Source organism: Nesoenas mayeri (genome assembly GCF_963082525.1).
Source record: "Nesoenas mayeri genome assembly, chromosome: 17".
Classification (NCBI taxonomy): Eukaryota; Metazoa; Chordata; class Aves; order Columbiformes; family Columbidae; genus Nesoenas; species Nesoenas mayeri.
In genome coordinates this window covers 13,996,030-14,132,951 of record NC_137565.1, presented here as the reverse complement: position 1 = coordinate 14,132,951, position 136,922 = coordinate 13,996,030, and the positions used below count along the sequence as shown (strand labels likewise).

At 56.5% G+C, this 136,922-nt stretch overlaps 7 protein-coding genes and 1 pseudogene across 13 annotated transcripts in view; 3 read left to right on the top strand and 5 right to left on the bottom strand.

The window, feature by feature from the left end:
- Positions 1 to 9,533: 9,533 nt before the first annotated feature.
- On the top strand, positions 9,534 to 44,814 carry AIFM3 (AIF family member 3; the record flags this gene model as incomplete). 2 transcript variants are annotated; one of them, XM_080355562.1, is made up of 20 exons in its annotated part: positions 9,534 to 9,564; positions 16,389 to 16,602; positions 21,452 to 21,561; positions 23,638 to 23,747; positions 25,102 to 25,146; positions 25,723 to 25,819; positions 27,892 to 28,004; positions 30,486 to 30,572; positions 31,127 to 31,218; positions 32,872 to 33,002; positions 34,078 to 34,193; positions 34,534 to 34,605; positions 34,912 to 34,975; positions 35,694 to 35,770; positions 36,510 to 36,627; positions 37,600 to 37,698; positions 38,077 to 38,152; positions 43,094 to 43,198; positions 44,238 to 44,258; positions 44,775 to 44,814. In XM_080355562.1, the coding sequence occupies 20 exons, from the start codon at positions 9,534 to 9,536 to the stop codon at positions 44,812 to 44,814; spliced, it is 1,818 nt and encodes a 605-aa protein (XP_080211688.1). The 2 variants fall into 2 exon arrangements, with proteins under 2 accessions (XP_080211688.1, XP_080211689.1); XM_080355563.1 differs by lacking the exon at positions 44,238 to 44,258.
- Positions 44,815 to 46,933: 2,119 nt separating this feature from the next.
- Positions 46,934 to 48,479, top strand: LOC308046913 (transmembrane protein 17B-like; the record flags this gene model as incomplete). Its single annotated transcript, XM_080355013.1, has 4 exons — positions 46,934 to 47,051; positions 47,278 to 47,381; positions 47,710 to 47,823; positions 48,210 to 48,479. 4 exons carry the CDS (start codon positions 46,934 to 46,936, stop codon positions 48,477 to 48,479), a joined length of 606 nt encoding a protein of 201 aa, XP_080211139.1.
- A 590-nt stretch (positions 48,480 to 49,069) lies between these two features.
- On the bottom strand, positions 49,070 to 57,192 carry P2RX6 (purinergic receptor P2X 6; the record flags this gene model as incomplete). The annotated part of the gene is made up of 12 exons (XM_080355012.1): positions 49,070 to 49,155; positions 49,620 to 49,697; positions 50,389 to 50,454; positions 51,461 to 51,554; positions 52,016 to 52,125; positions 52,324 to 52,465; positions 53,170 to 53,250; positions 53,530 to 53,623; positions 54,304 to 54,379; positions 56,560 to 56,631; positions 56,809 to 56,950; positions 57,056 to 57,192. The coding sequence occupies 12 exons, from the start codon at positions 57,190 to 57,192 to the stop codon at positions 49,117 to 49,119; spliced, it is 1,131 nt and encodes a 376-aa protein (XP_080211138.1). The 3' UTR covers positions 49,070 to 49,116.
- Positions 57,193 to 57,415: 223 nt separating this feature from the next.
- LOC308046911 lies at positions 57,416 to 68,722 on the top strand (annotated as a pseudogene). The gene is made up of 9 exons: positions 57,416 to 57,610; positions 58,261 to 58,490; positions 59,021 to 59,052; positions 60,048 to 60,187; positions 61,295 to 61,322; positions 61,481 to 61,590; positions 62,619 to 62,710; positions 62,864 to 62,963; positions 68,654 to 68,722. The product of its transcript is annotated as an uncharacterized misc_RNA (transcript).
- A 5,381-nt stretch (positions 68,723 to 74,103) lies between these two features.
- SLC7A4 (solute carrier family 7 member 4) lies at positions 74,104 to 77,404 on the bottom strand (the record flags this gene model as incomplete). The annotated part of the gene is made up of 4 exons (XM_080355345.1): positions 74,104 to 74,297; positions 74,763 to 74,871; positions 75,637 to 76,313; positions 76,423 to 77,404. The coding sequence occupies 4 exons, from the start codon at positions 77,402 to 77,404 to the stop codon at positions 74,104 to 74,106; spliced, it is 1,962 nt and encodes a 653-aa protein (XP_080211471.1).
- A 4,845-nt stretch (positions 77,405 to 82,249) lies between these two features.
- DGCR6L (DiGeorge syndrome critical region gene 6 like) lies at positions 82,250 to 91,409 on the bottom strand. 4 transcript variants are annotated; one of them, XR_013922975.1, is made up of 7 exons: positions 91,249 to 91,409; positions 91,013 to 91,173; positions 90,324 to 90,424; positions 85,416 to 85,556; positions 85,090 to 85,328; positions 83,769 to 83,848; positions 82,968 to 83,100 (listed from the first exon to the last, which is right to left on the bottom strand). XR_013922975.1 is itself a non-coding variant. In XM_080355323.1 (5 exons), the coding sequence occupies exons 1-5, from the start codon at positions 91,383 to 91,385 to the stop codon at positions 83,017 to 83,019; spliced, it is 624 nt and encodes a 207-aa protein (XP_080211449.1). In that variant the 5' UTR covers positions 91,386 to 91,409; the 3' UTR covers positions 82,250 to 83,016. The 4 variants fall into 4 exon arrangements, 2 of the variants coding, with proteins under 2 accessions (XP_080211449.1, XP_080211450.1); XR_013922974.1 differs by lacking the exon at positions 83,769 to 83,848 and having other exon boundaries at positions 82,963 to 83,100; XM_080355323.1 differs by lacking the exons at positions 83,769 to 83,848; positions 85,090 to 85,328 and having other exon boundaries at positions 82,250 to 83,100.
- A 12,209-nt stretch (positions 91,410 to 103,618) lies between these two features.
- On the bottom strand, positions 103,619 to 125,134 carry SCARF2 (scavenger receptor class F member 2; the record flags this gene model as incomplete). Its single annotated transcript, XM_080355067.1, is given in 12 exon segments — positions 103,619 to 104,823; positions 105,207 to 105,359; positions 110,626 to 110,747; positions 112,525 to 112,642; positions 112,721 to 112,824; positions 115,188 to 115,316; positions 115,698 to 115,916; positions 116,032 to 116,551; positions 116,862 to 116,963; positions 118,731 to 118,789; positions 124,774 to 125,002; positions 125,005 to 125,134. Coding segments are annotated over 12 exon segments (3,090 nt in total).
- A 3,257-nt stretch (positions 125,135 to 128,391) lies between these two features.
- PRODH (proline dehydrogenase 1) overlaps positions 128,392 to 136,922 on the bottom strand; it is a gene marked incomplete at its 5' end in the record, with an annotated part of 13,373 nt that continues 4,842 nt past the window's right edge. The window contains 12 exons of one of the 2 annotated variants that reach the window (XM_080355161.1): positions 128,392 to 128,612; positions 132,040 to 132,128; positions 132,508 to 132,606; positions 132,700 to 132,875; positions 133,510 to 133,656; positions 133,764 to 133,856; positions 134,133 to 134,214; positions 134,446 to 134,525; positions 134,684 to 134,800; positions 135,122 to 135,186; positions 135,311 to 135,460; positions 135,786 to 135,820. In XM_080355161.1, coding sequence (XP_080211287.1) covers positions 128,560 to 128,612; positions 132,040 to 132,128; positions 132,508 to 132,606; positions 132,700 to 132,875; positions 133,510 to 133,656; positions 133,764 to 133,856; positions 134,133 to 134,214; positions 134,446 to 134,525; positions 134,684 to 134,800; positions 135,122 to 135,186; positions 135,311 to 135,460; positions 135,786 to 135,820 — 1,186 coding nt within the window. In that variant the 3' untranslated portion in view covers positions 128,392 to 128,559. Of the gene's footprint in view, positions 128,613 to 129,814; positions 130,973 to 132,039; positions 132,129 to 132,507; positions 132,607 to 132,699; positions 132,876 to 133,509; positions 133,657 to 133,763; positions 133,857 to 134,132; positions 134,215 to 134,445; positions 134,526 to 134,683; positions 134,801 to 135,121; positions 135,187 to 135,310; positions 135,461 to 135,785; positions 135,821 to 136,922 lie in introns of those variants that run through there. The other variant, XM_080355162.1, reaches the window with a different exon arrangement.

Sequence of the window (136,922 nt, the reverse complement as noted above, 5' to 3'; positions counted from 1 at the left end):
CGTGGTGTAGTGGGTGGAGGATGGAACCCCATGTGGGCAGAGAGGGAGGCTACGGGCAGCTCGGGAGTCAGCAGGACTTTGTGCCAGCAGCTGCCTTGATTTTTGGTGGAGTCGCTCTCTGCAGGGCAGTGAAGGCAGCAGGAAGGTGTTTGTGGGCTGCGTGACACTGTAGTTGCAGCTGTGGTCAGACAACAACCAGAGCCCAAGTGCCACCTCCCCACTGCCCGCTCTGCGCCGTGGGGAGCACGGTCTGTGCACCGCGGGTCTGTGCCAGCTCCCGCCCTGCCAGGCTGTGCCGGGACAGACTGGGACTGCTGCAAACTGGTGGCCCGTGGAGACTGGCTGCATTTGGGGAGGGAAGGAGGTCAGCAGCAGGAGGGTGCTGTTGGCCCTCTGGGCTGAAACCTGTCCCTGGCAGGGCTGGAGAGGCATGGCAGGGGTGCTGGGGGTCATGGCAGGGGTGCTGGGGGCTAGGAGGGTAGTAGGGCAGAGGCAGGAGTGCTGGGACTCTTGGGATGCACCTTGTGTATTTTTATCAATGGTCTCTGCCCACGAGGCAGCAGATGCTGCTGAAACACGTTGAGGAGGCAGAGGTGAAAAGCATTGCCAGTGGCTGGACCTGCACCACTGAGCAGAGATGGAAGAGAAGTTGGGCATGAAGCTGTTCACAGGGAGACCAGGAGTGAAACAGGAGCTGACCTTCATGTGATGACAAAGGACAGGTTGGATTTACTCGTCAGGGACAGGGGGACGTAGAGTCACCACTCTTAAATCTTTCTAACATTCCTGTGCCAGACATGGAAGGACCTGGTGGAGGGTGGTGACCCACCTCATAGTTCCAGCAAACGCAGTGGGAGTGGAACTACAGCAAATCCCCAGAAAAGTAAGAGAAATGAGAAGCCCTTGTCTTAGGAGGACACCAGCAGTGTGAGTCTGGTGTGTGGGGGCTGGTGGTGTGGTGACAGGCATGTGGTGGGTCAGGGTGGGCAAGTACCTGGTTGGGGTGGAGCCACACAGGGTGATGTGTGGTGCAATGGTGGGGCTGGGACACAGCGTCCACTGCTGGCTGCCATCGCGTGGGGTGAGGAGGTGGCTGGGGAACAGGGGCTCTGGGTCACAGTGACATTCAGGACTCAGTGGGGAGCGGAGGTGCCTTGAGCCCAAGGACCAGAGCCCAGGCTGCTCTGCAGGACACGCTGCGCCTTATGGGGTGTGCTGGAGAGGCTGTGGTAGGGTCTGTGCTTCGCTTCGTTTGTAGGGTGTGTCTGAAATGGGTCTGTTGCTGGGACTGCTCCACGGTTCCTGCTGGGCCTTGTGATGAAGATAATATTTTCCATGTACAGAGAATTGGCAAGGAGGCAGCTCTGTGGTAGATAGGGTATGGTTTGAGTTCAAGGGTTGTTTTTTTCCACAGCAGGGACCAGAGTCAGAGCCAGCTTTTCCCTGCAACTGTGGCAAGTACCTCCAGCCGCCCCCTCCTCTTGTGCCCCTGCTTGGGGGCGCAGCTGCGGAGCCACATCTGGCTGGCTAGAAAAGACACCTGTTCCTGTGTGCTCTGCAGAGCAGGTGAGGCTGTTTGCAGACAAGCCTTCCAGGAGATGCGGAGCTGTCGTGTGTCCTCTGTTCCCTGGTGTGCCCAGCCCATGGTGTTGCCTGCTGGTGGGTGAGGGACTGAGGAGCACAAGGCAGCGTGTGTCCAAGCTGATAGGTAGGAAAGTTTTGCTTGTTTTGAAGATTGACTTTGACCACAGTGAAGGGTTCAGATAGAAAACCAGCCACGTAACACAACCAGCCAGAATCTATCCCCTGAGCAGTAAGTATGGTAGAAAAAAAGCCATTATTGGTAGAGATCAGGGTCCTTCCTAAAATTCCAGGTGTCTGTTTGGATGCTGTCCCTGGGTACAGGTGCCTCCACAGACTTTCTTCTTCTGGCCATAGGACCTTCTTTCAGATCTAGGTGCTTTGTGGCAACTAGTAAGATCTAAGTACGCAGGGCATAAGCTTGTTGGTGAGAGACATTTTAAATATCCTTATACTAAACAGGAAAGAAGTGACTCTGGCATGATCTGATATGGACTCTTCAGAGACATCCAGGGATGTCCCGAGAGTGCTGAGTTCTTGAAATGGTGATGATATTGCTGTGAGTCCAAAAGTTATCTGCAGTAACTGATAATGCTTCTGAAGGACAAAGTTCTTGAGGCAGAAATGGGCTTATGTTTGCAGACAACAGAACTGAGATACAATAAAGAGAAAAATTTATTGTATGCAGGGGCAGTTAAAAACCAGCAGCTCCTGTTGAGCATGGAACTGCAGGACATGGCCTTAGAAGACCTATGATACAAATGACTGAAAACTAGAAAAACAAAGCTGCCACAGGGAAGAGAGGCGGAGGGAGGGAGGGCACAGCTGGACTCCTGGTTCTGCAGCAGCAGGGGATCCCTGGCCAGAAATGGCCCCCAGGAGCCTTGGCAAGGGGCCATGCTCAGTGCTGCAGAGGAAGGTGAAAAACCCCCGGGGACCAGTGCCAGTCTGCCCAGGGGAAAAAGATTCCTTCCTGACCCCAGAACTGGTGATCGACTGTTCCTGAGCATGTGAGCAAGACCTGCTGCCTGCCCCCTGGGGCTACCATGGCTCCAGTGCACACCAGCAGTGCCCCCCCTTCCCCTCCTCCACTGAAGGCACCTCAGGGGCTCATGGCAAAACACTCCAGAGCGTTGGGCCTGGGAGAAAATATGTCATTCCCAGGAAACCTTTAGGTGCTGCAAAGTGTTGAGAGAGTGAACATCTTTGAACATCTCTACTTCCCATTTCTAATGGGTGCTGCATCCTGCAGTGGAAAAGGTGTGGATGGGGAGCTCTGGAGTGGTTTCCAACAGCCAAGAGTGGATTTTCTTGTTCCTTGTAGACCAGTGAGTCTCAACCTTTTCCACTGCTACTCATCTGAAAAGGCTTTTTACCCTTGAGGACCTCCAGGTGTTAGTAGGCCTTCTCAAGTCATGAATGGCATTGGGTCCATTTTCTAAAGCTTAAAGCAGGATTAAGGTTAGGTCCAGGCTTGTATCTCACCCTGCTCAGAACTGGAATTGGATCAGATGACACTAGAGACCTCTTCTAGGCTACATTATTCCATAATAGGGCAACAAAGATGCTGAAGGGAGTGGAGCACCTCCCTTATGAAGAAAGGCTGAGGGAGCTGGGTCTCTTTAGTTTGGAGGAGACTGAGGGGTGACCTTATTAATGTTTATAAGTATATAAAGGATGAGTGCCACGAGGATGGAGCCAGGCTCTTCTCGGTGGCAAACAATGATAGGACAAGGGGTAATGGGATCAAGCTGGAACACAAGAGGTTCCACTTAAATTTGAGAAGAAACTTCTTCTCAGTGAGGGCGCCAGAGCCTGGAACAGGCTGCCCAGGGAGGTTGTGGAGTCTCCTTCTGTGCAGACATTCCAACCCGCCTGGACATGTTCCTGTGTGACCTCACCTGGGTGTTCCTGCTCCAGCAGGGGAATTGGACTGGATGAGCTTTTGAGGTCCCTTCCAATCCCAAACATACTGTGATACTGTGATCCTGTGGCTACACAACAGCTCTTCAGTGCAGTGCTCCCAGAAGGGGGATTCAGCCTGTGATGCCTGTTAACAGTTGCAGGATCTCCTGCCACAGGCACATGAGGCTGCCAGTTGGTTTCCCAACCTCTCCCAATAGCCTTGGTGCCCTTGGGGCGAATGCTGGACATGCAGCATCCACTACAAGGAGGAGACCTTTCAATGGCAGAGGAGTGACATGGAGCCGACAGGGCAGAAACTGCAGAGATCCTGATGGGAAATGAAGACCAGCATGGTAATGACCACAACTGCATTGGGGCTACCATGTTGCCCTCCCTGGACTAAAAGTTGCTGAGTGGTGACACGTCTCTTTGGTAGGTCCTTTATCCCACTCTTGGGAAACAGGTATCTTGGGCACCCATGCTATCTGCCTTCTCTATTGTGGTTTTCTTCAGTGTTCCAAATGGAGAAGTTCTTCCTCCACCTTGGGAAAGATCTCTTCTTCATCCTGAAGGAATGGCTTCCTAGGAGGTATCTCCTGCTGATCTCTGCTCTGAGATCCTGGTGTGTGTCCTAGAAGAGATCTTCCTCATCCTCACTCACGTAGGCATGGCTTTCCGTGAGCATGCAGCCCTTTTTCTTCAGACTGGTGCTATCAATGAAGAGACAGAAGTAATCTCCTTGGGAACAGAGCAGGTTCCAGATGTCCCATTTGGTCACTTTGAATTCCAGTGGCTTCTCAGAAACCTTTTCAAAGATCCTCCAGGTGCTCTCTCAGGTTTCCTCCAGAGCCTCCTGCAGAGCACCACAAAGAGAGTTCAGCTGTGGTGGAGATCTGTGTGGAGAGGACAAGCCTGCTGGTCCCTGCCAACATGCAGGACCTGCAGCCTGGTTTGCTGGACCCATGGCAGAGATCATGCAGGGATTTCCAGCTGTGGGGGGGAGCCCCCTGCCTGACGAACCTGTCTCCAGTGGAAATCAAGAGAGGATGAAGACTGGCTGAGCTCATGATGCTGAACTGCCGGGGAGACTGGAGGTTGGTTGCTGGTGGTGGCAGGATGCTCCCATTGTTGTCTGGTTACCTTGGACTGATGGTCGTATTCTTGAGCCCTTACACCTTGGGAAACTGAACTGTGTCCCCAGACAGCCCCAGGGCTGACTTGAGTCTGGCCCAAGAGGACGACAGGGCAGTGGAGGAGGTGCAGCTGTGGGAGGACCAGGGCCATGTCCCTGCAAAGCCTTGAGGATCTGGGATTGTAAAACCCAGAGATTGAGACATTTCTTGTTCTGGTAGCTACAATCAGGATCCTCAGGAGTTGGCAGCTGCTCCAGCATCTTTGGCCCCTCCGTCCAAAGGCCCTGTGGGCCTATGGTCCAGCCCCCACGTAGGCTCCCTTTTCTGGGAGCAAGCAGTGGGTCAGCACCACAGCCCCTGCCTTCTCTGGCCTGATACCCACCAGCTCCTGGTGAGAGAAGATCACTTCTACTTGCTGACGCTGGGAACCTCCACATCACTGAGGAGATGGGAGAAGATGTGGGGAGAGGAGGCGAGATGTGGAGCAGGGCTTGAGAGGAAGCGTTCAGTGGGGTGGGAAGGGGACAGAGCTGCCCTGGGAGTCTGTCTGGGGGACATCAATAGGCCAGGGGTGGGGACTTGTTCTGGGCAAGTGGGAAGGGGATGAAAAGCAGCCCTCTCTCCTCACTTCTCCCTGTGGTGGCACTTGGCCAGGTCAGCAGGCGGGGGGCAACTTGGATCAGGATGATGTCTGTAAAAAGGTGAGGGCAGAGCCAGAAGCTCAGCGAGGGCGTCTGGAGGAGCCAGGGGAGACCACAGGGGCAGCTGGTGTCCATGTGCACCAGGACCTCCTTCCACAGCAGGTGAATCATGGCTGAGGGGACTCTGTGAACAGTGTCATGAATTGTCTGTGCACAGTGCTCCACATGGACATGTCTCCAGCTGCCATCCCCATCTGGAGCTAGCTTGGACTGCAAACTGGTGTGTCTGAGAGATGCCTGTGTCACTGGGCATGGCTCAGTGTTCAGACATGCCAGATTTCTAGGCAGGCAATACAGAATTATTCACAGCAGCAAAACAGTTGCTGAATGTGAAATGTTGCAGCTGGATATGATGGACCTTGGTGGGCAGGTGATAAAATGGCACTGTTTCAATAAACACAAAATAATGGTTGGGGGGAGATACTAACTATACCTGCAACATAATATATACTTATATACTTACCACATTGCCACTTGGAAAGTATTTTGAAGTCACAGCAGAACATTCACTTAACCTGGGAGCCTGGGGCTCAGCAGTGAGAGGGAAATACAGTGCTAATAATAGCTCCATCATACTGCGCCACGTCTCAGAAACGGTGCAAGCTCTGGATCCTGATCTGTGCATGGGTTGCCTGAACTCAGCAGGAGACATGGGCTGAAATGTCACCGTGTGCCTGCCTTGTTCTTGCCTGCTCATGGCATGGGCACCGGTGGGCACTGTCAGAGACATAGACATCTGGGCCGAGCTGCATGATCCTTCTTCTGGTTTTAGATCCCTTGCCTGCAGTGAAATCGTGATGTTGCAATATTGCAGTTTTGCAGCTGTGCAGTGGAAGTTCTGGGGGTTATTTTCTACACTGGATTATTTTCTACATTTCTTTTGCTGGATTATTTTTCCCTGTTTCCTCTGAGTGGGAGCAGGGTGGTTTCTCTGGGGTGTGCTCCTGGGCAGCGCTCTCTTTGGGTGGTGCTGGAGTCCTCTTTTGCAGACAATCTGTTGCAGGGCTGATTCCCCATTCACACTGGCGTTCTTAGAGATGGGGTAGTATGTTCCTTAGCGCCACGACAGTCGCCTCATATTTTGACAGTGCACTCCCTGTTGCTGTCTTTGAGCAGATGCTGAAGGTGTTCCTGTGCAGTTGTGGAGCACAGAGTGGTGTTTTGTTCAGGGAACTGATTATGAACTGGTTTACTGAGAGATGGATGTCAGCTGCCTGACCTCATATAGGTCAGTGCATTACACCTCAACAGCCAGCAAGGTTTTATGGATAATCCTGGGTTCAGTTACACTGTTTTGTACATGAGCTTATTTCACTTTCCTATCAGAGGGGAGATTTTGGCCATGACTCCTGCAGGATCCAGCTCCAGATCAGTACCTCTGGATGCAGCTGGCAGTGCCCTTTGTGTCTCATGAGCTGGTCTGGCAGGGCGTGCTGGTGCCTTTCTGTAACAGCTGGGTCTCAGGTGACTTTTTGAAACATCTCTATGGGCTTGCTGGGAATGAGGCTGTGGGCAGCCAGATGCTTTCTCCTCCTGTAGTGTCTGCTGAAATTGTACCAAGAACCATTTTGCTTCTACCTGGTTAACTCCAGGAATGCAGGAAGGACACCCAGAAATGTGCACTGTCCTCTGCTCCGACCCGCACAGCCTGGAGATTTTAGGTGGCTTGGTCAGCCTGCGCACAGCCTGTGCCTCCCAAAGGCCCAAGGGGACATCAGTGGGGAAATTAGAAGCAGGCCTGAGGGGATGGCTTCCAATTGCCATCATTAAGGTCCAAACAAAGCAAAGGCATCTCAAGACAAATGGTTGATACTCAGGGACAGGAGCTCTGACAACCCCCCAAACTCCCTCGTAAAACCAGACAGACCAGCTAGAAACCAGTCCTTTGGACTGTGCGTCAGCATCTTTGGGGGCTTGGAGAAGATGGAGGTGTCCTCTGGTGAGGCACATTTGGGAGCCACCCTTCTGCCATCCACCCACCACCCGCTGGCTGGGGGTCCCGCTGTGCTCCCCCAGGGGTGCAGCACCCCAAGGCCTCACTGCCTGCGTGTAGCGCAGCCCCTGCCGGCACCGCGGCCGCTTTCTGCTGCAGGAAACCCACCACAGCAAATGGCTGCTCCGGGTTAGCAGGGGTTTGGTTTGCTCGTGAGTGGGCTGTGACGGTGGGTGGTGGCGGACCTCCGACAGGCTGGTTGCCTTCCGGAAGAAAGCCCAGCCTCTGTGTAGGTGACAGTATCTTTGTTTCAGCTTTCTCTTTGCTCTCCTTTGCGTGGCTCACGTTGTCTCATTGGCATGTTCTGCTCACCACAGCATCTCATTTTGGTATGAACCCACTTATGTGCAGTTTTATTTCCCTTCTGGTCTGATGCTGAGGATGTCCTGGATGTTCCTCCCAGCTCAACCTCCATCACCTGCTCCTCTTCATCACTCACCTCTTGCCTCCTTTTGCGTGGTATTTTATTGTATATTTTACACTAAATTATTGTCCTGTATCACTGATATATTGATGTCTTGAGACTGTTTCTTTGATACAGAGTCTTTTCCCTTTCTTCCTGCCAGTTTTGGCGAAGGGCCACACAGCAGTTACTGCATGTGACTTATCTGCTGCGTGTTTCCCCAGTGCTCCCAAATCTTCCTCCATGTTTGTGCACCATCTTGCATAGCTTTTGTTTTGCATTTGCTCTTGCATAAATATTGGCTTGCTGGTTTCTTTGAATGCTCTTGTGAGAGAGCTCTTTGCTCTTCCTGCTCCATTTGAGGTTCCCCTTTGCAAATGAGCTCGTTCCGCAGCTCCACACTCTTTGCAGTCTGCAGGCAAGCTTGTGTAATTTTTGTCCTGTTAATAGTCTGTCCCACATGGGTACCCCTCAGTAGCCGTTATCGAATGGCACGTGTTCACTTTGCAGTGGTCTCTTGTTCCTCTATAGTCTGGCTTACTCATTCAACCTGCTCCAGGCTCTGAAGGTGCTCCTGCAACGCGCCTGGGACTTGGCGGAGGTCACTCACGCACAGCACAGTGGGAGCTGGAAGGTGTGCGGGAAGGAGTGTGTGTGTTTTGGAGGGATATCGCTGAAAACAGAGGGATATGTCCAGATATTATGAGTTGGTGTTTAAGGCGAGAAATTGCAGCGCTTGGCGTCTGTTTCCTGGCACTTCTGTATTTTCTTTTCATTGGAAAGATCTCGAGGCACTTTCTAAGCTGCACAAAGCCTGCTTTGCCTGTGTTAAAATATCCTTTGGAAACACTTTTAACTTCCTACCCACATCGGGAGGTTTTGTGAAAAATAAATGTCAAACCCATGGTAAAGCTATTCAAGTAGAGGTACAAATGGGTAAAATTAATTAGATGTTCTATTTATTGCCAGTTGTGTTGTATTAATCTTTCTTGTTTTCAGTCAAGGCATATAAGCAAAAAGATTTATCTTAATTCTTAGTCTGTACCAAATCTGAGAGCACTATCAGTCAAGGCTAATGAGATAAACACAACTTGAAGTGGACTATTTACCAGGCCCATTTATATGTGAAAAATGTTGTCTTAATAGTATAAAAAAAAAATAGAGGGGAGTTGGTGCAAAATGGCCTGATATTGAAAACTCGGCCTCAAGTAAATAATTGTTCCAAAGTGAATGGGGTTTCTGCAGGAATGAGCGTTACTGGGAAGGGGAACCTTGCAGGACCAGCAATAAAGTAGATTTATTTTTTCCATCACCAAATAATAAAAGCAAAATAACCTGACTGAAATGTATTTATGGTAAAATAACTGTATTTGGGCTATGACCTATGTGCTTAGAGATTTAATTACCAAACGTAGGTCTTGGAAAGTTATTGAAGTCTGAACATAAATTATACAAGGGCTTTTGTAATTTTAAACTTTGAAAGGATGATTGAATTTATAAACTTCATAACTGAATTTACTGTCAACTCCCAGGCCGGTGGCCCCAGCGCCACATTTTCCCCGTGTCACTCAGGTCGCTGGGGGCGTGTGTGTCTCGGTGTGACTTGTCCCCGTGCTCCGTGCACCCCCGTGCTCTGTGCCGTGCGCGCTGTCCGTGCGGGCGGCAGCGCTCCTCGCCTTCCCCTCCCCGCCGGCACCTCTTCTCACCGAGCTTTTCTACCCAACGCAGGTTGTGGACGACGCCTGGAGCCCGGGACGGTGGAGCAGGCGGTTGGTCGGTGGGGATGTGCCCATGCCCTCGCTGATCCGCCCGCCGCCATGGGAGGATGCTTCTCAAAGCCCAAACCAGGTGACCGCCCTCCAGCTCCGCGCCCTGTCACAGTGTCCCTGGGGGGAGAAGTAGGTCAGCAGTGGCCGGGGGAATGTTAATTCTCGGCTCCCGCAGGGAGGATTACCGGCTCATTAATCCCCTCGAATTCCTGGGCACTCTGTCTCCCAGGCAGGGGGCCGTGCGGGGGCTGTGGCGGTGCAGGGACCGGGGCTGAGCTCAGCCCACACCCCGCAATCCCAGCCCAGTACCTCCCGTACCCCCCGCAGTGCCTGGGCAGAGCTGCCCCTGCAGCCCCAGCTGGTTCGTGTGGCTCCAGCTCTCTCCTTGCTGCCACCGCTTTGCCACTCACTGACCAGACCTTGTGTTGTCATTGCTGGAAGGGAATGATCAGGGAAGGAGCAAGACCACCTACCACTCGATTTCTCGGTGCTTTCTGAGTCCCACCACCCAGGGCAGGTCCTGGGACCGCTCTGCTTTCTAGATTTTCTTGATGAAGCTTGTCCGTGTGTGCTGCCTCCAGTGGGGAAAGCAGCTGTAGGCACCTGGACAAGTAGGATACTCCCCTTGCTCTGCACGCTCCTGCTGTACCTGGGCCGAATGGGCTCCCCACTCTTGGTGGTTCGGCGGAGGTGGCGTACAGAGGAGCGGAAGGTGCTGCGGTGCAGCCCGTGGCGGGAAACTGGCAGGTGAGGGGGAGGTCTGGTGTGGAAGTGTCAATGTTAAGCCTTGTCCTGAGCCCCTGCCAGCAACATCATGAGCAGGCACTGCATGGTCACCCGGGCTCATCACACTTGGCAGCACCCGCGTCACCGCAGCGCGGGTCCCCGAGGAGCAATGCTGGTGCGGGGGGGCTGGGGCAGCCGGTGTGTTCAAAGCTGCCGCCAAGGAGACCTCCCGTCCTGCAACTTGTTTTGGCCACCTAAGAGGGAGCTGAAGGATGACCCTGTCCTTGTCACCTGCTCCTGCCCAAGGCCAAGGGGAATCAGATAGTTGCACTGATCCCTCAGATCAGTCGGCATCAACACGTAGCCTTTGTGGGTGGAAAAATATCTTTTGGCGACCTTCTATTGGCAGTGTATCTCCATTGCCTCCGGCACTGAGGATTTCAGCTTGAAGGACTTGAACAGAGGGGCAATACAAGTTGCTTGTGACCCACTGAGTATCCACTGAGTGAGGTCCTCTGCCTTTGCTTTGCAAGGCACAAGGAGAAAATAAAGGTGGTTTTTCTGCCCTTGACCTGTACTGTGATTATTTTACAGATCATTGCAGTGCCAAGGTAACATGGCATTGGACACTGCAAACTGTAAGTTTTCTTTAATGGAAACCCACACTGTTTGTATCCTTCCTTGAAATGTTTAAGGGGTGTAAATGCATCCAGGAATAAATGCCTTTGTTGACTAAACCTGTAACAAACTATGCTGGCAGTTCCACTTTATTTTATACCATCAGCAAAATTGTGTTTAATCTTGGACCGGTGCAGGACAAAAAGTGCTCTGCAGGCATATTTCCTGAGCTGCAGATTTTCATGTAGAACTGTATTTGCATAGCAGGGCCAAATGACTGAAAATGCTGTCTGTGATGTAATGGTCTCTGCAGCTCTGGTTTTGATTAGCAGTCTTCAAAGGCTTTTGACAAGCCCCTGGTTCTTCATCTCAGTGGTTACAAAACCTGCAAAAGCAGTGAGGTAAACAAATGCATTTGCAGCTCCCGGTTGTTCTGGCAAAGAGATTTCACAGCCTTTTTCTGTGGTTTTGTCATTCCCGTTTCTTGCAGGAACTGTGCACCCTCAGAGCTAAGTGCTGGACTTTCTTATTTCTAAAAATATATGTATCCTGTGTAAAAATGAGGAGGAAATCATGCAGGGACAGAACAGAGCTATTTTCTCAATCAGTGCTGTTTTGACATGAAGGGAATATTTCAGATGAAGCCTGAAGTCCACAGAATTTATTCAGACATTTTTGAAAGATGTGTGCAAGGTTCTTATCTGCTCCAGGTTCTTATATCCAAGCGGGAACCTCGGTCCCCCTGAGCACCCTCAGGGTTTCTCAAGATAACCTTGACATTGCACACAAGTTGCTGTTTGCCAGGAAGACCTTTAGATGAGCAGGTCACCAGTACAAGCGCTTTGGGCAGTGGAGTCCTGCAACAGCAAAGAACTATGCAGGCTGTACTGGAGGCCAGCCCTGATGTCTGGCTGCTGCTGCAGTGCCCGACCCCATCCTGCTTTTTAAGAGTTTAATTAAGAGCTTATGTTCAAGCAGCAATGTAATCTTCCATTATCTCTAGTGCTGCAGTCCCGTGATGCCGGATCCTCTTCTGAAGGCCCAGTTCTCAGTCTCTGCATATTATTTTTCTCCGGGTGCGTGGTGCATACATGATGAGCTGCCAGCTGGCAGCTTGTGTGGGATCCCAGCACCCGCTCTGGGAGAGGCAGCCAGGTCAGGATGACGAGTAACGGGAACCATCGTGAGCCAGCGACTGCTCCGTGTGAGCTGCAGCAGCACCATCTCTGCACCAGGCGTGTGAGAGCGGCTTGTAAAACCTATAAAGTTGTGGTTATTTTTCTTTGCACGCTCTGCTTTGCTCAGTGCTTGATGGTGGGGCAGGGCAGCAATGCCGGCACAGCACAGCGTGTCTGTGGGCCAGCTTTGCCCTTGCACAGAGGATGCGCTTAGCTCTGCGCAGGGAACATGTCCCCATTGCAGCGGTGCTGCACACTGCTGGAGGAGGTGCCGTGGGCTGTGTGTCCTGAGCTCGGCTCTGAGCGTGCTCCCAGGCTTGGCTGGCAGGTCCTACCTCCTAGTTTTTGGGAGCGTGGCATTTGCTGAACAGGCCATCTGGAGAGGGATGTTTGACATGATGGTTTTGTCGTTAGCTCTGTCATTTTTAATGGAAATGGTATGGAGTCCCTTTGAGACCACCTGAAGTAGTTGTTGAGGTTTGCAGTTAAGAGGTGAGCCCTGGGGATGAGCGCAGCTGGCAGAGCCAAGTGAGACCCCAGACGTGTCCCACGGTGATGGATTTACTCTATGCTGGCTGCTGGAAAATAAACCCTGCTGGGGTAAACTGGGCTTTCTGGCTGTGCCCACTGTACCCTGTGGGTCCCTCTACCATCACCACCCTCGATGTTTTTCTGGTTGCCAGGGCTCTTGGAGCTGTCAGCACCATACAGCCAGTGCAAAGCCATTTCCTGCCCTCAGTGCTCATTTACTGTGCCTGCGGCCCCCGAGCAGCAAACCCTGAGGCATCACAGGCTTTTGTGGCTGGGGAAGGCGGACGCACAGCTCTCCGCCCCACCAGCCTGGCTCCACCGTCCCCTTTGGCCAGGCATCTTCATCTTACCCAGAACCCCCAGATTCAAGACAAGTCTTGGCTCATGACAGTTCTCTCTTCACCTGCGCTGCCATTTTAACTTAGTGTTTTCCTTGTTTCTACCATTTTAAGTAGGATACTTTAAATGGCCTGATACTCTTAGTTTAAATTTACTCATGCTGCAAAGCTAATCCTGTGGTAAAGAAGTCTTGGGTCATTTAGTTGCCCTAATCTTTTAAAATAATGGCCGTGGCCCTGCACTGCAGCCCAGCCACCCTGTGCCTGCCAACATTTCCAGCCTCATGTCTCAGGTACCTGCCTAAAAGCAGTCAGAGGCTTTGACTTGTCCCATGAGGATGTGAACAGAGAAGGAATAAATTTATGGGAGATATAATGGTGGGGGTATTAATGACTGACTGTCAGGTGTTAATGACATAAAGGAAAGCACAAGAGCATCATGTCCACAGTGGGAAAAATAACACTAAAAACATGACAGATGGGGCTGGGGCACAGTTCCTGGGCATGTGCACAGCGCTCCCAGCTGTGCAAAATATATGGTCTTGACAAGAGTCCATATCTTAAGCAATTATATGATTTTTGGAGAGCTGACTAAGGATTTTTGAATACTAAGAGCTGGCAGTGCTGAGGTGTATGTGGATGTGCGGCATTAGGCCCTCCTAATGCTCAAACTGTTTCATCTACTTTTTGTATGTTCTTATAAGCCCTGGCCTGCTACCATTGTCCTTCATATATATATATGTCTGTGTGTGCATATATAGATAAAAAATACACATATAAGTACATGAACACACAAAACACATATATACACATATATATATATGTACACAAGTGATGTTGATGGCACAGAGCAAGCAAGCATATCTATATATCTATACCTCTGCCTCTATCTGTATATCTAGATGCATATGGTTGCTGCTGTTGCCACCTGCCATGGCAGTCCTGCTGTGTGACAGTGGTGGCCTTGGCTGGTCCCTGAGGAGTTGGCCACCGCACAGGTTTGTAGGTGTGTGCCTCAGACTTTCCAGACAGTTTGCTTTAAGGTCGGGAACCTCTTCTAGCAGTTGTAGAAAAGCACTGCCAAAGGAATGGAGCGCTCTGGACCCAGCCACGCTGTGCCAATCGCATTTCAGAATTAAACATGGGTTTGTAAAGATTTCATTTAAATGTCATCTTCCCTGGTGGAAATTGAAGCAGTTTGCTGGGTCAGCTCAGGTGCTGCTGAGCCCGGATTCCTGGAGGGATCATCCCTCAGGAATGCAGGTCTCCAGCCAGAGGGACACCCCACGGGGCTGGGGGAACGAGGACAAGAACAAGGAGGAGAAGGGGGATAAAGGGTCAGGGAGAGGTGAGTGAGAGTTACCCCCCATGGAGGAAAGTGGTGAAGTGTGTACTCTGAAATAGGAGGGAGAGAGACTTTAAACATCTTTTTCCTTGGATCATTTTTCCAGCAGTGTTGGTGAGTGCTGAGCAGGGACAGCTGGGAATGCTGTCACGTGCTGGTTACAGAGACCTGCTGCTTTTTACATCTGTTTTTCTAGCTGAGAAAGAAGTTAAGAGCACAGAGTTAAACCTTCATCTTCATGCACACAGGTTCATAGGCCCGTGGGTCAGTGGGCACTCTGGGTGCTCACCTCACACAAATGAAGTTTGTCAGCTTTGGGTGTTGGGCTGAGGGAGAGATGGGGGTTGTTCCCCACAGGGTGAGTTCACCGACATGAAGTGATCCTCCTGTTTCTTTGACTGATCGCATTTTCCAGGAACTGGCATAAATGGATGTCCATTGTATTTCCTAACTCTGTCCTGGAAAATCCATGTCTGCTTTCCAAACGCCATAGGAGAGCAGTGCTTACGGAAAGCGGGCTCTTTGCTGGGTGCCTGCAGGGAGCAGAGCTGCTTCTGGCAGCTGCAATAATGCGACAGAAGTCGACATTTTCTGTTGGTTCAGTGCAGATAGGCAGAAAATGGCTTTACTGGATCTGTCTGCCAGAGCCCTGGTGAATCCTGCCCCTGGCGACTTCGAGGGTTTGGCACTTTGGTGAGAGCTGCCCCATCCCCTGCCCTGCTGAGCTGGCAAAGAGCAGAAACTCATACAGCTCTTGACACAGCGCCTGCCTCCGGTGCCTGGACGGCCATGGCCACTTGCTTTTCTCCCTTCCTGAATGAACAACCTTCTCCCCAACCTTTTCTCCCATCCCCCTCTCAATAGACTTGCAATAAATGGTGTGGAGCAACAAATGAAGCTGGGAAGACTTGTTGCCCTTTTTTTTGCTCCAAGGCTTGTGTTGCTCTTCTGGGGCACGTTGCTTCCCTCTCTTTGCCTTTCCTTAACCTGTTTCATGTGTGAGCTTTACTTTTTATCTGCTGCACAGCTTTTCCTGTGCATGACACTTATAAGATGGGGAAAGTTCTGCAATCCCCCATTTGCTTGGGACGCCTCTTCAGTCTCTGGCACTCTGGCTCGCTGTAGAGCTCCTCTGGGCCTTATAAATATTAATGGCTTTAGCTTTTTGAAGTCCCTAGGATCTAAAGTGATGTTTTTCACTTTATGGTACAAGATCTCATCACCAGCTTCCCCTGGTGCCCCGCCTGGGGATGGGGCGGGGGTGGGCGGCGAGGCTGGGGGAGCGCTGCCCTTTGCGGGGCTCAGATGGATTTCTGCATTCCCCGGGGGGTGAGGAGAGTCCCCCCGAGCCCCTGTCCCTGCCTGCGGAGGGGAGGGCCAGCAGCACATCCCGCAGGGGAGCAGGGGGGCCGCAGGGGCAGCTCCGCAGTTGTGCTGTGCTCCATCACTGCCCTGTGCCAGCATCCAGGGTGGGGACAAGGGGACCCACAACTCTGGTGTCCCCTGTTGTGGTCGGGGGTGATGTGCTGCACTGGCACAAGCAGCTCCAACGTGTCCTGGTCCTCTGGTCCCCAGGCTGGGGATGCTTCTATTCTCAAACCTGTTCAATGGCATAAACCTAAGCAAAATGGACAATCCTTGCTTTCCTCACTTAATGCTGAAGATTCACTGTATGCTGAAAACCTCGTGCGGAAATGATTTTGGATGTTTCTAGTTCCTTGTTAATTGGGCTCCCTCTGACAAAGCAGCTTTATACACCATGCAGTGCTGCCTTTCTCTTTCAGTTAATGTTACCTACAAACAATTGAAGGGTTTTTTTGAAGCCTGTTTGAGCCCTTGAGGCCTTGGCTTGCTTCATGTTTAGCTGCCTGAAGTTGTTTTCCACTAAACAGGACAGGAACTGTGACTGAGGGGTTGTTTTGCACTGATGACTAATGCCTGCTTGCAAGAATATGTACTTTATGCATGGAGAAAGAACAGTGGAATAATGGGCTCAGGTAATCAAGCCAAGTTTTATATTAAATATTTTATCCTGCCAAGCAAGGCAACCAAAAATGTTTGTTCTGATGTCTGTCAGCCCCTTTTGAAGTCCAGGGAAAGAAGGCAAGGCAGAATGACAGCAGAACCTCCAGCTTAATTTTAATGAAAATTTCCTTTGTTCCTGCAGTTGAAGTGAAAATCGAAGTTGTGATACCTGAGAAGGAGAGAAGCAAGGAGGAGATGTCACCCAATGGGAAAGCCAGCCCCCTGATCTACAAAGTCAACGGGACTGCCCGGCATTATCACCTTGAGGAGCATCCCATTGCCAGCAATCCCTACCACAACCCAAAGGATGTGGTGGAAGCATCCGTGTGCCATGTGAAGGACCTGGAGAATGGACAGTAAGTGCCTAAAGGTTTTGCAGATAAAACTTGAGAGACCTTATAACCCAAACCAAACCCTCTATCTTGTTCTTTAGTGGTTCTGGAGATGATAATTTAACTTAGTAAATTATTTCTTCTCTTCTTAAACAATGACATCATGTACAAGTGACAACTGTTTTTTACCAGAAGGTCTGCTGTTCCCTGCACAGTCCATCCTAGGACTTGTCTTAGAAAGATGTGTTGTTTCGTAGCAGAATTTCTCAACAGGCTCTGCTCGGCTTGCATTAGAAAACCCTGACAAATTTTTATAAATGTATAGTCTTAGCAGTTTCACAAAGCAGCACGAGTAGTGCACAGGTGGAGCCGACGGGGTAGACCGTGTGCTCCATCACTTCTGCAGTGCCTTGCTCTTCTAGCCAAGCCCTTTCTTCTCTTTCAATTTGCTGTTTCACCAGTGATGCAATTTTCCAAATTTTTTGCTAATGGCAACACTCTTCAGCTGTGTACAGTTTCACTGTCCTGATTTTAAGAGTTTTCTGAAGTCTCAGGAGTGCCTGTCCTGCTCACAGTGGTTTACAGACTGGTGTTTCTTTTCTGCAGCATGTTCCATTAGTCTGATGGCCAACATGTCAGCAGGCTCTGTCCTTGTGTGAAAGAAAACATAGTTCAGAATAGCTCTTATTCCAGTGAAGGAGTGATGTCAGGTGTGTGGGACACAGCAGGAGTCTGGCAACTATTTGTTTTAAATTGAGCTATTGTTTGTGATAATGTTCTAGAGGAATCTGTGCTAAACGTAAGGGGCTTCACAGGCTATAAATTCTTCTCATTAGTTAAGTTCATCCAGGAACTTTTTCATTGTGATGGGAATTTACATATTAGACCATTCTACAAAGGGATGCACAGGTCTCTGTTGGATTAAATCTTTTTGTGATGAGGTGTGCAGCTGCAGGCTCTGCTGCAGCTCAAAGAAGTGCTGGAGGGCCATCAGGACCTGGAGGCGAATGGCCATATCCCATGAGAGGTGGGGGTGAGGAGTCGATAGAGATGCCCTGGACCAGACGGCAGGCACAGAGGGTGCAGGGCTGGCTGTGTCCAGGGGCTGAGGGGACACCCCTGCCCCTGCGCAGGTGAGGACAACAGCCAGGCTGGGGCATGGGAGACCTGGGGCAGAGTGCAGGAGGGCACTGGGATTGCCTTGAAGCTGTAGCAAAGCAAGAAGGGGAGACTATCCCAGGAAATACCGGTTGCACAGGGAGGGTCCTGTTCCAGTGTCAAGACGTAGCCTGATGGCTGAACACCAAGTGTTCATGGAGACAGCTTCTGCTAACTTAATGTCTAGGGCATTACTAAAGGAGTGTGCTCAGCTTTGGTGCCCCAGTGCAAGAAGGAAGTTAGAAAATTAGGGCTTTGATAGATACATGGACTGGAAAGCATGCAGTGTGGAAGATGAAAAGATGTGAAGAGCTCTGCCGGTCACAGGAGCTGGCTGCAGTCTGTGGGAACATACCTGGCTGCAGGCAGCTCCTCAGCTAAACCTGGCCTAGAAACTGGCATCAGTCTGGAAGCTGGGATCACACTTCAACTGTGTGTGCATGAAGCTACTGAAACACGCTACCAGGCATGTCAGTGGACACGCATTCACTGGTCTTTTTCTAGCAAACTGAGTCTAGCTCAAAAAAGAAGTGCTGCGAGAAGGTTCTGCAGCTCACGTAAGCAACAGATCAGACCAGAGGAGCCGCATCCCGCTCTGATATCTGGAGGGATTTTCTGGGACACTGGGCAGGGTGTACACGGGCACAGACTTAGTGCAGGGCACTGGCATGGGGGTTCGGGCACCTCTCAGTTGTGTTAGTGGAGTCTGGGCATGGGGGTTCGGGCACCTCTCAGTTGTGTTAGTGGAGTCTGGGCATGGGGGTTCGGGCACCTCTCAGTTGTGTTAGTGGAGTCTGCAAGCACAAGGTACTCCTTCTGCTCACCCTTTCTGGCACCAAGATGGTCTGAGCAGAACCAGTAAAAGATACTGGAGGATAAACTCCTAGCAGGTTAACTGGGAGGGGTCAATGAGCTGCAGACGGAAAACAGCCCCCCAATGCTCCCTCAGCTCCTGAGCAAAGGTCCTTTGCAGGCCAGACCTGAGTTTTAACTGGTGCTTCTCAAGTTGGGGGTGGAGTGGGGCAACAGGACAAATTCCCAACTGAGCAAATAGGTCAGCTGGGAACAGTTCAGCCTGAATCACCCTCTTGCTTGCTCTGGAGTGAATATGGGATTGGCCGCCTTGGAGGTGGCTGTGTGCTACCTTGAAGACACCAGGTCTTGTTTTTGACTCTATCAGATCACACCGTTCCTTGGGTAAGTTGTAAACTCTTTCACTTATCTTATCTTATCTTCCTGTAGAGTTATGGTTGTCATTTAACAAATGGCAGGTTTTATCTGGAGTCCTGCACAGCTGCGGAATGCAGCAAGACTTGTACTGCTCCGTCCCCCTTGTGCTGACAAAGGACCTGCAAGTGCCCAGTGTCCTACATAGGGAGGAAACAGCTGCATCGCTGGGGAGCGGAGCTGCCAATCTAATGGTACAAAATGATTCCCAGGGCAGGTGTGATGAGCTATGCTCCTGGTTTTGCCCAAGGTAGCAAGGAAATAGAGCATTTGCTGTTACTCTGTTTGGACAGTTGATGCAGGTGGAGCAGGCTCCTGCATGGAGACTTGTCCAAGGTGAACCTGAAGGTGTTACAGGTGTGCTGGTGGACTGAACCCTGGTCTCATCACCATGACTGTGATGCAGAGAATTGGGCAAGTGTCTCTGTAGCCTGGGTGCAAGTGACAGGATAGAGTTGAGAAGTTACCCAAAGAGGAATGAACATGCAGAATGTCTCCCATTTGCCTGAGACCTATCATGGATGCAGCACATTGGTGGATCACACATGGCCAGTAGCTTTCCTGAGCACATGGGGTTTGCTCTATGCACACCAGTGCTGTATAAAGTACACCAAATACAACCTGAATGTGCCAGACTTGCTGTAGAGATGGTCCACTTAGTACAATGGGAACAATCAGGATTTCTAGATAAACATCAAGTTTCTGGCTGCAAGAGAGCCCATGTCCAGGGAACAGCAGCTCTGTGCTAGCTCTGCACTCAGCTCCCTGCAAAATTAGGGTTTGCTTCTGGGCTCTACTTTCCTCCATGGTTACCTGGAGGGCTCTGCTGTAGGGAGGCAGCTGCTGATAATTGCATTGGGAAGAGGTTCAGTGCCTCACACAGGGCCATGGATTGCACAGGGTGCGTCAAGGCTGTGGTTGGAAAGGGAACACCTGAGCAGTGAGAAAAGGAGGCGAGGACAGGACATGTTAGTATTAAAGGTCTGTTGGAGACATAGTGAGAAACCAGAGGGTAAATGTCTGCTCAGTGCGGGGCAATGTCAGTCTTAAGCAATGATGCTTGGGCAGCCTGTGCTGCCCTTGTAGCTGGAAAGCTGCAGACATCCCCTTGGCAAAGATCTGAGCAGGTGGAGGAGTTGGGTCTCGGTGCTGGAGAGGACTCTGCAGAGAGGAGCAATGGGTGGCCTCCTGGAAATGATGAATGGTTGAAAGACTCATATTTCAAAGTCAGTATAACTGCCCAGTGTAATGCAACTGCCTATATGCTGCCTGGCTCTGTATATGGTCTGCAGGGCTTGGAAACTTTCAAATAAGAGCACATGTTGCAGCTGCATTGCAAAACCGGTGCGCGGGCAGCCTGCAGCAAGCAGAGCAATGGGCACCTCCTGGGCGCTGCTGGGCACCGGGGGATGCTGTGGCTGCTGCAAATCAGCTCTGGATCAAACCAAAGGAGCTATAAAGGATTTTCTAAAATGCCTCTATCCAGCACTAATGGCATCATTAATCACTCATTCAGCAGATGGAGATGCTCCAGACCTCTGCAGGTGGGGAGGAGTGACCCAGGGAGCCTGAAAACTGCAAAGCTTTGTGTATAAAGGACTCCCACTGTGCTAATCATGCTTTTGTCCAGGATGCCGCCCAAGCAACTGTGGTGTTTCAAAGAGCACCCAAATCTCTCTGGAGAAGCGGCTTGAGGGCTGGGTTTGGTCCTGTGCTAACAGGGGGCTGTGTGCCAGCAGCGCTGGGGAGGCAAAGTCCCTCTGTGATGCAGAGCTGGGGCCAGTGGCCCAGAGCAGACAGGCAGGTCACTGTGTGAGCTTTACTCTGCAAAAATAGCTGAGGGTAACAACAAGGAGATTACGTGTAGGTGTATCCTGTCGTGGCGGTTTTATCAGGAAAAGGTGACCCACATACCTGACCCTGGGATGTGTCCAGGACCAGAGCACAACCCCTGAGGTTCAGGGAGACAGACCCCAAGGCCAGACAGACCCCAAAGGATCCGAATCGCCTCTCCTGATTTTCAAGTCTCAGAAATGTTGTGTTTGAGTGAATGAACACAAGCCTGGCAGGGACCTGCTGAACCACTGGGGCCAGGAGGGGAGGTGATGTCACAGTAAAAGCAGTTTGGTTTCTTGCTCCCATACTTCTGAAAAGCTTTATTCTGACCCCCTGGACTTGAGTGGAGACCACCAGGAACTTTCCAGGCAGCTGGGGAGGTGCTTTGGGCCACCTCTTGGAATAGTGATGGATGAAGAAGCTGCTGCTCAATGGCCCAGCTTGGATGTGTCCCAGGCTGGAAGCAGCAGAGCCACCTCCAAAACTGGCTCAGTGACAGAAGTGACCTACTCTAAGTCACCTGGAGCCAGTGGTGAGCAAGCTGGAGGTGGGGTGAGGCTGGTGGGACCAGGGCTAGGGTGCAGGGTGAGGAGGTGGCATCCTCTGCCAGCCAGACGCTCTGCCATGCGCTTTCTGTGCTGCTCCTCCCCAGGATGCGGGAAGTGGACCTGGGCTGCGGGAAGGCTCTGCTGATCAAGGAGGGTGGCGAGTTCCACGCCGTGGGACATAAGTGCCCCCACTATGGGGCCCCACTGGTCAAAGGTCAGTCTGCATCATATCCTAGGAGGTGAGCCAAGGGAATCATAGTGTTGGCAAAAGAGGTCAGTGGTCATCCAGCTTGGATGTCATCTCAGCATCTTCTCACCAAGGGAGGCATGAGCAGAAAGCTGGGGTTGCACAAAACTTCTGGGAGCACTTTGCTGCAGGTCTGGTTTGCTGATGACCCCCGCTTAGCACTGCTGGTCACAGGGATGGGGCTTCTTTGCATGACTTTGAAGAACACAACAGCACAGGCACCATTACATTTGGCTTTGCTGGAGCTGAAGATCTCTTGGATGGTATGAAACAGCTGCAGCACTGCCCCACACAAAGCCCGATTGTATGAGGCTTCTGATATAGTTCTATTTATCACCTCCTAGGCACTGAAGAGTTAAAAAAAAAGTCTTAAAGAGAAAAAAAAAATCACCTTTTGATTTTCCAGGCTACTCAGCCTTAAAAAAAACCCACAAAACCACAGCTCCCTGTAAATCAAATTTTGTTTGTGGGAGAAGGGGAAGCTCTTTGAGCTGATGGGATCCTTTCAGTAGCAAAAAGAAATGTTGCTGGTGTTATTGAATGACATGGGATGAGGTACAGTGGTTTCCCATCTTGTCATTTAAAAATACGCATCCTGTCCTTTTCTCAGCATGGGCTTCAGGCAGGTCCCTAGCCAGGGCCTGAGTGACGGCAGCAGGCAGTGCCGGCCCAGGTGCACGCTGGAGAGATGCGTCACCCGGACTGGGGCAGGGGCAGCTTGCCGGAGGTGGGATCCCGGGGAAGACATCAGAGCATCCTGAGGAGAGCCCTCAGGGCAGCGCTGGGCGGCCACAGCAGCCGGGGAGCCGCAGGGCCAGGAGCCGCAGGGCCGGGAGCTGCAGGGCCGGGATCCGCAGGGCCGGGAGCCGCAGGGCTGGGAGCCGCAGGGCCGGGAGCCACAGCAGCCGGGGAGCCGCAGGGCCAGGAGCCGCAGCCACGGTCTCGGCCCCTCGCCTGGGGCCTGTGTCTCGCTGGGCAGCGCAAAGAGCCCCACGCTGCTCTGGTGTCCAGTGGAGGTGAGAGCCCACCTGCCTCGCAGAGACCTGCGGGTGCATCCCGGAGCCTGGCTGCTTGCGCAGGGATCTCCTTGGGGAATACAGGCTTTGCTACACAAGTGCAGGGGCTGCCTCTGTGTCCCCACAGGTGGTGGGTGATGAGACGTGACACGGCTGTGCCCTGGCAATCAAAGGTGCAAGCTCAGGACCGGTTTGGTGTGGCCAAATTGTAGCCGTTTGCCCTGCTCCAGCATTGTGAGCCAGCTCTTTGGAGCAGGGAAAGACAAAGTTCAAGGCAGCAGCCTCTGAGCAAGCGCTTGCGAGGAGTCTGCTCGTGGCTTTGGGCATGCCTCGTGCTTTCCTCGTGGTATGCAGACTCCTTGCTGTGTCAGGATCTGTTCTGAACATACTTGTTCCAAGTAAGTGGTGCTCTGTTTGAGGTGCTGCCTGCTCCAGGTGCTACCAAGGCTTGAGGAGGTGATTCCTGGAGACTGCAGCCCCAGGCCCTGCTGCAGTGAGGTTAGTCCAGAGCCAGCAGCTTTGGACCTGCGCTCACAGGCGCTGGAAGGGACCGTCAGTGTGGGTGTTTTAGATGGCATCCCTCATACTGGATCCTGGTTGGTAACTGTGTTCACCCTCTGTCCCAGATGGCTGGACCAGTCCCACATGCTGATGACCATCCAGGTCCACAACATGTGCTGTAGGTCCTGTAGGAGAGGTGACACCTCTGGGTAAAGAAGGAGTACCACAGGGGGGTGCTTGCAGAGTCTGGACTTGGAAGCTGCTCTATGTGGAATAGCACAGCTCCTGCCTCTGTAGGAGACCCTGGGCAGCAACCTTGATCTCCAGGAGGTCAGCCTCACTCAGCAGTGGTGTCCACAATGTGGATCAGCGAAGGGATCCACCACCACTGGGACAGCAGGAGGGAGGCCTGGCCTCTGCCACCCCTGCCCTGGCCAGGTCACGGCAGCTCGATCTCCACGGGCAGCGGGCGGGGGGGAGGCAGCTGCAGGGCAGCACCAACTCTGCTCTGCCATGTTCTGTGCAGGGGTTTTGTCCAAAGGAAGGGTCCGCTGTCCCTGGCATGGAGCTTGCTTCAACATCAGCACAGGCGACATAGAGGACTTTCCTGGCTTGGACAGCTTACCCAGGTTCCAGGTGAGACCTTCGTTCTTGCAGCAGCTGGGGAAATCACAGAATCACAGAATGGTTTGGATTGGAAGCGACCTTTTAATATCACTTACTCCAACCCTGCTGCTGGACTGGGGCATCTTTTACCAGATCGTGTTGCTCAAAGCCCCATCCAACCTGAACTTGAGCCCTTTCAGGGATGGGGCATCCACAGCTGCTCTGGGCAGCCTGTGCCAGTGTCTCAGCATCCTCATTGTAAAAAATTTCTTCCTTATGTCCAATCTAAATCTACCCTCTTTAGGTTGAAAACCATTGTTCCATGTCCTGTTGCTACAGACTCTGCTCAAAAGTCTGTCCCCATCTTTCATTATCAGTCCCCTTTTAAGCACTGAAAGCCCACACTAAGGTCCCCGGAGCTTCTGTTCTCCAGCTGAACAGCCCAGCTCTCTCAGCCTGTCCCCAGCAGAGCTGTTCCAGCCTCGGGTCATTCCTGTGGCTCCTCTGGCCCCTCTCCAGCAGGTCCATGTGTGTCCTGTGCTGAGGACCCAGAGCTGGACCAGCACTGCGGGGGGTTTCACCAGAGCAGGGCAGAGGGGCAGGATCCCCCCAAACCTGCTGCCTGTGGGGCTGGGGATGCAGCCCAAGATAAAATTTGCCTTCTGGGCTGCAAGTGCACGTTGCCAGCTCATATCCAATCTTTCATCGTCCCAGAACCCCAAGTCCTTCTCCACGGGGCTGCTCTCCATCCCTTCATCCCCAGCCTGCGTTGATCCTGGAGGTTGCCCTGACCCAGGTGCAGGACCTTGCACTTGGCCTTGTTGAACTTCAGGAGGTTCACATGGGCCTGTCCTGGTCCCTCTAGGGGGACCCCAAGCATGTCAACCACAGCATTCAGCTTGGTGTCATCCACAAAATGGCTGTTTGCAGGGGGATAAACATGCTCTTTGAAGGCGTGGAGCAAACAATTTCCATGCACATACTGGGTGGTCTGTGGAGAGCAGCGCCTCAGCCAGCTCTCCTTCCTCCCTGCAGCTCTCATTGCATCCACTCATGGGCATCAGACACCTCCTGGTCCCCTGGGGCGGAGGTGCACAGTCTGGGAGGTCTCTTGAGCAGGAATGGGGTGGAACTGAGAAACCAGCCGTAAGCCTGAGGTGGAAATCAGGTTTTACACTGACCACCAGTGTGTAGCTGATACGAGGCAGGAAACATCTCACAGTCTTGAGCTGGCATGAGACCTGCCATGGCCTGAGACGCTCTTGCAGGAGACCTGGTGAGATTGCTGCCCTGTTCGCTGGTTGTTGCACAGAGGCAGTAATCACTCTGTTCATGCTGGAGATGCTCACTGTCCTGCAAACCACTGCTGTTCTGTCACCCTCAGGTGAAGATCGAGAAGGAGAAGGTGTACATCCGAGCAAGCAAGCAGGTGAGGAGCCACTGACATCCCAAAATCAAGACCTATGCTTTTGCTTTTTGCTCTGTGGGCATGGGATGGGGGGAATGCTTTTCCTTGGGCTCCCTGGCTGAAGCAGTACCTGAACATGAGGGTACATGAGCATCCAACATGGGTAAAACATGGGTCCACCTGTGTCGGTACTGTCTCAAGCACAGCCTGAAGTTGTACAGAGGCACGAGTGGAGCAGGGCAGAGGTGCAGTGTCCCCTCCCTCGTCCTGCCTGTGCTCCCCCAGCCTCCTGCAGCTGCCGGACACCTCAGCTGGGGTGTCTGTGGATTCAGGAGGTCTTACCAAGTGTTTGTCTGAACTTGTCCTGTTTCCTTAAGCAACTTTTAATTTAATTTGCCCATGGAAACAGGCCTCTTCCACCAGCCTTTTGGCCTTGTCTGCTGGGTCTGAATGTGGCATGGTGAGGACAGAGGTCATCTGTGCTCCGTCTTGAGCCCAGACATCAGCTCTGTTTGGAAAGGAACCTACGCCTGCCTGGCTACCCAGGTTAAAGCTGAGAAAAGATAATGACTTTTCTTCTTGTCATTGGTGGCATAGGCTCTTCAGATACAGAGGAGGACAAAGATGATGGCAAAGTGCATCTCCTTGAGTAACTATAACCTGAGCAGTACCAACGTGCTGATCATCGGTGCAGGTATCGGGTGGCACGTGCGAGGACGGCCATGTGTGTCCTCTCCCGGGTGGGTGTGCAGAGAGCAGGGTGTCTGTGTACCATGCATCTTCTGGCACCCCTCCTGTGTCCAGAGGTTCTTCATGGTCCTTTTTGTTCTACATACTAATGGTCCAAAGGTGCTCTGTGCTTCTGGTCTGTAGAGCTTTGCTGTTCCCTGTCACAGTCCTCTGCAGTGGGTGCCCTGTACCCTCTTTCCTCTGCATCCTCCCTAGATACATCAGTAGTCCCTGATTTCCACAACCAATATGTGTAAAGTCCTCTCAGATGTTCCCATTATGTGGATACACCTTTTCCTCTTGGACCCTGCACATCTCTGTCTCGTCCCGTTGCAGCTGCCTGCAGCTGCAAAGCTCTCACCTCAAAGTGCTTCTCTTAAGATAGCTTCTTCCATCTTCTCAGAAAATATCAGATCCCCGCATGGAATAGCAAAACTGCCACGCTAGCTTTCCTTATCTCTTGTCCCAGCTCCCGTTGTACAATGCAATTTTTGTAGAAAGCCTCATGGAGTGGATCCCACCTTCTGAGTTTGCCTGTTTCTGTGATGGGTTGGATGCTGCCCTGGGCCATGTTGTGGAGAAACAGATGGTGGTAGGAGGACACCAGCTGCCTGGTGTTGGAGCTGGGGCTAGGAGGGAACAGGGGTTGTTCTCACTTGTTCACAGCTCCCAGGTCAACAGCAATCTCCTGCTCCTGCCATCTGAGTTGCAGCTCACAGTCTGCGCAGAGGGGAAAACCAGCCTGGCCGGCTTTTCCCTCATTGCTGGGCCACATTTTTCCCTTGCCTGTGTCTCTGCTGTTGTCTGAAAGCTGGGCTGTGACGCTGCTGCTCCGCAAGGTCCGCTGGGCTGTCCTGGGGCACAGCAGGGCTGGACAGCCATCAAAATCCTCAGCAAGGTCACTCAACAGGCAATGTTAGACATTGCTGAAGGAACTTCCTCAGGCTTGAACAGCTGAATTTAGAGGTCTATTGAAGACCAAGATCTGTTCTGGTGGATGGGAAAGGAGATTTCAAAGCTGGAGTTGTAAGGAAGCAGTGTTGGGAAGAGACCACTCATCCAGGCCTGCATTGAGGACTGAGATCCAGCCATGCCCAGCAGAGCTGAGGGCAAGAGACCACGGCCTCTTGCTCACGTGAGGGTCACCCTGGCATGAGTGCAGCATCAGTCCTGGCTCAGTGTACTCCAGGCAGCATGCACAGGGTGGCCACCCACCTGTCCCTTTGTCCACTGTCCTTTGCCTCCATCAACAGGAGCCTTTTGTGGATGGACCAAACCATGATTCTGTCCTGGTCAATCGTCTTTCATTGATATTACAGAAACCATGGTACTTACAATGCTCATTGGATGAGGCTTCATTGGTTGAGAAGAGACTCAGGACTTACTTGAACTCCCAAGTATCACCAGTTTGGCCAGGGAAGAAGGAGCGTGCCCATCAGGCTACCTGGCTGCAGGGGAACAGCACACCCCAAGGCAGCTTTTTGTTTGATTTAGTCTTTTTTCTATGTTTAAAAACAAATAAATAAAAAAACTCAAAGAAATTGCATGCAACGTCCTCTACAGTGGAGCATGAAACCGTTACTTCAGCCATGAAGAGGGGAGGGCTCCATGTCCTCCGTGTTCAGCTGTAAATTCCCCAGGAGCTGAGTGTGCGGAGGAGAAGCTGCAAGACCCTTCCCCGACCAGGGCAGTGTAGGGTCTGAGCAGCCGCCTGCTCCCCAGGCTTGTGAGAGGAGTGCGGGTGCTGACAGCGCTCCTCACATGTGCTCTTGGTGCGTGTGTGCGAGTGTAGGGACAGGCAAGTCCCCCAGAGGACTGTCATGCTCCGGACAGAGGGTCCTTCCCCCTGCCCGCTGCATCCACCTCAACCGGCTGCCCGTGCAGGTGGCAGCTGCTGTTGGACTTGGGAAGGGCTGTGAAATAAGGCTAGTGGAGATGGTGCTTCTGGAGTCAGCCCTGGGGGGGCTCAGGGGCAAAGGGTTCGAACCTGCAAATGCTCCATACACGTGGCTGCCCCCCATTTTCCTTCTCCCTTAGGGGCTGCTGGACTGGTCTGTGCAGAGACCTTGCGCCAGGAGGGCTTCTCGGACAGGATTGTGATGTGCACAATGGACAGACACTTACCCTATGACAGACCAAAGCTCAGTAAGGTTTGTATCACCTCGGGTATGTCATGTTCCTCCCCAGTTTTAAAATTTGCCCTAAGACCCTTCTCCACCATTATTTGTTGCAGCAGCGTGTTTCTTCTTCCTTATTCTCCTGTCTCTCTTTTCCCTTGAATTTTCTTTTCTCTTGGTGACTGAAAGATGAAACACAAAAGTTGTATGAACTCTGAACTAAGAATACTCCAGCACAGAAACAAAGACGTTCTTCATAGGTCTAGCAGTAGCTGTCTCGGCCAGCTTATGCCTGGGTGGATCTTCTTATTACGTTTCTGGACCAAAATCTTTAGGGCAATGAAATGGGTCATGTGAAAAAATTGTGTTGTCTACCAGTTTTTTTATTAGTGCATTGTTCTTACCGTGCCGTAATTATTATGATTATCAGTCACCATCACAACCTGATAACTTGATCACAGTGCAAAGGTCACTTTTTCTGGCACACATCCCAGTTTGCATTCCAGTTTGTAGACACAGGATGATCTTCTAACCCAATTTTTTATTACTGATACTTGGGCCTTACTTGCTATCAGACAGCAACTCAGGTTGGACAGCAGCCTTTGGTCTTGAGGTTTAGAGATAACATAAGAACAGGCAGTATATATATTCCCCTATATGTATTCCCACCCATGCTTATCTGTGGGATCTGGTACTCTGTAATGACAGCATTTAACTCCACTTCCAGATCCAAGGCAAACTGATTTTCAAAAGCAGGCAAATATGCATGTGGCTTTTGAGAGCATTCAAGCCATTTCTGTGCTTGGACAAGACCTGTTTGGTTGAGGAGTGTCTGGCTGAAACCTGCATCCAAGAGCCACAGAGGTTGTGCTGGGGAGCCTGGAGAAGCTCCCAGTCCCAGCCAGGCAGCTCTCAGAAACTCTTATCCCCACCATGTGAGTCTTAAACTTCCTTTTTCACTTCCCATTAAATAGCAAGAACTTCTCACACAGCAGAGATGTTATGCTTGGTTTGGTAAAGTCTTCACTGAACACCTCTAGCTGTAGGTGCTTTTGGAAGGTGCACAAAGCCCATGGAAGAGAAGGCAGAATATTCTGGACCAGACTAGGAAAAAAGGAGATTTTTTGTAATCCTACTGTGAGTGGGACTAACCCTGGAAAGTGTCATTAGAGGAGGAACACGTGGAGCTGTAAACAGCAGACTTCTTGCCTCCCAAACCTGCTGCATTGCCCTTCCTCTGCCTTGCTGAACACCCGTTATCAATCCATCCTGAGGTCCCAGTGGACTGTTCCTCTTTGTCCCCTTTGGACAATGACCTGCTCCCTGATGTGCTGCAATGTCCTTGTTATTGTCTCCGGAGCACTGAGCAGCAGCAAAACCCATGGTGGTTGTGCACAGCTCTGTGCTGCCCGCCCTGTGCACCAGTATGGGGGCACCGCTCCCGTGCCGTGGGGTCAGGTATTCCTCTATGTAAACGTTGGGTGTTTAAAGAATTTGCAGTAAAACCCGTATGACCCTGCACCTGCCTCAAGTCCTAAGATACGGGTCTCTTCTGAGTACAGGGTTATCTGAAGTCACAGTGAGGGAGTGTCCTGCAGGGCTCGTCCCAGCCCCTGACCAAGCCACCTCCAGGGAGAAGAGCCTTGCACATCCATCCCCGGGGACAGACGGTAAAGCCCATTGTTCCTGCATCCCCTGTCCCTCTTGGGTCACCTCAAACATTGTGCCTGTGTGGTGCAGGCAGACAATGCTGCTGCTCGGTGCTGTGTGATGTGTTGCAGGGCTTGACCATGGCGTGTGTGGCCATGCCTGTCCCCACGGTGCTGCGGGCAGGAGGGATGCGCTGGAGCACGAAGCAGCCTGCACATGGGTCACTTGGCTCGGCTTGTCCCCAGCCTATGTCTGGGCTTGTGGCCACAGAGTTAGAAGGACAGAGGAGCTCAGGCTCGAACATGAGCTCAACCCTGTGTGTAGGTCTCACCCGAGTGACCAAGGAAAGCTGAGAAGGACAAGAACCTGCACATGGCAGTTAAGACAAGCAGATATGTGCCACACACCCCTGCTTTGGCTTTCGAGGGAACTTGTATTAACTCAGGTCTTTTTGGAAGCGTTGCCCTTGCTGTGATAATCCTGATAGTTCTTACAGGTCTTTTTTCTTCCATTTCCCAAAGCAGTTGGTTGGTTTCCAAATAATGGGACTTTTCTTTTGCCTCTCTGAACTTGTGTGTTACGGGGAACTGCATTCAGAGCTGCTTTGCAGACACCCAGAAGCACTCACTGCAGTCCTGTCGATGCCACCACTGTGCTGAGCAGGCAGAGAGGGAACCAGAGCCCAGTCCAGCATCCTGTGACAACTTTTACTTGAATAGGCTTTGATTCCAGCCCCTATAGAGCAACTCAGCCCATGCCATAAGGACTGACTTCAGACAACTGCTGACTTTTGTTGGTAACAGGCATTTCTCCATTTGCCTGTTCAACACACAGCAGTTGACAGAAAAATGGCTTTTTTTACAGTCGATGGATTCCCACCCAGAGCAGATCGCGCTGCGCCCCAAGGAGTTCTTCCGCACGTATGACATCGAAATCCTGACCGAAATGCAGGTAAGCAGAGTCCTACGTGTACCTGCATGGTGTCTTCTGTGTGCTGGGACACCACGGCTGTGTTTAGGAAATGCGGCCGCTCTCTCTGTTCTCGGCTCGCTGGATGCTGTTGCAGCAATGCTGTGTCTTTCCCAGCTGCCCAGTTTTATGCCCCAGGGCACAGGTTGACTGTGGTTGCTCAAAACCACAATTAATGCGGTTTTCCTGTGGAGGGAAGGACACCCTGTGCAAACTCCATGGTAACCATAATTTCTTACCTGCCATTTGAAGCATCCTCATGTGGATCTGGGGTGACCAACTGGCCTCTGGTCAGGATAATCAGCCTGCGAGTGGCACAGACAATGATGGTTTCAGCATTTCTCCCCATTATTTTATTTATACTGGGAAATCTTTAAGGATTTGTGAAAAGTCAGCTGGGCATATTTAAGGTCTGGGTGGACTAAGCTGTGGACAGGACCTCAGGCAACTAAAATCTAACAGAAAAGTTGGCTGGGCTGGAGTCTTAGAGAACATCTGGGATTTCATCCCTTAACATTATTTAGGAATGATTTCAGGTTGCAGCTATGGATATCAAGAACAAGACAGCTGTGTTCAAGGATGGATTTAAGATGGAATACAACAAGCTGCTGATAGCAACTGGAAACACGTAAGCTATAAACAAACATTTTAAAGATCGGGAAAACTGTATTATCTGAGAATGTGAGGAGCTTGTGCCTGGGGATAAGGGGTCAAACACAGTGTTTGAATTCAAATACTGAATTTGTCTGCAAGAGAAGGAGCACCTATTGGCTATGTTAAAAAAACTGGTAGAAACCAGAGACTGGAAAAGGTGGAGGAATTTGCCAGCAGCCCCCTAAGGCTGTGCTGTTCCCTGGGGGAAGAGCAAGAAGTGTATAGGAGAGACTCATGAAATTCTCGCTGAGTTAATAATCTTAGAATATTAAAATTAATGCCTTCATAGAATATTAAAATTAATGCCTTGAACATATTTTCTATAACAAAAGCCTCCAAAATTGAATTATCCTGAAGTCTGGTTTTTTTGGAGGTCATTTTTGCCATGTTGCTCTTCTTGTCACCCCTCAATACTACTCAACCCTGTCCATCAGATAATTCATCCATCTGAATTTCTGTCTTCCATTTGTTGCCCACCTTTAAGATCTTTCTTGACAATGAAAGCTTGATGCTTCTCTGTTGCAGCTTCGAGTAGGTGTTGCTGTTGCCTCAGCCTGACAGACTCCTCTGTGGGACTTGCCCCGGGAGGAGGTTTTCCAGACTGACGCCTGCTCCAGCCGCAGGAAAGGCAGAGGCGAAGTGCTGGCCCTGCTCCGCACAGCTGCTGCTGGGCACAGGGCATCGCCTGGGACCGGCACTGTCCCCAGCGCCCTGGGAGTGGTGCCCTGGTTTGTTTTCAGTTGGTGCTTTAAGATGAAAATGAGGCATCCTGGCTCCCTGTCCTTGTGCTCCTAGTGCCAAGGGACAAAATAAAGTAGGAGAAACACAGCCTTTGCAAAATTTATTGTGTGGGAAGGGCACGCGGCGCAGGGGCTGCAGCCCCCTGCGCAGATAAAGCCACAGCTCCACCAAGCACCAGCGGCTGGTGCCAGGTGTGCAGCACCCCAGCCAAAATGCCGTCTGCACCAGCCAAGTAATTAGGTTCAAAAGAGGATTAAGCCTTTGGCAATAATTTCAAAATCCTTATGCACAAGCTCTGGGTGCACTGGGTAAATGTTTTTAAGGTACCTAAATTATTTAAGATCGTCTGTCCCATTTCCAGATGGGAGTCAGGCATGCAGGGGCCAGATATTTAAAAAGCATAGGCTCCAGTAAGTGCATGGGGAGGACAAGAATGAACTGCTACAGTGTCAGCAGCGCGCCCCAAGGAACGGACAGTGGAACCTGCATCTGCAGGGGCTTATGAAACTTTCAGTATCTGGCTCCACAGCATCTGCTGGAGGACAGAGTGAGTTTTCCATGTCCTATTAAGCTTCTGAAAGTTTTACCACATGCCAGCAGCTGAGCACAAGCTGCAAAGTAGAACCCACCCCAGGAGGGAGCTGGTTCCCGGCCAGCGATGGGGCCGGGGTGGGCGCAGAGCAGCCCCTGCTGTGCCAGTGATTGTGCTTGTGATCCAGATGTTGTCCGACAGCATTTTTTTCCCATGTTACATCTCCAGCCCAGAGAAAGATAAAAGAAAGAAAAGCTTAGATGCTGCCGGAGCCCGGAAAGGAAATCTGCAGTCCCAGTCACTGCCACGAAGTCAGGGAAAACACCTGTGTCACCCTCAGTGTGTGTTTTTCAGGCCCAAAGCTCTCAGCTGCAAAGGCAAGGAGGTGGAAAATGTTTTCAACATCCGGACGCCCGAAGATGCCAACCGTGTGGTGAAGCTGGCCACGAGCAAGAACGTGGTTGTTGTGGGAGCATCTTTCCTGGGTGAGCGCTTGCCCTGCGTTGTCCGGTCTCACCTGTCCCTGGCTTCCTGCAGATGGTCCCGGTCCCTTGCCCTGTTTGTTGCTGCCCAGTTATAGGTAACCCCCACTAAACTGGACCTCAGGCTGTCCAACCTCCAGCTGCAGGTGGGTGGTAAGGACATCTCCTTCCTGGAGAGAAGTATTTTGCTGCAGAGGCTGTGCTGTTCACATTGTGTGGACACAGGTGCTGCTGTCTCAGTCCAAAAAATATACGGCAAGTCCAGTACTGGTGCTTGTGTGGTTTCAAATATGGTGTGTCAGTGCAGGTTTGGCTTCAGTTGGGAGAGTTGTGTTGCTACGTGAAAACCTGTGTGTTTGTTTCTCTTTTCATCAGGGTGGTGAATTTTTCAAATACATTGGAAAAACCTTATAATTTCTTTGATAGTTCTTATTTTTGTTTAATGTGGTTATAACAAAATTATTGTGGGTCCTGCAAGCCTTCAGCATAAATGGTTATTAGTCAGGGAATTTATTATAAAGTGTTTGGCGTTTGTTTTTCATCCTGTTTTAAAGGTTCAGTCAATCCTATCTGCAGAAAAATGTAGATTGTGGTGCCAGTTGTAAACTGCAGGTCATCCAAAAGATCAGTTTCCAAAAAAAACCCCACACATAGAAAATGTCTTGGTGAAAGTTCCCATGAAATTGCCAGCATGAAAATTGTCCCATTCTTACTGGAGAGAAGAGCTAAAGTCACAGGGCTGTTTTCAGCCGGCAGCTCGTGCCTCTGCTGGGACAGTCCCAGCGAGGGAGGAAGTTCTGCCGTCTGAGGTCTGCGCCTCCAGGTGCTGCGGCTTCCCGGGGCACTTTGGGGCTTTGATACAGCCAGTTCAGCCCTTGGTCTTTGAAACCCCCTCTGTCTGAGAACCAACCACCATAAATCATAAATCCCAGGTGTGGTCCCTTGTGGTGGCCAGCCGTGGTGGCACCTCAGATCTCCCAGTGGAGTGGCTCCAAGCCCCCTAGCCCGGAGCGGATGAGGGGGCGCGGGCAGCGCTGGGGGGGTCCCACGGCTGCTTGAAGCTGCTCCTGCTCCCCAGGGATGGAGGTGGCCGCCTACCTCACGGAGAGGGCCCACTCGGTGTCTGTGGTGGAGCTGGAGGAAGTCCCCTTCAAGAAGTTCTTCGGGGAGAGGGTTGGCCGTGCTGTCATGAAGGTGACCTTGCTTTCCTGTCTGGGGAGTGGTGGTTTTGGTGGGAGAGTGGGTTCTGCTCATTTCCCTTATTTCATTTACTGTCATTTGTTGTTAATTGATAAATCTGTGGTGACAGCAGTCACTGGAATGAACAGACGGGCTGTGTCTTCCCTCTCATGGCCCATACACTGTAGAGCACTGTCTTCTGGGCATGTGTGGGGGATGGAGGTGGTGCCAACCCCCTTTGCCGGGTGTATTGGGGGGACCCCTGAGGGTGAGCAGGGCAGGGGCTCAGGGACAGCAGGAGGGAGGTGGTTTGGGGGTCCTGATGTCCCTGCTCTGTCCTGTGTCACCCCTCCAGATGTTTGAGAGCAACAGGGTGAAGTTCTACATGCAGACCGAGGTGTCAGAGCTGCGGGAGCAGGAGGGCAAGGTAGGGTGCGGGCAGGGGCCCCAGCAGCTCCCCAGGGCTGCCGTTTACTCCGCCTCTGGGGTTTTGCCCTCTACCCTTTCCTACCCCCTGAAATTCCTGTCCCTGGATTTAGCTCCCAGGAGCAAACACACTCCAGACACAGTGTGTGGGGCAGTTTCATTGCTCCCGCCCTCCTCCTGTTGCCATTATAGCGAATTATGGTCAACTCGCATGTCAAAAATAAACCGAGCTGCCAGCTTGGCTTGCTATTGCTGCAGGGTTTTGTGTCCCCAAAATAACTGCGGTGTCCCCCTGTGTGCCGTGCAGCTGAAGGAGGTTGTGCTGAAGAGCGGGAAGGTCCTGCGTGCCGACGTCTGCGTGGTCGGTGTGGGTAAGGGGCCGTCGCTGCGGTGGGGGTTTGCTTGGAGAGGTGAAGCTGGTGGGGACGCAGCAGCTCTAGAGCCTCCACCCCAAAATGCAACTGAAAATATATTTGGAAAATAGTAAAGGTTTTAGTAAATTGAAACCAATTTCATCCTCTGAAGTTGTTTTTTGTTAAAAGCCTCTCCAAACTGATTTATTTTTCCTCTGGCTTTTTTGTTCCTGTCCCTGCTGTAGAAGAGGCTATTTGTCTCCTTTACACTTTAGGAAGAAAAAACAAACACTTTCTCACACTGTAACTTTTCAAAAGTTGCGGACTACTCTGATTTGCAAAAGCTAGAGAGAAAAAAAAAGATCAAAAAGGAAAAAGAAGGCTGAAGGAAAAGTACACGCTGTAAGGGAGGCCGAGGAGCCCTGCCTTTGGAAGCCTGGGGACTCCCTTTTAAATATATTTCTTTCTAAATATCTGTAAAAGAGAAGTGGATTGAAAATTATCTTCAAGCGTTAGAAAAAGGAGATGGGCAGATTCCAGCAGTGCGCTGGTGGCTGGGACAGCGGGAGGGACCCAGGGGTGAGGAGGGCCAGGGGGTGGGAGGACGGGGGCTCCCAGAGCAGCCGCTGCCTTTGCTGTGGGGCAGCGGGTTGTCCTGGCTGTGGGGGGACCTGCTGGCCCCAGGGCTGTGGGGCCGCCCGGCTACTGTACCAGCAGCCCTTGCCTTCTCCCGCAGGCGCGGTCCCAGCGACGGGCTTTCTGAAGCAGAGCGGCATCAACATCGACTCCAAAGGTTTCATCGTGGTCAACAAGGTGAGCGTGGGACAGCCCCTGCCAGCGGGACAGCAGGACGAGCTGGGGCTGTTCCAGGGGCTCCTCCATGCCAAGTTTCCCCAGGGCTCCAAATTGCTGTGGCAGGGACGGTTCATCTGCCAGGATGCTGGGAGCCTCACGGTGGGGTGCCTGGGGGAGCCTGCAAGTGAGGGGTTTGCAAATCACAGCCCTGGGTGCTGGGGCTTGGGTCCGTCTCAGATCCATCCCGGAATGGTGGGGATATCTGGGGGAAGAGAAATGGAGAAAGATCCATCTTTTCAAGGATCACAAAGGATCTCATCCTTCCCTTCCACCACCAGTGACTCCAATGGGCGCAGTGCTGGTGCTGCTGGGTGGTGTGTGCCATGAACAAGGAGCATGTTGGGGGGCTGCCTCTGCTGTGGGGGCTCATTCCCACCTGCCCCTGCACTTATTGCTCATGTGTGCAATGAGCCAGGCTCTGTTTGTGAACACCAGCAGATGCTGACTTCTAAGGGGTCTCCAGCACACCGGTCTGTGTCTTGCTTTACTGGGTAACCGACTGGCAGAAGGATGCTCCAGGTCCCTGCCTGCATGATCCACTTTGAAAATGAAGAATGTTATATCCCACCTGCCTGGGGGTCCCACAGCCGAGCAGAGGTTGTCCCCATGCCCTAGGGACTGACAGCTCTCAGGCAGGTCCCTGTTTGCTGTAGGGTGCAAACCTACATGCACGTGCACTTCTGCTTCCCCCCTGCAGATGATGCAAACCAACATCCCTGGAGTCTTCGCAGCTGGTGATGCTGTCACGTTCCCACTGGCCTTGAGGAATAATAAGAAGGTGAATGTCCCTCACTGGCAGATGGCCCATATGCATGGTAGGTGCTTCACTTTGCAACAGCAAATTGCTTAATCCTTTTCCAGATTCCTGGGAAATTTCCATACCCTCTAGTGAGAGAATGAGACAACTGCCAGTAGGGAAACTGGGCAGTTGTACTAAACCTTTTGATGCACATGTATTTTACCCTGTCTGATATGCTTTCATTTGTCAGCATTCTCGATGTGCATTGCCTAACGATGCCTCATTACAAAACCAGATGCCCGGGGATGGGCTTTCCCAAACACCATGTGCTCCCAGGCACCTGCAGTCACTGCAGGAGCCTGATCATCCCCTTGCCCAGGGGCTCTGAGGAGCTCACATCCTGATATCAGCTCAGGCTCACATCCCCGCTGGGCTGCCCACGCTGCCGGGCTGGCCCAGGACTGTGCTGCAGGGCTGAGACCTTTGTCCCCTTCACACCAGCAAGCCTGGAAACCCTGGTGTGACAAGCTGCCCTGGAGCTTTTCGAGGCCACAACCCCATGGGGAGGTTGACCTCCAAGTAGGTGGGTGCCCTGGGTGGGAGATTCTAGACCCACACCTGTTCACTTTTGGACACAGCCTCTGGATTGTTCTGATCCAGCCATGCCCCCGTGGCCAGGACCATGCCCTAACAGTCTCCATGCCCTCAGGGATTTATCCATCCCTTCCCCATCTGAGGTGGCAGCTCATCAAGCTCTCAGCCCTGTCACCCCGCAGAAGCTGAGCTGAAACGTCGTCCTGCCAGCGGACGTGACGTGTCAGCGGGAGCTGCACTGCCGGGAGCAGCCCCAGCCCAGCCCTGGAGGACGTGATGTGCTGCCTCGGTGGTGCTTGTTGCAGTATGGGTCTTTGTCAGCCTATGCAGAAGGCCTTGGCTTCCCTGTACTTTGGGACTGGCGATGTCAATGCCATGCTGTGACCAGAGGGCAGAGCCCAACGCTTGCTCTGCGTGGAGCTTCCTCACTTAACCTGCCGCTTCTCTCTTCCAGGCCGTGTAGCCGCACTGAACATGCTTGCCCATGGTGTGGAGATCAGCACAGTCCCGTATCTGTGGACTGCTATGTTCGGGAAGAGCATCCGATACGCAGGTATGGGGCTCCCCACGGCTGCTGCACTTTGTGCTGGTGGAGGGGAAGCCACAGCCACCTCCCTTGCTGTGGACACTCCGCACCAGCCTCTGCCCCCGCCTGCTGCCCTGCCTGGCTCCTGAGGGGTCCGGTATCTCTTCCGAAACCCGTCTGCTCACGTCATGGGGTGCAGGGCCAGAGGGTCCAGTACAAACAGTCTCTCTGCACTTGCACCTCTCTGAAAGAAGGGGTGCTTCTCAGTACCCCATCTTCCAGTGCTGATCTCTCAGTGACTGCAGAATGCTCTTTGTGTAGTTCTGGACTGAAACGCTCTGTCTTAGGGGCTAGAGCTGGATCCAGAGAAATTATTGCTGAATCCACTTCTTCTCTACGTTCCAGGCCATGGGGAAGGGTTCGATGACGTTGTCATTCAGGGAGATTTAGATGAACTGAAGTTTGTGGCATTTTATACCAAGTAAGTGTTTTTCTTCTCCACATCCCTACATAGGCATTTGTCTAAGCATGTCCTTCTAGGCTGTAAAATATTTTTGCCAGAGCTTCTACCAGTTAGTTTTGTTCCTCTCTGGACACAAAGGCTGAAGGACATTAATGAAAGGCCCTAGAGAAAGAATGTGCTAAGCATAAAGTAAGTTAACCTGGTCTTTAGACCTAATGTCTCTGCCAGGTGTAAGCACTTTGTTCACAGAATATCTGAGAGTAGATAACGGCTTCTATCAGTTTGTTGCTGGCAATTCGTATCAAGGATTTCCTTCCCATCTTATCACTGTGTTAATGATCTGTGACCAGGGCTGGACTGGAAGCTCAAGCATCACAGTTTAACAAATTAAGCTCAAAAAACTCTGTTAGAAACTGTGAAGATTAGCAAGAGTTCAGGAGCCTTTGTTACACCCGTAGTGAAACCCAGCTCTCCCCAGGCTCGAGCCTGGCTGGGAACACTTTCCTGAGATGCACTGGCAGTCAGCATGTGTTGCCTTGGCTGTTCTTGAGCCCTGCTGGCTGTTTAGACTGGCAAGACTGCATCATTAATTTATCCCCCAAATATTTGCTGCTGTTTATTCTTTTGTTGCCTTTGTCCTATCCCAATCTGAACTCAATGGCCGTGGAGCCTCCCCATGCCTGGAGATGGAGGGGATTTCTTCAGGTGCTTTGCAGAGATCATGTCACTGTGGCTCTGTCCCCTGCCTGATGTCCCTCACCATCTCTGCTCCACCTCCACCTCCCCAGGGGTGGCCGCTTGCCCCCATCACTGCGGGTGGAGCCTGGCAGTTGGATGTGTCCATGGGGCTTGCAGGGGCATGGGGCTCACCTTGTCACCCCATGGCATGAGCCACCAGGTCCCCAGCATGCACCCTCCTTCTCCTGGTGCCTGTGGACCTCGGATGAAAACCTGCTGGACACGATGGGCTCCAGCACCCACCAGCACCCAGGGGCCTTTGGCAGGCACATGCCTCTGGGCTCTCTGGCTGGATTGCCTAAAAGGGCAGGTTTGTGCCAAGGCACCCCCTGCACTGGGGGACATTGCACAGCCACAGCCACGGGGCTGTCAGCCTCCACCCCCAACGTTTTGACATGCATTGAAATCACATAACTGCTAACACAGCATTTTAAAACAGAGTCTGCTCAGTGAGTGTAAGCTAGGGGAATGTTAAAACCCCTTTTTGGCAGTTTTGCTGCAGTGGTTTGCAGAGTTGGGTGTACTTTTGGTGCTGCATCCCCTATAGAGCCATTCCACAGCCATTGTGTTGTCCCGTCTCGGGTCCCCTGGCCTCACTGGCAGTCCCCCGCCTGCAGCAAATGCAGCTTTATGGGGTCAGGCATCCATGAGCTGCACTGCCACACACTTATTTACAGCATATAATCTTTGAAACCTCTATTCCTCCTTTCCATACCATAGCATTTAGCTTTTTATCCCAATCCTAATTAGAAAGGAAATGTCAGATTGCTTTAATTAAACATCTGTAGGGCCTCTTCAAAAGGAAAGCCCCGAGCAAGGTGCACAATCCCTGCTCGGTGCATCCGGTGCTCAGCGTGGGGCCGGCGGTGCCGGGGCAGAGCTGCGGCAGGCGGGAGCGCCGGGCTCGGTGGGGGACCCCGCTAAGCTCTGTGTTGTTCTGCCACCCAGGAGGAGCTCCTGGAGGTGGGTTTTGGGCACCAGGACAGCATCCTGCGCCGAGAGCTGGAGGTACTGGGGAGCGCTGGCTGGCGGGGAGCAGCCCCCGCTGCTTTGCTCGGCTCTAATCAAGTTCCCGTCTCTGTTTCTGTGAGAGGCCACCGGGAGTGTTTCTTCCTCCTTTTCTTGTTCGGTGATAGTTCTGATTGATGCTAATGCTTTCGGACTGAGGAAACTGTCCCAACTCAGCCATTCCTTCCTGCTTCCTTCTGCTGTGCCCACCCAAAAGTTTGGACTCTTCTCCTCCTGGCACGTGCTGTCTTGGTTGCTGCATGAATGGTGGTTCCTACTCCTGGAGCCTGTCCTTAGCACTGACTTTCACAATAAGGCTCTTTTTTTCCCCAGAATGTGAAGATTAAAGCTTTTCGCTTATCCCTATCCAGAGCTGTGTGAGCTGTGGAGGACTCAGCGTGAGGCTCTGTGCCAGGAGGTGTATGGGACAGTGACCTGCAGGTGTCCCCATGGGACACTGTGCTTGCTGAAGCACCTCAGCCGGAACAGACCAATGTCATCCCAACCCTTGCGGATCTTGGGATATCCAGGGAATTGCTGTGGTTGTCTTCTTCACGGTTCCCCACTTTTGTTGCATTGAACTCTGCGGAGGAAGGGAAGACCATGTAGACACAGAGCTTGTCCACAGTGCTCCGTCTTCCCTCAGCCTGTATGCCAAGGCTTCTGATTGCTTCAGATCCCATGTTTAGGAAGGGCACTCTTGTTGCCCCTAAAGACCTTTTGAAAAAGAAGGATCCCTCCTGGCTTCCTCATGTGTTAGAAAAAATGTTTAAAACCCACTGCTGATGGGGGATGCTCCAGCTCACCAGCACCCTGTGAGTGATTTCACACAAGGACCAGCTGCCCCGTGTCTTGCTGATGGAAATGTCTGGGCTGCATCTCCTTCCTGGCTGGTTATGTCAGGCGGTGGTTGGGCTTGAGGCTCAGTCAGTGGGTGTCTGATGGGATTACATATTCCTTTTATTTACTTTGCACACCTTGGTTATTTCTTCGCTTTGAATGGCACACATTCCCCTGGTTTTGATGGATAGGTCCCCAACTGCTTTGTGTTTCCCGGCTGGAAACTGACAGGAAACCAAACACACAGGAAACCACTGAAGCTTCAAGTCCGTGTGGTGTGAAGGTGTTGCAGAACCTCCCAGGAGTCCTGCAGCCTCAGTCCCCATTGTGCGCTGAGCACCAGAGGCATCAAGCAATGATGAAGCAGCCAAGGCCAAGGCCCCGTGTGATGTCAAGAACTGCCTGTAGGGTCTCCCCAGGCTGTGGTTCATAGTGGGATGGGGCAGTTTGCATTTCTGAACTTAGACCAACAGGAGAAGACAAAATCTGCACTGCAGTACCATCAGGTACTGCTGTAAGTGTCTTGGAAGAAGACTGTCTGTCTCCTGCGAAGAAAACTCTTCAGTCCCTACATATATCATTGGAGTTACATCCTGGGGAAGGCTGTCCTGGCCTGGGGAGGGTGCAGGTCCTCATTTACATCCAGCAGGACATCAGGCACCACAGCAGAGGCAGGCTCAGAAAGCAAAGAGCTCTTCCAAATCACAGCAGCAGCCTTTGAACGTGACAGCCCAGCAGGCAGCTCAGCTGGACACATGCACATGTTGTGATCTTCTCAGATCGTTAATTATCCATGCTGCCTGCCACAGATGCCTGTTTTCTGGTGTGAATTTATTCCTCATCGATGTCTGTCCACGACTCCTTTTTCTCACATTTTCTTCTGGATGGAAGACCTGCAGGCTATCAGAAGTGCCCTCTGTTGTAGGCACACATCTCTGCACTGAGCTGAGGAGGCTCAGGACGGGATTTGCAATGACATCCAAGTCCTGCTCTAGAGCTCCTCGCAGCCTTGTGGCTGCCCCTTCCTGCTGCCATTCCCGTGGAGCAGCAACCCATGCCGGAGCCTGGCCAGTGTCAGTCCATCTCTGGGTCTAGTTGGTGTGGACTAAGCTGAGGACAAGCTCCAGTGGTTCTGGAGAGGATTCTGGGCTCCTGGTCTGCTCTGCCCTCCTGTGCTCACCCACAGATGGGGAAGCCAGACTGCTGCTCTGTTTCTGTCTTGCTTTCCCTTATTAGCAGTGAGCTTATTTAGGAATCACAGCATTTTGTGGTAGGTAGTTTTCTGTGATGGAGCTACCCCATGGCTTTGTGGGGCAGCTGTGAGAGGTGATTTCAACTGCCATGGCTCTGTGAAGGTGGTTTCCTCCAAAACATCTCTTCTGCTCTCCTCCTCCTGGGAATCAGGCACATGTTTCCCCCCAGCTGCTCTTTGCTCTGTTTGTTACAGAGCTCTTTGGCTGCAGATTGAAGAGCAGATCTTAATTTGTTGGGTGCTTCCACTCTTCAGCTTACTCAACAATATCACCACTGTTTCATGTCTTACCCACACACCTTCTCTGATCTTTAACTTGTTTGTTTATTAAGTTATCTATTTATGAGTCATCTCCTGAATTCAGTCTTTGAAGATTTATGCTCAGGTTGACCTCTGCAAACCTCAAAGCAGAAAAGTCCTTCTTGTTTGCCTTCTGACCTTTAGCCAAAGTTCCTTCAGCATTTTTACATCTCTTCCCTTCAGCTTCATTTGTTTCCCATTCAGCCCCTGAGGCTGTGTGATGGCCAGCTGGACTGGGACACGCTGCTGGCAGGGGTTTAGACCCTCTGTTGGCCGCCCCAGCTGTCCCAGGGCTCTGGGAGGAACGTGCCTGTGGAGCAGCTCAGAGGTGGGCGCTCTGCCCACGGGGAGATGGGGATCGGGATGGGGATGTGGAGCAGCACAACCGTCCCACAGGGGAATCCTGACCACCCTCTTCTCCGCTTCCTCAGCACAGGGCAGCAGACCAGGGATCACCTGCCCGGATGGCAGCAACACTGGCATCCTTGCTGATGACTTGGGTTTTATTCACCATGAAACCCACCTTTGCTGGCATTTTCCAACAGGTGCCAGAGTGCCCAGAGCTGTCTGGATCTCCTGGGCTCTCTGATGATGCTCACCACAGCGCGGCCAGCCTGGAGCACCAGCGCTGAGCCCGAGCCTGCCCCTTGTCCCACACCACCAGCACAGTCCCCACAGTGCTCACACTGGGGATGGGTCCTGGCCCTGGAGCAGCAGGTGTTTCTCTTTGCTTCCTGCTTCTCTCCAGCATGTTGCTTTTTGGGTGATGGAGCCGTGGCCACCCGGGGCTGCCCTAACCGCTCTGTTCTGCCCGGCCCTAGGAGTGACGAGGTGGTGGCTGTGGCCAGCATGAACTACGACCCTATCGTGTCCAAGGTGGCTGAGGTCCTGGCTGCCGGCAGGACCATCCGAAAGCGCGATGTGGAGTAAGTAGATGCCCTGCAGGAGACAGCGATTCTGGGGCAGGGGCCAAGCACAGACACGGGGAGCAGAGCAGGGCTGAGAATCCCAAAGCCAGACCCCAATGGGCAGCTCCTTCCCGCTGCTCCCCACTCTGTACCTTTCTTGCATTTCTCACTCCATCTCCCCAAGCGCTGCCTCCCAGACACCTCCAGGTCTGACATCCCACACGCAGGGGGTTTGTCTTGAACACTAGGATGCAAATCCTTGCACAGAGTCAATGGCACAGTGGTGCTCACTGCCACCCTGCACTGGCACATCACCAAGGCAGCGCTGCCTGATGCTGGGGTGACCCTGGGCAGCAGTCAGCGAGGAGACCGCAGAGAGGGGACCGCAGAGAGGGACTGGCTGCACTGCCTGTGCACAAACCTCTGGAACAGCAAAACGCAGAGAGCTCTCAGTGCCAGGGCACTGGCCCTTGGTGTCTCAGCCTCTGGTTCGTTGGGGTGTAGCTCATAGGAAAAGTGCTTTTTTCTCCACCTGGGTTTTAAGAATTTGCACAGGAAAGAGCACACCCCTGCATGCAGAGAGTGGGTGCTGAATGTGTCCTGCTGAAAGACAAACACCAGGAGGTTGTAACAGATCAGAAGGAGCCTTTAGAGTGGGAATCAGAGCTGAGAGGGGAATGTGGGTCCCTGCCCCTGCAATGTTTCCGTGAGTCAAAAATATTTCTGTTTCACATCTGGGCTAAAAGCAGATGTTTTCAAGAGCTGGGGGAGAGGAGCACTGCCAGCCCCCGGGCTCCCCTGGGACAGGGAGCACACTGAAGGTCCATGTGGCCACCAGTGACTGGGGCTGGGCTGCACCCATCGCCTCCAGTGCATTGAGAAATGGTTGCTGGCCTCCCCGTTTGCAGCTGGGAGGGAGGTGGCATCTCATGGGCAGCCCAGCAGTGTGGGGAGCTGCTGGCCGCACAGCAGGGCTCGGCGAACCCAAAGGAAGCCAAGCCACCTAACCTCGAGTGTCTTTTCTCTCTCTGTCTCCTGCTGCTTTCACACCTTTTAGGCTGTTTGTCCGTCATGGCAAGTACGTTGGGTTTGTGGTTCCGGGTGTGCTGGGTATGAAGGGCTGGCGGGAGGGACAGCTGGACCCTTGCTGGGGCCATGTCCCCGATCCCTGCATGGGGACACTGGTCACACTGGTTTTGCAGCCCCCATGCCCCCGGGGTGATGACAGTGTGCTGGGGGGGGCTAGGGGTGGCAGAAGCTGTGTCCCCTGTGCAGGGTGCTGTGCACAGATCTGCCAGGAACAGAACAGGCAGCTGCCTTTCAGCTGGACCAGCTCAGCTCAGCCTGCCATTCGGTGCCTTTCCAAGAGTTTTCAGCTGAATGCCAGAGGGGCTCATCTTAAATTAGAAAAGTACTGATTGAACTCAGTTTTATATGAAATTGAGGCTCTGCATGTGATTTTTGTGGAGAGTTGCAGTGACAGGTGTGTGAGGACAGGCTGGCTGTGCCTCTGCGCCCAGGCACCCCACGCGGATTTGCTTGCGCTTGCTGGGAAACATCTCACAGCACTGCTGTTTTTTTCTCTTTTTGTCAGAACTGGAGATATGTCCTGGCTAACAGGGAAAGGCTCCTAACGCTGGCCACGTCTGCGCCCTCCTGATCCCGTGCTCCGTGGGGGGCGCGGATGGCAGCACCACAACACGCGGGGACACTGCAGCTGAGTCATTTCCCTCTGAGACTTGGATGAGCCCGACAGCTGTCACTGCAGACTTACCTGCTCAGCCATGGCTCCTTCGCCCCAGTTCCAGCTGGGCTGGGGCTCTGCGGCTGCAGTTCCCTGGGGACACCGGGAGAGCGGCCCCGGGGGAGCGGGGCACAGGAGCCGCAGGTGGTCTGTGGGGTCCCCAGGCGGCTCTGCCCAAGCACACCCCTCGCCCCCATGGACAGTGCGAGTGCCTTTCATCGCTCCCTGTGCTCTCAAGCACGTTGCCCCTTCCCAAATCCCCTTCACTCCCAGCTGAGCTCCAACCCACAACCCCCCAGAGCCCAACATCGCTCCTTGTCTGCATGGCTGCAGCGCTTGCCACGGCTCTCCCGTGCCCACCCACCCCAGGGAGCACCTGAGGGGGCCGAGGACCTGGGGTCACGCCAGGTGGTCTCTAGACAGCCTGTGTTTGTGTTTCACGTCCTCCCTTCTCCAGGCTGGCTGGCCTCCCAGCCCCCTGGCACAGGTGAGTCCCGGCACAAGCCGAGTGCTCTGGAGCTCCTCGGTCCCAGCACCCACAGCATCTCCGCATCCCGCAGCAGACAAGGGCTGCAGCGCTGCTCCCCGTCTCTCGGGGCTTGGTTTGGGCTTGGGCACTGGCAGCTCTCAACCGCCCCTCAGGGGTGGCCCTGCAGGGGTGCGACAGCCAGACGCAGGGCTCGGGAGCCGTCCCTCCGCCAGCTCTGTGACGTGTGCCGTCTGTCCTTACCGATTACCGCAGGATTAGCGCTGCTGCTGAGATGTCACTCAAGGAAAAGTAGCTGGAGGAGTATTTCTGGCTGTCTTCCAGCCTTCATCACTCATTCCTCCTGTCACCTAGTGACAAGCCTGCGTTTCTCATCTCAGCTTTCCATGTCGGTGCTCTGCTGTCATGTTTTCTGCCCCTTGCTGGAAGAAGAGCCTTATCCCCAGCTCCAGAGTGGCCCTGGCCAGCCCACAGCCCCATCTCCATCAGCTCAGCAGAACTGGGGTGAGAACCCCTTGGAGAGCCCCCACTACTCTGTCCTGAGCGAGGTTTTTTCCCCAGCAGTCACTGTTATACCCTGAGCCCAAAGCAAGAGGATTTATATTTTTCATTTGATTCACCCCATATGAATTAAACCAATACTATTCTTGGGATCTGGATCATCTCTGATTCCTTCCGAAGCGCTGGGTCACCTCTGCAGGTTGGCTGTGTGGTGGTGCAAGCACCTGTTTCGTAGAGGTTTCCCACCGGTGTCTAGCTCACCTGTATTTTTTTCCACATTTTCTGGTCTTTGCTAGGTAGAAACACCACCAGGCGTCTGTCTCATCCCAGGTGGGCTCTTCTGGTTGCACTGCAAGGCCTCTCCCAGGCAGCATGACCAGAGGGGACAATAGACAGTGACATGCATGCTCTGGTACACAGCCATGAACAGGGTCCCCTTTCTGAATCATTATGTGTCTGCTGGATCCACTAAGGGACATGAACTTGCAAGTCTCATTTTAGGTCCCAAAAGGCGTCTGGGGACGTCGAGCAGTGCAGAGACCCATGGGGGTGGCACGTTAGCAGGGAAGCTCACGGTGAGGGGTAAAATGCTCTGTGAGTCTGGAGGCTTTGGAGAAGCGTTTCTGGCGAAGAGCAGCCTCCCCCCCAGGCATCCTGGTCTGCCAGGGAGCTCTGAGCAACAATTATGTTCATAGGACACAGCTGGGAGAAGGCGCAGCAGAGCTGAGCGCTGCCCACACCTGGTGCTTGGGCTGGGGACACCAGCCCATCCCCGACATGGTGACAGAGGCAACTTGCTGCACCCCCCCAGCTTCCACAGAGAGGAGATGCTCCGTATCCTTGTGGGTCTCGTGTAGGGTTGGTGTCTCAGGGGAATTCCCTCTCCCACATCCGCCTCCTGGCTCAGCAGCCCCGTCCCCAGGGAGCCAATGGCCGCATGTCCTGCACATTAGCCCAGCCTGTCATCCCATTAACGACCTTCTGGCTAATCCCAGCTGAGCCGGGCGATCAGAGCTCGGCCATGGCTGCGCACACCCCTCTGCCCGCCAACCTCCGACGGGGCTTGGCGGCCTTCAGTGGCTCCCTCTTCATCAACAACAAGACCCGGGACAGCGGCGCTGCCCACACCTACCCCCCAGGTACGGGCAGTGCGGCCGGGGCCCTGGGGAGGGGGTTGCTGCTCGGCACAGCACCGATGCAACTGGGCACTTCTGAGGTGGGAACACCCAAAGGGTCCCTGCATCCACCCACCGAGGGGGGACAAAAGTAAGGGCATTAGCTGCAAACAGCAGAGCTGTGGCCCCAGGCATGGCAGGGCCATCGCTGTCACCTCTGCGTGAGGCCAGCCCTGCCTGCCCTGCGCAGCCCCCGCGGTGCTGGCCAGCCTGCCCCTCCAGATGATGCTCTATTTCAACGCCTGCTACTTCCCCGCGTGGTGCCTGGCCGAGGGGCTGATGCTGCAGCTGAAGGTACCGTCCTGTGGGGCACGTGGTGGGGGACCGGGCTCCTGCCCAGCATCCATGGGCATGCAGAGGCCACACAGAGCAAGCGAGGGGTAGCCTCTTCAAAATTAATGGGTCCACACACACCCAAGCAAAATGCCCCATCCCCTACAAGAGGGCTCATCTCCAGCTTCCAGAAATGGAAATTTTAAGAATAACTACTGAACTTTCCAAACAGAGCAGGTTAAACGAAGAGGGCAGAGCTGGGTAGGAGCTGGCAGAGTGTGGGGAGGAGGGCACAGGACATGGGGCACAGGGGACAGGGTGCTGGGACGAGGCTGTGCCCCTATCACAGTACCACCTGCTGCCTTGGCACTACCAGTTCCTGCTGGTCGCTGCCTTCCTCATCCTCTCACTGGCTGAAGGCTCCCGCCTCTACCTGGGCTACGTGGGGAACCTGCAGGAGAAGGTAAGCACCATCTCTCTGCCACAGCCTCAAGTCCCCAGGGCTCAGTGCGGGACAGCCCTGCCAGGGGAAGGGTGGCTGTGCTGGATGTCCCCTTGCCCAGGGCCTGAGTGCCTGTCACCCTGTTCCTGAAGCCCTGCCCGGGAGGGGGAAATCACAGGTGCAAGGTAGAACCTGTGGGCAGAGGACAAGGGGAAGTCACTCGCTGTCCTGCTGTGTCCCTGCACTGTGTGTATGATGCTCCAGCACTGAGCTCGACAGCATCTGACCACATCCAGGGACAGGAGTGACATCCCCGGTATCCAAGTGCCGATGGCAGCAGTGACCGATGCAGGGAAGCCCCAGGGCAGAGGGTCCCCCCACCCCACCGGTGGCCTCTGCTCCCACAGGTGCCCGAGCTGGCCGGGTTCCTCCTCCTCTCCTTCCTGATCCAGCTCCCCCTCCTGCTCTTCCTGCTGACGGACGGCCACGTCCTGCGCCTGCCGCTGGAGACAGCCATGCACAGCCTGCTCCTGGCCTTCCTCCTCGCCGAGATCGCAGCCGCGTTCCTGGCACTGAGGACCATGACCAGGCAGCTGGCGGCGCAGTTCCACCTGCGGCAGTTCAAGGAGCGCAGGGGAGGCTGGCGCAGGGGTGACGCTGTGGGATCCCTCCAATAAACGCTGCTCAGACCCCACTGCGCCTCCACACAGTGTTTTTGAGCCCAGGGGAAGTGGGAGTGGGGGCTCAGTGCCCCATCAGCCCCGGCAGGAACTGGCAGACACAGGAGCCAGCGCACCCCTCTGCAAGCCAGTACCAGCCCGTGCTGCCAACCGCCCGAGCACAGCTCAGCTGGGAGGGGGCATCGCATCGGGAAGCACACAGGGCACCACGAGGGGCAGGAGCAGCAGCGCGACACCTTCCAGCCACCCCCGGGCTACAGACAGAGCTCAGCCACTGCCCGCTTTCTGAACAGCTTTATTGCATTGCATCCCTGTTTTACACGGGAAATCAAGGCCCATGGCCATCTGGAACGTGAAAACCACAAAATACTTCAAACTTCTTGTGCTGATCACAGGCCAGCTTCTTCCCCGCAAGCTCCAGCTCCTGCAGCAGCTCTGCAGCACAGCTCTGCTCGGTCACCAAGAGCTTATGCTGATGCAAATGTTTCTCCAGGAAAGGCAGACCCTAACCCCAGCAGCACGCAATGGGCCAGGAGAACTGGGCCATCTCCACACAGGCCACAGCCATGCCCCATCCCTACCCGGGGGTCACTCTGGAGTGCACGATGCTTGTGACGGAGCAGTCCCGACATCCCTAAGCTGCGGCCTCAGTCTTACATTTAGGGGGTTTTGCCTGAAAAATGAACAGGGGCATCTTAGCATCCCAGAAACAAGGGGCCAGCTCGGGCAGGTTGGTCCTGTGCTGCTCTGCTCAGCTCCACGCGACCACGTTCATTGTTTGAGGTCCACACTCCACTCGCAGTTTGAGATCAGGCACTAGAATGTTTTTTCCTCCGACAGGACGGGGCAGCCCTGGGGCAGCTCCAAAGACACATTCCTGCTGGGCAGTGCCAGAGCGGGAAACACGTGGCAGAACCTGTCACTGACCACAGTGTCAGCACTGCTCAGACCCTCACACATGGAGCTTGGCACCATTCAGTCCGGATGAGGGTGAATAAATGTGGGGCTGGCTCAGGTTTGTACAAGGAAGTCCCCCCAAATCTGCTCACTCAGATTTGAGTGAGTCCCAGCTTTGAGTCCCCCCAGATCTGCTCACTCAACTCCAGCCTCAGCTCTCCCAAGCAGCCCTGTCCTTACCTCCTCGAACTTCTCTTTCCAGTAGAACTCGGCCTTTGCATCCAGGTAGAGCAGAACCAGGTCACAGAGCACCGTGGCCTGCGGGGACACAACCGCAGCAGGGTTGGCAGCGACGGTTCCTGCGGGAGCCCAGGCCACCCGGGCAGCTCAAGCAGGTCCCTCTGCCCCCACCCGCGCCCCGGAGCCGCGCGGGTCAGACGGGATCATCTGAGCTGCACCGTGTGGACGCAGGGCGAGGGCCGTCCGGCAGAGAGCCGCTGTCACCGCCACGAAAGGAACCAGGATGAGCACATTGGGGAGGAACGAGAGGGCTGGCAGGGGAGCACAGGGCCCCCATCACTCAGCTGAAAAGCCACAGAAGTGCTCTACAAGGGGCTGCCCCGTCACAACGACCACCACTCCCCATCCGTGCCGGGGTGGGACAGCGGCTCTGTCATACGAACACCGAGCGGAGCTGCTGCTCTCTGCCGCTGGCGAGACAGCCGGCGCAGGGCAGCGAGCGGTGCCCCAGCAATGCACCTTCCAGGGTCAACAGACACCCAGCGCCATGAGACGTGCCCCCGACAGTGCTCAGGACCCCAACCCAGCAGCGTCATTACTGCGAACAGTGACCAACAGGACAACAGGAGCTCACACCCCACCAGGCGAGCTCCGCTCCCGGGCTGCCAGCACCCAGAAGCCTCACGCCACAGGCAGGCAGGGAAACAACAGACAAGTGGCAAACCCCAACCCACAGATCAGAGGAAAAGAGCGGGCGTTGAGTACTCACGGCTCCAAAGAACGCGATGCCGGTGCCGAAGCTCACAGCAGCAGGAATGATGCTGAACTTGCCAGCCTGGTGAGAAATGGAGGGGGAAGACAGCGGGCACAGGGGTGAGGGCTGCAGGACAAGCCCCTGGGCAGCGAGCTTAAAGCCAGGGAGGTGCTGGGGGAAACCTTGGTCATTCCTTTGTGCCCAGCTGCAGGAACCTGGACCCAAAACCCCTTTGGCTGTCTAAGACAGGACTGAGGCAGCTCATGACTTGGTGGCAGCAGAGGTCACTGTGACCAACCTGTTGCGGGCACAGAAGGAGCTGCATCCACCAACGACATCCCAGCAAACAGGGCCCTGATGTGATGTGTCCCCCCCCCGCTCAAAGGAGGGTGGCATCTCTGAGGAAAGAGATTTTTGGGTTCCCACCTCCCTCCTGGTTATTCTCTCTTGCTCCACACCTCCCAGACCTGATCTCACCACCCCAAAGTGGTGCAACCTGTCCTGCACTGCGTGCTTGGCCCTTTTCAAGTGGAAAAGCCAGCACCAAGAACAACCGATCAGCTGTGGATGTCACCTGGGGTGACCAGTCCCCCCAGTGCAGGCTCCATCTCGCACAGGCGAGTACTGAGTTTGTCAGTGATAGTGCACACAGAGAAGCATCAGCCATGACCGTGCCCATGCCTTTTTCCACAAGGGGACAGTTAATCAAGAAAAGATTAATTGTCCAGGTTCAGAAGAGTTCTTTGCCAGGGTGTTCCCACCACGGCACCCTCAGAGATGCCAACAGCCCCTCTGACCAGACAAGCCCACCTTGCCTACAGAGCCCAACATCTCACAACGCCCACATCAGATCCTCAACAAGAGAAGCCTCCGTGCTCAGGCCATTACCAAGAAGCTTCTCTCCTAATGGGAGGGACTGATTTTCCCTGCTCTGCTTGGAAAACTCTGGAAAGAGGGGAAGAGCTCACCAGGGTGAGGAGCAGCGATGCCAGCAGGGAGCCGTGGGGCTGGCGGCAGCAGAGAGCAGCAAGGTGCAGTGACAAAGCAGCCAGGACTGTGCGTGCAGGGTCTGCAGAGGAGACGGTACCTGGCCGTGCACGGAGATGTCGAAGCGGATGCCGTAGAGCTTCAGCAGGTTCCGGTGGAGCTGCCGCTGGGAGTCCCAGTAGTAGGAGGCAGTTCTGTGGGAGACACTGGATGCGGCTCAGAAAGCTACAGCAGCAGAGGGGAGGGCTGCCCGTGTGACACAACTGCGGGGGCTGCCACGTGCCTGTGCGCACCTCGTGTCCACTGGCAGGCTGGGACGCGGGTGATGCAAGTGCTGCTGTCACTCGCTTGGTTTCGGCAGCGGCGCATCAGCGTCTGCCCAGCACCCAGCCCGGGTCACCGGGAGCACGCAGCTCCCAGTGCACCCAGCTCAGGGTCAGCACTGGTGCGCACAGCCACACGTCCCTGCGCACAGGCAGTCGCTGCCCTCCACAGCTCCAGTGAGTGGGAACTACCACGGCACCCCAGCACTGACAGACCCTGCGCTGGGCTACCATGTCCCCTTGTCCCTGCTGCTCCTTGCAGAGCATCACTCAGGGAAATGCAGACATAGAACAACGGCCGTGTGCTCATCCCACAGCCCCAGCATCCCCACCTGAAGTTGTAGTTCCTGTCCTGCAGGCTGAAGGAGTACTGTGGCTGGCACTGGGCCACGGGCTGGTCCAGGTCGCAGTCCCACTCAATGTGAACTCCGATGCTCCCCCCCTGCAAAACACATTTTACTCCAGGTGTGGCATAGGATCAGAGATTTGCTGAGTTCTTTACTGTTCAGCTGTTCTGAATCACACAGAGATCACATCATTCCTTTAGCATTTCAGGGGTCAGTCCTGTTTCCTCTGCTCATGCCCACACCCTTGGGGAATTTGCAGTCACCTTCCATACTTTAAAAGGAAAAGCAAATACCAGCAGTGCCAGGTCCCCAAAGGTCTCTCCTGCTGCCTCCACCATGTCACGGACACGGAAGACAGGGCAGGAGGGGCTGAAGAACGAATCGTACAAGCAGGTCTTGAAATAGGTGGGGTCATTGGTTTGCAAAGTATTGCACCTGTGAGAGGAGAGAGAGGGAGATGTCCCGGGTGCAGGGGATGTGGGAGGACGGGGAGCCCTGCAGCAGGGCACAAAGGGAGACCCTCCCCTGGAGTGGGACCCCAGCGCCCCTGCAGCAGGGACACAGTCATCGCCTCTCTAAAGCCTCCGCTGGAGGGAAACTGGCCCTGAGGGATCACACGTGGAGTTATCACCCTTCACAGCACCTGCCATATCCTTCCCCTCCCAGCCCCTCCAACCTCTGCTGCTCCTTCCCCCACAGCACCTGCTCCCGCCGCTGCCATAGGGAACCATAGGGAACCCTGCGTGCCAGGGGCCGGCAGGGCCGTTCCGCTGCCCCAGCCCGTGCGTCCCGGCGCAGCCAGGCAGCCGCCAGCCTGCCGGGGCTGCGGGGCCAGGGCGGCCCTTTGCAAAGTATGAGCTCAAACAAGACCTTGGGAACAACTGGCCTTGTCCTGCTCTGCCCGCGGTGCTCTGGAGAGCTGGGAGCACAGCCGTGCCCCTACCCCGTCCCACCGCTCTTACACGTGCAAACACATGCTGCCAAAGCAACAGGCGTTGTCCTGAACACACCATCCGCAACCGTAACCGCCCGAGCCTCGTCTGTCCCGCACCGCACGGGGCTGCTCGGCCCCGCAGCTGCGCGCTCAGCAGAGGCTGCACCGAGTGGCACACACGGGGGCCAAGGAGCATCGTACTTACTTGGAGAAATTAAATTTGGTGAAGTGGATGGTATTCTTTATAAAGAGAGTGAAATTCTCCGCCTCAGCCAGAAGAGGTTTCCTGGAAAACAATCACCACCACACTTGGATTCTGCACAGTGGCCCTGGCACGTCCCCATTCCCCTTCCTCTGCCGCCTCCCCCACAACCCCAGGACTTCGGCTACAACAGAGAGTTGCAAGAAATGCTCTTGTGTGAAGTTCCCTGGGCTTAACTGACCGGTAGGTGAATGGCAAAGGCCTCGGGGGCCTGGCTGCCCCCAGGCAAGCGTGTTCAGAGCCGTGGTTACACAGAGAAGCAACCGAAGCTCTCGCTGCCAGTCCCCTGACCCTGTGCCATACCTGGGCAGGGTGCTGTTTTCCACAGGACACCAGCCATAGATCTCACAGGTGGAATGGGTGGTGTTGAACATCACACATTTCCCAGTTTTTATCCCTAGAAATGAGGAAAACATACATATATAATTGACTATTCCATTTTGAAATGTTTTCTGTGCAGCTCCCCTCCCGGGGTAATGTCCTGGGCACTTTGTTCTCACAACCTGAACCTCAAAGATGACCCTTCAGTGTTCTCCCCACACAACAGCGTCGCTGTGAACCCTCCCCTCCCCTGCGGCTGAGCCATGGCGGCTGTTTCACCAGGGCCGGCAGCCGCTCGGTGCCCCAGGGCCGCCCTGTCCCGTGCCGTGCCGCCTCTCCTGCCCCACGGGGACACAACAAACCGGGGCAGTTCTGCACGCCGACCTCCTAGAGCTGAAATATCCTTTCCAGCGGAACTCACATGGGCTGCTAATATTAAACAGCGTAGAAAAAAAGCCAGGCTTTATTACAGAAGGAAAACCTGCCAACTGCACGGCACAGTGGTTTCAGTTCCAGTAGCCAACACCAGAACCGAGCAGCCTGTACTCGCCGTGACAGCGCCCTGTGCCCACGGCACCGCCTCGTCCAGCCACGACGGGTCGCTGTAAGGTTTTGCCAAGAATAAATGCCTGGAGAGCACTTCCCCGCACAGAAAGCACTGAACTTGGGCCATCAGGCACCTCTGTGGACCTGTTTGCTACTAAGCATGACGAATTAAATGACACTGGTTTTTTTTTTTAGCAAAACACCCAGTACCATTGCCACGAGCCACTGGGTTTCCCATGGGACAGTCTGCATCTTCTGAGCACATGGCATCGAGGACGGCGGCGCTCTGCGGGACACAGACAGAACCGCGGTCACTGCGTGGCCACCCCAGGCCCCAGGTCACCCCCCACGGCTCGTGCTGCTGCTCCTGCTTCTCCAAGCATGTCCCAGACACTTAGGAGCTCAGATGCTCCTCAGAATTCATTGCCCATTTGTGTTGCCAGGACAGGGACAGCAAAGATGCTCTTGTGTTGCCAGCAGAAATCTGTGCATCAACTCTCTGAACCTCAGGGCTGAAAGGTTTCTATTTACTTTCCCTAGTTACAAATATGTAGGATTTATCCTTGATCTTATCAGAAACAACTGCTGATTCCCAGCCCTGCACAACTATGCAGCAACGTACTGGTGACCAGGAAGCAAAGCAAACCTTCTCAGAGAGCAAACCACCAGTAGCACCACGGGTGAGCAAAGAAGGATGAAGCTTCTCCCAAAATCTAACGCCCCTCTCATGCCCTTAGGACACTTGGGGCTGGGACCCGCGCCGCTCACTCGCACATCCATCATCAGCATCTGGAACGGTAAGAGCTGAGCACAGCTGGATGTGCTAAAGACCATGATTTAAGTGAAATGGTCCCTTAGCCCCAGAGCTGGCACCTGCACAGAGCGGATGCACTGACTGACACCTTCTGGCTCTGAGTCTATTTGGATCATCTTCATTAACCTTCAGAGTGCCTTGCAAATAGAGGTAGAAGGTTTCTGACCACTCAAAGTACTGGAGATCAATATTGAAAGGTCTCCCCAAGCGATAAGTCAGAGCTCAGCCACAACACAGACATCAACCGCTGGAACAGCTCGTCCTGTGCTCAGGCGCTGCCCCTGGCCCCAGCCAGACCTTCCCCTGCTCTGCCAGCACAGAACACTTTGGTAATTAAAAATATTCAGAAACTCCTGCAAAGTCAAATGCTGTCACTGCTAAATTTTTGAAGCTCTTCAAACATGAATGTCAGCTACAGCCTCAAAGCCAGGAAGCTCCAGGAGAACAGCACGAGGTGAAGGCTGCGGCAGGCACCCAGACACACTGCGGCACTGCAATGGGATGAGATGCTCTGCTCTCTCTGCAGCCTTGGCTTGCACACTGCTAACCAGGCATCCAGAGACATCAGTGACTGCCCGCCAGAGAGCCCTGCAAGGCTCTCCAGCACACGCCTGCCCCTGGGGACACTCCTGTAGCTCCCAGTGCTTCAGGAGTTCTCAGCATTTTAAAGAGGGATCATTAGTACCATTGGCCCCGACCCAAAAACCCGCGTTGTTACTCCTCTTCTGCAGCATCTGCAGAGCGGCCCAGCCTGGCAGCACAGGGCGAGTTGGGAGGCAGGATTGGGCCGGGCACGGCACAGCAGACACAGCAAAAGCCAAAGGGACCACCAGGACAAACAGCGCTTGGCTCGGGCACAAGGTACCAGCAGCGGCTCAGCTTAAAAGCCACTTGCTCCTGTCTGCCAAGCAGGGTCCAGCTCTGGAGTTCAGCCGAGGAGTTGGCCCAAGTCCAGCCTTGAAGGAAGATTTGTCTCTGAGAACATATTCCATTAAGTGTGGGCTGCCTGGGAAAACGTGTGCTCTGCTCCTCCTAAAAATAGGACCCTGCGATGGGAAGGATACTCGTCCTGCAGGAGGGAGTTACAAAGGAAACAAGACACAGGTATCCATGGAGTGCACACATGTAAAAGTACCCTGAAAAACAGCAGAACAGAGGTGAGAGAATAGAGCAGCAGGCCAAAAAACCACAACACATGTGAGACTCAAGAAGGAGTGCAGGTGAGAGAGGTCTTTGCCAGGGTTGGCTGTGCCGGTGCCAGCTGCAGACAGAACAGCAACAGGGTGACATGGCTCAGTGTCCCTGGGGCAGAAACCCTGCACAGATCACCCAGTGCCACCAGCCCCTGAGCAGCACAGAGAGCTGGCAAGGACCCCACGGACCGTGTCCCTTGTCCTGCTGGCCACCACAAGTGACCCTGGCCAGACCTCTTGGGTACACATCATGCTTCATACAGGTATGACAGAGCAAGTGCAAACGAGTGAGCAAGATCTACAGGAACAATCAGAATGATGGAAATCAGCTTTTTACAATGAAAATCCATGTTTCCCTTCTGTCTGGCCTTGCCCTGGGTTTTGCTGAGCTCGAGTCCAGCTGCAGAGCAGCAGATCCAGCCCCACAGCACTGCGTAAGGACCAGCACAGCTCACGTACCTCGGGACAGGTGCCCTGGGCTTGCTGTGCTGTGGCAATGAAATTGGTCACCAGAAAAATCACGTCTTCTCCCTAGGAGGCAAGGACGCAGCTTCAGCGGGGGACTCACACCCTCACACTCAGCAGCATGAACTATAAACGTCCTTTTTTTTGGCTTTGTAACGTACAGCGTTAACGTCGCCTGTTCCTTTCCCAAAGGGTTCTCCCGAAGCTTTTGCCAACCCGCCCTGCCCGGGGTCCCGGTCGTACCTGCGGGGGCCGGGCATAGTCTGCCGCGTCCCACAGCCGCCGAGCCGTGCCCGCCACCGCCGCCCCCTTCAGCTTGGTGACGACGGCGGCGCGGGGGGCGCTGTCGGTGTCCTGGTAGCCCTTCCGCACCAGCAGCACCCACCTGCGGAGGGGCAGGGGCGAGGGCGCTGAGGGGACCCCAGGGACACCCGCCGCCCACGGGAGCGTCGGGTCCTGGGGGCGCCGAGGCGGAAGGGGACCGCCCTACCCGAACAGGTAGCCCAGCACGCCCAGCTGGAGCAGGCGGTGCAGCAGCCCGACCCGCCGGTTCCGCGTCAGCGCGAACTTCGCCGTCTTGTAGTCGAGCAGCCCGCCGAGCGCCGACTCCGGCCCCGCGCCCGCCATGGCGGGACTGCGCGCGCCCCGCCCCGCCCCTCAGAGCTCCGCCCCTCGTAGCCCAGCCCCGCCCCTCAGAGCTCCGCCCCTCGCAGCCCAACCCCGCCCCTCAGAGCTCCGCCCCTCGCAGCCCAGCCCCGCCCCTCCATAGCACCGCCGCGCCCCCCGCGGCCCCGCCCCGCCCCGTCGCCATGGCAGCAGCGCGGCGGCTCCGGGCCGGGGATGGTGGCCGATGGGGGAGCCCAGGCTCCGGTGTCCCCGGGTGGGTGCAGGGGAACGCCGGGCTTGTCCCACCAGCCCCGGGAGGCAGCGGCCTGGCTTGGGCCTGGGCCTGGGCCGCGTCCCCGCGGGGCTGGTGCGGGAGCAGCCGGGGCGCAGTGGGCGCTGGGGATTCGTGGCAGCGCTCGGCGAAACCTCCGCCAACGCCGTTTCCCCGCAGCACGGAGCCGGTTCCGGGCCGTGTGCCGGTCTGCAGCGCGGCCCTGAGCTCCAGCCCCTGCGGCGCGATGGGCAGCCCCGTCACCCCAGCGAGGGACACGGGGCCCTGGGGCGACAGGGGCTGCAAACGCCGTCACCTGCCGAGCCGAGCTGCGGTCCCGCACAGAGCCCGTGCTTGATGTGCGTTCTCATGCCTCGTTGATGACAAACAGATGCCAGTCACAGCATCCCAGAGTGTCAGGGGTTGAAGGGCCCTGGAAAGCTCATCCAGTGCAATCCCCCCATGGAGCAGGAACACCCAGATGAGGTGACACAGGAAGGTGTCCAGGCGGGTTGGAATGTCTGCACAGAAGGAGACTCCACAACCTTTTAAATTGTTTTTATGGAAGGATAGATTATTTTTTAATAACATAAGCAAAATGAAATCTTTTGAACTTAAACCATCTGCGGTGTTTGCTTTCCTGGCCTGGCTTTAAATGATGTTAGAAGGGGAATCTTTTTGCATGATTCTGCAAAGGCCAAGGGGAGCTGAAACATCAACATCCAGAAGAGCTTTGGGAAGCCAGTGAAACTGCAAATGACCCGTTGTGGGTTTTTTTTGCTTTTGTTTTTGGGGTATTTCTTTTGTTGTTGTTGCAGGGTCCCAAGGCTCTAGTTCTCTCCTTGCTGGTCAATACCTTTGTCCTCCCGTTAGACCTGGGTGACAACCGGCTGCAGGGAGATGTGGTGGCTGCAATTGCGGAGATGCTGGAAGAAAACTGCTGCATTTCAGGCTTGTGTTCCCTGATCTGCCATTCTCCAGCTGACACTTTGCTGTGGAGGAGGAAATGGTGCTGGCATCTTTGTGGATTTAACCAGTCCTGCTGGCAGTGACCCCATGTGTGTGACAAGGACACCAGAACTGGGTGCCGTTCGAACGGTGAGTGCTGCTGTGTCACCTTTCCCCACCTGTTTTCACAGCAGTTACTTTTGTGAGGTTAGGATGCCACTAACTGGAGTCAGCCCTGTGCTGTTATTCCTGCGAAGCCTCTGGAAAACCAAGAGAAAGAGCAAGTTTCTGTTTTAATTGTGGATCAGAAACATCCACCTGAAACTCGGATTATTCAGAGGATGTGCTTAATAATTGTTAAGGTTTGTGAATTGAATTTGCACAATCGGCATGTAAGAAAACAGGGCTTCTAAGCAGGGAGAGGTGAAAAAGAAGCCCATCTAAAGCGAATCTGCAAGCAGCCCATGTCTGCTCTGCCCAGGGACGTTTCATGTGTCAGACACCTTTGTACTATTAGATTACAGATACTGCAGATCCGGGGAGCAGCAGCACAGCGGCGCTTTCTGGATTCAGGTCTTGGCCAGGTGGTGCTGTGTCCGGAGGTCGTGGTTTTAGTCTCTGCTTTTCCAGCACCGATGTTCCTGCCCTTCATTATTTAAGAAGTGAGTCCCAGTCGCACATGCCAGCGATGGCACTGTGGGTGACACGTGGCTGAGGGCAGTGATGGCAGCTCCGGGGATGCGGGTGGTTGTGCCACGTGTACCCAGAAGCTGCCAAACCTGAGGCTGTGACGTGCAGAGCCAGTCCGGGGTCCCCGTGCTGGGCTGTGTGACCAACCCAGGAGGGATCTGTGTGGAGCCCGCGCCGTGTCTCTGTGTCACATCTTTCAGCACTTAATTTAATATCCTGTTTCAGTGTCCGAATCTCCAGGCCCTTGCCATAATGCAGGCAGAACTTCACAATAAGTCGTGCTGGTTGCTACACTGGGGGATATATTTTATTTACAAAGAAGGCCAGTTTAGACAGCTGAGAACACAACTCTCCTATAACTAAGGCAACGCTGATCCGCTTTGTCAGGAAGTCAGCGTGGATGAAGGGGACAGGTTCTGTGCTGTGAAAATCCCTGTTAACATGGGATTTCCTTAGTTTTGTTTTCTGGTGGTTGCATTCAGTGTTAGAGGGTCAGGCCTCTCTTCTGTGCACAGAAAATTCATTCTGTATGTGGGTGGGTGGAGAAGTTCAGGCTTTCATACTTGGGTCTCAGTGTCTGTCTTCACACCATTGTTGTTCTTCTTTAGCTTTGCTGTCTCTCCCAGCCTACATTATTTTTTCCAAGCCATGATGAGGAACCAGAAAACCCACTAGAACTTTGCTGAGTGCAGGCTGAGCGTGGAGCGGGAAGCACAGATGTGCAAGAAACACTCGGGTCTCATGTCCCATGGTCGTGTGGAAAAACTTGAATGAGCCCATCTTAGGGAAAGGCTGTGAATGCAGAAGTGAAATTCTGCTGTTCTGACTAAAATACTGTGTTAGACCAGGTTCGGCAGTCTCATTTGGCAAGCGTGGCACTGCGTGGAGGTCAGGCACCTCCCTGGTATCGACATGGTTTGGTGATCTGATGATGTTTTTTCTCTCCCCAGCTGTTGATTTATATTAGGAGTTGAAGGAGCTAAGGCTTTTTCCGCTGTGTTTCTAGAAAATACTACAATTGCATCCCCACAGCTCTCAGGAAATGAATTTGGGGGTCATTCAGCGATGTATTTTGCTGATGCCATCACAGCCAAGCGGATGTTCTGGGTCTGAGTCACAGCACGTTTGGTGACGGGGCAGGAGGTGCTGTCAGGTACAGTGCAGCTCCATGGACTCACCTGCCTCACACCTTTGGGGAGCAGGGCTGGTTAATATTTTCAGTTTCCTGAAAAGGTATTTTGGGCTGTTTGTTGGCACAACCAGTGTCAAGCTATCATCATTCATGCATCTTCATCTCTGCCTTTTCTTACAGCTTTGCAAGCTTTACTTCTTCTGTTTCTTCCCCTGTTCTTCCTATTTCCCAAGTCCTGATGGTCTTCCTTTCACAGAACATCATTTGCTTTTTTTCTCAATCATCTTTTCAGTTTTCACAGGTGTGTAAAATGCTTAATAAGAGCAGAAAAAACCCAGCAGAACGGCGTTTGCCACCAGTGCTCCTGTCTGTCTCTGTGTCCCCGAGGGGTGACTGCAGGGCCAAGGAGGGTGAGGGTGGAACAAACTGGCATTTGTGCTTCCCTGATCCTCTGCCACACTTGACAGCCTGTGGTTTGGGGACTTCCTTTGCTGGTGACATTGGCCACTTCTTTTCGTGCTGGTCTGCACCTTGTTAATGCATATCGCTCTTTTCCTTTGGCTCCTGGTTTTTAAGCGCACTGTTATTTAATCCTTACAATCCTTACACTCTTGTGATGCCGTTGCTAATCCCTGACTTTTCAACCTTTATGCTCATCTCCTTTTTGCACCTTGCTGGCAGATGCTTTATCTCTGTCCGTGTCTGTCCTTGGTAACCCCAGCCATGTGTCCTGTTACCTTCTCCAGGATGAAGATTCACAAATCTCCCAACTCCTGGTCTCACTCTACGACGGTGCTCCAAACTGCTCTACCCCCACACTCTGTGACAGGTGCACACTCAGAAAGGGACACACTGCATTTTTTCTCTCCCATGCCATCTGTCAGATGCACATTCTCCCTGGGTTGTGTCTTCCATGAAAAATCCACCATCTTCTGTCTATCCCCTGCTTTACAATACTAAATCATCACACACCTCACGTGCTGTGGCCTCCTCCTTGAGGACCCTCTTCACTGGGCTTCTCTGGCTCACATGAGGGGAAACAACCGTTTGTTGCATTTGTAGCCTGGCTTATTGTCTGGCAGCTTCTGCTTTGTGTTTATGGTAAACAAGGTATAAAAGAAAATGATATACTGTAGTTTTAATTGCCAACCTAGAGGTAATACAGAGAATTGCAGAGAAATACCTGAACTACCCTGAGCTTCCTTTTAACTCTTAAACTTAGTCCTTTTAACTCTTAAGCTGTGTGGCTTCGTGGATTTTTTTCTTAGTTGAAATTCTTGGAATAGCAATAGCAGAAAACATCTAATTAAAGGACTTTAAGATCAGCTGGAGTCATTTCCATAGCAAAGGGGCAGCTGCCTTGGCCAAAGGCTCCAGGGTAGGAAATGTTTTCACTCCTGGTTTTAAATTCTGAGAGCTCACATGAAATTTTATCTGTTTAAACAAGCGTGAATGCTGTGATGTACTGCTTGCCTTGTGCCCTTGCTTGTCCCACAGCCATCTGAGATCACTGAGATCATGTAGATCTTGGAACTAAGAGAGTAAAATCGTCCATTGTCTGTTGACACACTGTGTATGTTTTATTTTCTCTATTTCTAGTTCTTTCCCTTTTTAGAGTAAAAATTACTATAATGAATATTTTTAACTGTTTCATTTCACTTCTGATTCATAAATCAACACAGAAACTCTTTTGTGGTCTACATATAGTTTATAATCTACTAAAAGTAAACAGCCTCTCATTAAAATGAGAAACAGTCCTCCCAGCCTCTTGGGCTGAAAGGGGCCACTGAGGTAATTTAGCTTCACCTCTTGCATCATGCAACTCACACGTGCCATCCAAGGTGTGGCGCAGCAAGGCTCCAAGTGCTTTTTGGGCAGCAGAATGGCTGGTAGTGCACAGAAGGATATTACTCCAGGGCTGAATCAAGCGACAGGGAGATTTCAGTTGTGTGTTTGTGTCGCACCACAGGTAAGTGTGTTCCTTACAGTGTTTCCTGCGGTGGCTTTGGCAGCAGAGGAGCAGCTGCCCTGGGCGAGGCTTTTAAAGCCAGCAAAGGAAGAGCTCAGCGCCGGGTGAGCCGGCCCCTGGTCCTGCTGTTCGTTCCCTCCCGCCTTGCAGTGCTGGGCAAAGCCGTTCGGGTCTGTACCTGCAGAGTGTGCAGGTGCGAGAGGCAGAGGGAATGTTATAAAACACTGCTGGTCTCATCCCAAATCCCAATCCATCTCCATAAGCTTAAGGTCACTTCCGAGGGGCTGTGGAATGCGTTATGGGATGCAGGGGAAGAGCATTTGGGGATTGCACAAGGGCTGTTAGAGAATGTCTAGGGGAGGAAACCAGGTGGTCTGGGGAGGAACAAGCATGGAAGAAGAGGTGTGCACCTCTTGTGTGTGTTTGTGACCATGCAGACGCAGTCAGCGCCGCTGCTGGGGCCGTGGGCCATGCCAGCCTCGCCTCAGCCCGCGGGTTTGGCAGCTCCTTACTGCTTCCAGCCTCCTGGGTACGAGTGCTTAGTTGGAAGGCATTGCCCTGAATTCCTTCTGGATATAAAATGTTTTCAATGCTGGGTGAAGCAGGAGGTTTCATATCTTTTGCCTGAGCGATGTGCATATGGAAAACCTGTGTGTGAACTGTGCCTTTTGTCTGTTTTTAGCAACAACCGTATTTCAACCGAAGGAGCTCTGCACATTGCAGCTGGCCTGAAGGAAAACAAGACTCTGAGAAGACTTAATGTGATTAACTTTCCTAGGAAGGTATTAGAGCCTGTTATGCATATTTAAATATCACTGATGCAAGCATGTCCTGAACTTGAACCCTGCAGAACAAATCCACAGCAGAACGCTTGCCCCCGCGCGTCTCCTCCCGCGCTTCCCCGGTCGCAGTATGTTCTCATTAACAAAGAGGGCTGTGTCCAGCACCTTTCGCAGTGAACAGAGATCTCTGCGAGCTTGCCTCTGTTCTGCCTTGTCCTGCAGCACGGATAGCATCCTATTTCTGCACCAGTAGTGTCCAGCTTGGTGTGGCAGGTGGCACTGGAGCGGCCACTTGAGAGTCCTTGGTCCACTGTTAAGAGCGCTTGGCATATCTCACCCACAGGGGACCACTGGTACCATGAAGGATCACACAAAAACCCCTGTTATATATCCTCCTGCTGTTTCTTTTCTGACTGTTTCTTTCCTGCTGTTTCATTTTCTGACCAGAAATCCCACGCAGAGTGAAGGTTGCTGTGGGGTCCTCAGGGCTCTAGCAACCAATTCTAGTGCTGGCGTGGAGACCTGGACTTGCCACTCAGTGTTGCACCAGGAAGAAGAGGGAAGGCAGAGGCTGAATGTGTAAGAATAACAAAGAGCTGCTGGCAGGATTCTGGCTCTGGCGTTGTTGCTGCCCGGTGAGAACTCCATTTGGAGGGAAAGGCCCCCGACTTCAAAACATGGACACATCTGTACGTGCCCAGGACTGGTTTGTGTGTTTGCAGCAGCACCGAGGTGCATGAACGCATCAAACCGGCGTCGCTCAGGCTTTGGGCAGCAGCAGAGCTCAGCCCTCGGTGAATGGCGCTGGGCTCTGGGAGCAGCCTGGCTGCCTGGGAATTCAGAAATTCCCTTGGAATCTTGAGCTTTCTGCTCTGACAATGCAAAGAATTTTGAAAGCGTTTCTGTCCCATTTCTGATGAAGTCGAATGGCACTTGCAGGGCACAAGAACTTCCACTTGAGCATCTCCCCCATTTGTGCGCGGTGCCAGGTCCGAGAAGGCCGCCCCGTGTCACCAGGCAGCTCTCGGCACAAGGCGCCCCAAAGAGCATCACTTCTGAACACAGGCTCTGTCTCAGGCCAGTAGCCACTTGATGTCCTGAGGATCAAATAGTTCACAACTACTTTTAATTTCTAAAAAGGGAAGTAAGTAACACATTTGTTGAGGAGGGATTTGTCTTTCAATGTGGGTGACTATATCTGAGTTGATGACACGAGGTCTGTTCACAGATGGAGGTTTAATCAACGGTATTCACGGCAAAATTAACACAACAAAGTGCAGGGCTCTGCTTTAGGAGCTCTGCTGACTGTATTGACAGTGTCACCAGTGACCACACAGGGGCTGTGATGGTGACCTCGGAGGAAAGACATGCCCTGCAGTCATCAGATTTTCATCAGGTGGTTCTCCTTCATGACCCATTGCTATGACCAGTCCAGACATCTGTCCTACCACCCGACGATCCCTGACACGCTGAGCCTTCCTCTGTCGTTCAGTGCCTGCCTCCTCCTCTCCATCTGCTTTAACCTCTCTTCCTGCAGACCATTCTTCTGAGCTTACTATCCATCCTGGCATTGTCCTGATTTTCTGTCCAAGTCTTTTTTCATTTGTTCACTGTTTTTTCACCTTTATCCACTTCAAGTCACTGTCTTTTGACAGTACAGTGAGGAGCTTGTATGAAAACCCTTATCTTCCCTTAATTTCTGTGCTGCTTCACCATCAGTTCAGCTCTTCTGCTTCTTGCCTGGGGAGCAGAATGCTGCTCTTAAATCTCATACCTACCCATAATGTTGGTGTTTGTTAACAGCCCTGGATCTCACAACCTTGTGTCAGAATTCTGTGTTTAAGAGAGCATAGAATATATTGCAATATCTGTTTTCTGAGGGAGGGTAAATCACCACATGCTTGCTTACCCGTAGTGACTTTCCCCTCTAGGACATCCCTGTGAATGAAGAGCTTGCAGAGCGCTGCGATGCTGTGAAGGTACTCCTCCTACATCTTCTCAGATAGGGTGGAAACATGAAGTTGCAGAGGAAAAGTCAGTTGAAGGTTGAGCTCCGGAATCAGCCCGAAGCGGCAGGAAACCCCCAGAACACGGTGGCTGAAAACCAGTCTCCTTGGGGCCGCTTCTTGAGCGCCTCTGCCCAACGCCCCAGCCCACTCACCGAGCCTGTGACACAAGGATGTGCTGGGGCAGTGCTAAGGCAGGATCTGTGTGAATATTGGCTGATATTGGGGAGTTTTTCTGCTTTTTCTCTTTAAGATTTCGGCTACAACCGGCTCTGAGTCTCTTCCAGCACACGCAAGAGCATCCTCAGGGGTGAGAGTCCAGTGTCTCCTTTATAATCATCATGCGCTGCAGCTGCTGCTGATGCTCAGACCCACAGCTCACAGCACCTGAGCACGCTGATTGCATGGGAAGCACAGTGCTATCCAGAGATGTGCTGTGCAGAAATGCTTTCTGCCTGCGGCTGCTCTCCTGTTGCACAGCCGGGATTGTCTTTGCTGTCAGGTGCACCTGTGACTCGTTTCCGGGTGCCTCCCAGCACAGCTCCTCAGCCTCACATGGGGCCCAGGCCTGGATCGTGGCTGCTGTCCTTGTTTCCTGCCGTGTGCTCTTGCTCTTGTCACTGTTAGGCAGGGTGGATGCTACAAGCTGCCTGGAAAAAGGCCAGGGGCTCAGTGCCGGTTCAGCCGTGACCACAGCACGAGGGCTGCAGCTCCTTCCCCTCCCCAGGATGGATCCTCCCTGCTGGGACACCGCGGGCGCTGCGGTTCAGGGAGCGGTGGGAAGCACCTCTGTGCTCTGCACAGCCCGCATTGACTGCTCTCCTGGGCTCTGGGAAGAGCTGGTTTCTTGCTGCAGTTTCTTGCAGCAGGGAGAGGGCTGAGGGTGGTCACAGAACAGATCTGGTGTCCGGCCTGGGCAGGAGGCCAGAGAGCCAGAGACCAGCCAGCCCTGTGGTCTGCAGCGCTGCCTTAACCCTGTCTGGCTACACTCCAGTAATGGCCTTAGGTTCCCTGAAAGCTGATGGACTTTGTTGATAAAGTGCTTGCAGCCATCTCAGCTCTACCCACAGCTCCAGCTGGGCAGGGCTGGTCTGTCCCCAGGCACGTCCATGTGCTGGTTCTGGTGTCCCCTGTCTGGTTTCCCCTCAGTTCCAGCAGGACAGGGAACTGCTGCAGAGAGTCCAGCGCAGCCACCAAGATGCTGCAGGGAGTGGAGCATCTCCCGTGTGAGGAAAGGCTGAGGGAGCTGGGGCTCTGGAGCTGGACAAGAGGACACTGAGGGGGGACTCATTCCTGGGGATCAATATGGAAAGGGGAGTGTCAGGAGGATGGAGCCAGGCTCTGCTGGTGACAACCAGTGACAGGACAAGGGGCAATGGGTGCAAACTGGAACACAGGAGGTTCCACTTAAAGATGAGAAGAAACTTGTTCGTGGTGAGGGTGTCAGAGCCTGGCCCAGGCTGCCCAGGGGGGTTGTGGAGTCTCCTTCTGTGCAGACATTCCAACCCGCCTGGACACCTTCCTGTGTAACCTCATCTGGGTGTTCCTGCTCCATGGGGGGATTGCACTGGATGAGCTTTCCAGGGCCCTTCCTGACATTCTGTGATTCTGTGATTCGGTCACTGACACAGCAGGTGACGGGGTCAGGGGACACCCAGCAGTGCTGTCCGGGGCGGTGGTGACACCCCTCTGAGAATTCAGCTTGCAAGGGCAGGGCCAGAGCTCCAGACGGCCCCTGCCACTCTCCGCCCGCCTGCTGCTTCCTCTAGAGCAGAAGTGTTATCAATCCCTTGCTCACTTCCATATCTCATTTACCTAATAAATGTGCCTTATGGTGAAATTGTGCTTCCTGTTAGATCTCAGCAGAAGATGTTTATGCTCTTTATTTTGAAAATAACTCTATGCAGTTATGATTTACCTGATGGGTTCCGTCCTATAAATGTGCAAAATATTTAACAGTTATGTATCTAATCAATAATGTCTGTGCCTTGGGTTCACACTTGTCTGCTCACACCATTTGGAGGAGTCTCTTGCATATTGTGAGGTCTGTAAATATGGGATGTTTCTAGAAATTCCAGAACCCTCCTGACACCCCCTCTGCCTCTAGATGAAAAATTCATGTATCTAATACAGAAACTGTTACATGGCTTGATTTAAATCAATATGAGGACTTATATTTTAAAATATTTAGTCACCATTTATTGCTTCTGTTACATCCTTTGCCCCTGATCCTTCCTATAATCTCCAAAGAAGAGATGCAAGTTAAAATCATATTAAAAGTAAGCTAGGTAAAGGATTCTTACACATCAAGTCCGTCCTTATTCACCAGCTGGTGTAACTAGGGAAGATCCACACATACATATCAGTTCATTAGTCACTGCAGTCAGAGCTGGTGTTTTTCTCTTATGAGAATTAAGCTTAACAAATCAATGCACCAAAGCACCAGGTGAGCCAGCAGTGTGTTATGGGGTAATATAACTGGGGTGTGTATAGAATCACAGCATCATTTCAGCTGGAAGAGACCCTCAGGATCATCGAGTCCAACCATAACCTAATTCTAGTACTAACCCATGTCCCTGAGAACCTCATCTCCATCTGTCCACCCCTCCAGGGATGGTGACTCCAACACTGCCCTGGGCAGCCTGTTCCAATGCCCCACAGCCCTTTGGGGAAGAAATTGTTCCCCAGATCCAACCTCAACCTCCCCTGGTGCATATATTGAACACTCAGTTGTCCTGTGGGTTTGAAGAGAGCGGGAAGGGGCTGTGGAGACCTGAGCTCCTGCCTGTTCCGTGCACAGCCAGGATCATGCAGGCAGGATTGCGCAGGCAGGATCGTGCAGGAAGGATTGCACAGGCAGGATCATGCAGGCAGGACCGTGCAGGCAGGACCGTGCAGGCAGGATTGCACAGGCAGGATTGCACAGGCAGGATCGTGCAGGCAGGACCGTGCAGGCAGGACTGTGCAGGCAGGATTGTGCAGGCAGGGTTGCACAGGCAGGATTGCACAGGCAGGATTGTGCAGGCAGGATTGTGCAGGCAGGATTGCGCAGTCAGGATTTGCCCCCCGGGGCTGCAGGGGAACCCGCAGCCGGAGCAGCCTGCAGGGGTTGTGTGCAAAGCTGTAGTAATTTGCTGTGCTTTGGCAGCTGCTGCAAAAGCTTGTGAGGCATTAACACATGGAGCCTGACACCAGGAGTTGTACTGCAGTTATACCGTAATATCAGTTATTCCCAATTTACCTGGCCGTTTCCCAGCTGATATCACTGTTCCTCTTTCCTCCAAACTTGCCTGTGTTTCCTTTCAGGTTAGGAACTAACCCTGGAGTAACTCACCAGAAGATTCGCTGAGTCCCTGTCCACAGTGTCATTTCCAGTACTGAGCACTGGTTTCTCTCTCTGAGCGTTATTTCAATATTGTTCATTTTTGGTTTCGTTTTGGAGCACTGCCATGTAGCAGCTGGGTGCCCTGTGAAGGTATTGCGGTACGACAGCACTGCTGCCTCTTTCCAGGCTCCTGATCCTACCAAGGCACAGAGGTTACACAAATACCTATTAATTTTCACTAATATTTTTTTCCTTAATTCTTGAGCAGCTCCCACTTTTATCAGTGTCCTTTTGAGGCTTTGAATTTCCTTAGCACCCCTTCGCCTTCCGGAAGGCTCAGCCACCGTGTGTTCCTGCAGCCATCTGGGTCTCCTCCAGCTGCTGGATTGTTCCTGGAAGATGAGCTCCTGGGCAGCTCGCTGGTGTGATCACAGGGGTGACCAGAGAAGGTTTAGCTGGAGTAGCTACTAAAAAGCACGACCTGGAGGCCGTGCTGGGGCAGAGGATCCTGCAGCGCGACTCCGGCCTGTCCCCTGTGCAGAACAGAGGTTTTGCGCGAACACTTTGATCTGCTTTACAACCCCGAGCGTGCTGCGGTGCTGCGGCTTGTCCCAGCAAGGACGGGGCTGTGGTTCGGCAGGCGGGGCCCCAACACCGGCCGTCCCTGCTCGCTGCAGCCCGTTCCCACAGCAGCTGACGGGCGTTTCGGAACCTTTCGGGCAAAGCCGTTATTGCTGTGGGGAAGTGTTTCTAGTCTCTTGCCTAAATCTCCCTGGTGACAACGTGTGGCAGTTGCACAGCCCCCTGAGATGTGGAGCCTTCAATGGGGCAGCTGATGGCTCTGTAGCATCTTTTGTGCCCCACTGTGCCTGTCCCCGCATACACACCCAGGGTGGTACCAAGGTGCTGACAGTCACATCCTCCCCTACCCCAGACAGGGTGACTTCACCTCCACCAGCTGGGAGGGCAGGAAGGGTGGGACCCTGGGTCAGTTGACAGGGTCGTTAGCAGAGGAGGTGCTCAGAGTAGCTGCAAAGCTTCTGGACCACGTTGTAACGCCCACAGCCAGATCTGATCAGATTATAAAATCGGGTCCCTGGCAAAGGCCCCCTGGGAGTGGTCTTTTTGGAGCAGTGGGTCTGTGAACAGGAGCCCTCCCCTTAGACTGGGACGCTGTCTAAGGAGACCTCCCAGGATTAAGAGCACCTCACCTCCTCATTCGGGTGAGTGGTTGTTTGCTGGATATATCCTTGAATGAGTCCTTGTCTAGCTCAGTCAAGTGATTATTTCTTGTGGTACACTGAAGTCGGAGGGCTCTGGTTTTGTTTCTTGTGTGTGCATGCACATTGTGGACCCTCAGTATTCATATGTTGTTCTATCCCAATAATCTCCTCGACTGATACCTGAACCTGTATTTTCTGTTGTTGGAGTGCTAAATAATTGCATAAACACTGTTTCTAGCCGGTTTATTGGCTACACTTTTCTGGCTAGAATAAAGTCTATTCTGGAACTTACCTGCCTAAAACTGACTTTGGGTGCCTCCGTGACACAGTTTAAGTCCATTGCTTCTTGCCTTGTCGGCGGTGCATGTGGTGAACATTTATCCGCCTTACTTTCGTGGCTGTGTGGTTGGACACTGGCATGTCTGCTGTCAGCAAGCAGCCTTTGCTGCGGGGGTGAGACCACGTCGTTCGTGCATCCGCTTACACAACTCGTTAGAAAACGTCAGCGCCGTGTGGCGAGACAGGGCAGAGCTGTGGCCCAACGCGGCCGAGATGCTGCTGGAACACCAACACAAACGCTGCCGGAACGCTCAGGAACCCCGAGCTCCGCACCCCGGCGGCACAAAGGGACGGGGGGCTGTGCCATCTCTTAAGGCCCCTCCGCTCTGCACCGGCGGAAGGAGCAGATCGGCCGCTCTGGCATCTCGGGCTGACGCGGGTGTTACCTCATCCCTGGCTGGATCCGCAGGAGGAGGAGGGAGGAGGGAGGAGGGGGGTAAGGGGAGGATTACTTACAGCTTTCCCAGCCCGGCTGCGCTGCTTTCAGAGCTGGGGGCGGGGGAGGGGATAATTCAGAAACACAAGGCTGGGAAGGGATTTAATTGGGACACTGAGCTGCTCTCTCCCGGGTACCAGCCCCGCAGCCTCTTCCAGTGCTCGGGGCTGCCCTTGTCCTCTCTTAACCACGGACAGGGCTCGGCCGGGTCAGATCCTGCCGGTTTCAGCAGAGCCTCTGTGGTTGAACTGTCCTCGAACCAGCGCTGGGTGCGCCTGCGGCTGTCACCCCTGCCAGAGCCCGGTGACCCCGCGGGACCCCGGACCTGCCTCTGCGGCCCCGAGAGCGTCACCAGCTCCATCCCCTCCGGTCCCCCCCAGAGCTGGGCTGGGGACACCCCCCGAGCTGCGGTTCAGGGCTGGGGGAGCAGGGACAGACTGGGTCAGCATCACTGACATTTAAACACTGGTGGGCAGCATCCCGCGCATCAATTTTCTCCCTAGTACAACCCCCACGTTATTCTCCCTCTGAATTTTTGTTGCTCTTGTCCCTTTGCACCTGCTTTGTGAGGAGCCGGCAAACCAGCTGCTCCTCCACCAGCCCTCCCACGCCACGCAGGGATTATCAGCCCAGGATCACAATAACCCTCTTAACCAGCCTGTGTGCTGGGGCTGCTCCTGCCCACGGTCCCCAGAGCCCGCCCCAGGTCGCCAGACCCCCCTGGTCCCCAGAGCTCCCCCAGGTCCCCAGACCCACCCCGGTCCCCAGACCCCTCTCAGTCCCTAGAGTCCCCCCCGGTCCCCAGAGCCCTCCCAGGTCCCCAGAGCCACAGCATCGGCCATGACACTGCTGACCCACATCCCGTACTGGTGCTTTTCAATCACATCGATTTCTGTCCAGACCAGCCAGGCCGATGAGACCATTTCCACGAGGCCCAGAAAATACGATTTTTTAAAAACCAATTTGGAGACAGACAGATACCCCTGTGGCAAATCGGTGTGAAATGAGCCGCAGTGGAACAGCCCGGCTGTCCCCTCGTGCGCTGCGGAATGGGGTTTGTGAGCTGCACGCGGGGGTGGCTCGCTTCTAAATGCGGCTGGTTCACACACACGGGGTACAGGCGGGGGAACTGGTGTTCTTCCTCCTGCAGTGACAGGCTGCCATCTTACAGCACTGCTCACAGTGTTCTGTTTGGACTTTGTTTTTATCCTGCAGAGACAATTTTCATTGTAGGAGGGCTCCCTTGGGGGCAATAGATGCTGACAACCCCCTTTTTTTGTGGACATTAACAGGCAGACAATTTAAAATCAACGTTATACACCTGTACAGGGCACATTACTGCAATAACATGGTGTATGGCACAGATGAACCAAACAGTTTTGCAATCCTATTTAAAAACCCTCCACAAGTGTTCTCGGGAGAGCATGCTTGCCTCCCATGCTGCCCTTAATTATGTCTCAATCCTTTAATTCCCTCTCCAGGTTGTGCAGGGGGTACCCTGAATCCACATGTGCTTTTTATGGTGCAGCCTAGCAGTAATTTCTCTGCATTTTTACAAATGAACCTTTTAAATAGGTTATCAGTGGTTAGGAGGCTCATTTGACAACTCTGCGATCTTGGCTGGTTTAAAGGCCAACTGAGAGCCGTGCTGGGTGAGCCCGGCCCTGCCGACAGCCAGCGCCATTCTGCAATGCGGCTCCCAGCACCTTTCCTCCGAAAGAGAACAGACGGGTGCTCTGAAGCTCAAGCTGCTCTCTCTGTTAGGACTTCACTGCTCCTCCCAACCCTGCCCTGGGCTCCTTTGCGCCCAGTTCATCACTATAGTTCTTTCTACTTGCCTTTATCCTGATCACAATGGATTTACAGCAGAGATTAAAAGTCAACAATTGATAAGTAGAGTTAAGTCTATGTGCCTCCCTGGATACCTGCTGAATACTTTATTTTTTTAATAAAGACTTTATTATCACAGGAAGGAAACTCCCCTAGTGAGCGCCAGCAGTGAGGATGGGGCATCTGGGGGTTATCTCCAGTGACTCACACTGTAATTCCCATTACTTGCACTGGTCCACAAGTTCTCCCACCCACTCACCTTATAAACCTCGGCAGCTCCAGTGATCCCGTCCCCGCGCTGCTCAGCACCAGCCTCGCTGCTGACAAAGGGGTTCAGGCCCGTCTGGCTGAACACAGTTGTATTTATGCATCTGTAAATCTCATGCTGGCCTTGCACGGCTGCCCCAGCCCTTGGGGGTCCACGGGTCTGGCCGGAGCCTGTCCCTGTGTTCGTGACACCTGTGCCAGGTGGCAGTGGGTGGCACAACTGTCCCCAAGCTTTCAGGGGCTTTCCCGAGCAGTTTCCCCACGTGGGCTCTTGTGGGGAGACACACAGTACAAAAAACCAAAGCCACCACAGAACCAGCATTTATGAGGGTGAACGCGTCAGCCCGTTGCTCACAAGCCACTACACAGAGGTGCCAAGCGGGGCCACAGCACGAGGGGGACACGCAGCTCCGCTGGCAGCAGCGGCAGCGCGGGGGTGGGATGTGGAGCAGAGTGGGCAGACACGAGGGTTCACCAGGGAGCCGGCACATCGTACAGAGACCCCCATGGCCCCCCAGGAACTGGCCAGTGAGAAGCAATGGGACCGGCTCGCCCGCGGTCCCCGGCTCCTCGCGGGATGCAGATGAGGTTGCACATCCAGGACGGCTGCAGGGAGCACAGTGTCCATGCTGCGAGGCCTTGCAGCTCGGCAGCCTTGTGCTCGACTCTTGCCTTCACATATTTTTTCCAAAATGTGCTAAAACGCCCTTCCCTTCCACTTTAGGCTGCTCATGGGCAAACCAGCCCGGGGTGGCTGCAGCAGTGCTGCTGGGGACCCCCAGGACAGCACGGCAGCCTGGGTGAGCTCCAGAGATGGTTGCTGGGGAGGGGGCAACACTGAAAAGCACCTGCAGCATGGGGGCTGAGCCCCCACGATGGCCGGACGGCAGTGCGGGCTGTGCTGCTGGGGAAGGGGGAGTCAGACCCAGGCAGCCCAGCCCAGGGATGCTGCTGGGGACCTCGGGGACAACGCAACAAACCTGGGCTCCTGAGCACCCACACCCGGCACAGGGCTGGGGCAAGAGCCTGGCCCAGGCAGGACCACAGAAGCACCTTCCAGCCGAGCCCAGCCCCAGCCACCCTGAAACAGCCAACGCCAGTGGCTGGGAAGGTGCAGTTGGGCTTTTGCCGTGCCAGCCGCACCGGTGTTCCCGGGGTCCCTGCCCAGCCACTCCTCGGCCCCCTCATTCCCAGCATTTTAGGAGAGTGGCCCTGGTGGGGAAGTGCATTTGGCCCTGCCTCCTCCCACAGGAAGGGCTCAGCAGGAGGCAGGGGGCTCCATGAGATCCCACACTGCAGCCAGGATGAGACCCAGGATGGGCAGCGCTGGGCTACCTGCCCCGGTCCCAGGGGACCCTCTGCATCCCTTTGCACAACTCCGGCTGTGCGGATGGGCCAGCAGAAAGATCTGCTGCCTGGCGCCTGGGTGTGCGCAGGGGAAGGATGCGGCTCCTGGTGAGCAGGGCAGGCAGTGGGCTGAGCCCCAGTTCCTGAGCGCTGGGGATGGGGAGGGCGCAAGCCAGTCCCCCCTGTGCTCTGTGGGGAGCTGGTGGGGAAGGACAAGCACCCTCGACATCTCCGGATGGAGCCATGAGCCCAGGGCAGCCCCGGTGGCTCTGCTGCCGAAGGAGCGGGCGGAGGAGAGGGGGTCTCTGGCCTCACCATGTGGGGGGGTCAGATGCTCCCATCACCAGGTGCCCCTGTCCCTTGGGTATCATCTCTTGCAGTCCTCGCTGTCGGTGTCCGGCAGCCCGGCGGGGGGCTGGGGGCTGGGCTGCACCGCCTGCACCCTCTCCTCCAGGCTGCCGCTGGGGAACACCACGTACCGGGCGGTGACGCGCTGGGGCCGCGGCTCCCGCAGGTTCTCCTTGCTGTGCCAGATGCCGTAGCCGAAGTAGACGAGCAAACCTGCGGTGCAGGACGGGAGAGCGGTGCTTTGGGCAGAGGTCGGCGGCTGCAGGGATGCAGTCGGCGCCCTGTTGAAGCAGCACAAGCCACGGCACCAGGGGGGCTTCAACCAGCTGCTTGCAGGTGGGAAAGGACCCTGGGGCATGTTGAGACCCCGGGAGGGGCAGCCCCTTGCTTGGAAAGACTCCCCCAGCCCCAGCAAGCCAGGAGTGGTTCCAGACCAGAGCTTGGAGGAGGATCCAAACCTTAACAGAACAAACTGTTAACACTCTGGGAAACAGGGAGGGTCAGGGAAGCGCTGGGAGACCTCGGCTTGTGCCTCTGAAGGGGAACTGGAAGCCAAAAGGGGCACGATGAGCTTTATAAACCCATCACTGCAGGAAAAGACATCCTGAAGCCGCCGGCTGGTGCCCAGACAAGCCCAGCTCCCCTCTGCCCCCAAGCAGCTGCCACAGGAGCACTCACCCAAGAGCAGCCAGACGGCGAAGCGGAGCCACGTCATGTAGCTGAGCTTCAGCATCAGATAGATATTGAGGATGATACTCAGTGCTGGGGAGAGGGGCACCAGGGGGATCTGCAGGAGAAAGAGAGCCGGGGGTGGTGAGACCAGCCTTAAAACCACACGGACAAAAGCCAGAACTGGTAAACATGGGGGACAAAGTGATTTTCACTCTGGGCTTTTTGAAAATGATTTTCTTTTTCCAGGAAGAAGGCAGTGAAAGGGAACAAGGGCTGGATGGGGAAGCAGGAGCTGGGAACCAGGCTGCACGCCGGGCTAGTGGGGTGGGCACGGGCTCCGGAAACAGCCCACAGGCACCGTCACAAGGACCAAACAAGCACCCAGTGCAATCCAGAGTCCTCACTGGAGAAGCGGGCAGAGGGGAGGTGGTGTCACCGCTGGTGTCAGTGCCCATGTGCCTGCACTGCACTGGGCAGACAGGATGGAAACTGGAGAGGGGGGAGCACGAGATGCACGAAAGTGATTTGGAGGCTGAAGAGCTCCACTGCGCAGCTCGGTGGGGGACCGAAGGCAGAGGGGAGCAGGGGGCTGTGGGGATGCAGAGGAGGGAGCCCAAGATGGGCCCGAGCAATCCCATGGGATGGATACGGAGCTGCTGACCATGTCGCCTCCCAGGGACTAGTGATGGTGCAGAGTGACACCACAGGTGCCAACGCCTCCCTGCACCCCATGCTTGCTGACACCATCCTCCTCCTCCTTCAGCAGCTGCGGTGCCTTCACCAGAGCAGGGTGACCAGGACCTCCCATGGGTCCATCGCAGATGCTCCCACCCCACCGACCTCACAGAGGGACTGATCCTGCCCGGGCCCCCCAGCATACCTGGAAGGTCCGTGTGCCATGCTGCTGCTCATGCGCCCAGATGAGCAGGAGGCTGAGCAGAAAGCCCAGGCTGAAAAGGACCAACAGCAGGGAGTAGCTCCAGGTAGGCAGGTGGAGATGTGTGTTGCCAAACACCAAGATGGAGCAGAGGCAGATAGCAGATACCATCATGGTCACCACGGCCACCGTGACCACCTCGCCTGGGTAGAAGTCACTGAGGAACTCCAGGTAGGGCTCGAAAGCTGCCTTCAGCTGCCCTGGCTCCCGGTGCTCCTTGCTCTTGTCCCTGTCCACCAGCTGCAGCTTGTCGGAGAAGGACTCGTACTCCTTCAGCTCGCCGGCAGATGGACCCTCGCGGGGCTCGGGGCTGGGACGGCCACCCGCCACTGGCGCAGGGGCATCCGCCTTCTGCTGCTGGAAGCGCAGGACGATGATGCTGGCAGCCACAAAGGTGTAGGCCAGCAGCGTGCCGATGGACAGGAACTGCACTAGTGCCTCCAGGTCAAAGACAAGAGCCAAGAGGGCCATGAGCAGCCCGAAGACCACGATGCCAACAACAGGCACCTGTGTGCGAGGATGCACTCGGGAGAAGACTTGGAAGAAGAGCCCGTCCTCAGCCATGGCGTAGACGATGCGCGGCAGGGAGAAGAGGTTGCTCAGCAGGACAGTGTTCATCGCTGGGGGATGAGCAGAAGAAGGTGGACCATGTCAGACCCAAACCACCCCTGTTCCCAACCCCCATCGCAAGCAGGGTGGGCAGCTCCCACCGCCGCTGCCTGTACTCACCGCAGATGGAGCCAGCGGCGACCAGGAACCCTGCCCAGGCGTAGCCCCTCCTGTAAAATGCGTCTGCCAGGGCAGAGTCGGGGTCCAGTGTGTGCCAGGGCACCATCAGCGTCAGCACCACCGACACCAGGATGTAGGCCCCAGTGGCCAGCCCCAAGGAGAAAGCAATGGCCCTGGGGACAGCCTGCTGCGGGTTCCTGGCCTCTTCACTGGAGGCTGCGATGACGTCGAAGCCCACGAAGGCGTAGAAGCAGGTGGCTGTGCCGGCCATGATGCCTGACAGCCCGTACGGGGCAAAGCCGCCCTCCTGGGAGCTCCAGTTCTTGGGCTGAGCGAGGACGAAGCCCATGATGAGAATGAAGAGGATGACGCCCATGCTGATGGCTGAGAAGACGTGGTTGAGCCAGGAGGACACTTTGGCGCCAAAGGAGATGAAGGCAGTGGCTACCAGCAGGATGGCGGCTGCCAGAAAGTCGGGGTAGCGGGCCAGGAACGGCACCTGCCAGGTGCCCACATGGGTCTCGGTGAAGTTCTTTATCTTGTGGTTGAAGATAGAGTCCAGGTAGCCGCTCCAGGCCCTGGCCACTGCGGCTCCCCCGATCATGTACTCCAGCAGCACGTTCCAGCCGATGAGGAAGGCCCAGATCTCACCCACGGACACGTAGGTGAACATGTAGGCAGAGCCTGTCTTGGGTACCCGGGCTCCAAACTCAGCGTAGCAGAGAGCAGCCAGGAGCGAGGCAAAGCCGGCAATGATGAAGGAGACGATCACAGCGGGGCCAGCGATCTCCTTGGCCACGGTGCCTGTGAGGACATACAGCCCGGAGCCCACCATGCCCCCAATGCCCAGCAGCGTCAAATCGATGGTGGAAAGGCATCTGTTGAAGGATGTCTCCATCATGTCATCCTCCAAAGTCTTCACGCGGTTGAGTTTCTGGCAGAAGCGGGTCAGGTCGGCAGAGCGAGGCAGCCACCTCGCCATCCTGCAGCAGCAGGTCCTGCCCTGGGCAGGGCGGGGGCTCCGCAGCGGTGACCCCTGCCCGGAGACCTGCGGAGAGCAGGAAGGGGTGAGCGGCCCCTCCTGCAGGGAGGTGGCTGGTGGTGGGGACAGGGTGGAAAAGCCACCAGGGCACATTCAAGGTGTCTCTCGCTCCTCAGCCAGTGTGGGGCTCAGCACCGGAGCACGTCCCTGTCCCAGGGCGGTGGCACAGGACACCAGCCAACCCGCACAGGCACCTGTGCTCGTACACCAAGTGGGAGGGGAAACCACAGGACCCCAGGGCAGCATCTCCCAGGCTTGTCTACTTAAAACAGAGCAGCATTAAAGCCCAAACCAGGCTGCTCTGGCCCTGCTGGAGGTGTCTGTGCTGCTTCCCCTCCACCTTATTCAACATCTATCCAGCCCTCTCCCATCCTGCTGCCAGACGCAGCATCTCCCCACACTCAGCACCTCGCCGCGTCCCCATGGAAAGCCCAGGTGTAGTGCTGAGGTGTGCAGCAGGAAGTGCAGAGCAGCTCCAGCGAGGACGTGGACATCCCTGGCCATACCAGGAAACACGCCCAGGGACCAGCCCCGGCTGGCACCTGTCACCAGGACAGCGGGAGGACACAGCCCTGGGGACCTGAAGGTGCCGCTTTACAGCTCATCCATGGGGCAGTCTGGGATTTTGGGGATGATCTCCCCTTCCATCCACCCCTCTGCCCACGCCACGATTCGTGCCTCCCCACATCCCAAACCACGGTCCCGCTCAGAGGGCTCGTGCTGCTTGGTGCAGCCCCGCTCCCTGGATCCACCTGTCTCGGAGGCTAAAGGGTCCCAGAGAGGTCACCGCGGGCTGATGACACGATATTGCTCTGTGGGGACAACAGGCCTTTTGGCACCAACCCTGCTGGCCAAGACCCCCTCAGCCCCGCTCGCCACCTGCATCCGCACCCCCGCGAACGGAGGGGCTGGCAGAGCTGGGGTGCCTGACCCCAACACGCCCAGCAGCCGCAGCCGGGCCGGATGTGCAGCTCAACACCCCCCGGGTGAACAAGGAACCTCCCGGGTTGGGGGTGGTCGCGGGTCGGGGTTCACCCTCCGGATTCACCCCCGGGCGGGCAGAGGGGAAAGTGCCGGCCCTGCTCAGCCCCAGCGCCACGCGGGTCCCCGGCCCCGCTCCCCCGGCCCGGCCCCGCTCACCTGCGCGGCCGGGGGCCCCGCGCGGCTCCGGCCCCACCTGCTCCGCGCCGCCGCCGCCGCCGCTCCCGCCCCGGCTCCGCCTCCCGGGCCGGCGGAAGGGCGGGGGCGGGCGGGGCCGGCGGCCGCGGGAGCCCCTCGGGGGCCGCCCGGGAGCGGCGGGGGGAGCGGGGCCGGGGCCGCTGCAGGGGAACACGAGCCCCCGCCCCAGGGCTGTCCCCCCCGGAGCCGGCAGCAGCGGGCGGGGTGACCGGGGAGCACCCCCAGCCCCACGCTGAGCCTGACCAATGTTTGGCAGCACAGCAGCAGCGTGGGCGGGTCCCCACGGCTGCGGGGACAGCAGCCCCGTCGGGGGAAACGCTGGAGTGGCCGCTGCAGCCTGAGCCACGCGTGAAGGGAACAGCGGAGGATGGAGTCGTTATCCCAAATCCCGGCTTCTGACGGAGCGAAGGGCTCAGACCCCGCTCCTCTCCTCCTTGGCCATTCCCAGGAGCGATGCGCCTCTGCCCCCGCGCTCTGCAGGACAGGAGCCTCCTCTGCGCTCTGGTGTTTGCCGGGAAGCAGCAGAGGTGTTGGGGCAGCGGCTGCAAGGGCAGCAGCGGAAGGCGAATTCTTCAACAGGCCTTCAGGAGTGAAGAAAGCTGGTGCCTGGGCAAGAGCACAACAACTGAGCAAAAGCAGATGGTGCTTCCACCTGGCCCCAGGTGTCTGCAGCCGGTGAACAGGAGTCACCTCTCCCCATCTCCAAGTGAAATGCATTTATTTTCCGCAACTGCCTCAGCTCTTCTTGAACCATCATAAACCTCCTGCTTCTCCAGCCCAAGCAGGCACCTGCTCCACCTGAACCTGCCTTCTACAGGCCTCATGTAACACTCCAGCTCTTCCCTCTCCATGTCACCTGTAGTTTGATCTCTACCCTGTACCCTCTCAGGAACCACATTTTCAGACAGAGGAGTCACCGAAAGGTGGTCCAGACCGCTGGTGTCCCCAGGGCCTTTTTCAGAGCCTGGTCCTGCTCCCCTGCACCCTCTGGGGATAAGGGGACCCATGTTAGGGTGCTGGTGCACCCAAGACCTCACAGCAGCAAAATGCTTTTCATTTTCTTCTCTGCTTCCTTCCTAATGTCCCATTTGATTTTTCAATGGCTTCTGAACACTAAAGCTGACGTTTCCATGGACCCGTAATAAGTCACAACCCCAAATGTCACTCGTGAGGGGCAATGGAGCCCACTGTGCAACATTGAGGGCTCCCAGGTGCATAAATTCACCCTTATCAACATGGAGGGGACCTCGCTATCCTCCTCATCAGCCCGAAGTCCAGAAGAAGGAAGCAGGAAACAAGACTTGTCCCTTTTTACATGCATCATTCTCCTTCCTCCAGCTGTGGGGCTGGCACAGAGCTGAGCTCCCGCCGGTCACCTCGCACCGTGACGGCTGTTGCCACGTTGCTTCTGTCACACGAGGAGACCTGGGCAGGAACTTACAGTCCAGCTCCATGGGTGGCTGAAGCCACTGGAGCTGCCACCAAAGGGGTTCCCAGCCGTGTGCTCCTGGGGCACCGGTCAGGAGCTGCACAGGTGGACGAAATCCAGAAACCCTTCATGGCACGTCCAGCTCCTTTGGACCAGCTGACATGGCAGCAACAAACTGCAGCAGCGAGGGGACAGCCAGTGCTGTGGGACAGCGCCACCCTCCAGTGACACAAAGGCACTTGCTTGGAAAAATATTGGTGTGTGCTAGTGTCATATGGCCCAGCAGTGCTTGGCCGGGGCTGAGCCAGGCTTGGAATGGTGCCGACCGAACACTCCCTGCTCATGAGCTACCCCGGGTGCTCTGTTCTCCAGATAACCTTGTCCACCAATTAACCACGTCTGACCACCTGCTGCTCTCCACCTCACACAGAAAACCTCGCTGAAACACAACCTGAGCACAGGCATGGAAAATTCCAGCTTGGATCGGCTTCCTGGCAGGGCCGGGAGCTACCGTTGTCATGGCAGTGCCGGAGCAGCCGCCGCGATCCTGGCACCGGCCGCCCCTGGAGAGCTGGCGGTGGAGCCGGCAGGAGCAGCTGTCCCTGGCGGGGAGCTCTGGGCTCTGCTCTTTGCGGCACAGGACAGCGAATCACAGCTGAACCCCCCGCAGCAGCCCCGACCCACTGCCCCCGAGCTGCTCCAGCCACACCATCAATGCTGGAGTGCTCGTGTCAGAGAAGGGGGGCCAGCACCACACTAGCCCCAGCAGCCGGTTGTTCTCCTTTCCTGCAGTAGGACCCAACATTCATTCCCACCCTCCTCATCCCACCTCGGGAAGCAATTTCCTTGCTAATGGCTCTGCCCGCAGCCAGAGGGACACAGATGCCTTCACCATCCACTCTACACGTGCGCTCCCCGGCTGGATGAAGGTGTCTCCAACGGGAACGTTGCCCACTCTGCTCCTCCCCATTCCAGCAGGAGCGCTGGGCTCCCAGCTGACGCTCAAGTGGCAACACAACTCAAGGTGGTTCATGGGGATCCTGCAACAGCGCTGGTCCCACATCAACCCACGTTTCTGCTAGGGGTTTTAATCCACAAGGTGGAAGCCCCAGAAGAGCAGAACCTCTTGTCTCCAGCTGCTGACTCACAGTTGCACATTTGCATGGAGAGGAGACACCCACCCATGATGGAAATTGGAGGGTGTCTCAGCTCTGAAGGTGGAAAAGCCCTGTTGGTCTCTGTAGTTGCTGATCTCCAGTGTGTTTGGCTGCAGCAGCGGGCAACTCCTCCACCACCACCACCTCTCCCTCCCAGCCCCTCTGCGGGGTTTGTCCTTCAGCTGGTTCCCCAGCAGGCTCACTCCAGCTCCAGCGCTCTGTGTTCGTGTGAATGTCAGAGCTCCTGGTGCCTCGGGCAGCAGGACTGACCCATTTCTCAGCCTTAGTAATTAACAGCACGCTGTATCTTCTTCTGCTGGGAAGGGATTGCTGCAGCAGTAGCAGAGGATGTGGGCAAGAGGAGCTGCTAACACCAAGGAGACAAATCCCAAATACAAGCCTTGCTCTAGGAATGCAGAAAACCCATAAACCAGGTGTGTCCAACTCTTTTTCACCGGGGGCCACATCAGCCTCGCGGTTGCCTTCAAAGGGCTGAATGTAATTTTAGGATGTAACTACTACATTTATACAGTCCTAAAACATTCGGCCCTCTGAAGGCAACCGCGAGGCTGATGTGGCCCCGGTGAAAATGAGTTGGACGCCGCTGCCTTGAACAGTGACCCAGGTGCAATCAAACCCTCCCAACACACAATGGCCCAAAGTGTCTGAGCCATCCCCACCAGCTTCTCCAACTTGAACTCCACCTGCAAGAACCGATCTGCTCGCAGACTGTCCCTCGCAACACCCTGTTCCCAAGGCAGCCACCGCCTGTCACAGAACAGCTCCTGCACCCAAAACAATCTTCTACTGTTTCCAGCAAGTGCCCCACTCCCTCTGTGCAGAGTCCCAGGATGCAACTCAGGCTCTTGGGGTCGTCACCTCAGCCTGGAAAGGTCTCAGAAGCACTCCAAGTTCAACCCCCCCCAGCTTTAACCTGGTGCCCCTCAAACCCCATGCTCAAGCAGGGATGGGACAAATGTCATTGCAACCCCTGACATTTAGAAAGCTGCAGCCACAAAAGGCAGGACAGAATGTTTTATTTCTCACCATTTGCAAACTGGTTTAAAGTAACAAAGCAAAAGCGCTCAAGCCTTTTCTGCTATCCAAGTTGGGTGGGAACACCGCAAACATCACAGTCCAACGCTGGGCAGGGGCCTGAAATCCTCCTTTAATAAAGCTGACGCTAATATCTGCCTAGAGATCAACCTGGGAAGAGTGAGCCTGTTGAGGAGGCTGTTTCTGCCTCAACACACACAGAAGCATCTTCTTGTAGATGAACTTTGGACTTTTTTCCGCAGCGGCCACGGCGAGCGGCATTGATGGTGCGTCGGCATCACCGCCCTGTCTGACGTGGCGGCCGCTCGACTCTCACTGCCCGCCAGGGACACGCTGCTGCTCCTCCATCGCAAGAGGAGACGGCAGTTCGGAGATCACACTGCTCACCCACACGGCCTGGTGCACCTCAGCACAGGGCTCACCCACACACGGCTGCGCTGGGTTCGCTCCCTGGCTCGTTAAACGGTCTCACCGAGGCTGCCGGTTGTACGCAGTGATTAACACCCTCTGCTGTCTCTCATCTCAGCAAGACGTGCAGCGCACACCCTGCTCGAGAAGAGGCAGCCCCAGGCTCTCCTGCCCTGGGCTCTACGCTCATCTAAAGGCCACAGCTTCTTCTTGTACAGCCAGCAGCCTCCTCTTGACACAACGTAAAGCAAGTGCGTTAACAGTCTGTTCCATAGAGGGAAATCAGGAGAAAACTCTGGAAAGTAAACAGCAGATTCGCTCATTCAGGAAAAGGCATTCTCGTACTCGGATTCCTTCTGTTGTAACTTCCGAATCAGCTCCAGTAAATTCATCTGTAAAGTCAGCTCCTGCAAAGCAAGAGAGATGTTTTTGCAAGAACACGATGCTGCAGGAAGCAGCAAGGACTGGTTTGCACCACCCACCCAATAGCTCCTCATCCTCAGGGAACAACAGAAAAAGCAAGCAAACACAAAGCAAAGCCTTCATCTTGTTCAAGCATTTCTACACAATACAGGACACTAACACCTTAAGAGAGCTGCTGCAAACCGCAGCTGTGTCAGGAATCCTGGGGCTTTGCAGTCCGCTAAGGATTCAGATCGATTATTTTTGATCACGGTTCAGCAATAAACTGAGCACGGGCCAGGCAGCTGTGCAGGTGTCCCCAGGAGCAGGGCAGCGTGTCCCCAGCACAGCCACACACCAGCGGGGGCGCTCAGGCGGCACAGCTCCAGCACAGAGGGCAGAGCCGGCACCCTGGGTGCTCTCCAGGGGGAGTCTAAGCCGTGCTGGGGCATCAGATTCCCTCTGGGGATTTAATTCCCCTTAAAAAACTCCCTTTTCCATGGCTGTAATCAACCAACATCAGCTGATGGTTTCCTCACCATCTGCTTGTTCTTTAGTTACACGTAGCTCACAAACCACTTAGCCAGAGACTACACAGCAGAGCAGCTGAACCACTGAACTCTATTCTGTGACTCAGGCTTGCAGACATTACCGTATGGAAACAAGAACTTACTTTTGTAAAAATGTATCAACTGCATAAGCAGGCGTTTTATAGGAGATACTGGGAGGAAACACAGCAGCTGATGGGAAACACTGGGAAAACAGATCAGAGAAGCACAGGATCCCAGAGTGTCAGGGGTTGGAAGTGCCCTGCAAAGCTCATCCAGTGCAATCCCCCCATGGAGCAGGAACACCCAGATGAGGTTACACAGGAAGGTGTCCAGGCGGGTTGGAATGTCTGCACAGAAGGAGACTCCACAACCCCCTGGGCAGCCTGGGCCAGGCTCTGCCACCCTCACCCCAAACAAGTTTCTTCTCATCTTTAAGTGGAACCTCCCGTGTTCCAGTTTGCACCCATTGCCCCTTGTCCTGTCCCTGGTTGTCACCAGCAGAGCCTGGCTCCATCCTCCTGACACTGCCCCTTTCCATCTTGATCCCCAGGAATGAGTCCCCCCTCAGTGTCCTCTTGTCCAGCTCCAGAGCCCCAGCTCCCTCAGCCTTTCCTCACACGGGAGATGCTCCACTCCCTTCAGCATCTTGGTGGCTGCGCTGGACTCTCTGCAGCAGTTCCCTGTCCTGCTGGAACTGAGGGGCCACAGCTGGACACAAGATTCCAGGTGTGGTCTCCCCAGGGCAGAGCAGAGGGGCAGGAGAACCTCTCTGACCTACTGACCACCCCCTTCTAACCCACCCCAGATCCCAGCAGTGACTTCTTACACAATGGTGCTGTTCTCAGGTACAAGCCAAGCTCTGGTTTGCCAGCTATCATAAAGCCAAACATAAACAACAGCTGGCAAATGGGAACCCTGTTAGGAGTTATTAACTTACAAAAATAACATAAAAGGCAGGGGCAGGAGGGAGAGAAAGAGCTGCTTTCATTATACAGACGAGAAACAGCAGCACAGGAAAAATAAGAGGCTTGTTCAAGGCTACACAACAGGAATCGTGTGGGTTTTAGAAAATGCCTGTTTATCTCTGCTTAAGCAGTCTTTTCTCACTAGTAGGTTTTTAGCGACATGAGATTTAATCAGCTCAAAACCCAGAGTTCAGAACAGCCCATTTCTGCATTCCTTGCAGACTTTTGTGGCATTACGAGACCTTGGGAGTTCCACTCTTTCATTCCTGCAGTGGCGTTAAAGACAACAGAGAGAAACCCAGGCGACTGCTCACGAGTTTTAAGAGCAGATGCGTGGGGGAAACCAAGAACAATTCTCTAATCACAGTCTGAGATCATCTTCAGCAAGTCACGTGAAAGAATTAACAGGATGCCTAACAAAAAGGCTTCTTGAAGGCAATTTGTACAGCTGAGCTAGGTACAAAAGCAATAAACCTACGCAGCCAATTATTTCAGCACAATTCAGGCCCGTTCATGAGTCACAGGACTGCGGGCTGTTGGCACAAGTGTTTCTTCCCTCCACACTGGCAAAACCATTGCAGCAAGCTGGGGATGCTGCCCTGTCTAACGGGTTTCTGCTCTTTGTTATGAACGCAGTGCTGGGTCTGCCCGGCGCACGCTGCCCACCAGCTGCGGAGCCAGAGGACGGGTCGTTCTGAGCCGGCGACTTGGAATTCACTAAGAGCAAGATTAAAAATGAAATAAAATAATAAAGATATAAGGCAGGAGCGCTGCCAGACCGCACGCTCCCTGCCCAGCCCTGACCTGCGGGTTGGTGGTGATGTAGAAGCCGGACACCCCAGCCTTCTCCAGGGTGCTCTGCTGGTCTATCACTTTTTGGTCCAGCTCCAAGACTATCTTCTCATCCATCATTCGCTGCTCTTCTCGGATTCGTTGCTCCACGGCCTGACAAAGATAACAGTCGAGAGGAAGAAAAGTGAAATATCTGACTTCCTCCTGCCTTGTTCTCGTCTCTTTTACTGAACGCGAACAGCAGCGCTGTCCCGAGGCACTGACGGGTCCTGGGGACAGCAGAGAGCTGCGCAGCCCCAGCTCCCACCTCCTCCACTCGCCGAGTCGCACAGCAAAGCCACCGCACCAGAAAACACAGGGACGTCACTGGGACCAGCCTGTTTGCTGTGAGCTTGGAGGCCGGGAAAGACCAAGAGCAACAAAAGAAGCCAGCAGAGCAGGAACCACAAACCCCTCACAGCACCACTGGGGCTGAAGAAAGACTTGGAGGAGTAAGAGAGAGCACTGAAGCTCATCAAGGTGGCACATCAGATGCTCCCTGAGCCTCCACATTCCCTGGACACACAAGAGCTGGAGCTGCAAATCACCCCCAGATCCTGTTTATTCACTAAAGGAGCTGAACTCCTCAAGAACCCAACTTTGCAACTGGAAAGCCCATTTATTTTGTATTGACAACAGCAAGCTGGTGCCTCGCTTGGTGCAGCAGGGTGCTGGCACTCTGGTTTTGGCAGACTGAGAACACCACCAAACAAGGACTTTGCAAAATAGCCTCAATCAGGAAAAGACAGTCCCTCCTGTCCCGCTGACACTTGCCTAAACCTCAGCAGAGAAACCTCTGCGTGGCCTCTGAAGGTGAAATGGAGCAGAGCGACCATGTGCTACATCAGAGGCACGGGGTGCGCGCTGCGGGAGCTGCCGGGACCCGCTGGAATCCGCTGGCTGCAGAAACCAGCACCGCTGGTCAGCTCTGGAGGAAAATCAACACAGCAGAAACTGCCAGAGAATCCCAGAATGCCAGAGGTTGGAGGGTCCTGTAAAGCTCATCCAGTGCAATTCCCCCATGGAGCAGGAACACCCAGATGAGGTTACACAGGAAGGTGTCCAGGCGGGTTGGAATGTCTGCACAGAAGGAGACTCCACAACCCCCTGGGCAGCCTGGGCCAGGCTCTGACACCCTCACCCCAAACAAGTTTCTTCTCATCTTTAAGTGGAACCTCCTGTGTTCCAGTTTGCACCCATTGCCCCTTGTCCTGTCCCTGGTTGTCACCAGAAGAGCCTGGCTCCATCCTCCTGACACTGCCCCTTTCCATCTTGATCCCCAGGAATGAGTCCCCCCTCAGTGTCCTCTTGTCCAGCTCCAGAGCCCCAGCTCCCTCAGCCTTTCCTCACACGGGAGATGCTCCACTCCCTTCAGCATCTTGGTGGCTGCGCTGGACTCTCTGCAGCAGTTCCCTGTCCTGCTGGAACTGAGGGGCCACAGCTGGACACAAGATTCCAGGTGCGGTCTCCCCAGGGCAGAGCAGAGGGGCAGGAGAACCTCTCTGACCTACTGACCACCCCCTTCTAACCCACCCCAGGTCCCATTGGCTTCCTGGCCACAAGGGCCCAGTGCTGGCTCATGGTCACCCTGCTGTCCCCAGGACCCCCAGGTCCCTTTCCCCTACACTGCTCTCTAATAGGTCATTCCCCAATTTACACTGGAACCTGGGGTTGCTCCTGCCCAGATTCAAGACTCTACACTTGTCCTTGTTCTATTTCATTAAATGTTTCCCTGCCCAGCTCTCCAGCCTGTCCAGGTCTCTGATGGCAGCACAGCTTCCAGTGTCACCACTGCTCCCAGCTCAGTGGCAGAGAGCAGGAGGGTTGCAGGGGACGAGGAGAGCTCAGCTCAGATATAAAGCCGCGTGTGTGCAGAGGTGAGGCAATACAGTTTTCCTGAGCTGTACTGAGCTTCTTTCACAAGGGAAAGCCAGGAAGCACCAAATCCCATTTAAAACATAGGAAGGTGACTTCTCTTGCAAGAACTAAATGGCACAAGTTTCAACATTTCACTTGCGCAACGCTGCCCCTTCATTGCACAGGCAGGTGTTCAGCTGGGGGTTTGTGATCCCACCGCATGGGAAGGGAGAAGCCACCAAGTCTGGGATGCAGCCGGTGGTTTAAGAGACCTGGGCAGATCCACCTGACGGGGAGTGGAAAGACTAAGAGGAAACCCAGAATGTGGGTGAGAGGGATGTTGGTGCTGAACAGCCTGTAGAAGAGCGCAGGTTTGTCCCCTGGACGTCACCAGGGGCTGTCTGCAGAAGGCCAGACCTAAACAAAGAGCAATTGTTACTTACATGGAGCAGGAGCTGCCTCGTGTAACCGTTCTTGGATGTACAACAGTCAATTAGTGCCTTACGTTTTTAGTTATGTCCGTAGGTTTGGGAAAGCTTCGCAGAACTACACACTATTAAGGAGGATGCAGGACTGTGATCCACCAAAAGATCCCCATACACCAGCTGCTCTGCAGAAAACACCTGGGGCAGGACTTTATTAGAATGAATGTAGAGAAATTCAGGACAACTTGAGCCTCAATAAAAGGCAAGGCAGAGGGGCTAAGTGCCTCCTTCACTATGGGATGCTAATGAAGCTAAGAAAGCGCCATCCTTAAGCATCCTTCAGTTTAGAGGTTCACACTCTGTGTGGAAGATGTGAGGGATTCAAACACCTCATTCCCCAAAGACCTTCCTTCCTTTCTCCCAGCCACCTTGGGGAGACACCAACCACCGTCTCCACCTGCTGTGCTGGAGGCGCCTTTCCTCGGGTTTGAAAGAAAAACAGATTAAAGTGTCTACACACTGTTTAGAGTCAGCACCTGATTCTGGGCTACAGAAAAGTGCCAAAATCTTGGAGTAAAGTAAGGCTTAAACATAAGCTTTTGCTTCAGCTTTGGTGACACTGTATGACAGGCAAAGCTTTTTTAAATGCTGTGGGTTCCATTAGGAACATCTCAAAACTCCGTTTTGTACTACCCTGCTGGGAGCCTCATCCCAACCCATCTCCTGGGAGCTGGGCTTCCAAACCTTTAACCGCAGAGGGCAGCTCCTTTAGACACATACCAAATGCTACCACGATGATCGCTCTGTTCCCAAAATGCTCTACAGCACAAATATCAGAGCATAAAAAGACTAAGAAATAGCCCTAGTAACACCTGGCAGAAGAAAAAGAAAAGAAGAAGGGCTGGGGAAGGAAGTAGGAAGAAGTTGCACACTATGTAAGACAAGGAGAAATGACACATATGTGGTCTGCTTAATGAGCGAATACAATATTGGAAATGCTTTAAAAAAGGCAGTATGGCTTATTACTTGCTGCAAGCATAAGTTACTTCGACAGAAGCAAGAGGGATGGCTGACAGAGGTCCAGCCTGGCTTCAGTCACCTCAACAGGAAACAAAGGGACACGGAAACACCAACGATCCGACAGCAAGCGCTGATGTAGTGCTTGTCACAGGTGGAGGTCAGGAAACAGCTGTATTTGAACAGTTACCTGTTTGCCTTACCTGGAGCAAAGCACCTTCCCCTCTACATTTAAACGCCATCGATTACAACAACTAGCTACCTGCAATTTCCTTCACCTTGTAAAAGTCTCTCTCTCTCATCACTAATATATAGATAAGTCCTTTGGGACTAAAGAGGCCGCTCATGCTCAAGTTTCTCCAAACGTCTTGGAATGCTTGAAGAAACTATTTCTATGCTTAAGTATCTCAAGGTAGTTCCTGGTTATCAGTGCTACAAAGTAAAACGTAATTTCTTTGAGTATTCTCTGCTTTTTACTTGTTATGTCGTAAAGGCAGATTTCACACACCTTCTCTATGTTTTCTATCAAGTCGCTCTCTATCTGTACACAGGGTTCAGTCCCTCTTATAACAAGACTCGTTAAAGCATCGTGGGGAGCATCGCTCCATGGCAGCGGGCTCCTGAACGTCCACGGTTCCCAGATCGAGCCCGAGGTGCAGCTGCCCCAGCTGGTGAGAGCCTGGGCTGCCCAGTCTTGGGGGACAAAAGGCAGAGCAAGAGGAGCGGACCCCGAGTCTGGGTGGGTGTCGTGGTTTAACCCGGGCTGGCGATACAACCACACAGCCGCTCACTCACCCCTTCCCATCCACTCCCACCAGGGGAGAGAACCGAAAGGGAAGGGAGAGACTTGGATTTAGATAACACAGTTTAATAAAATAACAAAATACACTACTAGTAAAAATATATATAAAATAGAAATAAAAGATACTCAAGGCAATTCCTCACAAACTCTGTCCACAACTGAGCAGCCAGTCCCAGTAAGCAGCAGCAGGTCCCGAACAGACAAAATAAAAACAAAAAGGCAGAAAGGCTCAAGGCCTCTACAAAACTGCAAAAGGCCAAACTAAATGTCCTGAGCCAAACTCCCCCAGCTCCAGCAAAAAGAGCCAAGAAAGAATGAGCAAGAGAAAAAATGCCCAAGAGCGAGAACACCCCAGAGACCAGAAGCTCCCCATTCTCCTTAAAAATGTAGCATGATGCCAATGGGCTGGAACACTCTCATTGCTCAGTCTGGGTGTCAGTCCAGCTCTGTCCGTCCATCTCCCTCGATACCTCAGACCTGTGGGCAGAGCTCAGAGTGTCCTTGGCTCTCAGACCAGAGCAATTAAAACATTAACTCTGCGCTGGGCTGTTCTCTCTTGTTCTCAAACTATATCCAAATAATGAGTGTGCTAGCTATGGAAAAGAAAGGTTTCTAACTGCATGAAGAAAATTAACCCATTTTCAGTCAAACCAGCACAGTGGGGAACCTCAGGCTGTGCTGGGAACACCAGACGGGACGGCTGGTGGCTCTGGATGCTGCGATGTAGGAAGGGTCCTGCTCACCTGGGAGCCCCCCAGGGAAGGGACACGAGCCCCGTACCTCCATCTCGCGCTGCTGGGCGGCGCGGAGCAGCGGCAGGTTGTGCGGTCGGCAGCACTGCTGGGCCTCCTTGTGCCGGTGGAACAGCTCCTGCTTCAGCCCTGCGGAACCACGACAGGTCAGGGAACCGGCCACGTGTGACCCCCAGTGTCCCCACCACCTCCTCGTAGTGCCCCGGGTCTGTCCCCAGTGTTCCCACACCCTCCATGCGCCCACTGCCTGCATCCCCAGCCTCTCCCCTGTGCCCCCACTGTCACCCCTGGGTGCCCCGGCCCTGCCTCCCGTCCGCAGTGTCCCCATCCCCCCTGCAGAGCCCTCACCGCCTGCCACCCACCCGGTGCCCCAGGACTGCCACCCAGTGCCCCCCCGCACCCCAATACCTCCCCACTGGCTCCCCCTCAGTGTACCCGGCCTGTCCCCTCTATGACGCACCACTCAAGTGCCCCGGGATTGCCCCTCGGTGCCCCCACCTCCCCCAGTGCTCCCCCCGCTGCTCCCGACCTCTCCCCAGTGCCCTCGTGTCTCGGCCCCGCTCCCACTCGGCGCCCCCTCCCACTGTGCAGGCCCAGCTCCCCGGTGCGCGCCCCCCAGCGCCCCCTACCGCCTCTCCCCGGCACCTCGGCCCTGCCCTGCCCCCCCGGGCTCTCCCCGGCTCCCGCCTCGCCCGGTGCCCCCGGCGCCCCGCGCACCGCGGTGCTCGCTGTGCAGCTGCAGGCGCTGGCTGTACAGGTTCTTCTCGGTGAGGTGCTGGATCTCCAGTAGGCCCTGCACGATCTCGAACACGGTCCCGTCCAGCAGCGCCAGCGCCAGGTCGCTCAGCGTCGTGTAGGAGAGACGCTGCTGGCAGGAGCTGCCGTCGGGCACGACACCGGGTCAGCGCCCGCCCGCCGCCTCCCCGCCCCGGGCCCCGCCGCCCTCCGCTCACCTGGGCAGCGCCTTCACCAGCGTCTGCAGCTCCGACAGCAGCCGGTAGTGCCGCTCCTGCTGCCGGGACAACTGCTCGGCCGCCGCCACCTCGTACCCGTACTCGTAGCCACCCGCCCCGCCGCCGAACCGCTCCATGGCGCCGCGGAGCGCGCCCCCTTCTCGCCGCGCCGCGCGCATGCGCGCTCCCGCCCACCCAGCGCCCCCCCCTCCATAGCGCCCCGCCCCTGAGCCCGCCCTATTCACGGCCCCGCCCACTCGTCCAGCCCACGGCCACGCCCGCTTCCCCGCCCGTCCCGCCGAGCATCCTCCGTAGGAGCCGCTCCCGGTTCGGCAGCCGGGCTGGAGCAGCGACCGCCGCTCCCGCCGCTCCCGCCGCTCCCGCCGCTCCCGCCGTTCCCGCCGTTCCCGCCGTTCCCCGGGCTCCGTGTGCGCGGCGGTGCCTCGATGGCCCGGGGCGCCGGGGGAGCGGGGCTGCGCACACGGGGCACGGGCGGGAGGGTTTTCCTGGAGGTTTCTCTTCAGCCCATGCCCTGGGATGCGCGGGGAGCATCTGCGGGCTGTCCGTCTGCTCGGGCTTGAAAACAGCTTAAAATATTTTCATTTTATTAAAAGCGATTCAGATGGAGTTTGGCAGCTTTTGAGTTACTGCACAGGGTGACTTTGTCACGGCTGGGAATGCGGTTGCCCCCCGTGTCGGGGAGTTTCACTCTCAGGGCTCCATGGTTTCAATTCAGCCCATGAGCTGGGGATCGTTCCCTAGAGACCTGCACCACAGCAAAGCTGGACAGCATCTGTGGGTTCACTGGGGAGCCCTGAGAAGGGCAAGACCACTCGGCTGCAGGATCCTTTCTAATCCCTTAAAACAGAGAGTTTATTAAGTGCCTTTAAACTTCAAACACACCGCTGGGATGGCAACGGTTTCTTTTTGTGGGCACTGGGGTGCAGGTAATGAGATCAATGTTTAGCGCAGGCTAAGTTGCAAATTCATTTCATTCACCAGCACGCACAAAAAGGGGCCCAGCTTGAATTTTCAAAACAAAAGATCCACTGAGATGTATTAAAAATGCATAAAAAGTAGCAGTTTCAATATGACTTCAAAGCTTACAAAAGCTGTGCTGCCTGCTCGAGGGGAGTAGAAAAGTCTGTGTTAGAGAAGAACACAGAGCATCCCCAGCAAAATGGGGCAGCCCTAAAATCTCCCTGAATTTTGCTCCTTTGTTTTTACCCACTCTGTTGGTGGGGAAATTTCAGATTTCCATCCAAGGATCCCCAGATCCCATGTCCTGGAGAGGCTTTGGGTGGGCTGGCTGCAGACGCCTCTGCCTATGGGCTCATTAGACCTCATGTGGTTAACCCTGCCATGTCCGTCTGTCCTGCCCATCCCCTGCCTGCTCTTTCCCCAGCTTGGCAGCAATGTCCCCATGCAATTGTCGCCCCATATTTTGAACAGACATCACCCCAAGCCCACCCTTGGGAACCACTAGAGGTTTTGCTGTGTTGGAGCTGCCCGAGGCAGAGCTGTGGTGCAGAGCCTGGGAGGCTGCACCGTGTTGAGCTGCTCAGGAAGGGAAAACAGAGTCTTTAATGGAAAGCTATTGGTTGTGCTGCTCAGTGTTGGCTGGAGTGGTGTGAAAGACCAGGACAGGAGCATCGCTGACACTTTGTCATCCTCTGCCATTAGGCTTTTGCTAAATGTCCTTTCCTGGTGTCACCTGAACCCAGGGTTTGCCGTCACAGGGTTTTGCTGTCTGGGGGCGTTCCCCCGGCAACGCAACCCAAAATCCCTGCGGCAGTCGTGGATACTTGGGGATGGAGGAGCCAAGACTGCACTGGCAAACTGCCTGTCCCCGGCACGGCTGCCTGCACTGGTGAGGACCTAAATGCAGCCCTTGCCTTGTCCCCATCCAGACGTCGCATCTGATCATCATGCCACAGAGCAGACCCTGCCTTAATCTTGCCACCTTCACCACCTCGTCGGGGCTTCTGTTCTGTTTGCAAGGCCGATTCAAGGGGGAGCTGAAGCCCAGTGGTGTCTGGGCACGGAGAGAGTTGTCTTGACCCCAGACTCTGAGCAGCAAGGTCTTGACCTTGACCCTGGTCAGCACCAGACTGGAGGGGAGAGAACATGCATGAGGCTGAGAGGGCCAGTAGAGCCATGAGAGCCGTGCCCAGCGGCCACAGGGAGCCTGTGTACCCCTGTACTCAGAAAGGGGGCTCAGCCGGGGAGTGGGGGGCTCAGCCCAGGGAAGGATGGAGCACATCTTCTGGGACAAGATCCAGCGGTGCCAGCAAAGGAGCAAGGCACAATCCAGTGCCTTTGCACCTCTAGCGAAGGCATCACAGCTGAGCCGGCGGAGGGAAGGGGGGACCCCGGGGCCTCTACTCTGCCACGGACATTCCTCTCCCTTCCTTTGTGCTGCAGGAAATCTGTGCTTCCTCCTTCCCAGCGCTGCTCCCTGCTCAATCGCTACCAGATGTGGGTCCCATGTGCTTCTCATTAGCCCGGCAGGCTCCGGGCGCTGCTGTCTGCAGTCTGGGGCCGGCACAGGCTGGGCTTTTGAGGACCTGGAGCAGATGTCTGAGCCAGCGTGCATGCCACCAGGTAGCTGGCCCTGGTTTGCGTAGGGCTCGTGCTGCTTTTTTGCTGGGCCAGGACGCGGTGGGATGGCAGCGGTGATTCGGGGTGAGCTCGCTGTGCTGGATGAGCTGGGGGACAGGAGGCTCTGCAGGGACACGCACAAGTGCCCTGAGGACAGAGGGACAAGGGGCACGCCGGTGCTTTGAGTCGAGGGAAGAAGCTCAGTGAGCTGAAATCAGCAGAGTCTCCCCTTGGGAACAATGCGCAGCCCCAGCCTGGGCCTGGGAGCGTGGGAGAGGTGGGTGGGTGGCACCAGGACTGGAGAGCACAGGTGACCCCAGCATGTCCCAGGCTCCATACGCCCCAGGTGTCACAGGCAGGGAGCACATCATGATCCCTTAGGATGTGCGTGAAGCTCCTGGGGTGTGGGGTCAAGTTGGAGTGGGATGTACCTGACCCAGCGGTGGTGCCACAAGCAGCTCAGGTGGTATGGCGTGGGAGGAGAAAACATGGGCCCTTCCCGTGCTCCCCAGGACCTGCTGGCCCAGGGGAAGATCACAATGGCTGGACCCAGGGGTTTGAGAACAACAGCCCCATGACTGGCTTGTGATGTCCAGGAAGAGCCTTAACCTGGCCTGGAGGGAGCGATGGGGGGACAAAAGGAGCGAGAAAGCTCCTCCTGTCCTTCCCCACCCCGCCACCCCCACCATGGAGCTCACACAGGCGAGGGGGTCTGGGGAAGAGCCCAATGGGACTTGCAGGTGGTCTCACTACACGGTCCTGCTTCAGCTGTCGCTGGCCCACGTGCGCGAGGTGATGTGCCCGGCCGGGCACGATGAGGCCACATTCAGGTGCTCAAGATGAGGGGCTCCGCAATGGGGGAGAGGGATGCTCCTTGCCTTGGCACAGAGGGAGCCAGGGGCTGATCCTGGCCCACTGCTTCTTTCTCGAGCCCCTAAACCAACAACGGGGATTTCCTCACACTTTTGGTGGAGGGATGAGTGGTGAGAAGCAGGCGTACAAGCACATGTCATGGGATGGAGCCCCTGCCCCAGCATGGGACATACAAGGACATCCAGAAGGGCAAAGGGACTGTTTCCCACTGGAGCTGTTCTCCTCTCGCCAGGTAAAGTGTCCCCTGTGGGGCTCAGGCTTCCTGCACTCACCTGCAGGAAAAACATCTCCCAGCATGGAAAGATTTCCAAAGGCTTCCCATTTAAGGAAGTGATGCCTGGGTGTAGCTCTCTCCCAAAGAGCATGTTTGCACGCTCAGAAATGCTGGAAACCAGCATTTTTATGGCCTTGCTGGACCCCACATTACGCAGAGACAGCAGCAGGAGTGGGGTGCCCACATGCGCGGAGCAGGACAGCTCATTTCTGCAGCTGGAGCACACTGTGATTAGGAATCATCCCCCAGAGAAACCCATCTGCAGGAGAGAGCTGCCCAAGGCTGGTGTCCCCGGGGAGAGCTGTCACATCACCACAGCTCTGAGTCACCGCCCCGGAGCTGGGAGCTGCTCAGCCTTTGCGAGTGCGGTTCCACTGGGCGTCCTGCGTCACCAAAAGATGCCGATGCACTGCAGCTATTGCACCAGATGTAGCTTTACTGCTTTTACCATGGGGTGGGGGACAAGCAGCATCATCTGGGGCTTGGGCTGGGAGCTGGTGAGCATCCCACCAGCGGCTCTGTTCCCCGTGGTGCTGCTGGGCACATGCCTTTGACACCTATCCCCAGCCTCCCTTCCTGTTTTGGGCCGCTTTAGACTTGTGTCTGAGCTCAGCCTCACGCACACTCGTCACCTGGGCAAGAGAGCTTGCGGCAGGGAATGCCAGAGCCTCGGGGCCTCAGGCTCACCGGATTTATTCCAATTTAAACACTGTGGAGTAAATGTGTTTCCCCCACTCTGGCCTCTGGAGCTGAATATCTGAATGGGAGTTTCACCCCTGAGATGCAGCTAAAGTAAGATCCGGATGGAGGTGTTTGCTGGCGCTCGGTGGTGCCGGGGGAAACCTCTGTGCTCCCCGATCGGCTGCTCATGCAGCGGGCAGAGCAAGGGCTACCGAGCTGGAACAGCTGGGTTTGACCTGCTGGGATGAACATGCCTGGTCAGAAACATGTTGCAAAACATGGCCAGGCTTTTGTTACCTGGGCGGGGCATCCATGGGGACTGGAAAGAGACACTGCACATGTGCGTACTGGCTGCACAGGAGGAGAGGCTCCTTCACCAGGAGGACATGCAGATGCTCAGCCAAGGCAAAGTTGTGTTACGGTTCAGGAGCCCAGGAGCTCCTTGTGTCTCTGTTCCCTGCAGAGCAGAGTGGTTATCAGAACATCTGTGTGACACAGGGCAACGGGTCTAGACCACCCTGTGGACAGCGTGGCCCTGCCTGGGGGGCGTGGGCTCGCTCGTGGCAAGGGATGGGAGCTGCGGGGGGTGCTCCTGCCGGCTGGCACGGGTGCTCTGGGGTCACTGCACGGCGCTTCGTCCTGGGAGAGAGGGGGTGAGAGTCAGGAGAAGTGTGAGGGCTTGGCTGGGAGCTCTGTGCAGGAGCCAGGGGCTGTGAAGGCTGGAAGGGCTGCAAGGGGCAAAGCTGCAGCAGGATGTAAGGGATGCAGCAAGCTGCGAAGGATGCAACGGATGCAAGAGTTGCAGTAGATTGCAAGTGATGCAAAGGATGTGGACTGCAAGGGATGAGCAGACGCTGCAGCCAGCTCCTTCCATCCCTTGGCCCAGGGCTGCCCATTTCCCAGCTGTGCCCAGCTGTTTCAGCAGCCTGGCTTCTGCAGAGGGGCAGGGACCCAGACGTGGGGGTCCTGTCTTCTGGGCTAAGGGTGCTCCAGGGGCTCCATCTCGCCATGCCCCTGCAGTCGCCATGATAGCAGGGAACAGCTTCAGGCCATGCTCCCTTCCCCTCAGGATATTTTCAGGGTCTTCAAACATCCCAGAGGGACCAAGCCACATCCCACTGAGGCGGCTGCTGCTCCTCACCTGCAGCCAAGGTGCCGGTTCAGCCCCGCGCCCCCACCTGCCGCCCCTGCGTCCCGTGCAGCTCCGCGGGGGGAGCTCAGCCAGCCCCCAGCAGCAGCTGCGGCCGATCATGTGGCTCCTAATGAAATCCAGACGCTGGCAGAGCGATGACATCGCGCTGTGATTTGTGCTCCCACACAGACTAAACACGGCCGGGCGCGTTACAGCGTGTGGCCGGGCCAGCACGGGCGTGGGGATAAATCAGGTAGTGGCGCTGCGGATGCCTCTGCCTTTCTTCTGCCTGATTATTCTGCTCAAAAGCTCGTGCTTTCTGTAATGCAACAATAGGGTTTTTTCCAAGATGGTGCCAAACAGAGCTTCTGGAGGCTGGAATAAAGGCTCAGGCTCTTGGATCTGCTCAGATATGGCTCCATGTGCTAGAAATGCATTTGCAACCCAAGGCGCTGCAGCTACTGAGCTATTCTCTGCAGTTCCTTGCAGCCAGGGAGGCCCTGGTGCCCTGGATCACGTGCAAACACTTCCACTACTGCACTGGGTGAGGGAGAGTCTTGAAATGGAGCCAAAGTGGGTTTGCTTGGCCTGCTGCCCAGGGAGGTGTTGCACACACGTCCAACGCCTGCCAAGTTGGGGGCTCCAGCTGCAGCCTCCCCAGTGTCCCGGGGCTGCTCGGACTGCAGCACTGTCTCCCCAAATGGCACATTCACCCGCACCCCTTCCTTCGGTCTGAAGGGTCAGGGACTGTGGAGGGCCCCCCAGAGACCCCGACGTGAAGTGTTGCAGCAGAGGACAGGGCACAGGAGCATCCCTGTGGCCCTTTGCCCAGCCCTGGGTGCCCATCAGCAGGGACAACATTGATTTATGGAGATGCCAAGTCCTGCTCACAGAGCCCAGCCCGTTGCTGGGCTCAGGGTGTGCAGGGAGGGACAGTCCCGCTGGACACCCCGCTGTCCTGCTCCCCACAGCTCTGTGCAGGGGACCCCGCACCCGTGGCTCCCGCACCCCAGCTCCTCCGGGAGATGCCCAGCGTGGCACTTGTTGGATTCAATGTCACAAAGACCTGATCTGTGGACGTGGTGTCTGGAGGTGCCTGGTGGCACTGCCATATGGCCAGCGGTGACAGGGCTGGCACCTGGTGCTGCGGGCATGCTCAGCTCAGCCTGGAGCTTATAGACACGTGTGTTTATATGTACACATATATATATGCATCTATTAGTATGTACAAAAATAAATAGAAGCATATAAAAATATAAGTATATATCTAAAATATATAGGTGTAGATATCTATACTTGTATGCTTATAAGTATATATAGTATGCACTCCAGGACTATATACAAGAGTACTTGTGCATATATATAAAAACATACATATATAAATTTGCTCCTGGAGTATATAGGAGTGTATACCTATGTGTGTGTGTATATAGATACAAAAATTTATACTCCTGGAGTGTATATTTGTATTGATGTCCTGTGTCTCATGGCATTTTGGGCACGGGGAAAGGCTGCAGTGACAAAACTGCCCCCAGCAGCCCCCCATGGGGGCAAAGGCTGCGAACAAACCAGCCAAAGGCTCCGTCAACCCAGGGGTTGCTGCAGATGCTGGTTCCAGGCATTCATGCTGCTCCGGGGCTGGTGGCAGAAGGTCCTGGAGCCACAGCCCGTGCTGGTGGGGACCTCGGCTCCCCGAGGGACCGCAGCACCGTGCCTGTGGCACCGCCAGCTCCTGCGTGCCCAGGGCTGGCAGCAGCTGAGCTGGGGGACACGCAAGCAGGAGGTAATGGCCGGCAAAAAGGCTGCTCCGTCCTCTGGGGACATTGATGAGGCTGTGGTGAGGAATGTGAATAGATTTTGGTGGCACTGAGGTGGCTGCTCCTCTCTGGGGTCCCAGTCCACAGGTGCTCTGCTCAGCCCGGCCACAGGGAGCCCCGTGCCAGCTGGATGGTGTCTGTGTGGAGATGTCACTGACACGGCCAGGGGACACTCCAGTGCCCCCAGCCTGGCCATCCTGGATCCAAACATACCCAGGAAAGGCAGCCAGGGACCATTACATTCACTTTTGGGGGTAAAGGAGGAATTTCCCCATGGACAGCATGTATCCACACAAAGCCTCTACATTGCATGTAGGCTGAATATACATTTATACTCCTCTCAGCTTACCCTGGCCCATGCTGTAGTGCTGGTGGAGCTGGTGGATGTCCCCAAGCCCTTCACAATCCCTCCTCCAGCACGGAATAGCCCTGGTACCACCGTCCCCCCTCCCAGTGAGCGTGGGAGAGAAATTCCCTGTGCGATTTCAGGACCCCATTGTCTCATGCGTGTTTCGTTCTCATTGGAGTTTCCCTTCCGAGTTTATTTTTGGTAAGGCCTGAAATAGGAAATGGATTGTTGGCAATGAGATCGCTTTTATTGCCGCTTGCCGGCCAAGCCAAAACAAATACGTCATTGTCCAACCCAGTGGTTCCTTCTTCAGTTTGGGAAATTGGAATGAACTGAGAGGAAGACCAGTGTTACGGTGTTGACGGAAAAGAAAAGGGGCCCCAAGTGCCTTTGTACTCTTCTGCTTCTCCTGGACAATGTCCTGGTGGAAAGGAGGGATGGTGGCCACCGGGCAGGTCCTGCTCCATCACAGCATCTCCTGCCAGCCCCATCCACTGCTTCTCCTCGCTCATGGGAGGCTGTGCAATGTGCTTAATCAAGCCATCACATTGTCAGCAAAAACCTCTGACCTGTCTGTTGGGGATGGTGACTTTTTGGAAGGTGGCTTCTCACGGTGGCTTCAGAAGAAAGTGGTTTCTGCTCCATCCTGGATGAGCAGAAGACCTGGGTTTGGTCGGCATTACGCTTCCTCCTGTGACTGGGTTTAGCTGTTTTTCCTTTGAGGTCAAAGGTTTCTGTGTGTCCAAGAGACTGGTGGAAAGTGGCTAAGAAAAGCAGGTGTATTTACGTTATGTATGATCTTTCTCATGGAACTCAGAGGTGCAGGGAAATTGTTTTATGGTTTTCAGCCTCTGCTGCTTTGTGGACACTTAAACAAAGTTGGTGTCTATCACAAGGTGCCATCAGTCAGAGACACCAAAATGTGGTGGTGGTAGGAAAGCCTGCAGGCCACGGCAGGATGTTTAGAAAAGAGATCCATGGACACACTATGCAGAGAATTCAGCTCTCAGTGATGCTGAGGTGTGGCAATGCCTCATCCATTGTGATGGTGATGGCCCGTGGCATCACAGGACTTTTCTTGGAGAAGCACCTGACCCAACTGAGCTGGCAGGACTCTGCTGAAAAGAACCTGGAGGCTACAGTGGACCTCAGGTTGAACATCAGCTTGTGGTTGCTCTTCTCCAGAGAAAGGCAAAGCCCATAGTGGGGGATACTGGGAAGGAAGCTGCTGCTTCTTCACCTGGTGGAGGGGCCTCCCAGTTCAACAGGGATGTGAAAAAACTGGAGAGGCCTGGGGGAGGGAAACCAACATGGTCATGGAGCTGGAGGACATTGCACCAGGAGAGGTGGGGGAGGCTGGGCTGGGTTAGCCTGGCCATGAGGAGGTGAAGGGGGACTGAGAGCAGCCGACCGCTGCAATGATGGAATCAAATCCTTCTTGGTGGTGCTGGATGATGCGATGGGGGACAACAGCCACTGACCCGCTTGGGAGGTTCAGATTTGACCCCTAAGAAAATTCTTCCCCAGGAAAGCGGCACAGCCTGGGACGGTCACTGGGAGCTGGGGATGTCCATTCTTACACATCCTCAAGGCGCAGCCAGACAACGCCACAGCTGTCCTGACATGACGTATGGCTGCCTGGTTGGACTGGAGCCTCATGCCAGGACGTGTGTCTGTCTGTGACGCAGGATGTTGTCTTTCCCTGGGGTCTGCTCGCTCGCAGGCTCAGCTCTGGCTTGTTGGGGCTGTGGTGGGAGCCTGTGGACGGGCTCAGGCCTGGGTGAAGCTCTGCTGTCTCAGGACAGCCTGGGCACTGGGGCGAGCTCGCGGTGCTCAACGTCCCTGCAGCACCAGCCCCAGCTCTGCTGCCTGTGCCTGTGCGAGGACGTGCCCTGAGAAAGCCTGGGGATATCCCAAATTCACCCTGCTGGGTCACCATCATGAGCACTGTGGCTGGTTCTCCCCAAATGCTCTTCAGTACTAATATGAAGAGATTTGCACAGAATGGTGTGATGTCTGCAATAACGTCTTTCCTCTTTAATAGTATTTAATTTTGCACTTTTCTTGCCTGAATTTGACTCCTTTTCTTCTTCTAGGCCTTTATGAGCCTTCTGGAAGCCTCTTTTGTTTCTCCAATGGCCTCTGCAGTGGAGTAAGAGGAGCTTTGATGCTGTCCCAGGTCTCACAGGCTCAGTGTGCCTAGTTTTCTATTGATTTTGTCAATTTTGGCTTTGATGACGTTGAGCTGATTCATCACTTTCTGTTACTGTATTGCGTGATGTCCCAGGAGTGGCTTCGGCCGTTGTCCTTCATCATCTGCTAAGCAACATCAACAAGTCACATGATGTCCAATTCCTTTTATTCTTCAGCTTTTTGCTGTGAGACGATGCTTCCCCAGGCAGTGTCAGACACTGCGCTGGCACCAGCTCCAGCTACACAATGCTGAGCAATGCCAAGGACTGTGCCGGAGCCCCATCTCTGAGTACCATGCTGACCGGGCTGCTGTCACGGTACCAGGTGGCCTCATCCCACCCTGGTGTCCACCAGCTGCCCTCCATCACCTTTCTTCCTGGAAAGGGCTGTGGGGCATTGGAACAGGCTGCCCAGGGCAGTGGTGGAGTCACGATCCCTGGAGGGTTGAACAGACGCAGATGAGGTTCTCAGGGACGTGGCGTAGTGGTGGACTTGGCAGTGCTGGGTTAACGGTTGGACTTGATGATCTTAAAGCTCTTTTCCTATCAAAATGATTCTGTGAATCTATGGTTCTTCTCCTGGGACACCGTTCCCCACCGTGGGCAGAGCTCAGGATGGCTCCATGGTGGGCACCAGTTCTCCTGGCTCCCAGTTCCCGCTTTCGTTTCTGGTGGCCAGGAGGGTCCCCCCAGCTGCAGCTCCTCGGGCAGAGCTGGGCAGAGCTGGGCAGAGCTGGGCAGAGTGGTGGGTGCTGCGGAGGCTCCGGCTGAGGCTGAAGGAGCCTGGCAGGGGCAGAGCTGCTGCCCCCAAGGACCCAGCATCTCCAGCTCCGCAGGCTGTGGGCCCTGGGCACACACCGGCACCGGCAGGACAGGCAGAGCTTTGCTGCCACAGTCTCCTGGGCCAGGCAGCACCCTTACTGCACACCCGGCTGTGACAGCGAGCATGGGCAGCGTGCAGGCAGCGTGCAGGTAGTGTGCAAAGTGCAGGCAGAGAGCAGGCAGAGCACAAGCAGCAGGCAGACAGCTTGCAAAATGCACACAGAGCACACAGGCAGCACACAGGCAAACGGCAGAAGCATGTAGGTAGTGTGCAGGCAGGGTGCAGGCAAATTGCAGGCAGGACTCCTCAGGAATCTTGGGCAGAAGCTATGTGGGAGAAAGTCCATCTCATCTGGCCCCTGGGCTTGTCCCAGCCTTGTCCCCTTGGCAAGTGGGTTAGAAAACTGGGGTCAGAGCCCTGCACCCCACTGCCAGCTCCCCATGTTCCCCCACATTTGTGTCCCAGCACCCTGAGCACCCAGCCAGGGATGGGCTCTCTTTGCCAGATCCCTCTTGAGCTCCAGGGGCCAATCCTGGCTACAAGACCAGTGTGCTCCCTGGGGCTCTTGCTGGGCTGGGGGAGGATGCTGGATAGAGGGGGATGGAGGGGCTCCTCATCTTGCCGCCAGGGCTGGTCTCTGCTGACAGGTAAGCACGTAGCAGCAGCCGCAGCGGGGATCTGCCTCCCTGTCTGCCACCACCTGTACCTGCTGCCAAGTCATCCACCTCCCCACCGCACCTGCTCAGGACCGGGCTGAGCACCCGAGCGAGACAAGGTCATGCCCGGCATGTTGCCTGTCTACAGGGATCCTGAGGCACAGAGAGACGGCACCCAGCTGTGTAAGAAATACATTTTTATTAGGAAAGCGCTCTACAGAGGTGCCAGGCTCTGTCGTACCAGCTGATCCCTCCAACTCCGCTGGATGGGATGTGAGACCCTGAAGGACGTCCAGCTCCGGCCAAGAACAGTGCTTTCCTTCTGGCCAGAAGCAGCCCCGGGGCGGAGGGGAAGGTGGCATCGGTCGAAACCAGCTCGACCCCACTCCAGGCACGGTGCGGCTGCGGTGGGACTGGCAACGTGGAGCCGTGCCTGGAGCCCAGGGTGCTGGAACACGGGGTTTGCTGCTGGTGATGGAGCAGGGCAGATGCCCGGCCATGCCCTGGGTGCCGAGCAGCAGCACCTCCCTCTCCCATGCACCACGAGCTGCACAGACTGGAGTGGGGTGCGGGAAGTGAGCGGCTCCGTTACTGCAGAATATACCGTGGGTACGCCTAGTACAACAAGCGCTGCTTATGCGATTGATAATACTGCTACAAAAAAGTGGGGGGATATGCCAGGCATGGACCCCCCAGGCTGGCGGCTGGGCCGGCTCCCTGCGGTGCTGCCCTGCCGGGAGGGCAAGCAGCCAGAGCCGGGCAGGGAGCAGGCAGCAGGTGGGGAGGACCAGGTCCTGGGGCAGGGGAGACTAAAGGAAAAAGGGGAATGAGAGAGACAGAGCGGGGGAAAACGGAGGCTCAAGGCCCTTCCAGTGCCCCCTGCCCAGCCCAGACTTCCATGTCCACCGGCTATGCCAGCAAACGTCCTTCCTCCCGGCGCACGGCCGGCGTGGGGCCGGTGCCCGGCTCCGGTCACTGCACAGCCTGCGCGGGCACAGCGGCTGCTCGGGGTGGCTCCAGGCTGGCTTCTCGGCTTTTCTTCCTAGGAGGCTTTTTAATGGGGGTTTTCTTGGCCACTTGCTCGCTGGGGAGAGCCTGCTCATGGCTGCTGCTGGTGCTCGGCTTCTCCACCCGCTTGGCCTCCCCAGCCGCTGGCTCGGCCACCCCGGGGATCAGTTTTTGCAGGTGGGGAGAGGTGGGCAGCAAGGGCTTGCTGGTCTTCTGGCCGCCGGCGGCCGCCGAGCGCTTGGCTTTCTGTGGAGGGGTTGGCTTCTCCCGCTGGGCACCCACCCCGTTCACCCGGGTGCCGCCGTCCCCCTTGTTGAGGCTTTGAGTCTTTTCCTTCAGCTGGGCGGCCAGCTCGGAGGCCAGCTGGGGATGGAGGGGCTCGGAGCGCGGTTTGCTGGTGCCGGGGCTGCGGGGAGCATCCTTGTTGTCCCCAGCCCGCCGCTCCGGCTGGAATGCACCCATCTTTCGGAAGGCGTTCTGCACTGCCCCGTTGATGTTCTCTGTTGGCTCTGAGCCAGTTTTGTTCCTCTGCTTGGGTTTGGAGGGCGACTGGGGCTCCCCGGTAAGGCCAGCTTTGCCCTCAGGGACGCTGGGATCCTTCGGTTGCTTCTGTGCTTTCTCCTTGCCCCGCGTGCTGCCCTTCTCCTCCGCTCTGCCCTGCACACCGGCTGACGTCTCACTTGGGCTCCTCTTCCTCTTGGCCAAGCCCTGGCCGTGCTCGGGGCTGCCGGACCGGGTGGCTGCTGGCTCCGGGGACCGGCTGGGCGCCGGCAGCGAGTTGGACTGGCTGGAGTTGTACCTGCCGTGGATCCAGGAGACTTTGGGCTTCGTGGCTGGGTCTGGAGGACGGGGTTTGGTCCTCTCTGGGGATGGTGGCTTCCCAGGGCTGCGGGGCTCCGTGGCGGCATCCTCCTCCTCCTTGGACTGCTTGGAGAGACGGGCGACCCGGGCGTAGAGCACGGCGCCGGCCGAGCCCGAGCCGCAGGAGGACCGCTCGCTGTCTGAGGACTTGAGCAGGGGCGTTTCGCTGCTGTCGGCTGGGAAGGCTCTGACAGAGCCTGTCTCCTTCAGGAAGGTGTATTCACCTGCTTCTTCCCCGCTGGCTGGGGCCACCAGCTTGTCCCCAGGGCTGGCAGGTGTCCCCCTGTCCCTGCTGTCACCCACGCTCTCTGTGGGAAGAGAGCATGGGGATGTCAGATGGGGATGTGCCGGTGAGGGGAAGGACTGAGATGCTCCCGCAGCACAGTGGGACAGCATCTCACCTGGTTCCCCCCCCCACCCCACTGTGTCCCCAGGTCCCCCTGTTCCCTCCTCCCAGGCAGAGACCCGGGCACTAGAGAGCTCTTAAAACAACCCTGGAGCAGCCAGTGCCAGAGGAGGGAGGTCTGAAACTGTGGGAGGCAACACTGGCACCTGCTTCCCTTCCTGGGGCGTGAGGAGGCAGGGTGGCAGGGTCCCCACCGTGCAAGGGTGACATCTTTCCACTGAGCAGGAGGTGGCCTCTGGCAATGACCCCAAAGTCCCCCAGGGAAGTGTCTGTCCCCCTGCTCACCTTCGTGGGGGACGCAGTACACCGGCCCCTCATCTGTGGTGTCAAAGGAGGAGAAGGAGCCGCGGGATGACCAGGATGGGGAAGGCTGCTCCACCACCGAGGGCGGCTCGATGAAACTGCAGTTCAGGGTGTTCTCCAGGTCATGGTGGGCCACTGCGAGGGCAAGAAACTGCTGTCAGCGCCCATCCTGCCGGAGCCCCCTGACCCCCATGTCAGACAGGAGGGTGGGATGCTGCACAGCTCCCTCCCCCCGCCCAATTTGACAGTGGGTGTTTGGGACAGGGACAGCATCCTAGGCACGGGGACAGGGACAGCATCCCAGGCATGGGGACAGCATCCCAGGCATGGGGACAGGGACAGCATCCCAGGTACAGGGACAGCATCCCAGGCACAGGGACGGTATCCCAGGCATGGGGACAGGGACAGCATCCCAGGTACAGGGACAGCATCCCAGGTACAGGGACAGCATCCCAGGCATGGGGACAGCTCTCACTGTGCATCTTCACCAGGTCCCCCAGCCAAGCGCCCACTGAAGTCACCAACCAGCAGTGGTGGTGACCAGCAACCCCCATGCTTGGGGACAAGTGGCTGTGGCCAGCAGAGCCCAGGCAAGCCTCACACCTCCCGTCTGTCCCCCCTCTCCATGGCAGGTCTCCAACTGCCCAAATCGAGGATGCACATGGTGGACGCACAAGCCACCCAGACCCCTGGGCCCCACAAGGACCCAGTCAGTGTCCCGGCGGTCACCATGAGCTGTGCAACCCAGCACAGCCAGAGCAAAGAAAGTCCTGGTGCTGTGACCATCCCTTTCCTGGGGAAAGAAATGAGCTGCTGGTTTTAATTGCAACAAATTTCTATTTCAGCATCACTGTTTGCATTTTCCGTCTCCTTCTGCACAAGGGGTTAGAAGGATGGTAAAAGGATGCCTATGGCAGGGGGATGTGTATAACCATTTTTCCCTTTTGCCACTTTCCAATTTCCCAGCTTCTCCCAGCCCAAAGCCGAGGAGGAACGTTCTCCCTCGTGCCAGCACTGCCCTCTTTGCTGCGGGGCTGCCCACAGGGAAACCCAGCAAAGGAGAAAAACCACTGGAGAGGAAAAACTTGTTAAATATATTTTCAGTTTCAACAGTTATAAAAACCCAAAAGCTGAACAGTGGCAGTTGTCCGGCCTGGGAGGGACTGGTGCTTCTGTTTCATCCTTTTTAGAGGCTTTTTGTTGGGTAAGTTCATTTGCCAAACAACGGGGCTTCCCTGAGCACCCACAGCTTCAGCATCATTATCAGGGCACCCCCAGGACGTGGGCAGAGGGGACTGACCCCCCCCAGGAAGCTGGACATCACTAGATGCCCTTGTCCCCCCCACCCGCTGGCTTTTGTCCCCTGGGGTGGTGGCAGCGGCAGAGCCCTGCTTTGCAGCAGGGGCCGCAAAACCCAGGCGCAGGGCAGGATCCCCCTGCTCAGCTGCTGTATATCGACATTTCCAGGTATTTGTAACCCCTGCCTGCGCATCCCAACCATTTAAGTAGTGCTGCAATTTCCTGTTCAGACTGTTTGATTCTTGCACCACGTCCCTGTTTTACAATAAAATAACTCTTAAGTGTTACTGGGATGCCCACTGGAACATTTATTCTTTATTAGGGAATCTGGCTTCAGAGATGCAAGCTCATGAAAATGACGGCAGCGATGCACGCTCGCCCCTGCATAGTTTGGCTTCTTGGAGAAAGGGAAAAAAAAGTGTCGATATTTAAAGAGCAAATGGCCTGGAGAGGGGGAAGCAGCAGTTTCAACATGGCTTTCCTCGTAATAAAAACCAAAAAGGGAAAATTGAAAGCAGCCGGCTGGAAGCGGATGAAGGGAGATGCTTCCTGAGAGGGGCGTGACGGGCGGCTGGGACTCGCAGCCGTGAGGTGTCTCTGGGGCTCAGTGAGACCCGGGATGTGGCCAAAGGATCAAACGAGGACGTGCAGCGCACCCAGAGCCGGGTGCTGCCTGGTCCCCTGGGGTTTATCCCCCTTGGCCGGTACACCATGGGCTGATGGGGCTGGGGGAAACATGGAAGCTTCCCACAGGTCCTCTCCTGCTGCTGCACCGCAAAAGCTCCCGGGCCCACAGCATGGGGGTGCATGGGGGTGTCGGCCACAGCCCTGCTCACACAGCAGCCCATCGCTGTCAGGACCGGGACAAAGTGGTGAGGAGCCAAGGAAGGGACACAGAGGGTGGCCCCAGAGCCCTCCTGGCCGCCCCATGCACCCCCGGTTCCCGTGGTCAGCACCACCTGGGGCTGTTGAGCTTGGCCACGGGGAGCAGGTGGGGTGGGGGGTGCGGAGCAGGACCGTGTGGTGCAGAGCTGGGCGGCCCCGGCACTGCGGGGTGGCACACAACCCAGACCCACGCTGGAACTGCCTGTGTCCTGGGCAACTGAACCCCATACCACCATTTCAGCTGGAAGAGACCCTCAGGATCATCAAGTCCAACCATAACATAACTCTAGCACTAAACCATGTCCCTAATAACCTCATCTAAATGCCTTTTAAACCCCTCCAGGGATGGTGACTCCACCACTGCCCTGGGCAGCCTGTTCCAATGCCCCACAGCCCTTTCTGTGGTGAATTTTTTCTTAATATCCAACCTCAACCTCCCCTGGTGCAACTTGAGGCCGTTTCCTCTGCTCCTGGCGCTTGTTCCTGGGGAGCAGAGCCCGACCCCCCTGGCTCCAAGCTCCTTTCAGGCAGTTCAGAGATCAGAAGGTCTCCCCTCAGCTCCTGTTCTCCAGCTGAACCCCCAGGTCCCTCAGCCGCTCCATCACACTTGTGCTCCAGCCCCTCACCAGCCTCATCTCCTCCTCTGCACTCTCTAGTATTTCAATGTCCTTCTGATGAGGGGGGGCCCAAAACTGACACCAGGATTCAAGGTTTGGCCTCCTCAGTGCCCAGCACGGTGGCACAATCACTTCTCTAGTCCTGTTGGCCACACTATTCCTGATACAAGCCAGGATGCTGGTGGCCTTTTTGGCCACCTGGGCACACGCTGGTTCATGTTCAGCCACTGTCACCAACACCCCCAGGGCCCATTCCAGCTGCTCTTCCCCAGCCTGCAGCGTTCATGGGGTTGTTGTGACCCAAGTGCAGGATCCGGCACTTGGCCTTGTTGAACCTCAGACAACTGGCCTCAGCCTAACGATCCAGGGGGTCCAGATCCCTCTGTAGAGCCCTCCTACCCTCTAGCAGATCAACACTCCCACCCAATTTGGTGTCATCTGCAAACTTACTAAGGGTGCACTTGATCCCCTCATCCACATCATTGATGAAAAGATTAAACAGAACTGGCCCCAATACTGAGTCCCGGGGACACCACTCATGACCGGCTGCCAACTGGATTTGACTCCATTCACCACAACTCTTTGGGCCCGGCCCTCCAGCCAGTTCTTTATCCACCGCAGGCACACCATCCGGGCCATGAGCTGCAGCTTCCATCTGCTGCCATGACACAGGGATGCCCAAACCTGGCACTGGGGCCGCTGGTGTCAGCTCAGGATGTGGCCACGTGGCTGCTGGCTCAGTGCAGTCCCAAGGGAGATGCTGTGGATCCAAAACTGGTGCCAAGGCTGGGGAGCAGCTTGCAAGGGGGGTACCTGGGGCTCCAGGCACTTGATGAGGCTTCAAAACCTGCTGCTCGAACCAAGGAGGTTCTACCACATATAGGCTTGTGCTGCTCATGACCATAGTCATGTTTGAGCCCAGAGGGGAAAACTCGGCCAGCACCAGTGAACGCAGGGCCACAGCAGCAGCTCTGCAAGGATGTGAGCAGTCCTGCAGCGACCATCTACCGGGTGTCCTCAGCTTTGGCCAGCACCAATTTCACCATGACACCCCCACAGAGTCCTGAGCAACTCCAGCTCTGAGCTGGGGTGTTTCAGCATCTGCTGGACCCTCCTGCTGGGGCAGGACCAACGTGGGGCACAGGCGGCCTCTGCCACCACGTACTGGCCACTGTGGCTTCCAGGCAGAGCCGATGTGGCACCATGGTCACTGGGCACCACAGGGACATGGCTTCCACAGGCACCCTGGCAGATCCCCCTTGCCCAGGGGGGACCCAGATTCAGCAGAGCTGGAGGCATCACCAGACCAGACTCCAGAGGGACCAGGGGCTGCAGAAACCCAGACCAGCTGTGTTGCGTAAGATACCACGAACATGAGTCAAGCCCTGACCGAAGCCTTTCCCTCCAGTGAAACAACAAGCCCCAGCCCCACAACCAGGCTCCGGAAATTGCCCCAGTCCTGCTGGGACCCCGAACCATCCCGAGCATCCCTCCGGCACCACTGCTGCATCCTCAGCCCTTCCCAGGGCTGCTGCCACCCTGTTTACACAGAGGAGCTGGGTGGGAGCCAGCCAGACGCAGGCAGCCCCGAGACCCCCCCCTGCCCTCACTACACACAGGCACCCTCTGTCCTCTCTGAGCCCTGCTCGGCCCCTTCCACAAACACGGCCTCTGTTATCCTTGCAGCAGGAATGTTTCTCCGGCCCCGGCGCACCCTGCTCCGGGGCAGGGCTTTGCTGTGCCCCGTGCAGTGAGGAGTTGTCCCCCAGCTTTGATGCTGGAGCTCAGGCACAGTGTGCTGGCACAGGGGCCACCTCCGTGCCCCACCCGGGATGGGGGATTTGGCTTCACAGCGAGCGCTGGGATGCGGCTGCTTGGGCCATCCCACTGGCATCGCACCCCCGGGAGGTGTGGGGCTTGGGGCAGGGGCACAGGGCTGAGCTCTCCCCGCACCGGCATCCCCTATGAGGCAGCAGATCCCCCTCCTCACGCTGGGGTGAGCGTGCAGCAGACCATGTCCCTCTGCTGCCGGGATGTGGGGGGCCCCTGACATCCCCAACAGTTCCAGGTCAGGGGCTCTGCTGGGTGCCAGCAGCCTCCTACAACCCCAGTTTGTGGCCGGGCAGTGTGGGGAGCTCACCCCACATCTCTGCCCCTCCATCCCACTGCGCGCAGCAGCAGGGTGGGCTCTGCCCCGCTCGGAGGCTCCTGCCCCGCGCACAGCTGGGGCAGGACCAAAGGGGCAAACAAGGCGTTTCACTGCAGTGGCGGGGAGCGTTCCTCTACCTGGGAAACCTAAAACCTCACAAACCTGCCCAGCAGAGCTCCAGGCAGAGCGAACCTGCCCTTGTGAAGCAAAACAATGCACTTTGAGATCCAGAACCTGCAGCCTGAGAAAGGGCTGAGCCCTGGCAAGCCAGGAAGCTCACACGGAGCATCGCCACAGTCCTGGGGACCCGCGTGTCCCCATCACTGCTCTGCCGTGTTCACAGTCCTGGCTTTGGGGCTGGAAAGGATGCCGTGAGTCACACACACTGCCCTGCCAGGAGTAAAGCCCCAGGGGTCTGGCTCTCTGCTCCCCCCCGGCCCCAGCACCTTACCCACGACCTTGGGCAACTTCTGGCGGCGCAGGGGGATGCGCGGGAGCTTCATGCTGATCCGACTGAAACGCCCACACAAGCGTCTTGGCGGTTTCTTGGCTGCTGCCGGGTCCTGGCTGGAGCTGCAAGAGAAGGTGACAGCTGCATCAGAGAGGCACCGGCACCCGCCCCATGGTGGGAACAGTCTTCACGGGGACACGGACAGAGCCAGGAGCTCAGGGATGCTGCAGATGCAAAGGAGGTTTGCGGAAGGGCCTGAGGCGGCTGTGGGGAGGGGGCACAGGGGGTCAGGGACACCCCAGGGCTGCTGCCAGCACTGGCCACCAGCTCCCACCACACCAGGATGCAGAGCAGGGCCAGATCCAGCCATGGCCACTGGCAGCCCAGCCCCAAAACACCCGCAATACTAGACCAATACCCTGTGAATCTTTAAATAAGTAAAAATCATCCCAACCCCAAACCAAATACGTGGCTTCTCTTTATTTGCTCTCTGGTTTTGAAGCCTCCAGGGGCTGACGTCTCAAGCAATTAACTGCAGCCACAGACAGGAGTGAGCAGCTTCATGTGTTGATGCAAGGCAACCTGCGACGTGCCCACTGACACCGCAGTCCCTTGGGATGCTCTGGCGAGGGACCGCTGCAGGGACAGCACCATGGCGACCCAGCTGTTTGGGGACATTGCTGAGTCCAGGAACACTGGGAGAGATGGATCTATTTTGAGTTATTTCCCCCTCCCCGTGTGATATCCCACCATGTGAGGCTGCGTTTGTGCTTTTATCAGTGGGATTATTACACGCAGCCCCCAGGCTCTCCAAGCCAGATGTGCTGAGCTGGGATTGAGCTGGGAAGGCTGCAAGGGGAGGCTTCCAGAAAATTCCTGTGCAGTGGCTGGTGGCACAAGGGGAGGCTTTCTCCTCAGCTCCCACCACGCGCTTGGTCCCTGCTGAGCAGCACAAGCTTCCCCCCTGCAGCAGGACTGTCCCAGCCCTGCCTCCACGGCGAGATGTCACCCAGTGCTGCTGAAACGCAGCTTCATCTCCATCTTGCTGCAGACACTCACCCTCCTGGCCCTGAATGTCCCCATGTGGGACAGCTGGCGGTGCTGCATCTCGTCACCCCCAGGTGTCACCCCATGGGTTGTATAAAGGGTTGTGGCCACATCTTGATGCCTTTGCTGTATTTTAGGGTTCCCTTTGCAGAGTGACTCCAGCTCCCTGGAGACTGGAGGGGACCTCGTGGGTCTCCATGAAGTGATGGACCAGAAGAGGGAAAGGAAGTTGGGGAGATGGGGCAGTGCATCCCCAGGCAGGGCTGACCCTGAGTGCCCCCACCAGCTCCTGGATGGGTGCTGCCCCGAGGACGCAGCCAGACCACTCAGACTCCGAGGATCTGTAGGCCACACAGTGCTGGGCAGGCAGCGCTGCTCTGCCTCAGTTTCCCTACAGCGTTGCTGTCCCGGTGTGGTCCCTGTAACCCCAACACTAGTCCCAGCCCCACACTGGGTGCAGACATCTCCAGCTCTCCCCAGACCCCCAGCTCCCCACGCTGCTCGAGTGCCACAGGATGGAGCAAGGCTCTTGTCGGTGACAACCAATGGTAAGACAAGGGGTAATGGGTTCAAACTGGAACACAGGAGGTTCCACTTAAATCTGAGAAGAAACTTCTTCATGGTGAGGGTGGCAGAGCCTGGAACAGGCTGCCCAGGGGGGTTGTGGAGTCTCCTTCTGTGCAGACATTCCAACCCGCCTGGACACCTTCCTGTGTAACCTCATCTGGGTGTTCCTGCTCCATGGGGGGATTGCACTGGATGAGCTTTCCAGGGCCCTTCCAACCCCTGACATTCTGGGATTCTGTGATTCATGGCAGAGCCCACTGAGAGCCCCCGCGCGCCGGCACTCACCCGCGGGCTTCGTCCTTCTTACGGCAGACGCAGCAGCAGCAGAGCAGGGACAGCAGGAGGATGAGGAGCAGCGCCAGCAGCGCTCCTGCCCCGATCACCCCCATCCGCTGGTTGGCCTCTGTAAGACAGAACCGGCCTCTCAGCCCGGTGACACCTGCGGCAGAGCCCCGTGCCCCGGCCCGTGCCCGGCACTCACCCATGTGGCAGGCGCCCGTCAGCGGGTCACAGGCGCCATCGTGGCAGCCACAGGATTCAGCACAGTTGGCTCCGTAGCGGCCGGGAGGGCAAGTCAGGTTACAGCTGGAGGGAAGGGGTCGGGTGAGAGCCGTTGTCACCTTGGCTGCGGCTCCCACCAAGCCCCCAGTGCTGTGAGTAAAAGTGGGGGACACTTCCCCAGCCCCTTCTGACACAGAACCCCACGCCCTGGAGAGCAGGAGCCCATCCCCCACCCGGTGGCTGAGCCCATCACTTGGGGGATTTGGCCCAGCTGGAGCTCAGATGCTCTCACCGCTCCCCATGCAGGGCTTCGCAATTAAGCACAGCAATTATGAAAGGTCATTAACCCAGCAGTCACATTTAAAGACACCCTGGTGTCATGCGCAGGGTTTCCAGCGTGGCTCAGCGGTGATGCGGCCGGGGCACCCCTGGCCCCCGCCCTTAGCCAGGCAGGACGGTGGCAGCCGCAATTTGGGAAAGTGAACAGATTGATTTCAGTTGTATTTTTTTGGCCTCCAGGAAGGAAAACACAACTAAGCAGCCCTGAGGCATCAGCTCTGCAAGGCGGACCCCCCTGATTCAGCTAAGCCTGGAGTCAAATCTCCACCGCTGGTGCAATGACCCCCCTGGGGGCATCACCAAGGCAATGGGGACACACATGAAGAGGCCCCAACCCACCAGCATCAAGGGCTTGAGCACAGAAAACATGCGCCAGGCACATGTCAAAGGAACCGGGGCTCTCGGTGTCGGTGGGACCACCCCAACCTGCCAGCCCAGCTGTGGGACAGGGACTGCAGTGCAGGACCCGGATGGATTTGGGGGATGCTGGCAGTGCTGCTGGGCACCAAACCGTCCACCAGCTGCTCCTCGGCAGCAGCGGTTACAGCCGTGAGGAGCCAGCGGATCCCGGCCCCAACGCGCTCCCCCGGGGCCGCAGCTGCCCCGGCCCTGGGCGCCGTGCCCGGAGGCGGCTCAGCCCATTTCACGCTCTGCAGACTTGCAAAGCGCCGGCGCGGCTGAGCATCGTGCCTGCCAGGTGCCGGGTGCCCGCCGGGACGGCGCTGAGCCCCCGCGGCCGCACCGGGCAGCTGCACCAGGGCAGCAAACGTGGCAGGATGGGAGCTGGGATATTTCCTCTGCAACCCAAACCTCACCCCACTATTTCTGCCCTGGGCTGAGGTTTTGGGAGAGCAGAGGGGGTGTTTTTTTCTAAGAGAGTCCAGGGGCCTCTGGCAATGCCAGATAAGCCACTTTTTGCACACCACAGTATTTTAGCAGTTTTTGCTGTAGCATCCTCCTGACGTAGAGCTGAGGGGACACTCCTGCACAGCGAGGACATCGCTTCTGCCTTCCTTCCAGAAATAATCTCCTTTTCAGCAAAATTATATGCTGCTGACAAAAACACTAGTTTGCACTTAGTCACAGGGATCCACCCAAGGACCAAGGGCGTCCCTGCGCCCACCCGGCGAGCACCGTCCAGCACAGCTCAGCCGTGGTTACAGCTCCGAGATGCTGCAACCCAGGACCCACATCCCCAGTGCTGTGTCGGGGTCTCAGAACAGATTAGCTCACGTGCTGTCCCCTGGCACCGTGCCGAAAGCATCCCCGCACACCCGCCCTGAGCCCCAGGGCCCGCTCTGCCTGGGCTACCAAAGGCACACTGGGCTGGCACCTGTGCCTAGCCAGCTCCTCCGGCAGCACAAGCGGTTGGTGAAGCCCCCCCAAAAAAACACCTAAAATGCAAACACTCCCTGTTTATAAGCCCTGAATGAAACACTGGCATGGGCAGGACACCAGCTCCGAACCCCTGTTGCTGCCATCACCCTTGAGTTAATTGCTGGGAACACCTGAGCAGCAGCTGGCAGGACCTGGGGAGGGTTTGCACGTCCCGGCTCGGGGGGAAACACTTTCCTCGCCTGTTCAAACAGCATTGCAGTCTCATGCTGGAAAAACCACCAGGGGATGTGAGCAGGACGGTGACGTCCCTGTGGCCTCTCCTTGGGCAGGGGGGACGATGTGGGGGCTCTTCCCGGGGGTGAGGAAGACCCTGGCCAGAGCTGCAGCTTGCAGCAGGAGCACCCCATGGATGCCATGCCCATGAGGATATCTGCTATTCTGGGATGTGGTTTTCTCTCTCTTTTCAGTTAGAAATTCCACTGTGGACTTAAAAAAACAAAAAGACCTAAACCGCCGTTTTGTCGACAGCATTTGTTTTTGCCAAACAATTTCCTAAAGCAAAACTCCCCACCTCGTGGTGTTACCTTGCTTCTAACGGCCCTGTGAGCGAGACCTTTCCCCTCCACTCCAAACACCATCCGAATTATTGCCCGCGAGAACTTCCACTGCAGGAAGCCTCACAGGTGGGAAACACACAGGACCCAAGGGCACAGGAGGTGCTGGAGCATCACCCATGCCCGCACCCCGAGGTGTTCGCCAGGGTCACTTACTAGGTGCCGTGGGAGCCGGGGTGGCAGAGACAGCGGCCGGTCTCGAAGTGGCACTGGCCGTTGACGCAGTCGCTGCAGACGAAGGCGCAGTTCTCCCCATATGTCCCATTGCGGCACTTGGTTTCACACCTGGGGAGGGATGAGGGCAGGTGGCTGCAGCACCCAGGGCTCAAGGGAACCTGTGGCACCCCCCAGCCCTGCGCCTGCGGGCAGGGAGATGGGGCTGTGTGTTGCCAGCCCCATTTGGGTGCTGCAAAGCCCTGGAACCAATCCTGGGCACAAGAAAGCATCCCAGATTGAGAGCTGAGCCTCTCCGCAAGCACCCACCATCACCTGGGGGCAGAGGTCTCGCAGGCTCCCTCCAGTCCCACAGCTGTGCCAGCGGGCTCAGCACATCCCTGCCCTCCCCTCCCAGCTGCAAACCTGCAGCCAGCCCTGCTCCTCGCCAGGAGCACTGGAGGCCGCGCACAGCTCCCCCGGCCCAGCTCCGTCCGTGCCCCCCACACTTACCTGTCTCCAATCCAGCCCGGGTTGCAATGGGAGCACCTGCCGTTGATGTGGTTGCAGGTGTGCCCGTCTTTGCAGGGGGGACAGAGCTGCTCACAGCCCTCACCATAGAAGCCGGGTGAGCAGGGCTGGTCACACTTGGTGCCGTTCCAGCCGGCCTCGCAGGTCAGGCAGCGCCCGTCCGCCACCGTGCACGGCTGCAGGCTCTTGCACTGCCCACACCTGCAACGGCCAAGGAGGGACCTGTCACCCAGTGCAGCATCCCCAAAACCTCCTGTCACCACTCCCTACCAAGCCCACGGTGCCGGATCAGGCCCAGCAGGCTCTGGGCACTCACCGTCTCCTGCAGCCTTGCCCGTAGAAGCCAGCCGGGCATGGCTCGCGGCAATACTTCCCCCGGTAGCCCGGCTCGCACGTGCAGGTCCCATCCACCTGGTTGCACTTGCCCTTGTAGCACTGGCAGTACCGGTCACAGCGGGGCCCGAACGTCCGCTCCCGGCACTGGCAGCGCCCCGTGAACTGCTCGCAGGGCGAGTTGTTGCAGGAGCACTGGTTGTTGCAGCCGCGGCCCCACCAGCCGGGCTGGCACAGGCAGTTGCCCGTCTGCTGGTCGCACTGGGAGTTGTGGCTGCAATAGCAGGAGCTGGAGCACTGGGGTCCCCACCAGTTGGGCTCGCAGGTGCATTTGCCCGTCTTCTGGTCGCACTTGCCGTGCTTGCAGAGGCAGACGTTCTCACACTTGGGACCCCAGCGGTTGGGGTTGCAGGTGCACTGGCCCGTCACGTCCTCGCATTGCCCATTGGGGTGGCAGCTGCACATCTCCTTGCAGTCGGGACCCCAGAACTGCCGGGGACATTCTGTGGGCAGAGCCATCAGCCCTGGCACTGCCCGTGGGACAACCCCACCACTGGGCACCAGTGGAGACCCCCAGTCCCAATGGGACCTCTTGACCACAGACCCCATCCTCCCAGCACACTGGATCTCAGAGGAGACCCCTCCAAAGGGACGATGCCCTGGGGACAAGGTTAGGGGACAGAAAAGAGCAGAAGAAGAGCATCTGCAGCTCCACCCCTGATGTTCTGCTCTGGAAAGTCACCCCAGATGAGTCACCACCTCAGGGCCGCCCTGGCAAAACCCCCTGAGGACACATGGGCACACGGTACTCACTGGTGTCGCAGTTGGCGCCGAAGTAGCCGTGGCGGCAGCGGCACTCGCCAGGCCTGACACACACCTCGTTCTCCTTGCAGGTGAAGTTCCCCTCGCACACAGCTGGACGGATGGACAGATAGACGGCATGAGCGCAGGTGCCACCGGGCACGTCCTTGCTAGCCCAAAACTCCCTCGGCCCCGCAGAGCAGGGGAAGGGCTGCGCCGTAGCTCTCTGGCTGCAGCTGAGCTGTGGCACCAGGACCATGCTGGCAAGTGGCCAGGCAGGCTGGATGGGACACTCACCAGGAAAATGCCACCAGCCTCCTGGCACCCTGTTCAGCTCCATCCCTGCCACCAGCCTCCTGCCACCCAGCGCGGCCCCGTCCCTGCCACCCGCTGCACCAGCAGCAGCGTCCCTCGCTCAGCTCTGTGCCACTGGCAGAGGCAGCACCAGGGGAGAACAGGGACATGGGTGGGGGTTGCAGGCAGCCACGAGCGCAGTCCCCCTGTCCCCCTCCCTGCACTCCTTATGGATGGCAGTGGTGTCACTGCCACCCCCACCACCGCCTCTCCCATGCAGGTCACCGGCCCCCAAAAGCCACCAGCCCCTGTCCTGCCGGGGCCCTGCCCAGCGGGGCAGGCGCAGGCAGGCGCAGGCAGCACCGCGGCGCAGGCAGGCACAGGCAGATCCCCCGTGGCCCTGGACAAGGCTCCTCAGCCACTGGGAGAGGGACAGCAGACCACCCACCCCATCCACCTTACCTGGGAGTTCTTAGACCTACGGTGATGGATACTATAGAAACCCCTAAAATAGACAGATTACACAGGTTAGGAGCAGTGAGTCTAGCGGTTAGAGCAGGCGGGGGCGAGGAGATGGGGCAGCTCACTGGCGGGACCGTCCTACCCGCACTGTCCTGGCAGGCCCTGTCCCGTCCCTTCCTGCCGGCTGCAGGCACTGTGTCCTGTTCCCGGTGCGCAGGCACCCATCGCATGCAGCGAGCGGTTACGAGGGCTCATGCACGGTGGGTTAGTTGGTTATGTGGTCTTCACCATCGGCTGCAAACTGATGAGCCTTGTGGCCAGCGTGTGGAGATCCTCCAGCTCTCCTGGGCAGGGCCAGCCCGGACCATGGGGAGCAGCACAGGAACCCCAAACCAGCCGCTTGCATCACCACGGCAGTGCAGGGGATGAGACCTCCCGGGGCTCCATGCTGAGCATCCCCGCCGGGCTCACCGGGACCCTAGTGAGGGCTGTGACACCCGGCGTGGCCCCAGCCAGGGCTGCCCAGCCTGCGGGCCCAGTGACCCCTGCCCAACAGCCAACCTGCCCTGGCAGCCGCTCCCCAGGTGGCCACGATGGATACAGGCTGGTCCTGGCGGCTTCTCCTCCACCGACAGCTCTGGCTTGGCTCCCCACACTGCTGCAGAACCCATGGGAACTCTGTGGGTCCCAGCCCTGCAGCTGCACCTTCCCTGTCCCCACACTTCACCCTGGGGGACACCTCACTGTTCACTGGGTCTCAGAGCAGCACCTCCAAATCCTTAGACCCAAAGCTGACTAACAGACAGAGAAATGCCCCAGCCTCGGAGCGCGGCTGAGGGTCCCCACGGAGGAGCCCACAGGGGGCTGGGGCAACCCAGGGCATCACTGTGGGGCAGGGGCTACCCCAGGGCTGGGCTCTGTGACCAGCACCCCAGAACTGGGGCTGAGCACCGTTCCATCCACACGCTGCTGGCCTCGAGCACCACGGGGAGGCAGGACACCCCCCGATGTCCCCGGGACAGGGGGTCCCCGCTGCAGGGCACGTCAGGGTGGCCCCTGGCAGTGGTGGTGAGGCCAGCAGGGCACAGCACAGGCTGTCCAATGAAGCAAAACACCGGTGCTCACCTATTAAGCACTCGCTTCCTTGTTGCCTCCATCCCGGGCAGCACGTGAGCACCGAGGAGCTGCAGAGGGAAGAAAAAGCACCACAAATGGTTATGACCCTCAGCAAGTCCTGGTCCTTCCCAAAAACCCACTGGGAACATCAATGCTGTGTCGGTGAGGGCTCTTGATTGCGGTCAGTTGAACCCTGGCCAGGGGCTGCTGCACCCCCACGGGGCCAGGGGAGCTGCCAGAGCACAGATCTGCTGGGGGCTCCCACAGGCACCTGCTTGAGGTGCTGGGAGTGAGGGCAGGACCAGTTTCTCCCATTAACTGGGAGTGATGAAATGAAGAAAGTCAGGTTTGCAACTGCTACTGTAAAAATAAAAAAGCCCCCCAAACACCCAAAAGCTGGGTAAAAAGGGAAGGCTCTAAATGTCCCAGAGGAAAACAAGTGCTCTGTGCCCGAGGGTCCGGCAAAGCAGCCGGCTCCCGGAATGGGGCGGCACAGTGCCCACAGACAGACACCCGGCTGCTGGATCTCCCTGCTCAGGGGGTGCTGCGGGGAGTGGGGGCCACACTGCCCTCCCCTGCCTGCTTGCACCCCCTGCCTGCACACCCCCTGCCTGCACACCCCCTGTCTTCACAACCCCCTGTCTGCACAACCTCCTGCCTGCTCACACCCTCCTTGTCTGCACACCCCCTGCCTGCACAACCCCTGCCTGCACACACCCCCTGCCTGCTCGCACCCTCCCTGCCTGCACACCCCCTGCCTGCACAACCCCTATCTGCACACCTCCCTGTCTGCACACCTCCCTGCCTGCACACCCCCCTACCTGCTCACCCCCTCCCTGCCTGCTCGCCCCTTCCGTGCCAGGTGCCAGCAGGACCCGGAGCAGAGTGGGAAGGATCCCTGCAGCACCTGCAACCCCCCCACAGGCAGCAAGTCCTCCCTGTGCTCAGCCCTGCCAGCACTGGGCAGCACGGCTTAGGGGACGCACATTTCTACCTGGCTGCTGCAGAAGGACCGAACATGACCCAAACCCTGGGTTAGCTGCTCAGGGGCCTGGGGTCAGCACCCCAAAGCCCAGAACCACCCTGCTGGTATGGCTGGAGTACAGGGGACGTCCCCCGCATATGAGTTGGGTGATGCCAACTGCAGGCAGCTGGGATGTGTCCCTGAACCTTTGGGTGTCCCGGAGTGCCATCGCCTCCACGAAGCATGGAATCATCAGCCAAAGTGGTTTTGGCACAAGCTTAACCCCAGCCAATACCAGGATGGGGTCTCAGACCCACCCAGAGGCTCAGCCAGAGATATTCAGATCCCTGTTGGCGTGGGACACACAGGGACATCTCACCCACACTGGTTCAATGACCTGCCAACCAAATGGCTGGGCGCTCACGATGCTGAAACCCAGGTGTGGGGGACATGCTCCCCATGCTGTGACACGGTAGGAACACCCCAGGCAGGGGAATCCCGCTCATCCCCGGGGTGTCCTGCTCATCCTTGGGGTGTCCCGTTCATCCTTGGGGTGTCCCGCTCATCCCTGGGGTGTCCCGCTCATCCTTGGGGTGTCCCGCTCATCCCTGGGGTGTCCTGCTCATGCCCAGGGTGACACACTGCCAGGTCCCTGCCAGCGATGGGAGCGATGCTGGAGGGTTATAAACGGCCTGAGCAGATGCTGCAGTCAAGCAAAACTTCACCCGGGCTGGTCCGGCGACGCAGCCTGGAATGCGTTCTTCTTTTTTTTTCTTTCCCTTTTCCTCTTTATATGTAACAAATGCAGAAGAGGAGGAGGAGACATCGAGGAAGTATTCGCTCGAAACCCAGCACAGTCACAGGACCACGTCTGGCTGCCAGACCGCCTTGTCCTGGGGCCGGGGAGGGAGCTGCCAGCAGCCCCCCGGCCAAACGCGGGTACCGGGGGCTGGCTGCAGCTCCCAGCGCCGGCCCCTCGGCGGGCAGCACCCGCGTGGCCCAGCCCGGGGCTCTGCGTCCCCCTTCTTGCAGCGGACGGTGAAAAATTGGAAAGGAGGCAGAAAAGAACCACAAAAATGATTCAAGGCCTGGAAAAAATGCCTTGCAGCCGGAGCTCAAAATAGCTCCATCTATTCAGCCCGCTGAAGCGGTTGCAAGACGCTGCGATCGCAGTCGGCACGTACCCCCCGCATGGGGAACCCGGGGCTGGAGTGGGGGCTCTGCTCCGGCTGAGCATGCGTGGGGGTGCACAGTGATAATGGCAAACAGGGCCCAACCATCCAACAACCCACCCGAGGAGCACGTGGGCTCGAGACAAGGGTCTTCTCTGCAAGGGGCTTCAGGCTGCCGTCCCCGAAAAGCTGTGCCGGGATGCTTGGGTGCAGGCAGGGAAGGGTCTGTGGTGCTCTGACCCTCCCACGGTGTGACCAAAGCATCTGCTGTCCCACCTGGGGTTGCTTTTGCCCCTCCACCCTTTAGAAATTCAGTGTTTGGTGGGTTTTAGATGAAACCATTGCAGGTTTGCACGGGGAAAGCCCTGCACTTGGGAAACCTCCTCCCTTGAAAGCTCAGCCTGGCCACCAAAACGGGCATCGTGGGTGATGCACCAAAAAGCATCACCCGTGATGAAAGCCCGAGCTGACAGCGGGGAGCTGGGAGCTGCCGAAACATGGTGGCAGGAGGGAAAAACCCTTTTCCTGCTGCGACCACCACCAGCTGGGACCACAGCCCACCCACCGCCTGGTCGGACGCAGGATTCCTGCTTATCTCTCCACCGATAGCTAATCTCTCCCTCACCGCGCCTGCCGATGGCGTCCTGCACCCCTTCACTCACCCCCGCCTCGTTTATCAGCAGCTTCGACAGCAAATAAACTGGCTGCTGTTGTAAGGAGAGGCAGCTGGGATGTGGCACTGGGTAACTGGTGCTCCCAGTGCAGCATGTGGACCGGTCCCTGAGCGCAGCCGGTCCCAGGCAGGGTCGGTGCTGGCTGCAGCGGGGACCAGCACCCACCGGGATGCGGGTCTGAAACATGTCTTGTGGTCTCATGGCTCCATGTGCCCTGTGACCACTGGAACTGGGATAACTGGGAGATGTGTTTAAAAGCTCGCTCCTGACCCACATGGACACGCCACCACTCACATGCACAGTGCAAATACGTTTTCTATTTCTTCTTCTTTTCTTCAAAGCACCACAAATACTGTGAAAAGATGAAAAGCTGCCTCCTAGGTATGGCCAGGGCTTGGGAGCCTTGCTGATGTGGAGGAAAAGGAGCAGGGACGCGGGCAGAGCCAGAGCTGAGACCTGCAGGGATGAGCGCTCAACGCCAGCGTTGTCCCCAGCGCATGTCACATCCTGCTCACATTGAGAATCAGCAGAACACAGAACCTCTGCACATGCTCTGGGGTCTCTACAGAGGCAGAATATTTTTCTTGTGGATTAACATCCCATGTTGCTCCCTGAAGCCTGGTGCCCTTTACTTACAGCTATGGAGAAGGCTCCTCACCCAGACCAGCACCGCCTCCCAAACAATGAGGAGTGGGCTCACACCCCTGAAAGCAAGAGAGAGACCTGGGGTGTGTCTGAGAGCTGCTGCCTGTGGTCCCACACAAGACGTCCCTGCTCTCAGCCCTGCGGGCACCCAGCATGTCCCCAAAGCCCAGAGCATTGCTGTCACCTTCCTCAGCCACATGGCCACCCCCAGTGCTCCCCGCCCCCCTGCTCCTCCTGAGCATCACCCCAGCACTGAGCTCCGTCTTTCTCCACGTCACCCATCCCTCCGTGCCACCAGCTTCCCCGTGTGGCGCACAGGGCTCTAGGGACAACCGGCTCCCAGCCAGTGGCATCCCCCACAGCCAACGCCGACTGCAGCTCCTCAACCCGAACCCAGCCCCTGGTGGGGCAGGGACAGGAATAGGATCGTGTACGTAAACAGAAACTCTTCAGGCAGAGAAAGAAAGGAAAAATAAGTTAAAAAACAAAGATTACCAAAAGAGAGCATTAATGAGAGCAGGAGATGAACAAAGCAATGGCCAGGCGCGCAGTGCTCTCATCAGCCTGCATCCCAAACGGCAGCTTCGGACAGGGTCACACCAACTTGTAACTGATTAGAAAAGAGCTTCAAATTTAAGAGCAAGTGGTACGTTGTATACAAAACTTTAACATCAAATAGCTCCCAAATATGCCCTTTTCTTCTTCCCTAAGTAGTTCCTCGGATTACTGCTCGCTAGCCAGGTCTCAGGAGGCTGCAGGAGTTGCTGAAGCAGAATCCTCCTCCTGAGCCCTCCAAAAGCCGCAGCTGAGGGATGCCTGCACGTGCTTGGCAGAGCCACACGGTCCAGAGTCCACCAGCAGCTCCACCAAGCCTGGGCAGGGGACACCCCGAGCCCTCGCCAGCCTGGCTGCCCCCAGCCCCAGGCACAGGGAATGACCTGCAGCACCTACCCCAGGTTCTTGGGGCCACCAAGGTGGGTTTGGATGGTGACACATGAGGTGTCCTCCATGCCAAGGGGAGCAGCACAGTAAAGACAAGGGTGGGTGCAAGGCATACGGGTGGGGAGAGAGAAAGGTTTGCAGAAGGGTGAGGGGTGGAAAAAGATGCAAACATCATCTCAGCTTCCTAGGGACCATCCTCTCCCCACCTTGTCTGCCTCCTAGGCTGTCTTCACGCCCTGTTCCACAGGAGGATGGACAACACCACCTGCCCATCCTGTGCGCCCTGTCCTGCTCACCAGCAAGTGCCTCTTCGCACCCCACATCACCCGTGGGTGGCACAGGGAGCGACTCTGAGCCCTGCGGCCCTGGGTGCAGCACGTCCCCCCACTGCATCCCGCAGGGATCCCTGCGGGGTCCCTGTGCGAGGGGGAGCACTCAGACACCCCATCCCCAGCCCATGGGGCAGGATGCTGGGAACGGGGGGACACTGCTCACATCCCCGCTGCCATCCCGGATGTGGTGGCAGTTTTGCAGGGAACCAGTCTGGCAGCTCATGGGCCACCGAGGAGAGACTGCTCCCCGCATCCTCCCCTGCGAGGAGCAGCTCGGCGCCAGGAGCTGCAGCCGCTCTGGCTCATGAAATGCCTCCTTCGGAAACTCAGCCTGTAATCTGAGGAGGGGGCACCAGCGCCCTGTGGCCCTGCTGAATGGAGCCATTATGCGGCCCCTCTCGCTTGCAGCACATGTTTTCCTCGTGGACTCGTCTGACCTCACGGGTGAGATGTAAAGGTGCATTTATGGCCTGGGCCCCCCATCAAGGGAGGGATCCTGCTCTCCCAGCTGGGAGGGAGTGGTGGTGGGCGCACTCCCCCCTTTGCTGGGGCCAGCCTGGCTGAGGAGCCTGCCCAGCACCAAGCCTGAGCGCTGCAGAGAAGCTTGGCCCGAGGTGACAGAGGTGATGCTCTGCAAAGCCACTCGTGGTACATGGAGAGTGCTGGGAGAGGGGATAAGGCACTGCCAGCTCCCGGGGCTCTGCCCTCGGCCAGACAGGCAGGATGTGACCCCTGGGACAGTCGGGCAGTGCCAGCACCCACTTTGTGAAGCCAAACCCAAGAGCCCTGGAGCTGCTACTCTGCCATCCCAAGCAGCTCCACCAGGATACCCAGAGCATCCTGCATCCTGCCAGCCCTGGCTCGTCAGTGGGACTGGCCCGGGGGGGCGGGACGGGCCCCTCATAGTGCAACCCGATCCCCGGAGGCACCCAGGACCGGCTCCACACAGCAGAATCGGCCCCGAGGGCGCAGGACCGGCCCCGGCGCACTCCGGACCGGCTCCCCGCAGCAGGACTGACCCAAGGGGCAGCAGGACAGGCCCCGATGTGCCCAGGACGGGCTCCCCGCAGCACGCCCGGGGCCCCTCACTCCCGGCCCCGCTCGGGCTGAGCTCCTCGCCCCTTCCCCGGCTCCCCCCGCCTCAGCTCCGCACAACACGGACTTTGTCTTGGAAGGCGCCCAGCGCCGCGACTGGCCCGGGGGAGGGGAGCGGCGAGTGTCCCCCCGCCCAGCGCCGCCGCACCCCACCGCGCCCCGGCCCCGACCGGCGGGTGGGGGGGTCCCGTCCCGCCCCGCCACACCTGCCCGCCCCGCCGCTCCTACCCGCCGGCCCTGCAGACGTTCCTGCCGCGGGGGCTCAGCTCCTGCGCGGCTCCGCGGCTCAGCACCAGCAGCAGCACCGGCAGCAGCACCGCGGCTCCGGCTCGGGCGCGGCGGGGCGGTCGCAGCCCACGGGCCGCCATGACCGTCGGAGCGGCGGGGCCCGGCTTGACCCAGCCCATCGCATACGGGGCCGGGCGCTCTGGCCCCCCCGCGCCCCGGCTCCGCGGTGCCCGGTACCCGCCCTGTCCTGGCTGCTGCTCGGCGGGCGGAAGCCGCAGTGCGATCGCTCCGCCGCCGCCTCCCCCGCGCCCCTCTCGGCAGCGGCGGGAGGGGCCCCGCCGCCAGCCAGGAAATTCCGCATTGGTTCCCCTGACGGCGGGCCAGGCTCCGGGGGCCGCCGGCCGACGCCTCCCCAGCCGCGGGGCAGCGCCGCCCCGACGGCCCCGACGGGCCCGGGGGTCTCTGCCGGGCAGGCAGCCCCGGGAAGCGGCGGAGGGTTTGCCGGGGGGCGAAGTCTGCGAAGTCCTGGCTTTCAGTTCAGCCCGGGGGTCCAGTAGCTCCCAGGTGCCCGGGGTCCAGCGGCTCCGGGGTCCGGCAGCATCAGGGACCAGCTGTCCCGGAGATTCAGCAGCTCCAGGGGCCTGACAGCTCTGGCCGTCCCAAGGGTCTGTCTGTCCTGGGTGCCTGACAGCCCTGGGTCTGCCCATCCAGAGGATCTAACAGTCCCAGGTGTGCAGTGGTGGTCTGGCAGTTTTATGTGTCCGGGAGTCCTGTAGCCCTGACTTGGGGTTCCAGCAGCTCCCGGAGCCCAGCAACCCTGGATGCCCAAGAGCTTCAGGGTCTGGTGGCCCCAGGTGCCCACCAGCCCTGGGATCCAGCTGTCCTGCGTACACAACAGCCCCAGAGTCTGGCTGTCCTGGTGGTTCAGCTGTCCTGCTCATCTGGCAGCTCTATGTGTCCAGCAGTCCTGGGTGTCCAACAGCCCCTGGACCAGCCTGTTGGGAGCCAGGGACCCACAGGAGCCCAGCAGTGCCTGCAGCGGTAGGGCCATGGGAGTCCCTGAACAGGGACAGATGGGCCTTCGAGCAGCCACTGGTTAACCCACCATAAGAACACAGCTGGGAATCGGGGGGACACACTTAGCATCCGCAGTGCTCCCACACTCCCGGCTCAGTGAGGCAGCCTGGGCAAACAGCCTTTTTGGTCTGACAGGACAGCATCACTGTCTGGGCCACCACCCTGTGCCAGCCGGCTTTTCAGCCTCATGGTCACTGCAGGAGACAACTTGAGGTTGTTTGAGCTCCAGGGACATCTGACAGCTGTATGACAGAGCATGGATGGAGGACACCGCAACCATCTCCCATGTGGTAGCACGAATGCAGGTAAAGAGCTACACCAACCTGCTGCCGAGGCCGACTGCATCCAGGAGCTGTGGAGGAGGGTGTGGACAGTGTGCAGCTCCCGCGGAGCTGGGGCTGAGCACCACACGCCCACGGGGCTTTTCTGTGTGTGTGGAACCTCCACCACACCAGGCATGGGTTGGGCAGCATCCTTCTGGAGAGGATTAGGGAGTCCTGGTAGTGTCCTGAGGACCTGGGATCTTCCCACCCAGCAAAGAGTAAATGAGTTCGGTGGGTTCTCACCACCAACATCCTTTGGAGTTTGCAGTACGTAGGGCTGGTGTGCAGGGAAGGCTTCTCTCCTGCTCAGACAAGAGGTTCCCAATGGGGAAGTCTCTGGTAGTCTTGTTAGTGGGAATTATTTTTTTCAGTTACATCCCGATATATCTGCCTGTATGAGCCTCGCTGACCTCCCAAAGCCAAGCCGTGAGCAGTAGCTTGTGCAAAGTGCACAGGCGGTTTCACATCTGCAAGACTGCCTCCTGCAAACGTGTTCTTGGCATTGGCTCTCAGAGACTGGCCCGTGCCCTTTGCACGCGTGATGCCACAGCAGGGAACAGTCAAGACTCTCTGTGGTGTGAAGCTGGGAAGGCAAAGCTGAACGTGTTCCTGCTTCCCAGTGAGCGATGTTGGTGTTGGGCCACCAGTGGGGACGGAGATGGCACTGACCATACCCAAGGCTGCCTTTTCCCCATGCCCTGTGCACATTGTGGCTGACATCCCAGTGGCAGCATCCTCAGTGCAGAGGAAGTCTGGTGGTTAAACCCACCAACTTTCCTTTTCAGACCTGAGCTTTCAAATGGGCTTGTGACCATTGTGTAGCCCCCGTTTTCCCCTCTGCTCCCACTTTCCACATGCCCCCAGTCCCCTGTCTGGCAGCAGCACCAGGAAGCAGCATCCCTTGCCCAGCCTCCCCTGACTCCACATCCCTGTCCCCCTGTTCCACCCCTCTGGCTCGCTGGACCTGTCTGGAGGGTGCCCAGAAACACAGGGGTGTCCGTGCTCGGCCCCCATGGCTGGAGCAGGAGCACCGAGACCATGATGACTTGGCTGCAGTGAGGTCTCTTGGCGTGTCCCTCAGCCCCAGGCTGAGCTCAGCGGCGCTCGCTGTCTGAGGACACAGGCTGGGCAGGAGGTCACTCCAGGTTGGGCAGGAAGCCGGGCTTGGTATTTGCGTCCCCTGGCAGCTGTGCCCACCTGCAGCTGTGGCCTTGCTCCGGCTGTTTCTGTAACTGGGATTCCCTTCCCAGCAGCTCTTTCCATCACTCCCATCTGTGCCTGGTGCTCCTCTGCCCTGTTCCCAATGAGCCAGGGCGGGCTCACACCACCACACCTTTCCCTGCTGTTGCTTTGTGCAAGGATGCGTTTGATTTCTGCTGTTTTCTTGCTTCAGTAAACAGTTTTCTGTGCCTGCAGGCAGCAGATCCCATGCTGCTGCTGCTCTGTTTTCACCAGTTCTGACCCACATGAGGGCAGAAGTTGGGCTGTAGCCAGGGAGATAAGCTGGTCCCTCTGGTAGCCAGAGAAGCTGCTGAGGATACTGAGGGGAGGAGGTGGAGGGAGGACTGATGGTGCTCAGGGGGTGCGGTCTGGGCTGGCTGGGGTTGCCCATCCCCTGGGTACCAGCCGTCCATGCCGTCCCATGGGTACCAGCCGTCCATCCTGTCTCATGGGTACCAGCCGTCCATCCCATCCCATGGGTACCAGCCGTCCATCCCGCCCCATGGGTAACACCCGTCCATCCCGTCCCATAGGTACCAGCCGTCCATCCTGTCTCATGGGTACCAGCCGTCCATCCCATCCCATGGGTACCACCCGTCCATCCCGCCCCATGGGTACCAGCCGTCCATCCTGTCCCATGGGCACCAGGTGTCCACCCTGCCCCCAGTGCAGCTGCTGCCTCTGCCAGCACCCTGCAAGCGTGGCAGGAGGCTTTCCGTCACACCACCATCTGCAGTTCCCTTTTCGGATTTCAGGTTGGAAATGCCCCACCAGGTACTTGCCTCCCTGTTGGACTGTGTTTTGGAAAATATCAGAGAAAAAAAGAAACATCGGTACTATAGTATTTCTGAAGACCAAACTAAGGAAAAATACATTGTTTTGCCAATGGTTCAAACCCCCCGCAGCTGTTTGAGCGAGCAGGACCGCACGGTGGGGCAGCGGGGAGCCGTGCGATACGAGGTGCTTGTCACCACCACACGGTCGGGCTCTGCTCCTCGGGAGAAGCCCCAGCTCATGTGTGCGCTCGGGCTGCTCGCGGCGTTGGAGCGCAGGGCTGTGGAGATGGTTGCTGCAAGGACACGGCTCTTTCCCCTCGCAACTCCCCCTGCTGCTGCAGCCGGCATCCTTGCAGCCCGCACGGGCTGCCGGCACACCCGCCACCGGTTCATGGCTCCCCTGCCTTCGGGACAGGCAGAAAGCAGCTTCCAGCTGCAAAAGCTAAAACAGAGTAGGGTGGGCAAAGCCTGAGATATAGAGGTAGGGTTAGAGATATATATAGGGAGGGTTTGGTAGGGTCAATGCACCCAGAAATGAGAGGAGCACTTGCTGTTTTCTGGCTGAGTGTGGATAACGGTTGCTGGGAACGTGGGGATTTGGGGGTTTGAAAGGGCATCCAGTGCCTTGGGAGGCAGGAGGCGGTTCCCTGCACCCTGACCCCACATGCAGCCCTGCAAGCAGCAGCATGTGCACTGCAGAGACATGCTGCAGACCTTTCTGTCCTGAAAGGGCCTGGGGAGGGGGTTAACTCCAAAAAGAGGGGGTCAGGAGGGGCTCTGTACAGATGCGCAAAGCTGCTGCTATGGGGGCTGCAACAGCCGCTCCTGCAGGAGCTGTGCAGGTGGCCGGGGGGCTTTGCAGAAGCCTGCAGCTGGCAACAGCTGCTCGCGCATCCAGCCCTGGGTCCAGCACAGCAGCAGAGCGCCGGCTGTGGGCAGCAGCGTGTTCTGTGCCACCGCCACAGTGTCCGGCACGGGCTGGAGAGGCAGCCCCGGGCTGGCAGCACATCCTCCCCAAAATACCAGGGGTGCAGCTGCTGCCTGTGCCAGTGCTGTTTCAAATGCCAGCAGCCCTGCCCCCGTGCTGCAGCCACGCTCCCTGCTCCCCCAGGTGGTTTTTAAGGTCTGGGAGTCGCAGCTGGAGAAAAGCCAGTGGGGAACATCTCTGGGAACCCTGAACTTCATCCCTTTGGCTTGGAGGTGGCTCACCAGCAGCAGAGGAACCGGCTCAGGGAAAAAGCAGACCCTGCCTCAGCTCCTGGGCAGGAAAGCCCAGAGATGGTTGTGGTCCTGCAGAGGCAAAACAAGTCCACAAAATCCTGCCCCCAACGGGAGGCAGTGAAAGCCTGCAGGGTGCAAGCGCCCCAGAAGCAGATGTCAGTTTGGGGAGAGGCTCTCCTACAGCTGCCATCCCACCTCACAGTGTGCTCCAGGACTCCCAGCTCCCCCGAGCCCAAACACACCACAGCTCCACAGCTTCTCCATCCCCCAGCCCAGGGAAGTTTGGCCTCACCTGCTGCAGCCCATCCCTGGCTCCTTTCCCCAAGCCCTGGCTCAGGCACCAACCCCACTTTGAGACCATGGCATTGAAGCACAGCCTGGGGACAGATGGTGTTGCCCAGCAACTCCAAGAGAGAGACAGGAGCAAGAACACTTATGATTTAATCATTACAGTTCTCTGCAAATCCAGTGTACGGTGGAGCTGAGTGTTGGTGCAGCTCCAGGTGCTCCCATGCAGCCATCACCCCGGTCATCACTGGGGCCAGGGAGCGCAGGGACGGGGCAGGAATAGCGCAAGGACGGGGCACGAACAGCGCGGGGACGGGGCACGAACAGCGTGGAGACGGGGCACGAACAGCGCGGGGACGGGGCACGAACAGCGTGGGGACGGGGCACGAACAGCGCGGGGACGGGGCACGAACAGCGCGGGGACGGGGCACGAACAGCGCGGGGACGGGGCTGGCCTGCTCCCCTCGGCCGTCCCGCCCCGCTGGATGAGTGCTGGGGGCTGGGGCACCCCGAGCAGCTTGGGCTCTGCGCAGCCTGGTGCGATGCTCCTGCCCAGGACCTGCCCAGCCAGGGAACCCTGGGACAGGCTGCAGGGACAGGTCCTGCCTTGCTCAGTGACTCTTCAGTGGTCACTGTGGCCTCTGGTTTGGCACCTACCTCCACAGAGCTAGAACGGACCAAGCCCTGGCAGAGGCTGGAGGAGATTCTGACCAACGCCAGCTTGTCCCCAAGCCACCCAGCCCATGCTGGACCCGAGCCCGTGGCACAAAGCAGGCAGCCAGATCTCTCTGTGCAATCCTGCACTGGGAGAACCCTGGAACGGTGATCGCCAGGGTGGGGGGCTGGCAGGGGAGCCCCAGTGTTTCCCCTGAGACAGCCCAGGGCAGGCACTGCTGGAGAACCCCCGGGTTGGCAGAGGGACATCCCTCGGGCAGCCCCGGCTGGGACAATCCCGTAGCAGTGACCTCCAGAACAGCAACAAGAATGCGTCCCCTCCCATGACAAAGGGTGCTGGGGGGGAAAACTGCGGCAGAACCAGGACGGGGAGTGGCAGCAGTGGTTGTAGGGGAAGGCACAGGAGCCCCGGCGGGCTGCCAGGGTTGGGTCAGGGGCTGCGGCGGAAGAGGCTGCCGGCCAGGAGCCGCCTCTTCACCTCCCTCCAGAGCAGCTCCCGCTCCCGCTTCGCTCTCTGGATGAAGCCCCTGTTCTCCAGGGCCCTCCGGGACAGGTAGGGCAGCACCTCATCCACCGGGCCATAGGGCACGTACTTGTAGACAGGGAAGCCAGCCTGACCTGGGGGGAGAGGCTGGTCAGGGAAGTACCGAGAAAGAAAGAAAAAGGGGGGAGGAAAGGGAAAAAAAGCAGAAAAAGAAAACCGAGAAAAATGGAAGAAAGAGGAGAAAAAAAGCAAAAAAAGGAAAAAGCATCCCCTGGCTCCCAGCTCTCCCAGCCCCTCAGCCGTGCCGATGGAGGGGGCACCATGGCAGGAGTGCTGGGGCTGTGGTTGGGCACCTGGTGTCCCCGGGAGCGGCACCAGCCGGGCACGGCCCAGACTGCCCGGGGAGCAGCGTGTCCCCGGCCCAGCACTGGCAGCGCGGGAACGCGCCGGGGAGAGCACGGCGGGGTCACCGGGAGCCCTGGGAACGTCGGCAGCCAGGGCTGGGCCAGTTCAAGAAGCATTCAACCAGAAACATCAAGTTAACACATTTTTCCAGCATGAGCAGAGGAGGCTGCGGACAGGCAGCCAAACCCACCCGCGAAGGGAACTCCAGGACAGAGCAATGTCCAAGCTGGAGCATTGCCCGGCCTGGCTCCTGCGGACACCGGTGCGGGCAGAGGACGGGAGCTGACCCCAGCCAGGCCACCTTGGCCCTGGCGCGTCCTCCTGTCCCTGGGCGCTCTGCTCTGCTGCCCGGGCTGGCGGCGCAGGAGAGGACAAGCGGCTGTTGCCACCACAGCAGCAGAGCCCAGGACTCGTGTGCACCTCCCAATGCTCCCAGACCAAGCAGCTACACGAGGGGTTTGCAGGCTGCCAGGATCAGGCTCTGCCCCAGTTAGGACCACCCTGATCTCAGCTCATAGCCCAAAGCAGGAACCTCCCAGCCCAGCCATCACAGTCTCGTGGAGCTTTTAGGAGACTAATGTGATTCTCCATCTACGTCCTTATCTACATCCCCCCATGTGGGGGTCACAGCACTCCACACAGCTGGGGAAGAGGCAACAAAGCACTGTCCTCAGCCAGCACTGCCCTGACAGCCCCCAGCCTGGCTCCATCCCTCCTTCACACCCCCAGCAGCTGCTCAGGGAGACCCCAGGGGTCAGGCTGGGGCAGAAGCACATCTGCCAAGCCCCCCACTCACCCAGCGGGAAGGTGATCTGGTCACACATGCCCAGCAGCTGTCCGAAGTACACCTTCTTCTCCGAGGGATGGATCCCAAGCTCCATCATCCTGCAAGCCAAGCTTCAGCGTTGGGGAAGAACAGAGACAGCAGAGCAGACGGGGCAGCCCATCCCACCAGAGAAGCGGGGACCATCTCCAAGTACGAGAGCACGGCACTGACCACGTCCCAGACAAATGATGGGATGTGAGGACTTGAGGCATTTGTTTCAAAAACAGCTTCTGGGCTGGGGAATGGGGCCAGCTCTGCAGGCCCTGTGGGTACCGTGCTGCACCCCAGCTGAAGCCCTGAGCACCCGATGGGAGCTGGGATCCCACTGGGTGAGCACACAGGAGCCCTGACAAGTCCCAGCACATCTCACCGCAGCTCTGCTGGGTCCCCACGTCCCTCGAGCCCGTGGTCCCTGCCACACCATACAGCCTCACCCACCTGCGCAGGGTGAACTTCACCGTGTCCTCATTGTGAGATGCCACCATCACGTTGACTTTCGGGCTGCGCTTGATCTCTTCCAGGATATAGTCCAGGCACCTGTCAGACAGTACAGGGCTGTGTGGTGAGGCTGCACAAGCCCATGCCCGGTGGGACGGGAGGGAGGAGCGTGGCTGTGGTGTGTGTGTGTACCTGTGGTACATCTCGCTGGTCTTCTCATAGGTGGGGTTGATGGGATCCTCATAGCCAATCTTGGCCGCTCTCTCCCGCTCCTGTTCCATGTAGGCGCCTCGGACCAGCTTGGTGCCGAAGTGCCAGCCCTCCCGGCGTGACAGCTCCAGGTCTACCGCCACATTGTCATAAGCCTCCTGGGACCAGATGGAAAAGATGGCACAAGGTCACCGCACCAGGTGCCGCAGGATAAAAAGCATATTAAACTACTGGAGAGTGTCCAGAAGAGGCTACAAAGCTGGTGAAGGGTTTGGAGCAGAAGCTGTACGAGGAGCGGCTGAAGTCCCTGGGTTTGTTCAGCTGGAGCACAGGAGACTGAGGGCAGAGCTCATGGGGCTGCAGTTTCACCCGGGGAGCAGGAGGGTCAGGGCTGAGCTCTTTGGTGACAGTGACAGGACCCAGGGAATGGCAGAAGATGTGCCAGGGGAGGGTCAGTTGGACGTGAGGAAAAGGTTCTTCCCCCAGAGGTGCTGGACACTGAACAGGCTCCCCAGGGAGGTGTCACGGCCCCAAGCCTGACAGTGTTCAAGAAGAGGCTGGACAACGTCCTCAGACACACGGGGTGACCTGTGGGGTGTCCTGTGCAGGGACAGCAGTTGGACTTGATGATCGTTGTAGGTCCCTTCCAACTCAGGACATTCTGTGATTCTCTAACTGCCCCATGACTGGAGGCAGCCAGCCTGGCGTTGTGCCATCGCATCACCATGGCTGCAGGAGCTCAGGTCTCCTTCAGCTGCTCCAGCACATCCTTCCTGCCCAGCCAGACCTCACCTTCAGGTAGCACTGGTGGGTGTTGAAGACGATGGCGCGATCCCTGTTGAAGCGGCGCTGCATCTCCAGGGTGAGGCGGCTGATGGCTGGCTGGAAATAGCTCTGCTCCGCATCCACCATCAGCCTCACGCCCTTCTCCGTGGCTCTCTGGGGATTCAGTGACATGCATGTTGGGTTCATGGGGCTGTCTGCTATGTGTCTCCCCCTCTCTGGCAGTGCCCATGCCCAGCTCCCCCAGCCCCAGTATCCCCGACCTTGGCAAGGACATCCATCCGCTGCAGCATCCGCTTCATCTGCAGATCCTCCTCCTCGGTGAAGCGTGAGAGCAGAGGCTCAAGCTGCCCAGTCTGAAACGAGAGCAGCTTGTGGGACCTGCCTGTGGCCAGCACTGCCCGTGGGGGCAGGAACAGCCCGTCCCCAGCGCTGTCCCCACAGCAACCCCCCAGCACAGCGCACAGGCTGCCGCCCCGCCAGCCCGGGGGCTGCTGGTGGGTCACAGCATGGCCAGGCTCCGGCAGCACGGGTGCCAAACAGCACCGCGGCCACCAGCGAGCACCAGCCACCCCAGCTCCCAGTGTCCTCCCCGCGGGGCAGCTCTGGGGGCAGCACAGATGGGTGCCCACCTGTATGTTGGGGACGAGCAGCAGCTTGGAAAGCTTGGTGCGGCTGTCAATCAGGCTGTTCCAGTCCAGCAGGTCCACAGTGCTGGGAGCAGAGAGATTGGTCTGTACTGGGGTCTTGCAGGGGTAGGGGGGGTCTCTACCAGCTCGTGGACCCCACCAGCAAAAGCAGGGTGCATGGAACGTGCCACCCTGACCTGTCTTGTCACCGCTACCCAAACCTCCTCTGTACTTAGTTGCTGTGCTGAGCCCAGGCACAGGGACAAGGAGCCCTGTATCCCCACCTCGCAGCACCCCCAGGTCACAGGCAGCTCACCCACTCACGCCCAGCTCCTCGCCCGTGAACCAGCGCTGGCTCTCTGCCTTGGTTGCGACGCTGAGGTTGGCCAGGGCCTCCTGCCACCAAAAGGAGCATCAGTACCAAGGGGCTACAGGGGTCTCACTGCTCCAGGCTCGGAAATATCCCAGGTCAGGGCTGCTTTGGGACCTCTGCAGCCACCAGCCACCTCCAGCAGCGCAACCCCGGCAGCACAGCCTCCTCCCTTGGACATCACCTGCAGCTTCTCTGCCTCCAGCTTCATCTCCAGCACTGTCCGCCCGGCCTGGCCCTGCTCCGCGGCCATTTGGTGGAAGAACCTCCGCCACTTCACCAGCACCTCTGAGAACTGCAGCTGTGGGGACAGAGCTCGAGGTGACGCACCCGCGCTGGAGCCTCCTGTCGCGCCAGGACTTTGCATGATCACACCCAGCCTGCTCCCTATAGCAGGAGACAAGCCCAGCAGCACAGACTCCCATGCCCCCATCCTGGGACTTTTAAACTTCTGAGTTCTTCATGTGTCCCCAGAAGTTGAGGTAGGGTCTCCAGGGTGGTCTTAGGTATGCAGGGAACAGCCTGTGGGTGCCCAGCCCTCTCTGCTGCAAGCCCAGCACCCCAAAACACCTCCCTCCACAGCCTGCCCCCCACCTCCCCCGTTCACAGCCCTGGCACTCACCAGGAACTGAGGTCTGCCCAGTGCTGTCAGCTTGATGGCCGAGAAGCCGTCCTGCGAGCTGGCACCTGCATGGAGCCACAGACACAGGGCTGGTGGGCAGGCAGGAGGGAGCCGAGGCACGGCGAGGGCTGCAGGGTCCCTGCGGTCCCCAAGCACAGTGGAGCTGCTCAGGACACACAGAGCACTTACTTGAGGCATCAATGCAGCTGAGGAACGTCTCCATGTGCTGGTCGCACTTGGCCTCATTGGCATAGAAATATGTGCGGGCGCTGATGACTCCACCGCGGCGATCCCCAAATCCCCGATGCACTCGGTATTGCTTCTCCCGTTGTTCGGCTCCTGGGGTGGAAGACGATGAAGATGGGCCATGCAGCCCTGACAAGCTCCTACAAGCCTCCCCAGGAGCTTCTGCTGCGGGCGCGGGGGAGAGGGGCTCCAGCTTGGGGCTCAAAAGAGCGGCCGAGGGCTGCAACGCGCCCTGCCTGCTCCGTGTGCGAGCGGGGGCCGAGCCTTTGCTGAGGAGCAGGGTTGGCCAAGAACCAAGATGTTCTTCATTCAGCTTGTGTTTTGAGGTTATGGGGGCTGAGTCCTTCCCCCACGCCAGGCCCAGCTGAGCTGGACCTTCAGGCTGTCTCCTGTCAGCAGGAGAGGCTGGGTCACTCACCTCCTGTCTCCTTCTCGGCTGCAGAGGTGCAGGAGCTAAGAAGAGAAACAGGGAAGGTAAGGGCCAGGTCAGCAACCCCCCACAACCCCCTGCTGGTGGCCGAGGCAGCTCGGAGGCTCCCCTAGACCCTGCTGTTCCCTCGCCATCCCATCGCCAATGGATCAAACGCTGCTCAGCACAAGCTCCGCTGGCAGGTCAGATGCCCCAAACCTACCCGTGGAAAGCAAGGGGCTTTCAACACCCAGCAAGTATCAGCAGGAGGTGCTGGGGCAGCGCAGGGAGATGCTCTGTCCCAGTTCTGGAGCTGTTCTCAAACAGCACAGCCCAGGACAAGGCCAGCCCTGCTGGGGCTGGGTGCTCCATCTCCAGCACACCAGCCCACAGTCCTCACGGTGGTGGCACCAACCTCAACCCAACGCCTCCCTACCTCGCAGGCCACGAAGCAAGGAGCTCCTCCAGGCCCAGGGCGCGCCAAGCGCAGGATGCCCTGCTGCAGGTCCTCTGTGCCTTGGCATCGGCCAATAACGTACAAAGAAAGTTTCAGCTTCAACTCAGCTGACCTCAGATGTAATTCCAAGCCTTTGCTGCAGAGATAACAGGGCTCTGACAGCCTGGGGGATGCCAGCCAAGTCACGAGATCCTCCTCGAGCAGCTAAGCCTTCCTGTTGACACAACATCCGGCACCCAGCGCGCCGAGCCGGGCCTCAGCCAGCAGCACTGCTGGTGCCTGGGGAGCAGCCCTGCGTGATGGCAGAGCCACCTCCTCTCCGCCTCAGAGCCACTGTCCCACAACCGGCCGTGCCAAACGGTGGGGCACGCAGCAAAGCCAGCCGTCCGGAGCCAGAGGACTCGCACAACGGAGCAGAAAGGCACGTGGCATGGGCCCAGAACATGCTGTCCCTCATGGAAACCCCGTGACAGGGATTAGGAGCTGCTGGAAGCATAAAGAAGCAGAGACAAGCCTTTCCCTCCTGCTCCCTGGAGCCAGGAACAGCCCTGCTGGCTCAAATCTCAGCAAACCCAGGGTGAACTGGGGCAGGAGCAGCCGGGGCTCATGGGCAGCAGTGGCAGCACGTCTGGCAGGCTCTGCTGTGGGACTTTGCCACCCTGAGGACAGGGGCTGGAGGTAAGGAAGGA

Bases quoted from the DNA above. Each gene is read 5' to 3' on its own strand.
- DGCR6L (XM_080355323.1), bottom strand. From the start codon at position 91,385: ATGGAGCGGTTCGGCGGCGGGGCGGGTGGCTACGAGTACGGGTACGAG. The intron at 85,557-90,323 runs GTACGGGGCTCG...TATCTTTGTCAG, and splicing joins CCCAGCAGCGCGAGATGGAG to GCCGTGGAGCAACGAATCCG. The intron at 83,101-85,415 runs GTCAGGGCTGGG...CTTGCTTTGCAG, and splicing joins ACATCACCACCAACCCGCAG to GAGCTGACTTTACAGATGAA.